The following is a 130,088-nucleotide window of genomic DNA, read 5'->3' as shown; positions in this document are numbered from 1 at the left end:
GTCCTATAGAAAAAATATCCATTGTAGTAAAAAAGAGGGAAAGCTGACATCATACAAAATACACACATTAAAAAAAAATCCATTCCATACCTTCTGTTACCTTCCAATTCAAGTCATATTTTATTTTAGGTAACCTTTATTTACCTAGGCAAGTCAGTTCAGAACAAATTCTTATTTATGATGGCCTACCAAAAGGCAAAAGGCCTCCTGCGGGGACAGGGGGTGGGATAACATTTTTAAAAAGATAGGACAAAACACACATCACGACAAAAGAGACACCACAACAGTACATAAAGAGAGACCTATGATAACAACATAGCATGACAGCAACACAGCATGATAGCAACACAATATGACAACAACATGGTAGCAACACAACATGGTATAAACATTATTGGGCACAGACAACAGCCCAAAGGGCAAGAAGGAAGAGACAACAATACATCACATGAAGCAGCCAGTAAGAGTGTCCATGATTGAGTCTTTGAACAAAGAGATGGAGATAAAACTGTCCAGTTTGAGTGTTTTTTGCAGCTCGTTCCAGTTGCTAGCTGCAGCGAACTGTAAAGAGGAGCGACCCAAGGATGTTTGTGCTTTGGGGACCTTTAACAGAATGTGACTGGCAGAATGGGTGTTGTATGTGGAGGATGATGGCTGCAGTAGGTTTCTCAGATACAGAGTAGTGTGGCCTAAGAGGGTTTTATAAATAAGCATCATCCAGTGGGTCTTGCAACAGGTATACAGAGATGTTTACAGAGGAGTATAGAGTGGAGTGATGTGTCCTATAAGGAGCAGTGGTGGCAGATCTGATGGCCGAATGGTAAAGAACATCTAGCCGCTCAAGAGCACCCTTACCTGCCGATCTATAGATTACGTCTCCAAAATCTAGCATGGGTAGGATGGTCATCTGAATCAGGGTTAGTTTGTCAGCTGGTGTGAAAGAGGAGCGATTACGATAGAGGAAACCAAGTGTAGATTTAACCATAGCCTGCAGCTTTGATATGTGCTGAGAGAAGGACAGTCTAGCCATACTCCCAAGTACTTGCTCTAAACCCTCAGGTCGTAATCACACAGGTGGGGAGAGGGGCATTCTTCTTACCAAACCACATGGCCCTTGTTTTGAAGGTGCTAAGAGCAAGGTTAAGGGAAGAGAAATCTGGGCTAGTCGCTAGTCGCATTAGTCGCATTAGAAAGGTGGGATATGAGGAAATGTTGGACGGGCAAGGAGGCATGGCTGAGTCAAATAGGAATCCTGGCTTAATGAAGTGGTGATTACAGCTCAGTCATGTGCTACTTGTCAGTAACAACCACATCATCAACATTAAGGGACATGGGCAGAACTTCTCCTTAAAGTAACTAACTTTGGCCTTCCAGATAGCATGAGTGCACTTATATCTTATTTGCCTGAACGAGAGCCAGTCAGCCTGAGTATGCGTGTGCCGAGCCTTTCACCAAATTTAAATCTTGAGGTGAAGTAACTCTGCCAGATCACGGTCGAATCAGGGGCTGAACCTGTTATTAATTCTCATTTTCTTTATGGGGGGCGTTTAACAGTACCACTGAAAATATTAAAAAAGAAGGTCCTAAGCGTCTTCGACAGAGGGGATCAAGCTGATTCTATACCAATTAACAGGAGATCAGGTCATGAAGGAAGGATTGCTCATGAAAGTTTTTTAGCAAGCGCTATTACAAATCAGGACAGGTCGTTTCACTGAACAAGCATTACGAACACAGGCTGTAAGATAGTGACCACTAAGGTCATTACAGAAAATACCAGACTGATACCTATCAGGATTATTTGTGAGGAGCGAAGATTATTTCACAATAATTTTTGCAATGCCTCAACTCTAAACTCGCTGAGCCCCAAAAAGAGATCTGCTGCACTCACAATAATTACAATTTTCTCTGATTTCTTCATTGTTTTTGCTATGCAGTTTATGCCCATTGCAATACATTCTACAAAGTCCACCTTTTTCATGTAATATATCAGGATCCCTTGATTGCCGAGAAACATTCACTGGTGCTCCAATTACCATTGAGTCTTCAACTCCACTCGCTCCTTCCACTCTTCTCACTGCCTCCAGATAGGAGACACGCTGGACAGCCCTTATTCTCGCCACCTCTGTCTCCTTCACCCTAACAGCGAAATCCGGGGACTCAGGCTCACGTTCACCACCACAGTTGCAACATGTAACCTCAGCTGGCATACAATATTCTTCCCGTCTGCATACACTTGATACATGCCCAAATAATTTCCGTTTATAACACTGGAGGGGCTTGTGCACAAAAGCATAGCTTTACATGAGAAGGGAGAGACTCAGCAAAAAACAATAATATAGACAAAGTGGGTTTTCTTATACCATCCACCATACAGGACATTTCTCCAATAAGTACAATCTTTGTCCCCATGTGCAGTTGCAAACCGTAGTCTGGCTTTTTTATGGCGGTTTTGGAGCAGTGGCTTCTTCCTTGCTGAGCGGCCTTTCAGGTTATGTCAATATAGGGCTTGTTTTACTGTGGATATAGATACTTTGTACCTGTTTCCTCCAGCATCTTCACAAGGGCCTTTGCTGTTGTTCTGGGATTGATTTTCACTTTTCGCACCAAAGTACGTTCATCTCTAGGAGACAGAACGCATCTCCTTCCTGAGCGGTATGATGGCTGCGTGGTCCCTTGGTGTTTATACTTGCGTACTATTGTTTGTACAGATGAACTTGGTACCATCAGGCATTTGGAAATTGCTCCCAAGGATGAACCAGACTTGTGGTGGTCGACAATTTATTTTCTGAGGTCTTGGCTGATTACTTAGATTTTTTCTTTTGATTTTCCCATGATGTCAAGCAAAGTGGCACTGAGTTTGAAGGTAGGCCTTGAAATACATCCACAGGTAAACCTCCAATTGACACAAATTATGTCAATTAGCCTATCAGAAGCTTCTAAAGCCATGACATAATTTTCTGGAATTTTCCAATCTGTTTAAAGGCACAGTCAAATCAAATTAAATCAAATTTATTTATATAGCCCTTCGTACATCAGCTGATATCTCAAAATGCTGTACAGAAACCCAGCCTAAAACCCCAAACAGCAAGCAATGCAGGTGTAGAAGCACGGTGGCTAGGAAAAACTCCCTAGAAAGGCCAAAACCTAGGAAGAAACCTAGAGAGGAACCAGGCTATGTGGGGTGGTCAGTCCTCTTCTGGCTGTGCCGGATGGAGATTATAACAGAACATGGCCAAGATGTTCAAATGTTCATAAATGACCAGCATGGTCGAATAATAATAAGGCAGAACAGTTGAAACTGGAGCAGCAGCACGGTCAGGTGGACTGGGGACAGCAAGGAGTCATCATGTCAGGTAGTCCTGGGGCATGGTCCTAGGGCTCAGGTCCTCTGAGAGAGAGAGAAAGAAAGAGAGAATTAGAGAGAGCATATGTGGGGTGGCCAGTCCTCTTCTGGCTGTGCCGGGTGGAGATTATAACAGAACATGGCCAAGATGTTCAAATGTTCATAAATGACCAGCATGGTCGAATAATAATAAGGCAGAACAGTTGAAACTGGAGCAGCAGCACGGCCAGGGGGACTGGGGACAGCAAGGAGTCATCATGTCAGGTAGTCCTGGGGCATGGTCCTAGGGCTCAGGTCCTCCGAGAGAGAGAAAGAAAGAGAGAAGGAGAGAATTAGAGAAGGCACACTTAGATTCACACAGGACACCGAATAGGACAAGAGAAGTACTCCAGATATAACAACCTGACCCTAGCCCCCCGACACATAAACTACTGCAGCATAAATACTGGAGGCTGAGACAGGAGGGGTCAGGAGACACTGTGGCCCCATCCGAGGACACCCCCGGACAGGGCCAACTTAGTGTATGTAAACTTTTGACCCCCTTGTGTCGTGCACAAAGTAAATATCCTAACTGACTTGCCCAAACTATAGTTTGTTAACAAGAAATTAGTGGAGTGGTTGAAAAATGTGTTTTAATGACTCCAACCTAAGTGCAGGTAAACTTACGACTTCAACTTTAAGTGTTCAGACTGCTGAGACTTGAAATTGAGCTCAGTTGCATCCTGTTTCCATTGATCATCATTATGATGTTTCTACAACTTGATTGGAGTCCACCTTTCGGTAAATTCAATTGATTGGACATGATTTGGAAAAGCACATACCTGTCTATATAAGCTCGAACATTTGACAGTACATGTCAGAGCAAAAACCAAGCCATGAGATTGAAGGAATTGTCCATAGAGCTTCGAGACAGGATTGTGTCGAGGCACAGATCTGGGGAAGGGTACCAAAACATTTCTGCAGCATTAAAGGTCCCCAAGAATACAGTGGCCTCCATCATTCTTAAATGGAAGATGTTTTGAACCACCAAGACTAGAGTTGGCTGCCCGGCCAAACTGAGCAATCAGGGGGAGAAGGGCCTTGGTCAGGGAGATGACAAAGAACCTAATGTTCACCCTCACAGAGCTCCAGAGTTCCTCTGTGGGGATGAGATAACCTTCCTGTTAGAGGAATTTATTTCCTATATGTTCAATTAAAACACTCTGTCCGTTTCTAAGAATTTGTAAGATACTTATTTGCATAAAATGGACAGAGACCAGTCTCATAATTAATCAGTAGCGTTTATTTTCAAGAGCTCTCGTCATAATACAATGTACATTGGTTTATATACCTCACATTTCGTCGTAAATGTCTCTCCTCCTCTCAAATACAATGGCAATATAGTTCACAAGCCTTCCCACATTGTCTGCCACCTGTTAAACAATCTACTACTAGCCCAAGGTCTCTCCCCTCCCTGGGTAGAGACAGAATGTCCTGTAAGGAACACAGCATTCCAGCCCGTCTGACGATAGCTCCATTCGTTTCTAACAAGGAACAGAAAGTCCTTGTTCTAATTTTTGATGAAAACTACACACATTACATTCAGTATTATGATTATAATAAGATTCATACATCCCTACAGTAACATAGTAGTATTCTGTTTAGTTATAGATCTGATTTAAAAGTATACATCATTTAGTCATTATTCATAAAAATCCCTTAACACTTCCAGAACTACAACTGTCACTGCAGCACTTCCACCAATCAGGCCTTTCTGGTAGAGTGGCCAGACGGAAGCCACACCTCAGTAGAAGACACATGACAGCCCGCTTGGAGTTTGTCAAAAGGCACCTAAAGGACCCTCAGACCATGAGAAACAAGATGCTCTGATCTGATGAAACCAAGATTGAACTCTTTAGACTGAATGCCAAGTGTCACATCTGGAGGAAATCTGGCACCATCCCTACGGTGAAGCATGGTGGTTGCAGCATCATTCTGTGGGGATGATTTTTCAGTGGCAAGGACTGGGAGACTAGTCAGGCTTGAGGGAAAAGATGAACGGAGCAAAGTACAGAGAGATCCTTAATGAAAACATGCTGCAGAGTGCTCAGGACCTTAGACTGTGGCGAAGGTTCACCTTCCAACAGGACAACGACCTTAAGCACACAGCCAAGACAACGCAGGAGTGGCTTCTGGCCTGGTCTCTGAACTTAGTTGGGTGGTCCAGCCAGAGCTGGACTTGAACCCGATCAAACATCTCTGGAGAGGCCTGAAAATAGCTGTGCAGCAACGCTCCTCATCCAACCTGACAGAGCTTGAGAGGATCTGCAGAGAAGAATGGGAGAAACTCCCCAAATACAGGGGTGCCAAGCTTGTAGCGTCATACAAATCAAATCAAATGTTATTTGTCACATACACATGGTTAGCAGATGTTAATGCAAGTGTAGGGAAATGCTTATTTCTAAATGCTTTTACACAAGTGTAAAGGGATAAAGAATATGTACATTAAGATATATGAATGAGTGATGGTACAGAACGGCATAGGCAAGATGCAGTAGATGGTATCGAGTACAGTATATACATATGAGATGAGTAATGTAGGGTATGTAAACAAAGTGGCATAGTTTAAAGTGGCTAGTAATACATGTATTACATAAAGACACAGTAGATGATATAGAGTACAGTATATACATATACGTACATATGAGATGAGTAATGTAGGGTATGTAAACATTATATTAAGTGCATTGTTTAAAGTGGCTAGTGAAACATTTTTTCCATCAATTTCCATTATTAAAGTGGCTGGAGTTGAGTCAGTATGTTGGCAGCAGCCACTCAATGTTAGTGGTGGCTGTTAAACAGTCTGATGGCCTTGAGATAGAAGCTGTTTTTCAGTCTCTCGGTCCCTGCTTTGATGCACCTGTACTGACCGCGCCTTCTGGATGACAGCAGGGTGAACAGGCAGTGGCTCGGGTGGTTGTTGTCCTTGATGATCTTTATGGCCTTCCTGTGCCATCGGGTGGTGTAGGTGTCCTGGAGGGCAGGTAGTTTGCCCCCGGTGATGCGTTGTGCAGACCTCACTACCCTCTGGAGATCCTTACGGTTGTGGGCGGAGCAGTTGCCGTACCAGGCGGTGATACAGCCCGACAGGATGCTCTCGATTGTGCATCTGTAGAAGTTTGTGAGTGCTTTTGGTGACAAGCCGAATTTCTTCAGCCTCCTGAGGTTGAAGAGGCCGCGCTGCGCCTTCTTCACCACGCTGTCTGTGTGGGTGGACCAATTCAGTTTGTCCGTGATGTGTACGCAGAGGAACTTAAAACTTACTACCCTCTCCACTACTGTCCCGTCGATGTGGATAGGGGGGTGCTCCCTCTGCTGTTTCCTGAAGTCGACAATCATCTCCTTTGTTTTGTTGACGTTGAGTGTGAGGTTATTTTCCTGACACCACACTCTGAGGGCCCTCACCTCCTCCCTGTAGGCCGTATCGTCATTGTTGGTAATCAAGCCTACCACTGTAGTGTCGTCCGCAAACTTGATGGTTGAGTTGGATGCGTGCATGGCCACGCAGTCGTGGGTGAACAGGGAGTACAGGAGAGGGTTCAGAACGCACCCTTGTGGGGCCCCAGTGTTGAGGATCAGCGGGGTGGAGATGTTGTTACTTACTTTCACCAGCTGGGGGCAGCCAGTCAGGAAGTCCAGTACCCAGTTGCACAGGGCGGGGTCGAGACCCAGGGTCTTGATGATGAGTTTGGAGGGTACTATGGTGTTAAATGCTGAGCTGTAGTCGATGAACAGCATTCTCACATAGGTATTCCTCTTGTCCAGATGGGTTAGGGAAGTGTGCAGTGTGGTTGCGATTGCGTCGTCTGTGGACCTATTGGGGCGGTAAGCAAATTGGAGTGGGTCTAGGGTGTCAGGTAGGGTGGATGTGATATGGTCCTTGACTAGTCTCTCAAAGCACTTCATGATGACGGAAGTGAGTGCTATGGGGCGGTAGTTGTTTAGCTCAGTTACCTGACATAATACCTAAGACTCAAGGCTGTAATCGCTGACAAAAGTGCTTCAACAAAGTACTGAGTAAATGGTTTGAATACTTATGTAAATGTGATAATTAATTTAAAAATATATATATACACTACCAGTCAAACGTTTTAGAACACCTACTTGTTCAAGGGTTTTTCTTTATTTGTACTATGTTCTACATTGTAGAATAATATTGAGACATCAAAACTATGAAATAACACATATGGAATCATGTAATAACCAAAAAAGTGTTAAACAAATTAAAATATATGTTATATTTGAGATTCTTCAAATAGTCACCCTTTGCCTCAATGAGAGCTTTGCACACTCTTGGCATTCTCTTAACCAGCTTCGACTGGAATACTTTTCAACAGTCTTGAAGGAGTTCCCACATATGCTGAGCACTTGTTGGCTGCTTTTCACTCTGTTGTCCAACTCATCCCAAACCATCTCGATTTGGTTGATGTCGGGTGATTATGGAGGCCAGGTCATTTGATGCAGCACTCCATCACTCTCCTTCTTGGTCAAATAGCCTGAAGTTGTGTTGGGTCATTGTCCTGTTGAAAAAAAAATGACAGTCCCACTAAGCCCAAACCAGATGGGATGGCGTATCACTGCAGAATGCTGTGGTAGCCATGCTGGTTAAGTGTGCCTTGAATTCTAAATAAATCACAGACAGTGTCACCAGCAAAGCACCCCCACACCATACCAACTCCTCCTCCATGCTTTACGGTGGGAAATACACATGCAGAGATCATGCGTTCACCCACACCTTGTCTCACAAAGACACGGTGGTTGGAACCTGTTAGAATTATTATGAATAAATGAATAAACAATATCCCCATTTCAAATAGAACTGTAACTAAGTAAACTTATACTCTGTTTTATTATATCTGATTAACAATATGAGTTCATAAGAAGGGATTGTGTGACACGGACAAGGAGTAATTAAAGTTAATGAACACCATTCCAACTAAGAAGAAACGAATGGGTTGTGGATTAAGTAAACAGATAAGCTAGTTAACCTATGGTTGAACCGACGAAACTGAGCTCTGGGATTTTTAGATAAGGAAGTGAGTGCATTCCTAGGTTTTCTGTTAATTAGAACTGTCAGCTAAGTGGTGATCGATAATGTTGGTGGGTCAAAAGTTAATTCAGTTATGTTGTGTGACCTGTGAGTGTGTTAGTAAGTTAGAATGAAATATTAACCTCACTTTGTCCCGGTCGAGAGGAGGGGATTCTGTTAAGCAATGAAATGACGTCATGTTATTCTATATAAACTGTTGCTCGTGGTAATGTGGCAGCACGCTTCGAGAATAAATTCTGTTACCTATTATTGAAATGGCTGGTCTCCGTCTATTTTATGCAAACAAGAATCTTACAAATTCTCATAAAATAGATTAAGGGTTTACAATTAATGAAAACACATTGGCATAATTAAATTACAGTAACAGAACCAAAAATGCCCAATTTGGACTCCAGACCAAAGGACAAATTTCCACCGGTCTAATGTCCGTTGCTCGTGTTTCTTGGCCCAAGCAAGTCTCTTCTTCTGATTGATGTCATTTTAGTAGTGGTTTCTTTGCAGCAAGTCAATCATGAAGGCCTGATTAACACAGTCTCCTCTGAACAGTTGATGTTGAGATGTGTCTGTTACTTGAACTCTGTGAAACATTTATTTGGGCTGCAATTTCTGAGGCTGGTAACTCTAATGAACTTATCCTCTGCAGCAGAGGCAACTCTGGGTCTTCCATTCCTGTGATGTTCCTCATGAGAGACAGTTTCATCATTGCGCTTGATGTTTTTTACGACTGCACTTGAAGAAACTTTCAAAGTTCTTGAAATTTTCCGTATTCACTGACCTTCGTGTCTTAAAATAATGATGGACTGTCGTTTCTCTTTCCTTATTTGAGCTGTTCTTTCCATAATATGGACTTGGTCTTTTACCAAATAGGGCTATCTTCTGTATACTACCCCTACCTTGTCACAACACAACTGATTGGCTCAAACGCTTTAAACTTCAGGATTGTTGGGTCCTCCACAGGATGGTTGAGCTAACAAAGGCTAATGCGATTAGCATGAGGTTGTAAGTAACAAGAACATTTCCCAGGACATAGACATATCTGATATTGGCAGAAAGCTTAAATTCTTGTTAATCTAACTGCACTGTCCAATTTACAGTAGCTATTACAGGGAAATAATACCGTGCTATTGTTTGAGGAGAGTGCACAGTTACGAACTTGAAAAGTTATTCATAAACCAATTAGACACATTTGTTCAGTCTTGAAACAAAATTTTGAACAGAAATACAATGGTTCATTGGATCAGTGTAAAATTTTGCAGCTACACTGCTTCCATCTAGTGGCCAAAATCTAAATTGCGCCTGGGCTGGAATAATACATTAAGGCCTTTATCTTGCATTTCAAAGATGGTACAAAAAAAATACAAAGAAACAATTTATCTTTTTCTTTGTATTTTATTTTACCAGATCCAATGTGTTATATTCTCCTACATTCATTTCACATTTCCACAAACGTCAAAGTGTTACCTTTCAAATGGTATCAAGAATATGCATATCCTTGCTTCAATGCCTGAGCTACAGGCAGTTAGATTTGGGTATGTCATTTTTGGCAAAAATTGAGGGGCGGATCCTTAAGCGGTTTTAAGAAGGAAAGAAATCCACAAATGAACTTTTAACAAGGCACACCTGTTAATTTAAATACATTCCAGGTGATTACCTCATGAGCTGGTTGAGAAAATTCCAGTGTGTGCAGAGTGTGCAAAGCTGTCATCAAGGCAAATGGTGGTTATTTGAAGAATCTCACATTTTGATTTGTTTCACACTTTTTTGGTTACTACATGATTCCATATGTGTTATTTCATAGTTTTGATGTCTTCACTATTATTCTACAATATAGAAAATAGTACAAATAAAGAAAACTCCTTGAATGAGTAAGTGTTCTAAAACCTTTGACTGGTAGTGTACATTTGCAAAAATGTCAAAAAACCTGTTTTTGCTTTGTCATTACAGGGTATTGTGTGTAGATTGATGAGGGGGAAAAAACAATTTCATACATTTTAGAATAAGGCTGTAACGTAACAAAATGCGGAAAAAGTCAAGGGGTCTGAATACTTTCCGAATGCACTATATATGGCTAAACCTTTCCACATAATTGGAATGAATAGCACAACACCTAAAGTGCTATAGCCAATAGGATAAGAAAAAGTCAATCAGTTGGTAGAGGCATCGGGCTGTTTTCTAACAATTGATGAACAATTGATTGTAGGATGAAATTTGGGTTGGTACACTGACTTTGTACAACATTTTTGCAGTGCAAACATCATTAGTTATTATCAAATGATTGTACAGGACATTAAAACATTAAGACATTGGTATTTACCCACTGGGCACACACTGGCTAGTCTTGTTTTTGACATTTCATATTCAGATTTTTATCAGATATTTTTAGGTGGCTTTGTGACCAACTGTAGGCATTCAGATACAACAATACATTATTGTTTTAAGGTTTATTAATAGTACTGATATTTATCATCTCATGCTAATGACCCATGCACAATGTCTACAATAGTCACATTTTTTTATTCATTGCAATGCTGCTTTAGTTAGAGATACGACAGACACAGTAGGTTTGAACTGTTAATAACATTTTTTCTCTTTAAAACTGATTTTCTACATCCCTGGTTGCTTAGACTTCAAGTAAAACATCTTGCCTTCTTCTGGTGCATTATTTCTCAAAACACAATACAGTCATAGTGGAACCAGTGACTGTCCACTCACATCTGTGCATATACACACCAAAAGTACTTCATTTTGACAACACAGCCAACTGGATTCCATCTTACAAGCCATTTAACATTCAAATGATACCAGCTTACTGGTTTCAGACTTTTGAAGGATCAGGCACAGCTCCATACTTTGTTGATCGAGGAGGAAAGAGAGAACAAAACCTGCAATGCATGGGTTGGTGACAATCTGGATTATACTGAGGAATGTTTCTGTACAGCTTCTTTATTTTGACTTTTGACTTGCAGTAGGGCCTACTGTTTGACCTGGGTTCAAGTATTATGGCACACATGCTACAATCCCAATCGCACAGTAGGTTGGACACATACATTATGACAACAAGCTTGAGTCTCTTGGGAGTGAATTATGTCCAGGGAGATACAAGCTAGCCTGAGGCATCCACAGCCAGAAAACGGTGGACTTTCTTTTCAGTGGAACAATCTAATTGAAAGATCAGTACATACTAAACTACAGTGGGTGGATACAGACCAATATTAATCATTCAATCATTAAAGGAACAATACTTCTGTCATTAGAGGAACAATACTGCAGTAGCAAAGGCAACTTACTGATATGATTCTCTACATGGGTGTGGGGTCTTGCTTCATGGCCACTTTGTTTCATTGAGACAGTCTCACACACACACACACACACACACACACACACACACACACACACACACACACACACACACACACACACACACACACACACACACACACACACACACACACACACACACACACACACACACACACACACACACACACACACACACACTAACAACAGCTCTATGCAGTACATGACACAGATAGCTATGACTATCATCAAGGTATTATCTGAGAAGTACAGTAAATCTATGAATATTATTGTCACTTATGCTCCGTGGTCCAAGGCTATAAAGACAGATGTATTGTAGGAGGTTGAAGGTTAATGGACATTCAAGGTTGGAGACCAACAAGGAGGATCAAAAACTACATTCAGAGTGCTTTCTCTCTCATCTCAAGAGGTGCCAGATTTCCATCCTCAATAACACCAGACAACATAGATGCTTTCCCCCTGCTCTCTCCATCATGGCTTGCCAGTCCAGGGCTCTGAAAAGAAAAAGGTCATCATAAGATTCTGTGTGTTTGAGAGAAGCTAGTGTGGGCGAGCTACTGTATGTGACAACTTGCATTTGTGATTTAAAGTGTGTAAACATGCACCTGTGAACATTCTCACAGATTCTCATCCTCACATACATTTTTATGTACCGGACTACTGGATGTTGAACTTGTGTGAGGGTGGAGGATGAGATTGGATGAGCTTGGAATCGGCACCGGGGCTGCAGAGCCCCTCGATCAGGTTCTTGTTGCAGTCTCCTAGGCTTCCCATGGGGGAGAGTTTGGGGTAGGCCACATGGCCCGTCAGGTCCAGCAGATCTTCCAGGGCTCGGGCATTACTCATGCAGTTGTGCTGGACCTCATTGACTGGGGAGTACTCTGGGATGGAGACGAGCTCCTCCTTGGAAACTGGGCTGAGAGAGGACAAGGGATGGAGCAAATTTGTGAATTTCATAATGGTTATTCCCTCAATGGTATACTACTATGGAGCATGCTGCCCTTGAGTAATCGAGGGCGGATATGAGGTGAATAATAAATGTGAAGCCATTTTCATTATCAATATTCCTCAGGGTATGACGAAGTGCTGTGGAAAAGTTCGGAATAGGATTCTATTGATACAAAATCCCTAATATGCCCTGAGGGTAACACACATAGGTAGCTGGTATGGTGGGCAATACATATGCAAATGTTCATACTAACCAGTATCAGTTGCATTTATTGTTTGAATCAGTTATACATACATCATCATGTATTCCTGTAGATAGACATGGCCTTGCTCTGATGGCTTACCTGACCTCCATGGACTGCACCTCGTCATACACCCCGCTGCTTTTCACAACCAGAGGCTCCAGGTTGATGAGTGGAGGTGGGGGTCGGCCCACCGGTAGGGACGCCATGGACGGTTTCTTGGGCTGCACCTCTTGTGCGATTGTCTGTGTAGTCAACTTCACATTTACTTGGGTACACTCCTGGATTTTGAGCTGAGCAGTGGCATGGCTGCTCACCTGGGTTTCCTCCGGTTTCTTCACCTGTACATTCTCTTGCTGGTTCACTTTGGAAGCGACCCGTCCCTTTACAAAGACACTCTCTTGCTTGAGAACCTGGGCTCCACCCTGTCCATTCACTTGGGCGGTCTGTTGTTTATTTATTTGTTTAGCGTCCTGTCCCTTTTGCAGATCAGACTTCAGTGGGGTTACCTGGTAGGTGGCTTGTCCCTTCACCAGGGCACTGTCCTGCTTGTTGACATGAACAGTGACCTGTCCATTAACCTGAGACTCAACCTTTGGGTTTTCTTGCACATTCACCTGAGCATTAGTTTCAATCTTCATCTTTGAGTTCATTTGCATTTCCCCTGTAGAGAACAAAATTATCACATTGCACAGAACTATTCCCTGAGAAAGAGCACCACAAGACCTGACCAAGGACGGCTTAAAAATATGCTAAATATACACAAATCCCATGCCTCCCCTAGAATCATGTCAGAATTTGTTAAATCCCTGGCCAATATTACCCCTTGAAATTGTCCCATTCCTTAACCTATATGCACTACTGTGGCAACATATCATACATGACTACCTTTGTGAGCCAGAGGGGTTCCCAATATCAAGTAGACAGGCAGATTTGCTTGTTCTACATCAGCTAATCAAATAGAACAAGAAATGCAGATTGGTCTTTCTCTTCAATTTCATTACATTTTCTAAATACTGTATGTATTAGGTAACAACACATCCGCCACGCTGAACATTAACACGGGGGCGCCTCAGGGGTGCGTGCTCAGTTCCCTCCTGTACTCCCTGTTCACTCATGACTGCACGGCCAGGCACAACTCCAACATCATCATTAAGTTTGCTGATGACTCAACAGTGGTAGGGCTGATCACCGACAACGATGAGACAGCCTATAGGGAGGAGGTCAGAGACCTGACCATGTGGTGCAAGGACAACAACCTCTCCCTCAACATCAAGACAAAGGATTTGATTGTGGACTACAGGAAAAGGAGGACCGAGCACGCCCCCATTCTCATCGACGGGGCTGTAGTGGAGCAGGTTGAGAGCTTCAAGTTCCTTGGCGTCCACATCAACAATAAACTAACATGGTCTAAGCACACCAAGACAGTCGTGAAGAGGGCACGACAAAACCTATTTCCCTTCAGGAGGGTAGTGCGTACGGCCCAGTACATCACCGGGGCCAAGCTTCCTGCCAACCAGGACCTCTATACCAGGCGGTATCAGAGGAAGGCCCTAAAATTTGTCAAAGACTCCAGCCACCCTAGTCATAGACTGTTCTCTCTGCTATCACACGGCAAGCGGCACCGGAGTGCCAAGTCAAGGTCCCAGAGGCTTCTAAACAGCTTCTACCCCCAAACCATAAGACTCCTGAACAGCTAATCAAATGGCTACTCAGACTATTTGCACCCCTCCCCATGCTGCTGCTACTCTCTGTTATTATCTATGCATAGCCACTTTAACAAACCTACCTGCTTGTACATAATTATCTCAATTACCTCGACACTGGTGCCCCCGCACATTGACACATTGACTCTGTACCGGTACCCCCTGTATATAGCCAGCTATTGTTATTTACTGCTGCTCTTTAATTATTTGTTTTTCTTATCTCCTACTTTTAAAAAAATAAAAAATTGTTGTTGTATTTTCTTAAAACTGCATCGTTGGTTAAGGGCTCATAAGTAAGCATTTCACTGTAAGGTTATTTCACCTGTTGTATTCGGCGCATATTTATTTTTAAAATTTTTATTTCACCTTTATTTAACCAGGTAGGCTAGTTGAGAACAAGTTCTCATTTGCAACTGCGACCTGGTCAAGATAAAGCATAGCAGTGTGAACAGACAACACAGAGTTACACATGGAGTAAACAATTAACAAGTCAATAACACAGTAGAGAAAAAAAAGGGGAGTCTATATACAGTGCCTTGCGAAAGTATTCGGCCCCCTTGAACTTTGCGACCTTTTGCCACATTTCGGGCTTCTAACATAAAGATATAAAACTGTATTTTTTTGTGAAGAATCAACAACAAGTGGGACACAATCATGAAGTGGAACGACATTTATTGGATATTTCAAACTTTTTTAACAAATCAAAAACTGAAAAATTGGGCGTGCAAAATTGTTCAGCCCCTTTACTTTCAGTGCAGCAAACTCTCTCCAGAAGTTCAGTGAGGATCTCTGAATGATCCAATGTTGACCTAAATGACTAATGATGATAAATACAATCCACCTGTGTGTAATCAAGTCTCCGTATAAATGCACCTGCACTGTGATAGTCTCAGAGGTCCGTTAAAAGCGCAGAGAGCATCATGAAGAACAAGGAACACACCAGGCAGGTCCGAGATACTGTTGTGAAGAAGTTTAAAGCCGGATTTAGATACAAAAAGATTTCCCAAGCTTTAAACATCCCAAGGAGCACTGTGCAAGCGATAATATTGAAATGGAAGGAGTATCAGACCACTGCAAATCTACCAAGACGGAGATTTGTCTTCCAACAAGACAATGATCCAAAACATAAAGCAAAATCTACAATGGAATGGTTCAAAAATAAACATATCCAGGTGTTAGAATGGCCAAGTCAAAGTCCAGACCTGAATCCAATCGAGAATCTGTGGAAAGAACTGAAAACTGCTGTTCACAAATGCTCTCCATCCAACCTCACTGAGCTCGAGCTGTTTTGCAAGGAGGAATGGGAAAAAATTTCAGTCTCTCGATGTGCAAAACTGATAGAGACATACCCCAAGCGACTTACAGCTGTAATCGCAGCAAAAGGTGGCGCTACAAAGTATTAACTTAAGGGGGCTGAATAATTTTGCACGCCCAATTTTTCAGTTTTTGATTTGTTAAAAAACTTTTGAAATATCCAATAAATGTCGTTCCACTTCATGATTGTGTCCCACTTGTTGTTGATTCTTCACAAAAAAATAGTTTTATATCTTTATGTTTGAAGCCTGAAATGTGGCAAAAGGTCGCAAAGTTCAAGGGGGCCGAATACTTTCGCAAGGCACTGTACATTGTGTGCAAAAGGCATGAGGAGGTAGGCGAATAATTACAATTTTGCAGATTAACACTGGAGTGATAAATGATCAGATGGTCATGTACAGGTAGAGATATTGGTGTGCAAAAGAGCAGAAAAGTAAATAAATAAAAACAGTATGGGGATGAGGTAGGTAAAAATGGGTGGGATATTTACCGATAGACTATGTACAGCTGCAGCGATCGGTTAGCTGCTCAGATAGCAGATGTTTGAAGTTGGTGAGGGAGATAAAAGTCTCCAACTTCAGCGATTTTTGCAATTCGTTCCAGTCACAGGCAGCAGAGTACTGGAACGAAAGGCGGCCAAATGAGGTGTTGGCTTTAGGGATGATCAGTGAGATACACCTGCTGGAGCGCGTGCTACGGATGGGTGTTGCCATCGTGACCAGTGAACTGAGATAAGGCGGAGCTTTACCTAGCATGGACTTGTAGATGACCTGGAGCCAGTGGGTCTGGCGACGAATATGTAGCGAGGGCCAGCCGACTAGAGCATGCAAGTCGCAGTGGTGGGTGGTATAAGGTGCTTTAGTGACAAAACGGATGGCACTGTGATAAACTGCATCCAGTTTGCTGAGTAGAGTGTTGGAAGCAATTTTGTAGATGACATCGCCGAAGTCGAGGATCGGTAGGATAGTCAGTTTTACTAGGGTAAGTTTGGCAGCGTGAGTGAAGGAGGCTTTGTTGCGGAATAGAAAGCCGACTCTTGATTTGATTTTCGATTGGAGATGTTTGATTTGATGTTCAACCTTTCTAGTGAAAAATAGTACGGATGAAGTTCCATGCTGAGGGCTGCATTTTGGCAGGAACAGAGGAGTTATAAATAGCCAAAGACCTTGAACATAATCTAGGATGCAGAGCGAATCCAATCCTCTCCCGAGGACAGGTATTGGAAAAACACTGCTAAATTACAGCCATGCAGGAGTCTCCTATGTTGATGGAAAAGTACTGGGGTCTCTCACCCACCATGCCCAGACTACTTTCTGCTGCCACTGGGTGGGACTCCTATACAACATGCTTTAGTAAGCATTTATACATTCATAGGGGGTCTTTCCTGCTCGGGCAGGCAGAGTATCAGTGGGTGAGTGGAATGGATCACCTACCTGGTGGTGAGACAGGCTGAGGCAGAGTATCCACCTGCCCTTCCTCATTCTGCTTCAATATGGAACAAAGATGGAGGCAACATTTATTATTCCACAGCAAATAAGAACAAAATGATGTACAATACTGTGTGATTAAGACCTGTAGTAATCAGGACGCATAAACCAATGTATCAACAATGATACAATTTAATCCTGATAATGATCACAACATAGATATAAAAACAAAAGCTCTTGGGGGGGGTACAAGCTGCAAAGCACATACTATGTTAGTATGCAATACCTTACAAGATCACACAACATCACATGGATAATACAACAGTCAGCAGGTCCCTTCCTTGAAGCGGTGCAGAGCTATGAGAACGGCAGGCACATCTACAGTACCTTCATCTCAGCCTGGTTCTCATCACTCTTCCTGGTTCTCTTCATTATCTCCTCAATTCTCTGTGGGGATTGCATCAACATTTGCATTTGATTAAGGACTGGTCCAGACTTTGATGATGTGTATTGAGCGGTGCAGACTGGGTTTCAGAGAGGCTGATTTATTCAGTAATAAACATTGAGTACTGAGTCATAAAAACCTTCTTCCGCAGATGTCTCTCCTCTTCTTGTTGTAGCTTGAGTATCTCTCTCTCCTGACGCTGACGCTCCGCATCCTTCTGTGCCTGTAACTCGGCCTCCTCCTTCTGTATCGATGAAGATAGAGGATTTATGCTTGGAAGTGAAACAGTACTGTGTGCTGTGCAAACAACTCATGTTAAACATGCACCAGAGTAGACTTTCTGCATATCACCATACAGACAGTCACAACCCCCCCCACCTCTCTGTCCATCTTGACCTGTAGCTCCTTATCCTGGCCCTCCCGCTGCAGTTTCTCCTCTTCCTCCCACGTCCTACGGAGGTCCTCCTGTCTGCTCCTCTCCTCCTCAGCCCGTCGAGCCTCCTCCTCCTGCCGTGCTCGCTCCTCTGCCTGTCTCCTCCTCAGCTGCTCCGCCTTCAGACTGAGTGACACAGAGACAGACATGATGACTTGCAGTATATGCCATCAGTCACATCCACAGACACGCAGACAGACCATCTGTCCGGCATGTACTGACAAACAAAGAGACGCATGGTGACACTAACCACTGAGACACACAGTCTCCTTACCGCTCATCCTCCTCCTGCTCACGACGTTGTTTCTCCTCCAGCTCCTTCTGCACCCTGGCCAGACGCCTACGCTCCGCTAGCAGTCTAGATGCTTCCTCTGCGCTTGTCGTTCCAGCAATTCCTTTTCCTGTTGGCGTCACTGACGATGGCTCTGTCACAAAGATAAAGGCCCAAATGTGTGTGCATTGAAACTCGTGCCCTTTTGACAATGCACTGATAGATGTACTTAAATATTGATATACACAAAACGATTGGTAAAGAGTTTCACCTGTGCTGTTATCTGTATTCAGGTCGCTGCAGGCGGACTTTGGCATCTTCTTGTCTGGAGTGTCTATTTTGGAGGCTTTCCTATCAGCAGTCTCAGCCATAGGACTCTTCTTATCAGGGTTGTCCTTCTTTTCAGAAATCTCACCTTTTAAGTTCTTACTGGGGGCATCAGTTTTTGGGAATCTCTTTTCTGGGGTCTCAGTGTTAGACAGTTTTTTTTCAGCGGTGTCGGCTTGAGAAGACTTCTCAGGGCTCTGAATATCAGACATCTTTTTCACAGGGGTCTCTGACTTGGAGACATTTCTGTCACTGATGTTGTTGTGCCCTTTGGCTTCTTCAACTTGTCCGTCCTCCTTCTTGTTGCCGTCAGTAACCGGGGTGGTGGGTCTGTGCCTGATGGGAGAAGAGTGGTACTGGCGCACAGTGCAGGGAGACTGGGTACAGCTCTTAGGCAACAACCTAGCAACAAGAAAGACATCATCACCCTCTGTCACAGTAACTAGGACCGACCACATGGATTCAGCAGCAGGACAGCGAGTCTTACTTGGGGGTGGCGGGGGAGGCTGAGCGTCTGGTGAACATGGCTGGGGATTCTGCTCTTCTCACAGGGGAGCCTGTCGCCGGGGAGTCAGTCCTTCTCTCTCTGCGCAACCTCTCCTTCTGAAAACACACCAGAGAGAATGTCAGTGTGTGTGCATGTGTGTGTAATCCTGCCAACATGGCCCTGCCAACATGGCCCTGCCAACTCTTCACTGGTTTCTGTCTATTCCACAACCAAGTGGGTAGGTAAAACAAGTCTGACCTTGGGGGTTTGAGGGGTGGAGATAGACCCCCCTGCTGACTCCTCTGGAGAGCCCTGGAGCCTCCGTCGATTAGCCCGGCTTGGCGAGCCCCGATAGGATGACCTGTGGGGGCTGCAGGGAGCTGCACAACGACAGACATCAGACACTCAGAGGTCAAAGGATAAAATAATTATCAAGTTAAGATGTATTGTGGTCAGAGGAGATACAATGATGGTAATTCCATATTTTCCGATCAATATCCACAGTATAGGTATGGAGGAAACTAACTATACTATCAATTTTTGTAATGAATCATACAAATTATTGTCTTTTCGCATGGTCATATGTCGCAAGTTAGAGTGATGTTTGCACAATCCCCCCAAATACATCACGAATACTATATAAATTGGCATTTATAAAATAAAATAAAAACACCCACACACATTACTACTGCCATATTTACAGTGGTGTAGTGGAGGGTCAACACCGTTTACTCACCTTTTTTATTTCACACGAGCGTTACAGAAAAATGAATTGAAAGTACTGTGTTTATCCACCTATTTTGTTTACCACTACATCACTGTACATTATGTAAGGCATGCAATGTTAAGCAACACTTTTGTGAAGCATCTTAGTGTGTAGGTATTTTTTCTCCTTGTCACTCCAAAACATACACAGAAACACAGTAGACAGCTGTTACACACATACTGAATACACACATTTAAACACATCTACACCCTCAGACACATACATTCAAAAAAGCCAGACCTAGACATAAATAAAGTAGATCAAATGTCATGTCTATCGGGAGAAGTAGAAATGCTGCCATGAGAGTCCCTAGTTTCTACATCACTAACGCTGCATGATGTCACTGGTGTGTTACCTGCCTGGAAACATTTACTGCCTATGTGCAAAAACTTGTCGGTCCAAATGTTTTGTCTAGCTGCTACCTGTGCATCGGTGGCAGGGCAGATGGAGGTCTGCTGCACTGTGGCACTGGGTCATAGAGGAGTGAGTGTGGGTAAGAAGGCGGTGGACCATCAGGCTCTCCACAGAGTTCATGTGACAGCGCTGGGCTGATGGAGGGGTCAGGGGTCAATGGAAGAGTTGGCAGGAGGGGACGGAGATGAGGATGACGAACAAAACAAAATGCCATGAGGGACATGAGACGGAGAAATGAAGGTGCTCGAAGCAGAAGGAGAAGTGGAATGGGGCTAAGAATGCTTGTTCTAGACTAGTGAGTACTGTACACCCGGACAATGGAAAAGATGTATGGGTCTGCCTCAAAAATGTCTCATTGTCACTTGTGATGACACGGACAGAAGTAGCTAATAGCAGTGAGGGTGAGAGTAGCAGTTGCCAAAGTCATAGTGTTTAGGTTAGTTGTAGTAGCATTGATAGTAGTAGTAGTAGTGATAATAGTACTAGTAGTAGTAGTGGTGATAGCAGCCACAGTAGCAGTAATAGTGGTGATAGTGGTAGTACTAGTGGTGATAGTAGTAGAAGGAGTAGTATTAGTGGTGATAGTAGTAGAAGGAGTAGTACTAGTGGTGATAGTAGCAGTAATTGTAGCAGTAATAGTGGTGAAAGAAGCAGTAGTAGTAGAGGTAATAGTAGTAATAGTGGTGATAGTAGTAGTACTAGTGGTAATAGTAGTAGTAGTAGTAGTGGTGATAGTAGTAGAAGGAGTAGTAGTAGTATTAGTGGTGATAGTTGTAGTAGCAGTCATAGTGGTAGTGGTGATAGTAGTAGTACTAGTGGTGATAGTAGTAGTAGCAGTAGTAGTAGTAGTAGTAGTAGTGATAGTTGTAGAGGGAGAAGTAGTAGTAGTACTAGTAGTAGTAGTAATAGTAGTAGTAGTAGTAGTAGTAGTGATAGTAGTAGTAGTACTAGTAATTGCAGTGATATTAGTAGTAGTAGTGGTGATAGTAGTAGAAGGAGAAGTAGTAGTAGTACTAGTAGTGGTGATAGTAGTAGAAGGAGTAGTAGTAGTGGTGCTGATAGTAGTAGAAGGAGAAGTAATAGTAGTACTGGTGATAGTAGTAGAAGGAGAAGTAGTAGTAGTACTGGTGATAGTAGTAGAAGGAGTAGTAGTAGTAGTGGAGCTGATAGCAGTAGAAGGAGAAGTAGTAGTACTAGTGGTAGTATTAGTAGTAGTGGTGATAGTAGTAGAGGGAGTAGTACTAGTGGTGATAGTAGAAGTATTAGTAGTAGTAGTAGTACTAGTAGTAGTGGTGATAGTAGTACTAGTGGTGATAGTAGTAGTAGTAGTAGTAGTAGTACTAGTAGTGATAGTAGTAGTAGTAGTAGTAGTAATAGTGGTGATGGTAGTAGAAGGAGAAGTAGTAGTAGTACTAGTAGTAGTAGTAGTAGTAGTAGTGGTGATAGTAGTAGAAGGAGTAGTAGTAGTAGTAGTAGTGGTGCTGATAGTAGTAGAAGGAGAAGTAGTGGTAGTAGTAGTAGTGGTGATAGTAGTAGAAGGAGTAGTACTAGTGGTGATAGTAGAAGGATTAGTAGTAGTAGTAGTACTAGTAGTAGTAGTGGTGATAGTAGTAGTAGTGGTGATAGTAGTAGTAGTAGTAGTGATAGTAGTAGTGGTGATAGAAGTAGTAGTAGTACTAGTGGTGATAGTAGTAGTAGTACTAGTAGTTGTAGTGGTGATAGTAGTAGAAGGATTAGTAGTACTACTACTACTACTAGTAGTAGTAGTAGTAGTAGTAGTAGTAGTAGTAGTAGTAGTAGTGATAATAGTAGTACTAGTGGGGATAGTAGTAGTAGTAATACTAGTGGTGATAGTTGTAGTAGCAGTCATAGTAGTAGTGGTGATAGTAGTAGTACTAGTGGTGATAGTAGTAGTAGTAGTAGTAGTAGTAGTAGTAGTAGTAGTAGTAGTAGTAGTAGTGATAGTAGTAGAAGGAGTAGTAGTAGTAGTAGTAGTAGTAGTGGTGCTGATAGTAGTAGAAGGAGAAGTAGTAGTAGTAGTAGTGGTGATAGTAGTAGAAGGAGTAGTGATAGTAGTAGTGGTGATAGAAGTAGTAGTAGTATTAGTGGTGATAATAGTAGTACTAGTGGGGATAGTAGTAGTAGTAATACTAGTGGTGATAGTTGTAGAAGTAGTAGTAGCAGTCATAGTAGTTTTGGTGATAGTAGTACTAGTGGTGATGGTAGTAGTAGTGGTGATAGTAGTAGTAGTAGTAGTAGTAGTAGTGGTGCTGATAGTAGTAGAAGGAGAAGTAGTAGTAGTAGTAGTAGTAGTAGTAGTAGTAGTGGTGATAGTAGTGTAGTAGTAGTAGTAGTAGTGGTGATAGAAGTAGTAGTAGTAGTAGTACTAGTAGTTGTAGTGATAGTAGTAGTAGTAGTGGTGATAGTAGTAGTAGTTGTAGTGATAGTAGTAGTAGTAGTGGTGATAGTAGTAGTAGTAGTGGTGATAGTAGTAGAAGGAGAAGTAGTAGTGGTGCTGATAGTAGTAATAGTAGTAGTAGTAGTAGTGATAGTAGTAGAAGTAATAGTACTAGTGGTGATAGTAGAAGGATTAGTAGTAGTAGTGCTACTAGTAGTAGTAGTGGTGATAGTAGTAGTAGTAGTAGTAGTAGTAGTAGTAGTAGTGATAGTAGTAGTAGTAGTAGTAGTAGTGATAGTAGTAGTGGTGATAGAAGTAGTAGTAGTACTAGTGGTGATATTAGCAGAAGGAGAAGTAGTAGTAGTAGTAGTGATAGTAGTAGTGGTGATAGAAGTAGTAGTAGTACTAGTAGTTGTAGTGATAGTAGTAGTAGTAGTAGTAGTAGTAGTAGTGGTGATAGTAGTAGAAAGAGAAGTAGAGGTAGTACTAGTAGTAGTCGAAGGAGTAGTAGTAGTAGTAGTAGTAGTAGTAGTGGTGCTGATAGTAGTAGAAGGAGAAGTAGTAGTAGTGGTGATAGTAGTAGAAGGAGTAGTAGTAGTAGTAGTAGTAGTAGTAGTAGTAGTAGTAGTGGTGCTGGTAGTAGTAGAAGGAGAAGTAGTAGTAGTACTAGTAGTAGTAGGGTGATAGTAGTAGAAGGAGTAGTAGTAGTAGTAGTGGTGCTGGTAGTAGTAAAAGGAGAAGTAGTAGTAGTACTAGTAGTAGTAGGGTGATAGTAGTAGAAGGAGTAGTAGTAGTAGTGCTGATAGTAGTAGTAATAGTAGTAGTACTAGTAGTATTAGTGGTGATGGTAGTAGAAGGAGTAGTACTAGTGGTGATAGTAGAAGGATAGTAGTAGTAGTAGTGGTGATAGAAGTAGTAGTAGTACTAGTGGTGATAGTAGTAGTAGTACTAGTAGTTGTAGTGATAGTAGTAGTCGTAGTATTGGTGAAAGTAGTAGAAGGAGAAGTAGTAGTAGTACTACTAGTAGAAGTAGTAGTGGTGATAGTAGTAGTAGTAGCAGTAGTAGTAGTGGTGCTGATAGTAGTAGAAGGTGAAGTAGTAGTAGTGGTGATAGTAGTAGTGATAGCAGTAGTGGTGATAGAAGTAGTAGTAGTACTAGTGGTGATAGTAGTAGTAGTAGTACTAGTAGTTGTAGTGATAGTAGTAGAAGAAGTAGTACTAGTAGTGATAGTAGTAGAAGGATTAGTAGTAGTAGTAGTAGTAGTGGTGATAGTAGTAGTAGTAGTTGTAGTAGTGGTAGTAGTAGTGGTGATAGAAGTAGTAGTAGTACTAGTGATGATAATAGTAGTACTAGTGGGGATAGTAGTAGTAGTAGTAGTAATACTAGTGGTGATAGTTGTAGTAGCAGTCATAGTAGTAGTGGTGATAGTAGTAGTAGTGGTGATAGTAGTAGTACTAGTGGTGATAGTAGTAGTAGTAATACTAGTGGTGATAGTTGTAGAAGTAGTAGTAGAAGTCATAGTAGTAGTGGTGATAGTAGTAGTAGTGGTGATAGTAGTGGTGATAGTAGTAGTACTAGTGGTGATAGTAGTAGTCGTAGTAGTACTTGTGATTATAGTAGTAGTAGTAATACTAGTGGTGATAGTAGTAGAAGGAGTATTAGTAGTACTTGTATGTAAAACTGGTGGACTACCTGTTCCTGTGCATGTTGAATGGCAAATACTGCTCGTCACTTCATTATTATTGGGTTATGTTTTCCAAATACTCATGGGGATAGGATGGGCTCTCTGAAATACAAAATATATAACACTGAGTATTTCAATGGGTGATATTACAGATTGGTAAGATGCAGAAAGAAACCTTGCGAATGTCAAACCTCAACGAAAGTGTTGTGACTGAGTGACATATGCTTTCAATGAGGAGCGACAAGGAGGTTTCAAACAATGAAAAGGAGGAAGTGAACTGGTGTGCATGTGCCGTGGCCCTAATGCCTGTCCTTTCCTAATGGATCTCTTGTTCACTTTCTTCTCTGTGTATCCTTAAACCCTACATCTCTATTGTTATCCCTTGCTGTCTCTTTTGCTCGACCCGGATTGACTTGTAAGTGCCAAAAGACAACTAAGATATCAAAATAGCAAAGCTGAGCACAAACACCTACACATACCCTCACACATACACACGTAAAAAAAATATTGATAATAGCAGCAATTATACAACATCAATGTGCACTCGTACATTAGTAATTGTTCCAGGCACACAACTCCTCCCACACACCCTCATGCTTCCAGATACACTTTCTGATTTAGCTGTTGCACATGCATTCTGGGAAATATACATAAAACCTTTGAGTCGGCATGACATTTCCCTAAAACCAAACAGCCAATGAGAGCAGTCGTCACTGTGGGGTGGAGAGCAGGATGGGGGACAGGGGATTGGTGGACCGAACGGGAGGGGTTCATAACATTACCGGATTCGCTGGCAGCAGGAAAGGGGGCGGCGAGTTCATGGGGAAAGGTGGAGGCGGGGAGAGGGGCATTCTCACAGTCACCTATAGGCAGCGGGCGGAGCAGAGCAGAGAGAGCACAGCGTTATGGCCAGAGCTGCCACTCATGGCTTTACCTGATGACCCTCTGATATACCTGTGCACCCAGCAGGGTGCTCCGGTAGACAACTGTCTGGGGAGGTAAACCCATGCAGCAAGGCTGGAGGCAATGAGCAGGCCAGGGAGAAAGACTCTCTCTCTCACATACACACCTTTATCCTCCATATACATGTATCCCTCTATTACCCAATCCAAATCACATGTACAAACACATTCAGAAAACAGTGTAATAAATATCAGCATCTACATTTAGAACATTATGTTTCTGTATCTCAGTCCTCCATCTTAATCCATAAAGAACACCAAACTCCCAGTGCCCCATCGAAATGAAATCATCAATACCTGACTCAGGATAGAAGCCCTCAATAATGCCCTAAACCAGCAGCAAGTGTGCTGTCAATTCTAAAACTGTCTGCTTTGCTCCCCTCAGGGTTGACTGAACTGATTACTATTTCCACGGTTTACGACAGGTCTGGGACAGGCAGGCACAGAGACATCACAGTCTGACCTTGAGTCTAGAAGGGTGGAGGAGAGTCATAAGCTACCAGCAGCTTCCAGAACAACACCTATCGTGTGCCTGTTTATCCGATGGACTGCTTGTGTGCTAGTTTATCCGATGGACGGCTTGTGTGCTTGTTTATCCGATGGACTGCTTGTGTGCTAGTTTATCCGATGGACTGCTTGTGTGCTAGGTTATCCGATGGACTGCTTGTGTGCTAGCTTATGCGATGGACTGCTTGTGTGCTAGCTTATCCGATGGACTGCTTGTGTGCTAGCTTATCCGATGGACTGCTTGTGTGCGAGTTTATCCGATGGACTGCTTGTGTGCTAGTTTATCCGATGGATTGCTTGTGTGCTAGCTTATCCGATGGACTGCTTGTGTGCTAGCTTATCCGATGGACTGCTTGTGTGCTAGCTTATCCGATGGACTGCTTGTGTGCGAGTTTATCCGATGGACTGCTTGTGTGCGAGTTTATCCGATGGACTGCTTGTGTGCGAGTTTATCCGATGGACTGCTTGTGTGCGAGTTTATCCGATGGACTGCTTGTGTGCTAGTTTATCTGATGGACTGCTTGTGTGCGAGTTTATCTGATGGACTGCTTGTGTGCGAGTTTATCTGATGGACTGCTTGTGTGCGAGTTTATCTGATGGACTGCTTGTGGTCTAGTTTATCTGATGGACTGATTGTGTGCCAGTTTATCTGATGGACTGCTTGTGTGCTAGTTTATCTGATGGACTGCTTGTGTGCGAGTTTATCTGATGGACGGCTTGTGTGCGAGTTTATCTGATGGACTGCTTGTGTGCGAATTTATCTGATGGACGGCTTGTGTGCTAGTTTATCTGATGGACGGCTTGTGTGCGAGTTTATCTGATGGACGGCTTGTGTGCGAGTTTATCTGATGGACTGCTTGTGGTCTAGTTTATCTGATGGACTGATTGTGTGCCAGTTTATCCGATGGACTGCTTGTGTGCTAGTTTATCTGATGGACTGATTGTGTGCGAGTTTATCCGATGGACTGCTTGTGTGCTAGTTTATCTGATGGACTGCTTGTGTGCGAGTTTATCTGATGGACGGCTTGTGTGCGAGTTTATCTGATGGACTGCTTGTGTGCGAGTTTATCTGATGGACGGCTTGTGTGCGAGTTTATCTGATGGACTGCTTGTGGTCTAGTTCATCTGATGGACTGATTGTGTGCCAGTTTATCTGATGGACTGCTTGTGTGCTAGTTTATCTGATGGACTGATTGTGTGCTAGTTTATCTGATGGACTGATTGTGTGCTTGTATCTGGTAGAGAGGAGAACTCCAAATGTGTATCCTATAACTTTAGAAGCCACAAAGGGACATGCCAAATCGAATTAGCCTAGAACATTTAATGCGGTTCCTCCCTCCCTCTCACCATTTCTCCTTCCAGTCACTGATTCATCATTCACACCTCATTGTACTCCTCCCCATCTCCCTGTTGTGGACTCACCCTGTGCTCCTCCAGCTCCGCCCCATGTCCAGCGTTTGGGCCTCTGCTCCAGCTGCAGGCTGCGTTCCAGGGAGCGTTTCATCAGAGCGTCCAGTCGCTCCTGGTTGTTCCGTTCCAGGACCGGGAAGACAAGGGACTCTATCACTGAGCTGCTCCCCTGGACCTCCCACGAGGACCAGGCTGGTCGCTCCATAACCACCACCTCTCCTCTTACACAGCACAGTATAGTCTCACAGCACAGCACAATCTCACTTTACCACATAAGGCAGATAGAAAGAGAGCACAGCTGCCTGGGGACTCCACCCCTCCAATCACATACACATGTTGACACAAAGACACTCACACTGTCAATCTCCCAGCATGCAACAGTATTGACACAGTTTGGAGACTAGCTCCCTTCTTCCTTTATCCTATACCCCCCCACTCTCTTCTGGCCTCATGTTCTACTCAGATTTTCCCCAGTAAATCATCTTTCATCCAAGCTAGTTAACCCTTCCCCACCCACAGTGTTGCCATGGTACACAGAGCAGGAGACAAAGCCATCTGGTGGGGGATCAACCATTGCCAACATTTCTCCATTTACAATTATTCCATCTTTTCCTCCTATATATCCCTGCTATTGCTTTTAATTTCTTCCTATCTAACACAGAAAAATACATGGACATGCACCGGCAATATGAACTACACACACAGATGAAGCCAGCACAATAGCAAATATTTGAATGAGAATGACACTGCAAAGATTCAATAAAGGGTGAAAAGAAAGTGAAGAATCTTAGTAACACAGAAAAGCAAATCCGACAACAAGCTCCTACTGTTTTTCTATTGGTCTAAAATGACATCATCCAGAGGATATAATCCATCCAATAGGAACACACACCACACACGCACACAATCGATCCGGGTGAGATTGATGCCCAGGTAAATGCTGTCTCAAAAATGCATGATCTTATGAATATTACCACTTTTATAAAGATATCAAGAGAGCAGACACAAATTATAATTCATGTTATTTCATTCCACTTAAACTTACTTAATTCTCTATAACATACATGTTTATGCTAGGTTTGAAGGCTAAACGGTGGAATCAATGTAGGCTACAAATCCCTAAAATAAATGGACCCGTCTTTGGAAAGTGGCAGTGTGTGACATGATTTAAAAAGACAAAGCTGCTAATGTCATCGTGGCTGAGCAGATATTTTGGGAAGCATTGACAAATTGAGAGCAATGACAAAGCAGGATTAGGATCAGATTAAACAAATGGAATGGCAGAGACATTCATTGATTAGGCTGATGAGGTCACTGAGATTTACATAGAGATCAATACCAATGGCATCAGCTTCCCAGAAGCCAGTGTTGACTGGTATGCAGGGTGGGATAGACAAGAGGGGGTGGGTGAAAATCCCCATTACCTAACAGAGCAGAGGTCTATCCAATATTTGATTGGGAGACGACATTAAGTACTGTGATTAATGAACTACAGGATTTGAGTGAATTAAAGAGCATACATTATGTTCCTGCTTATCTCTCTCTCCAAAACCCAAAACAACGTCGCCACAGAAGGATTTCAACATCTGGCTGTTGGGGCTATTGCTGCACATGCCACACACAGAAACAAAAACAGAGCATACAAACTGAATAATAAACACACAAAAATGGAACTGAAACTGAACTGAAGCTGAAAGAGCTGAGTGTGAGCACAGAGGGAACTACATCATGCACTGGAAGATGTAGTGGCTAAGTGGTGAGTCTGACCTTTTCCTCCTCCAGCCTCTGTCTCCTCTTCTCCTCCACAGCAGCTCTGCGGAGCTCCTCCTTCTGTCTCTGTTCCTCCAGCTTCCTCCAGCGCTCCTCCACGGTACGCTCATACTGCAGCTGAGCCCGCCGCTCCTTCTCCATGATCGCCTGCTCTCGTACCGCTGGAAACACCAACCAACACACCCAGATTACCACCCTCTCCAACACCACTTTAAGAACCAACAACAATCTTTGTTCCTGAACTGGAAGTTTTATGGGGCAAAATTATAGAACACTTCTGCTAATCTGCTATAATAAATTATACAACATTTCTGCTAACATGCTATAATAAATTATATAACATTTCTGATAATCTGCTGTAATAAATTATAGAACATTTCTGCTAATCTGCTGTAATAAATTATACAACATTTCTCCTAATCTGCTGTAATAAATTATACAACATTTCTGCTAATCTGCTGTAATAAATTATACAACACTTCTGCTAATCTGCTATAATAAATTAAACAACATTTCTGCTAATCTGCTGTAATAAATTATACAACATTTCTGCTAATCTGCTATAATAAATTATAGAACATTTCTGCTAACCCGCAATAATAAATTATACAACATTCCTGCTAATCTGCTATAATACAAATATTGGCTTCAATAAAATATGATTTCCATCAGTCTAAATACTGACAGGAACATCACTTACCTAAACCTTTATCTCTTTCCTCACGTCTCTCTTTGGCTAAACGCATCCTGTCATCTGTCCTCAGATACCCTTCCACATCTGAGGGAATGAGATATAAAGTGATATGAAATGGGATTAAAAAAGAGAAACAGACAAGCTACACAGAAACAGAGCAAGGAGAGACGTTCAAATAGATAGTGAGGGAGAGATGTGCTTATAGAGAGGACCCTTGAAGATCTTAAGCAGCTTTCATATCTAGAAAAAGGGAAAGATTCTGTAGGGGAGCTAACAGCCACAGTGGGGGTGAGAGTGTGACTTACACTGTTTACCTGCATGATTGTTAGTGTTGTTGCCTGGCAGACGTAAAGGGGAGGGGAGCCCATTAAGCTGGGGCTTCTTCTCTATGACCAATGCTGGGCTCAGCACCTCGTCTGATATGGGAGAGATAACAGTCCCCACAGTTTATCAGCAGAGGAAAGCAGTGCTATACATAGCACTAAACCACAGTATTGGATGCACTGGATGTGTCATCTCTGTAGGGTCCGAACGGTTTGACCTACAAACTAGAGTGGTCATGCTCTACGACCCCCACAAGCATCATGGGACTCGTCTGAAGTCGGTACAGTTAATCTGCCAGTAGGCTACACACTAATACAACATGTAGGGTGTTTTGCTCTAGGACACCCACAGGACTCGTCTGAAGGTCCCCTGGTACCAGTTAAAAATGGAGACTGTTTTACGCCAAAAATACTTCAATACATGTTTTACTTTTATTTGACTGTTTCCTGATATCTCTCAGATATAAGACAGACACTTCAGAACAAACGTCCTTTCGATTTTTGGGTGGGACTATCTGTTGTTCCATGTAGTGAATCTGTTATTCAATGTGATTGTATGGGCTAATAGCAGTAAGGCCAAATAAAATAATGATTAAAGTAATTCTGTAATGCACCTTTTCAATTCAGACAAGTACCCAATAAGCACCCAATAAATATGTTTAAATGTTAAGAGTGTGAGCCATCAGTTGGAGCAGTTTACTGTTTTTCACAGCTGGGCTCCCTGGATGAAGTACAACACGGGCTGGGGAGCCATGGCTGTTGCTTTGGGGTCTCTTCTCCGCAACTGACGGTGGAGTCAATCCTTCGGCTGGAGAAGGGAACATATGAGTCAAGCGAAAAGTCTGAATAGCTATTGTATGTCAGTCAAGGACAAATAGCAGCCAGGCCATTGATTTATTCTGTACTAGATTAAAAACAACAGCCATAATCTGTCCCTGTTACTTATGCATCACTCACCAAAATCTAATACAGCTCCCAGTCAAGGAGAAACCTATCAAATCACAACATTGGGTTGTACACGGCCTATAATGAAAGAACTGACTTTTGGGAAACTAGGAATTAGCCTAGATACTGAGGGGTGTTTTCGCAGACCCAGTGTAAGTAAACCTATAAATTAAAAAGCACTTTCGATTGAGACTGTCCATATCATGCTTTTAGAGTATAGGCTATAAACTTACATCGGGGTCTGCCAGGACAGGCCTTATAGGTAGGCAACTAACAAGAATACCTTTTCACTGGCCAGGTCACATGTCTTTAAGTATTGATAAATGGTATGTGCTCTGGTGAGAAACCATATGTTTCAAGTCGCTGATTTGATTTGATTTTTAAATACATGTCAACCCTATGAAAACTAAATAAGGCCTCAAAACCAGATGTAGCTATATGCCTTTGATCAGCCCTAAATTCTAAGCTACTGGGCAATTTTGATTGGACATACTCAGATCTAGCTAAGGAATGCTTAACTCCTCGGAGAACGTAGTTGAGCGTTCCTTAGCTAACACAGATCAGGTTACATCTGACTGGGTTATTTGAGCACAAATCATACCTTGATGATGACATTTGTACCAGTAACTGAAAACAATTACCTTGGACACCAAAATCTAGGCAACGGTTAAAATTGACCCAAGAATTTAATTTGTGGTGTCATGCACCCTGTCCATGGGTTGGTTTCAAACAGCGGAAACAGCCTTTTCCTGCAATCTAGAGCCATGTTTAATTCTATGTAAAAAAAATATATGTTTATGTTTCTGCATATCTAATCATACCTTTTGAGTTGTCTGTGTCACTCATTCATATATCCTTATGTACATATTCTTTATCCCCTTACACTGTGTATTAAGACAGTAGTTTTTTTTTGGAATTGTTAGTTAGATTACTTGTTCGTTATTACTGCATTGTCGGAACAAGAAGCACAAGCATTTCGCTACACTCGCATTAACATCTGCTAACCATGTGTATGTGACAAATAAAATTTGATTTGATTTGATTTGGTGGTTATAACTGGTGGTTATTTTTTCAAACTAAATATGCTCATCTGCATCTCTGCTAAAAATCGTTTTATTTGATTTTATTCAACCTTGATTTACAATGGCGGCCTACTTGTAAAGCCCCCCCAGCCAAATCCGGATGACGCTGGTACATTTGTGCGTCGCCCTATGGGAATCCCAATCACGGACGGTTGTGATACAGCCTGGGATCGCACCTGGGTCTGTAGTGACAACTCTAGCACTGCAATGCCTACGACCACTGAGCCACTCGGGAGTCTGGGTAAAGGATTGAAAGGAATGTGAGTCTTATTCGGTGAATTTAGTAATTGCTTGATTTTCTAAAGTCTACGGCTATTCGGCTATTTCAGCCACACCCACTGCTGACCGGTGTATAAAATAGAGCACACAGCCAAGCAATCTCCATAGACAAACATTGGTAGATTGGCCTTAGCGATGAACTGTGACTTTCAACGTGTCACTGTCATAGGATGCCATCTTTCCAACAAGTCAGTTCGTCAAATTTCATCCCTGCTAGTTAAGTGGAAACAACAACGGCTCAGCCGCAAAGTGATAGGCTACACAAGCTCAAAGATTGGGACCGCCGAGTACTGAAGCGCGTAAACACTCCCTAACGAGTTCCAAACTGCCTCTGGAAGCAACATCAGCACAAGAACTGTCCGTCTGGGGCTTCATGCAATGGGTTTCCATGGCCGAGCAGCCGCACACAACCTAAGATCCCCATGTGCAATGCCAAGAGTCGGTTGGAGGGATGTAAAGCTCGCCACCATTGGACTCTGGAGCAGAGGAAACATTCTCCGGAGTGATGAATCATGCTTCACCAACTAGCAGTCCGACGGACTAATCTTGGTTTGGTGGATGCCGGGAGAACACTACCTGCCCGAATGCATAGTGCCAACTGTAAAGTTTGTTGGAAGAGGAATTATGGTTTGGGCTAGGCCCCTTAGTTCCAGTGAAAATAAATCTTAACGCTACAGCATACAATGACATTCTAGACGATTATGTGCTTCCAACTTTGTGGCAACAGTTTGGGGAAGGCCCTTTCCTGTTTCAGCATGACAATGCACTTTGCACAAAGTAAAGTCCATACAGAAATGGTTTGTTCGAGAACGGTGTGGAAGAACTTGACTGGCCTGCACAGAGCCCTGACCTCAACCCTATCAAACACCTTTGTGATGAATTGGAACGCCGACTGCGAGCCAGGCCTAATCAGCCAACATCAGTGCCCGACCTCACTAATGCTCTTGTGGCTGAATGAAAGCAAGTCCCCGCAGCAATGGTCCAACATGTAGTGGAAAGCCTTCCCAGAAGAGTGGAGGCTGTTATAGCAGCAAAGGGGGGACCAACTCCATATTAAAGCCCATGATTTTGGAATGAGATATTCAACGAGCATTACTTTTGGTAATGTAGTGTAGATAGACAAACTAGCTACTCTAACTTCATTGATAGCCTGAAATGGCTTATTAGTAGCTAGTTGTGAGACTGGGAACCTGGGCTAAATAACACCAACTTCATAAAATTACTAGGTGGCTAGTAGCATTACAGAGAAACAACCCAAAAATAAAACATCTAAAATTAGAATACAATTTTTAAACAGGGGGTTACCTGCCCCTGTGCCCCCTATTGGCATGACGCCTCTGGCACAGAGACAATCAATTTGGCAATCAACAAAGGTGCATGTTGTCCTTTTGATGTAACAATAATTAATTGTTTAGGCAACTGACCTTCAATACAGTCAACGATATTTAGCATAGGCTATATAGGCAACATTAGGAATGACTGAAGACTACAATGAAATGCAGTTTGGGGATACAGTGATTTATGCGCGTAGCCCTATGCCAATGTTATAGAACCCTTGAGAAAATAGGCTACAGTGGAGAGAAACATTGGATATTGTAAACAATAGACCGTTAACGTTTTACCTAGCTTACCTGTCAAGGCGCTGGACGCTGTATTGACTGCCTTCTCCGCCATCGTCGTAGTCACTAGCGGATCACCCTCAAATGTATGGGTGCAATGTCAAACACCCCGCAGCAAAAGGCTCCAAATCAAGCCGAGGGAAACCGCATCGCCAGCTTCTACCTTCAGGCGCATGAGAACATATGCTGCATCTGTTTTCCACTGCCTGCAATATGTGCGCTCCCCCGGAACGGTGCACAGGCGGTCAGGAGAGCAGTAGGATATTCGGGTGAATGCGGTTACTGAATGAGGCAATAGGCTGCTGTTTAGTGGACTAGTTTGAAGGTCAAAAGTGTTCGTGGCTAGGTATCCTTGGATAACTGTTGGGAAGAAGGGGAGAAAATTATGCGCTCCAGTTCAGGGAGTAGAGCTGGATAGAGATGATGTGCGAATATTCGACAGCGCGTCAGTGCCTCGCCAGCCGGCTCCGCATTACATCATTGATGGAGGGACAAACTGTAGCCTAAGCAAATGCATTAAGTAGGCTAAAATCGAATTATTGAATTGCATTTAATAGCATTATACGTTGCCATCAAATAATTGGATACATGATGGGAGTGGGACAGACAGTTGTTTCGTGCGTTTTATTTTCCATTGGGCTATATTTGGGGTGAAATAATACCTTTCTTAAAAAAGCCCAATATGAATTTGGAAATAGATAACTGATGTCTTAATTTTATTATTAATATGCTTTCTTCAAATAGGCTATTAGTGAAAAACATTACAATGACAGCGTCAAAACTTTTGAGTAGATGTGCCTCTGATCCCCTCTGCCCAGAGACGTGAGCGTGGATTAAGTGGTGCGCAGCATCTGAGCAAGACTGGGTACCCTGCGGCGGTCTCGCTCCAGACTCAAATTAACCTCGCCCAGGACTGTCAGTCTGACTTTGTAGCAAAGCCAGCCAAATTCTGTGCGTGTCATCAAGCCATAGCAAATAAAACAAATGCGAAGAGACCATCCTTGCCCGAGTTCACCCGTGATCATGCTGTGGGCCTAAGCACAGATCTTTTTGAGCACTCCTAATTTGGTTACAAAACTGGGCGAAGTATCTGTTTCCTAGGCTTAAATGCAGCATTGTTATTGATAGGTGGAATACTGTATAAAAACAAGGCATTATTACATACTAGGTCCAGTGTTGTGCCAATACTGTAAATGCTAAATAAAAGGTTTCCCAATAGGACAGAGTTCTTCTACCTGCTTTCACCATTTTTACAAAGTGAAATTTCTGTTGCCAGCCAAGATGGTTTTTGATTGAAAAAGGCATATCAAATTAGCACAAATTTTAAAATAATTACTTTATTGATCATCAATATCAAGAAAACAAAAGTATGTTCTAAAAAAGGGGGGATACTTTGTTTTAGACAACAAATCTTCAGACCAAACATTTATTTCAGTTTTTTTATTTTAAATTCTGGTGTTCTGTAATTTGAGCCTATATTCCGCATGAGATGGAATAAAATATAAATATATTACACCTATAACAAAAATGTGAAGTGTGAACTGAAGTAGGTGTGATGATGTTCTCATTTGACAGATTCCAGGTCTTAAGCAGTCTCAACTGACTTGAGGATTATAGAAATGTCCACTTTCCTCTGCGTAAATGATGTGGCACACAATAGTCCTGATTCAGATCTGAGAGGAAGGGGAGAGAGGCATGTTACCAAGTAGTATTACCTGACCCAATAGCAAAGACAAAACGTTCAAGCAAAATGCACAGAGCGAAAAAGCATTTCACTCAATTGTATGTGATTTCAGTTGATTGACTACATCAGTTATCCATTTGGGTTGGGGGGCATTCAGATTCCATACCGTTTCTGTGCCATACCGGGGTATACAGTATTACCAGAAGTGCATACAAGGGGCGCACAAAACAATTTAGGCAACCAATCAAATCAATTTATATAGCCCTTCTTATCAGCTGATATATAAAAGTGCTGTACAGAAACCCAGCCTAAAACCCCAAACAGCAAGCAATGCAGGTGTAGAAGCACAGTGGCTAGGAAAAACTCCCTAGAAAAGGCCAAAACCTAGGAAGAAACCTAGAGAGGAACCAGGCTATAAGGGGTGGTCAGTCCTCTTCTGGCTGTGCCGGGTAGAGATTATAACAGAACATGGCCAAGATGGAACATTGTAACAGGGATCTTAATCCAGGCAGGGATTGAATGTCTCTGCTGTAACCAAGAAGCTTGATGTTGACATTTAGCCACTTAGTAGACTAAATGTATAGCTGGAGCCCTGTGCTGTATATAATTCATGGCATCTTAGATTTCTTAGTTATACTTAACTTAAAATCATACCGTATTTTGAAATACCCTGGTATGCGGTATATCGCCCAAGCCTATTCCTCATTGACAGCTTTCCTTGTGACTTGCAAGAGGAACCTTCTACTCACATCATCAATGTCCTCGTCATCATCTCCAATGTCATCAAACTGAATGTCCTCGTCGTCACCAGGTCCAAACGTGTCGGTCTCATTGATTTTAGCTAGGGAGTTAGAACATACACTCACCGTTAATTAACTAGTTTGCCTTAAAGAGTGCATGTGCCCATAATCATAAGAGTACATGGCCATTAAAGCCAGATCGGTCTTCAAGATGATCAAATGTTCATAAAAGACAAACAGGGTAAAATAATAATCACAGGTCAGCACCTCAGAAGTAAATGTCAGTTGGCTTTTCATAGCTGAGCATTCAGTGGTCGAGAAGCAGGTAGGTCCTAGATACTTACCATGTTCAGGAAGCTCCCCATAGGCCTTCAAACTCCTGGCCTCGTCTGCATTGTACTTCAGGATAACATCAGCTTTTTGGTCCTTTAAGGAAGAATGTAATGTATTATCATTAAAAAATATAAACCATTGCTGATTTTTGTCTCTCATAATTATTACCTGGTAATCTCGAAGTCCCACCAGGATGATGTCTGAACTGTTGATCCAAACCTGCCCAAGAGAGAATAATAAGATGTCAGCAAGGAGAATTTGGAGTATAATAACTGTAATACTTCCATCATAGAACTGGACACATACAGCCCAGGTAGAAGAGTCTGTCAACCCTCATGTCATTTCCAACCCAAAGCATTACGGAAGTAGCGCGTAAAGGATGATGTCATTGGATTGCATTTATACAGTTCACATATGATCAGTCTTCAGCCTGCAGCTATTTGCCAAATTTTGTGACTAGTAGCACTAACGCTATATAGGCTACTGTGTACAGAATTACCTTTTTCCGTAGTTTTCCTCGGATGTGGCAAAGTCGCTTGACTCCATCAAAACACATAGCTTCCAGTCTTCCATTACCCAACATCTTAATGACCTGTGCATATTCTAGATTAGAACAGAGATGAAGCAGTTAGGCAATTCATATAGAGGTCACGAGGTGACTCAAATGTAAGTGCTGAACTGGTAACCAGGGAGCACACAAATGTTGAATACATCTAGATCATAACTGTATTCGATTAGTAGCTACACTGTTAGCATGGTCAGTGTTAAAGCAGTTGACGATTGGTTGAAATTAAGTCAGAACCTATTTGCTAAATTTACAGACTAAATAATGTTGAAGGGGGACCTTGCACTCACCTTGGCCATCCTCTTTGAAAACCAGCTCTCTCTTTTCTGATTCATTCTCATTTTTACCACGTCGTCGATTCTTTCCCCCCTTACCTGTAATGAGAGGATGAGAAATGTATTAGAATGCCAATTTTTCTATCTAATGGGTGACTGTCATTCCAATTCCACCAGTCATTGGCAACATGAGTCAAATAAACACGGATAAATAGGCCAACCAAATGGCTGTAGCCTAGCTACAAATATACTTTAATTAATCCCTTTTACCTGTGCTAGTTAGTTAGTTAGTTAGTTAATGTGACAGCATCAGGGCTGAGGCTCAAGATGATAGGCACAGGGCAGGGATATTTTTGGCCTACCGCACTAGTTGGTACTAACGTCATTCAGTTGCGCAAAATAATGTGACAAAAGGCAGTTCATAGTTCGCCAGTCGAATTCCTAAATTATTAATAGTCAAATTGCGATAATGTAAACAATATGACATTGGTGGTAATGAAGGTTAAGCAACGTTTCCACACGTTTAAATATTTGTTAAATGCCATACGGTGCCTTCCTCCAGTCACGTTGCTAAGCATGGGCCCGGGTGGCTAGCTAGCTAGCATAAACATCAACCATTCCATGGAATAACGTTAGCTAACAAGCAAAGGCAACATGTTTGCTACTTACCTTTATTCTTCGGCATATTCCCAAACTAACAGGCTTTGTTAAATCAGTCCTGTTTTGTCCGTATCGAATTGTGTGTTAAAAAATGGAATGAAATACCAATCCGTGACGATGTCACACTTACAAAGTTAGCAAGCTTGTTAGCTTAGCTTTCTCGGGGAAACCACTTCCGCTTGCAACACCGTGAAGCAGCATTAGGGTTTAAAAAGTGGCTTCCCATGTTTCCTAACCGATCTGGTCTCCTACATCATATACTCATTAAAATGGATAGTTATGTGGCCTTTCGGTGGAGGAAAGAATGAACAATTGATGCATTACTTGATTGTATATTTATTTGATGTATTCATGATCACTTTTTAGGTTACAAATGAAGCTGCAGTCACTTGCCTGGCCCACATCTGAGAAACATTTCTCTGTAAAACATGGAAACAACCAGAGGGGAAAGACGCTATCTATTCACCCCTCCATCTAGCATGTTACATTTCCCCAGCATCTTCTTTGAAAGCCCTTCTCTTTCCCTTAACACCCCCCCCCCCAAACTAAAGCTGTCCTGTGACCATCATGCACACCAAGTAGAGAATGTTTCATTCATCAACATATACAAAAATACATTCTTAATGGTCTCTTAAAAGTAGACTGGAAAAGTAATCTTAATTGCTATAAGTATATCCCAAGTTCACGTTTCCCTTTATGATTATGAGAAGGACAAAAAAAATTGAAAGACTAAGTAAAGCAAGAAAACTCCAACCCCTCTGGGCCCTGCCCCAACACAAAGGTCTGAGAGAAAGTGCAGCAGCAGATACTGGAGTGAGGAAGGAGGTTAGCACTTTTTCTCCCCCCTTGCTGACAGGGCCTTGGTAAACTGTTGCACTATTAAGGAGTTTGTCAGTGTCCAAACCCTAATTGCCCAATAAATAAGCAATATAGTAATAATTCCATGTTGCTTATTCCCAGAGCCTTGCATTTAGAAAGTTGAGCCAATGCGGTTTGCGCATCATGATGCATTTTGTATTGACACTTCAACATTCTATGGCAGCCATGTTAGCTCACTATTAACAATAGCTACATGGGGAATATAAAAATAAAATAGAAAATTGTATAAAACTGAATGTCTGAATTGGGCAATGATGCAAAAACATGACACTAAAACATTCCATGGCAGCCATAATAGTTCCATAGAAATAGAATGAATATAACAGGCATCCCCATTAAAGTCAACAGTAGCATAATGGCTGGACTGGCAGCCATTGAGTGTACCTATGACTAGGTTGAATATGACAAAGGTTAAGAAAACAAGATTCTAATAGCCCATAACTCTTTGCAAGAATAGGAACAGCGGTGCTGGTTAGCAATGGCGCTGGTAGTTAACGAACACCAATGATCCCAGATTTGTGACAACGTTGTCTTAACCTGTATATTTTTTCCCTAGACCAATGGCAGGAAGTAAAAGCAAGAAGTATAAACTTCAATCTGTTAAGTCAACTCAACTGACATCACAAAAAATACATTCATGAGCCACATCAGCTAGCACACGAGTGTCAAAATCATTCCACGGAGGGCCGAGTGTCTGCGTGTTTTTGCTCCTCCCTCGTACCTGATTGATGAATTAAGATCACAAATTAGTAAGGAACCCCCCCACACTTGGTTGTCTAGGGATTGATTGAAACGAAAAACCAACAGACAAGGCCCTCCATGCAAAAGGTTTGACACCCCTGAGCTAGCATAATTTGAATGAACATTCTACATTACCATGGCAATCCAGAATCTATTGATAGAACATTCCAAATAAAACCTAGTGGTCAAACAAGGAAATGGCTCCATTCATTTTTCCCATAAGGGATTTTAGAAACACTTAAAATAAGGGCTTTTGATAATGGTGTAAATCTCTCTAGGACAAGGTGACTTATAAATATATTTGCCTGTATTTACCCCAACCCCCAAAAAAATGTGCTAATTAACTGTGAACGTGGCTATCATAAAGAACTACAAATGCCATGATGACCTGGACAAGTCTGCCAAATCGAGGCAAAGGAGATAATGTCTGGATTAACCATTTTAGTTACATTTAGTAATGAATAAATTGGCAAAATGTATTTAAATTGAAAATTATGTTAACTGTCTTGACACAATAACTGTTAGCAAAGGTGTCAGCACGTGCATGAGCTTGCAGGTATTTGTAATCTTGCTTGATGTCTACTTGGACACTAATTAGCATTTTTGAAGCAAAGTAAATTAAGACAAATATATCGGTTAGTCAACTTGTCAGAGATTTACATGGTCATCAAAATGACACGCCAGGGTAAACCTACACCAAACATAGCCCTTATTAAGTATCATATGGGAAAAATGAATTGCGGAAAAACAATTGGAACCATTTCCCTGTTTAACTGCTAGGTTTTAGGAGTGATGACACCTCCACTGTGGGGCTATACGGTGAGTTCATTAACCAGTCAAATTGCCAGGGTTAGAGCACCAAGTCAGTTCCATTCATTCTATTTCTATGGTTAGCTCCCCATTTAACATGACATGGGGAATATTTAAACAATGCTATGTACCCAAATGTCTGGAATTAGAACAATATAACATTCTAAAAATTGGCCTAACTAAAAATATGACTGTTTACATGTATCTAATATTTTCAGATCTATACAAGTGCATAGGTAGGGGGTAGGGGCTTAGCGGTTGATTTGGAATAAGGGGGACTGACTGTGCTCCATGCAACTGGGGGAAACATCATTTGAACCCTTTCCAAACCCCTTCATCCCCCAGTGCTTAACACAATCTCTGTTTAAACACAGACCTGTAGGAACCCGTATACATTTAATTCTATTTTTGTAGTAAATATCTCATTTTCATAAAATATACAGTTCAGCCTTTCCAAGAGTTTGTAACTCTTGGTCTGAAGGCAGTGATGATTGTACAAGCAAATACATGATACATTTTCTCAGTGAATGGGTTACCGTTTCTTTTTGGTCTTACACACTGTTCTTCTAACACAGCGGGAGTCGAAACACACTAATGCACTGGTGCAGTAGCATTAAACAGGTGAGATTGATACTAGTGGATCACAGGGCTGTGGAGGTCAACTTCTTCACTCCTCTTCTTTGAGCTAACGAGGAGCGCCCTACAGGGTCCAGCACAGGGGGAACATGCATGTTCAGAGCAGAATAAGTGGCTGCCATCGCACCCTGTAAGAGGGAGAACAGTCTTGGTGTTAATTTATCAATACCCAGCAGAGAAGCTTTCAGAGTGTCAGAAAAGAGAGACTTGTGCATTGAATAAAGTTTTGTTACCTTGACCAAATGAGGAGCATCCTGTCTATTGAGCTGGTACTTGGGCAACTGGTCCTTGTGTAATATCCAAGGGTGTCGCAGCACCTGAGCAGCAGTTAGCCTCTGGTGGGGGTCCACATGCAGCATCTTGGACACTAGGTCCTAAAGACAGCAATGCCAATGTTCAGATTGTGCATACTATCACTTCCATCAAGTATACAGTGCATTCAGAAAGTATTCAGACCCATTCACTTTTTCCACTTTGTTACATTACAGACTTATTCTAAAATTGATTAAATCGTTTTTATTCCCTCAATCTACACACAATGACAATTCAAAAACAGGTTTAGACATTTTTGAAAATGTAATTTTCAATTTGCCTTTTGGTAAATTCCAAGAGGGCTGTCATGTGCCGTTTACTGAGGAGTGGCTTCCGTCTGGCCACTCTCTACTATAAAAGGCCTGATTGGTGGAGTGCTGCAGAGATGGTTGTCCTTCTGGAAGGATCTCCCATCTCCACAGAGGAACTCTGGAGCTCTAGGAAGAGTCTTGGTGGTTCCAAACCTATTCCGTTTAAGAATGATGTAGGCCACTGCGTTCTTAGGGACCTTCAATGCTTCAGAAATGTGTTGGTACCCTTTCCCAGATCTGTGCCTCGATACAATCCTGTCTCGGAGCTCTACGGACAATTTATTTGAGCCCATGGCTTGGTTTTTGATCTGACATTTACTGTTAACTGTGGGACCTTATATAGACTAGAGTTCGACCGATTAATCAGAATGGCCGATTAATTAGGACCGATTTCAAGTTTTCATAACAATCGGAAATCGGTATTTTTGGGCGCCGATTTGCCTATTTTTTTATACCTTTATTTAACTAGGCAAGTCAGTTAAGAACACATTCTTATTTCAATGACGGCCTAGGAACGGTGGGTTAACTGCCTTGTTCAGGAGCAGAATGACAGATTTTCACCTTGTCAGCTCGGGGGATCCAATCTTGCAACCTTACAGTTAACTAGTCCAACGCAATAACGACCTGCCTCTCTTGTTGCATTCCACAAGGAGACTGCCTGTTACGCGAATGCAGTAAGCCAAGGTAAGTTGCTAGCTAGCATTAAACTTATCTTATAAAAAACAATCAATCATAATCACTAGTTAACGACACATGGTTGATGATATTACTAGATATTATCTAGCGTTGCATATAATCTGACTGAGCATACAAGCAGGGCAGTGTCCCCAGTTTACAATTGGCTCATTCATCCCCCCTCTCCCCTGTAACTATTCCCCAGGTCGTTGCTGCAAATGAGAACATGTAAAATAACGAATAAATAAAAGCATACAAGTATCTAAGTATCTGACTGAGCGGTGGTAGGCAGAAGCAGGCGCGTAAACATTCATTCAAACAGCACTTTCGTGCGTTTTCCCAGCAGCTCTTCGTTGTGCGTCAAGCATTGCGCTGTTTATGACTTCAAGCCTATCAACTCCCGAGATGAGGCTGGTGTAACCGAAGTGAAATGGCTAGCTAGTTAGCGCGCACTAATAGCGTTTCAAACATCACTCGCTCTGAGCCTTCTAGTAGTTGTTCCACTTAATCTGCATGGGTAACGTTGCTTCCATGGTGGCTGTTGTCGTTGTGTTGCTGGTTCGAGCCCAGGGAGGAGTGAGGAGAGGGACGGAAGCTATACTGTTACACTGGCAATACTAAAGTTCTTATAAGAACATCCAATAGTCAAAGGTTATATGAAATACAAAGGGTATAGAGGGAAATAGTCCTATAATTCCTATAATAAATACAACCGAAAACTTCTTACCTGGGAATATTGAAGACATGTTAAAAGGAACCACCAGCTTTCATATGAAACGTTAGCTTTCTTACATAGCACATATTGCACTTTTACTTTCTTCTCCAACACTTTGTTTTTGCATTATTTAAACCAAATTGAACATGTTTCATTATTTACTTGAGGCTAAATTGATTTTAGTGATGTATTATATTAAGTTAAAATTAAAATAAGTATTCATTCAATATTGTTGTAATTGTCATTATTACAAATACATTTTTTTATTTTATTATTTATTTTAAAATCGTCCGATTAATCGGTATCTGCTTTTTGGTCCTCCAATAATCGGTATCGGAGTTGAAAATCATAATCGGTCGACCTCTAATATAGACAGGTGTGTGCCTTTCTACATCATGTCCAATCAATTTAATTTACCAGAGGTGGACTCCAATCAAGTTGTAGAAACGTCTCAACGATGATCATTGGAAACAGGATGCACCGGAGCTCAACTTCGAGTCTCATAGCAAAGGGTCTGAATACTAATTTTGTTTATTTTTAATACATTTGCAAAAAAAGTCATTATGGGGTATCGTGTGTAGATTGATTTAAAAAAATTGAATTAATTTTAGAATAAGTCTAACAAACATTTGGAAAAAGTGAAGGGGTCTGAATACTTTCCGAATGCACTGTAGTGCTAGGAAAAGGATTCCGTTTTGAAACCACTATCATAGAGTAATTGGATACTATGGAAAGCACAGTGCTGCAGTACAACCGACATCCCAGACATACCTTGGCCTCTGCGGAGACTGAATTCCAGTAGCCACCCGTCAGAGAGAACTTTCCACTGCCGATCCGAGCCAAGATCTCTTCGGGAGTATCCTCTGGTCCATTGGCAAAAGGAGTGAACCTGAAATATCAAGATAAATACACACTAATAATGACTAATAAAATATGAATGTACTTTATTGTTGCTATTGTATTAGTGGGGAGAACAAGTATTTGATACACTGCCGATTTTGCACGTTTTCCTACTTAAAAAATTACAGACCTCTACATGCTTTGTATCATAGGTACACTTCAACTGAGAGACGGAATCTAAAACAAAAATCCAGAAAATCACATTGTATGATTAAGTAATTCATTTGCATTGTATTGCATGACATAAGTATTTGATCACCTACCAACCAGTAAGAATTCCGGCTCTCACAGACCTGTTAGTTTTTCTTTAAGAAGCCCTCCTGTTCTCCACTCATTACCTGTATTAACTGCACCTGTTTGAACTCGTTACCTGTATAAAAGACACCTGTCAACACACTCAAACCGACTCCAACCTCTCCACACTGGCCAAGACCAGAGAGGGTGTAAGGACATCAGGGATAAAATTGTAGACCTGCACAAGGCTGGGATGGGCTACAGGACAATAGGCAAGCAGCTTGGTGAGAAGGCAACAACTGTTGGCGCAATTATTAGAAAATGGAAGAAGTTCAAGATGACGGTCAATCACCCTCAGTCTGGGGCTCCATGCAAGATCTCACCTTGTGGGGCATCAATGATCATGAGGAAGGTGAGGGATCAGCCCAGAAATACACGGCAGGACCTGGTCAATGACCTCAGTCTCAAAGAAAACCATTAGTATCACACTACGACGTCATGGATTAAAATCCTGAAGCGCACGCAAGGTCCCCTTGCTCAAGCCAGCGCATGTCCAGGCCCGTCTGAAGTTTGCCAATGACTATCTGGATGATCCAGAGGGGGAATGGGAGAAGGTCATGTGGTCTGATGAGACAAATAGAGCTTTTTGGTCTAAATTCCACTCACCGTGTTTGGAGGAAGAAGGATGAGTACAACCCCAAGAACACCATACCAACCGTGAAGCATGGAGGTGGAAACATCATTCTTTGGGGATGCTTTTCTGCAAAGGGGACAGGACGACTGCACCGTATTGAGGGGAGGATGGATGGGGCCATGTATTGCGAGATCTTGGCCAACAACCTCCTTCCCTCAGTAAGAGCATTGAAGATGGGTCGCGGCTGGGTCTTCCAGCATGACAACGACCCGAAACACACAGCCAGGGCAACTAAGGAGTGACTCCGTAAGAAGCATCAAGGTCCTGGAGTGGCCTAGCCAGTCTCCAGACCTGAACCCAATAGAAAATCTTTGGAGGGAGCAGAAAGTCCGTATTGCCCAGCGACAGCCCCGAAACCTGAAGAATCTGGAGAAGGTCTGTATGGAGGAGTGGGCCAAAATCCCTTCTGCAGTGTGTGCAAACCTGATCAAGAACTACAGGAAACGTATGATCTCTGTAATTGCAAACAAAGGTTTCTGTACCAAATCTTAAGTTGTGCTTTCTGATGTATCAAATACCTATGTCATGCAATAAAATGCATATGAATTACTTATAAATCATACAATGTGATTTTCTGGATTTTTGTTTTAGATTCCGTCTCTCACAGTTGAAGTGTACCTACGATAAAAATTACAGACCTCTCCATGCTTTGTAAGTAGGAAAACCTGCAAAATTGGCAGTGTATCAAATACTTGTTCTCCCCACTGTATGTGTTCATATTTTTATGAACATCATTGGCTGCATTACTATTGGTAAAGCACGCATACCCAGTAAGCATTGTATAGAGCAGCACTCCTAGACTCCAGATATCACAGGCTGCATCATAGCCCTGTTTCTTCAGGACCTAACAACAATAGGAAGTATAGCACACTGCATTAGAATACATAATGCAAAGAATGCCATGTCAGTTACTAGACAAATATATTGAAAACTGAAAATACGATGAACTTGTTATAGTTAGACGACCATTAGCTGAGCATGCAGGTACTAGTCACAGAAACATGTAGAAGAGACACCTCGGGGGCGACAAAGTTGGCCGTGTAGCAGGGAGTCATCAGGAGTCCATTTTCAGCTCTCAGCTGTTTGGCGAAGCCAAAGTCACAGATTCGGATGGACTCTGGGTTTCCAGACTCATCCACGTACAGTATGTTACTGGGCTTCAGATCTCTATGGACAACCTGAGCAGGGTGACAGAAATTCCAACAGTGACATAGTGAGTCAGGGAGGCAAATTGTAGATTGTCAACTCGTATTGCTTATACTGTAGAAAGGTCCTGTGTATTGAAAGTAGCAAAGTGCTCAAAATATAGTGTATATACTTGGAACACGTAATATATCAGTATTATGCATCATTGTGATGGTGAATGTTTTACCCCCTGTGCATGCAGGTACTCCACAGTTTTGGTGATGGTGTGGAGAACTGCACTGGCCTCCCTCTCAGAGAAGAACTTCTGTCTGAGGATCTTATCCAGCAGCTCTCCTCCTTTCATCAGCTCTGTCACCAGGTACACTGAGCGCCCATCGTCAAACACCTACAGTTAACAGGGCACACAACCTCACAATGTCACCCAGAGAGACACTCACAAATAACAACTCATTATAGAAGAGTATTCAGCACACAAAAAAATATTCCCATAACTCTCAGGACATACTAGCCAAACAATGAAACAACAATTCAATTGTGAAACCTCACTGAACTCAACATGTAAAGTGTTGGTCCCATGTATCATGAGCTGAAACAAAATATCCCAGAAATGTCCGACACGCACTAGGGTTATATATTTTCCCGGTATTTTACAAATGTTCCATCCTGCGAATAAATCACTTTCCTCCCGGGTAAACCGGTATTTCCCGCCAAAACCGGAAGTGCCATTCAAAAGTATATAATGTCTGGATTTGATTGGAGCTTTGATCAGCATGAGAATTCAAACCTGATGTGCCATATATTAAATATACTGAACAACAATATAAAAGAAATATGGAACAATGAAAAATATTGTACTGAGTTAGTTAGTTTAAATTAGTCAATTTAAATTATTATTATACCTTTATTTCAACAAGGAACACAGACTGAGACCAAGGTCTCTTTTAAAGCTGGGACCTGCGTATACATGTTTACACATACAGTTGAGCAAATTAGGCCCTTATCTATGGATTTTACATGGCTGGGCAGGGATGCAGCCATGGGTGGGCATAGGTCCATCCACTTGTGAGTCAGGCCTACCCACTGGAGAGCCAGGAGCAGCCAATCAGAATGAGTTTTTCCCCACAACAGGGCTTTAATACAGACAGAAATCCCCCCCCCCCTCGGGTGAAGAAGCCGGATGTGAAGGTCCTGGTCTGGAGTGCTGACATCGCGGTTGTGAGGCCCGTTGGAAATTCTGTTAAACGATGTTGGAGGCAGCTTATGGTAGGGAAATGAACATTTAACTATCTGGACATTGTGTGGCATCTGTGGCATTGTGTTGTGTGACAAAACTTCAAATTTTAGAGTGGCTTTTTAAATAGTCCCCATCGCACAAGGTGCACCTGTGTAATGACCATGCTGTTTAATCAGCTTCTTGATATGCCACACCTGTCAAGTGAATAGATTATCTTGGGAAAGGAGAAATGCTGACGAACAGGGATGTAAACAAAATTGTGCTCAAAATTAAAGAGAAATAAGCTTTTTGTGCGTATGGAACATTTCAGAGATGTTCTATTTCAGTTCATGACACACGGGACCAACAATTTACATGTTGCATTTATATATTTTTGCTCAGTGTACACACGATATAAGCACAATACACACGCGCATGATTATACAATACAAGAGTCAGATAACCATATCAACTCAAATACAGTTGAAGTCAGAAGTTTACATACATCTTAGCCAAATACATTTAAACTCAGTTTTTCACAATTCCTGACATTTAATCAAAGTAAAAATTCTGTTTTAGGATCACCACTATTTTAAGAATGTGGAAAGTCAGAATAATAGTAGAGAGAATTATTTATTTCAGCTTCCACATGATGCCATCTATTTTATGAAGTGCACCAGTCCCTCCTGAGGCAAAGCACCCCCACAACATGATGCTGCCACTCCCGTGCTTCACAGTTGGGATGGTGTTCTTTGGCTTGCAAGCCTCCCCCTTTTCCTCCAAACATAATGATGGTCATTATGGCCAAACAGTTACATTTTTATTTCATCAGACCAGAGGACATTTTTTCAAAAAGTATAATCTTCATCCCCATGTGCAGTTGCAAACCATAGTCTAGCTTTTTTATGGCGGTGTTGGAGCAGTGGCTTCTTCCTTGCTGAACGAGTCATAGGACTCGTTTTACTGTGGATACAGATAATTTTGTACCTGTTTCCTCCAGCATCTTCACAAGGTCCTTTGCTGTTGTTCTGGGATTGAGTTGCACTTTTTGCACCAAAGTACATTCATCTCTAGGAGACAGAACGCGTCTCCTTCCTGAGCGGTATGACAGCTGCATGGTCCCATGGTGTATATACTTGCGTACTATTGTTTGTACAGATTAATGTAGTACCTTCAGGCGTTTGGAAATTCATCCCAAGGATGAACCAGATTGTGGAGGTCTACAATTTTTTTCCTGAGGTCTTGGCTGATTTCTTTTGATTTTCCCATGATGTCAAGCAAAGAGGCACTGAGTTTGAAGGTAGGCCTTGAAATACATCCATAGGTACACCTCCAATTGACTCAAATTATGTCAATTAGCCTATCAGAAGCTTCTAAAGCCTTGACATCATTTTCTGGAATTTTCCAAGCTGTTTAAAGGCAGTCAACTGAGTGTATGTAAACTTTTGACCCACTGGAATTGTGATATATTATTTCACTTATAATTCACTGTCTGTAAACAATTGTTGGAAAAATTAATTGTGTCATGCACGAAGTAGATGTCCAAACCGACTTGCCAAAACTATAGTTTGTTAACAAGAAATTTGTGGAGTGGTTGAAAAACAAGTTTTAATGACTCCAACCTAAGTGTATGTAAACTTCCGACTTCAACTGTAATAGATAAAGGTTGAACTCTGAAGTACACACACACACACATATATATAAAACTCTGCAAAAAAAAGAAACGTCCCTCGTTCAGGACCCTGTCTTTTAAACACTATTTCCCATGCTTGTTCAATGAACCATAAACAATTAAATGAACATGCACCTGTGGAACGGTCATTAAGACACTAACAGCTTACAGACGGTAGGCAATTAAGGTCACAGTTATGAAAACTTAGGACACTAAAAGAGGCCTTTCTACTGACTCTGAAAAACACCAAAAGAAAGATGCCCAGGGTCCCTGCTCATCTGTGTGAATGTGCCTTAGGCATGCTGCAAGGAGGCATGAGGACTGCAGATGTGGCCAGGGAAATAAATTGCAATGTCCGTACTGTGAGACGCCTAAGACAGCGCTACAGGGAGACAGGACGGACAGCTGAGCGTCCTCGCAGTGGCAGACCACGTGTAACAACACCTGCACAGGATCGGTACATCCGAACATCACACCTGCGAGACAGGTACAGGATGGCAACAACAACTGCCCGAGTTACACCAGGAATGCACAATCACTCCGTCAGTCCTCAGACTGTCCACAATAGCCTGGACTGAGGGCTTGTAGGCCTGTTGTCTGGTGAGGACCTGCCTTACATCACCGGCAACAACGTAGCCTATGTGGACAAACACGTCGCTGAACAGACAGGACTGGCAAAAAGTGCTCTTCACTGACGAGTCGCAGTTTTGTCTCACCAGGGGTGATGGTCGGATTTGCATTCATCGTCGAAGGAATGAGCGTTACACCGAGGCCTGTACTCTGGAGTGGGATCGATTTGGAGGGCCCATCATGGTCTGGGACGGTGTGTCACAGCATCATCGGACTGAGCTTGGTGTCATTGCAGGCAATCTCAACGCTGTGCGTTACAGGGAAGACATCCTCCTCCCTCATATGGTACCCTTCCTGCAGGCTCATCCTGACATGACCCTCCATGTCTGTGAAACTTGTTCAGTTTATGTCTCAGTTGTTGAATCTTGTTATGTTCATATAAATACTTACACGTTAAGTTTGCGGAAAATAAACGCAGTTGACAGTGAGGGGACATTTCTTTTATTGCTGAATTTAGGATAATAACACCATCTTGCTGTAACTTCAGTCAACGGTGACAACTGAGGCTTAAAAGCAAAACAGTGCAGGGCCTCCCGAGTGGCGAAGCGGTCTAAGGCACAGCATCGCAGTGCTAGAGGCGTCACTACAGACCCCGGTCCGATCCCAGGCTGTATCACAAACAGCCTTGATCGAGAATCCCATAAGGTGTCGCACAATTGGCCCAGCATCGTCTGGGTTAGTAGAGGTTTTACTTGGCTCGTCGTGTTCTAGCGACTTCTTGTGGCAGGCTGTGGGCCTGCAGGCTGACCTCAGTTGTCAGTTGAACAACGTTTCCTCCAACACATTGGTGCGGCTGGCTTCCAGGTTAAGTGAGCGGGTGTTAAGAAGTGCTGTTTGGCAGGATGCATGACTCGCCTCCCGAGCCCGTTGGGGAGTCGCAGTGATGCGAGAAGATCAAAATGAGGAAGAAAAAGTAAAATACATAAAAAATATATTTAAAAAAACATTGCTGCTTGCTTCATTCGCATACTGCTGATGTAATGACTCACATCTTTGAGAGTGATGATGTTGGGGTGCTGTCCATAGCGCAGAAGAATCTCCACCTCTTCTGTTGTGTCCCTCTTGGCCTTACTGATGATCTGGGATAACAACATCAGTAATAACAGTTAATCCTACCATTCTACCATGGGCATTCCCAGGGTGTGACATGGGCAGCCCCAGCGTTACAGCTCACCTTTACAGCATAATCCATACTGTTGCTCTTCTGAACACAACGTTTGCATATAGAGTAAGAGCCCACACCAATGTCCTCCTTCACATCATAGGCATCACTAAACTGTGCTGTGTTTCTGTGGAGTTGCTGAAGAGAGAGATAGACAGAGACCAATTCTGTTATTTCCACACACAACCATATTATAATAAATAAATACAGGGACCTATCCAGTACGTGCGTGTGTTGGTACCTGTATAGAGGACATGTTGATGTTAATGTTCTGTGGAGGTTGACTCTCCTCATCTGAGATAGCCACGAAGCTGAAGCCTCTAAACAGCTGGTTGGTGTTGGCACTCGGGGGACAGCCGGGAGAGTCTGTGGGAAAATCCTCATGTCAACCCTCACTACTTTTCATTCACACACACAATTATGAAACTGTGTATTGTATAAAGCACCAAACAAGAATCTGTCATTTACCCCGTGGAGTTTTTGCAGTGAATTCAGAGTCAAAGTAGATGGTGTCATCAGGTCTGCCACTCGCAGGTTTGAAGGGGGGATGGAGTTCTCTCCTGAATAATTTCTACAGGCATACCAAAAAAAAGGGGGAAACATTGGAATAAACCTTAACATGTTCATTTTATTTAACTGGGCAAGTCAGTTAAATTCTTTGGGATAGGGGGCAGCATTTTCACTTTTGGATGAATAGAGTGCCCAGAGTGAACTGCCTCCTCAGTCCCAGATGCTAATATATGCATATTAGTATTGGATAGAAAACACTCTGAAGTTTCTAAAACTGTTTGAATGATGTCTGAGTATAACAGAACTCATATGGCAGGCAAAAACCTGAGAAAAAATCCAAACAGGAAGTGGGAAATTTAGGTCATTTTTGAAGTCACCCCTATCAAATACACAGTGGGATATGGGTTATTTTGCACTTCCTAAGGCTTCCACTAGATGTCAACCATCTTTAGAACGTTGTTTCAGGCTTCTCATGTGACGTAGGACTGGATGGGAGCTCTGAGTCAGTGGTCTGCCTACTGCCTCGTTCTCAGTCACACACTTTCACTTGAGAGGTAGCTGTCGTTCCATTGCTTTTCAACAGAATGTAATTCTCCGGTTGGAACATTATTGAACTTTTATGATAAAAACATCCTAAAAATGGATTGTATACTTAGTTTGACAATTTTCTTCAACCTGTAATATAACTTTAAAAAAACATTTTGTCCAAATAGACCAGATCGCACATTTGGATTTGTTTACCAAACGCCCTAACAAAATAAGCTATTGGACATAAATGAAGGACATTATCAAACAAAACAAGCATTTATTGTGGAACTGCGATTCCTGAGAGTGCATTCTGATGAAGATCAAAGGTAAGTGAATATTTATGAATAATGTTGACGACCCAACATGGCAGATATTTCTCTGGCTGGTTTGGGCTCTGAGCGCCGTTCTCAGATTATGCTTTTTCCGTAAAGTTTTTTTGAAATCTGACACAGTGGTTGCATTAAGGAGAAGTGTATTTAAAGTTTAATGTATTTAAGCTGTATTTTCATCAACATTTATTATGAGTATTTCTGTGAATTCATGTGGCTCTCTGCAATATCACTGCATGTTTTGGAACTACTGAATCTAACACGCCAATGTAAAATAAGATTTTTGGATATAAATATGTACTTTACCGAACAAAACATCATGTATTGTGTAACATGATGTCCTGTGAGTGCCATCTGATGAAGATCATCAAAGGTTAGTGATGAATTTTATCTCTGTGTGCTTTTTGTGACTCCTCTCTTTGGCTGGAAAAATGGCTGGGTTTTTCTGTGAGTTGGTGGTGACCTAACATAATCGTTTGTGGAGCTTTCGCTGTAAAGCATTTTTGAAACCAGACACTGTGGCTGGATTAACGAGAATTGTATCTTTAAAATGGTGCCTAATACTTGTGTTTGAGAAATTTGATTTATGAGATTACTGTTGATCTGTATTTGGCGCCCTGCAATTTTATTGGCTGTTGGCGAGGGGTTGCGCGAGCGGAATGGAACCCAAGTCCGAGACAGGCCATCATTGTAAATAGGAATTTGTTCTTAACCTAATCCGGCCAAACCCTAACCCGGACGACACTGGGCCAATTGTGAGCCGCCCTATGAGACTCCCAGTCAAGGCTGGTTGTGATACAGACCGGAATCGAACCAGGGTCTGTAGTGACGCCTCTAGAACTAAAGACAGCTGCGCCACTCGAGAGTTTAAAAACAAAGCATTTATAATACACACTGACAGAGGAGCAGGCAGATGGCAAACGCATATTAATATGCAAACTTACGTTCCAGTCAATTGTGGAAAATAAGGAATGTCTCTTGATCTCTTCCACTCCATCTGGACCAGCACCTGTGAACAACAAATCCACACACATTACAGGATACCTGTGGTATCTTTTGTAATATGATTGCAGTTCAGTGATGTATATAATTGGTAGTTACAGCCTTGTCCCATCGCTGCAACTCCCATACGGACTCGGGAGAGGTGAAGGTCGAGAGTCATGCGTTCTCTGAAGCACGACCCTGCCACAAGCCACACTGCACGCTTAACCCGGAAGCTAGACTCACCAATGGGTCAGAGGAAACAGTCCAACTTGCGACCGTGTCAGTGTGCCCGGCCCGCCACGGGAGTCGTTAGAACACGATGGGACAAGGACATCCTTGCCGTCCAAACCCTCCCCTAACCCGGACAATGCTGGGCCAATTGTACACCGCCTCACGGGTCTCCCGGTCACGGCTGGCTGCAACACAGCCCAGCTAGAACCCAGATCTGTAGTGACGCCTCTAGCACTGCACCACTTGGGAGACAACCAAACACTATGTTCCGCCTAGAGTGGCAAGATATTTTTTTTTCTATTGAGTGAGATTAATTTAAAGGGGCAATCTGTGATTGCTACAAACATTTTTGGACTTGTGAATGAAATATGTGCAGTTGAAGTCATAAGTTTACATACACTTAGGTTGGAGTCATTAAAACTTGTTTTTCAATCACCCCACAAATTTCTTGTTAACAAACTATAGTTTCGGCAAGTCGGTTAGGACATCTACTTTGTGCATGACACAAGTCATTTTTCCAAAAATTGTTTACAGACAGATTATTTCACTTATAATTCACTGCGTCACAATTCCAGTGGGTCAGAAGCTTACATACACAAAGTTGACTGTGCCTTTAAACAGCTTGGAAAATTCCAGAAAATTATGTCATGGCTTTAGAAAATTCTGATTGACTCAAATGATGTCAATTAGCCTATTGGAGGTGTACCTGTGGATGTATTTCAAGGCCTACCTTCAAACCCAGTGACTCCTTGCTTGAAATAATGGGAAAATCAAAAGAAAATCAGCCAAGACCTCAGAAAACAAATTGTAGACCTCCACAAGTCTGGTTCATCCTTGGGAGCAATTTTCAAACGCCTGAAGGTACTACATTAATCTGTACAAACAATAGTACACAAGTATATACACCATAGGACCATGCAGCCTTCATACCGCTCAGGAAGGAGACGCGTTCTGTTTCCTATAGATGAACCTACTTTGGTGCAAAAAGTGCAACTCAATCCCAGAACAACAGCAAAGGACCTTGTGAAAATGCTGGAGGAAACAGGTACAAAAGTATCTATATCCACAGTAAAACGAGTCCTATATCGATATAACCTGAAAGGCCACTCAGCAAGGATGAAGCCACTGCTCCAAAACCACCATAAAAAAGCCAGACTACGGTTTGCAACTGCACATGGGGACAAAGATCGTACTTTTTGGAGAAATGTCCTCTGGTCTGATGAAACAAAAATAGAACTGTTTGGCCATAATGACCATTGTTATGTTTGGAGGAAATAGGGGGAGTCTTGCAAGCCGAAGAACACCATCCCAACCGTGAAGCACGGGGATGGCAGCATCATGTTGTGGGGGTGCTTTGCTGCACTTCACAAAATAGATGGCATCATGAGGTAGTAAAATTAGGTGGATATATTGAAGCAACTTCTCAAGACATCAGTCAGAAAGTTAAAACTTGGTCACAAATGGGTCTTCCAAATGGACAATGACCCCAAGCATACTTCCAAAGTTGTGGCAAAATAAGGACAACAAAGTCCAGGTATTGGAGTGGCCATCACAAAGCCCTGACCTCATTCCTATAGAAAATTTGTGGGCAGAACCGAAAAAGCATGTGCGAGCAAGGATGCCGACAAACCTGACTCAGTTACACCAGCTCTGTCAGGAGGAATGGGTCAAAATTCACCCAACTTATTGTGGGAAGCGTGTGGAAGGCTACCCGAAACGTTTGACCCAAGATCAACAATTTAAAGGCAATTCTACCAAATACTAACTGAGTGCATGTAAACTTCTGACCCACTGGGAATATGATGAAAGAAATAAAAGCTGGAATAAATCACTACTATTATTCTGACATTTTACATACTTAAAATAAAGTGGTGATCCTAACTGACCTAAGACAGGGAATTTTTACTAGGATTATATGTCAGGAATTGTGAAAAACGGAGTTTAAATGTATTTGCCTAAGGTGTATGTAAACTTCCGACTTCAAATGTATTGGTTGAATAAGATAACTTATAAAATACCCCATGAACTTAGTTCAACTGTTGTACGCCATAACAACTCAAAATTAGCTGTTTTTACTCCAATGTTTGTAAACAAAGTAAACGTAAAAAAACTTCATAGCCTAAACTTTTAAAACTATAAATGTAAACGTAAAAAAACTTCATAGCCTAAACTTTTAAAACTATAAATGTTGATATCATGAATGGTCAATCGTTGCATCCATAGCTATGTCTATGAATTTAAGAGTGGTTACATTTCTCCAGCCCCACCCCTCAGCTTTTTACCAAAACAAGGGCAGGGATGCGCTTTGTTATTGTTTCAACTGTTGATTGCCACTTTAAGCAATCATCAGTTACAAGCCATGGTGCACAATACCCTTTTAGTGATGGAGAATGATTACCTAGTCTGTTGCCTGGGTTGCGTTTGAAAAGGTTACGTAGGAGAGATTGGGCGTCTTGGCTCAGGAACTGTGGCATTCCCAACTTGGCCCTGCAGTGCAAACAAAACAATGACCATGGTAGATTGAGATCAAACTGTTATGTGCTAACAGCCTGGTTAAACTTGTACTCAAGACAGGTTGAGTAAGACGCACTTCAGTATCATGGTCATGGTTTCCTTCCGGTCCTTCCCTTGGAAAGGCAGTGTCCCAGTCAGCATCTCAAACTGGGGAAGATGAAAACAACATTGTATTAACATGTCTAATCAGTGGCAATGTCAGCCATTGGACACATTGGCCCATCCGGGCAGATATGAATGTGGACACACTTGATACTGGATATCAGATATTTGAACACATCCCAGGGTAATGAATTGCAGAGAGACAGAACCATTTGGAACTCCAGCACTCACCATGAGCACACCGTAGGACCACCAATCAGCGCTAAGGGTGTGTCCTCGGCGGTTCACAACCTCTGGTGCCATGTACTCCACTGTTCCACAGAAAGAGTAGGCCTTGTTCTCATGATCAATTGACTCTTTACTAAGGCCGAAGTCTGGAACAACAAAGGGCAGCAAAATGAGTTGAGCTGAAAATGGTACATAGGAAGACTAAGGGCTCCTAAAATTAAAAGGCATTAAAAACACTTTCTTATTCTGCTCGGTGGCTGAGTCAGGCCGAGTGTGAATATGAAACATTAATATGTAATAGGAGCAGAAAATCACTCACCAGTGAGTTTGATATGGCCCTCCTCATCTAACAGAATGCTGAAAGGACAGAGTGATCTCAGTCAGAGAGGAAATTCAACATCCGCCAGCAGAAACATACAGTAAACAGACTGTATATAACATAAATTCGAAGCTGAAAATAACATTAGATTTATAAAAAAAAAATATGCAATCATTTCCCAGGTTGCTGATTGGAAGAGAAACAAGTACCTAATGGGAAGAAGCAATGTCATAGCATTAGTGTAATATGTACTTCTCAGGTTTAAGGTCTCTGTAGATGATTCCCAGGCCATGCAGATGGTCCAGGGCCAGAGCCAGCTCTGCCAGGTAGAACTTCACATCCTCCTCTGTGAACATCACCTGGTAGACAGACTTGTTAAAAACAACACACCTAATATAATATGGACATGAATTACCAGGAAAAAATAAACGTTTTTTTTAATGTAAAAAATAAAATTAAAATAATAATAAATTATTTGAATTCTGCTCACCTCTTTAGACAGCCGTGTGAATAGATCTCCACCTCGGAGGAAGTCCAGAATCAGGTACAGCTTCCCTTCTGTCTGGAATGCTGTGAAGAATCATGGATACATATTGAAGTCAAAACTCATCTGTAAGGTTTAATGACCTGTGCTTATATCAGACATAGACATATGACAGGGCAGGCAGATGATGTCTGATAACTCACCGTAGTGTAGTCTGACTATGAAAGGATGGTTCACCTCTACCAGAATGTCTCGCTCCATCTTGGTACGGACCCTATCTCGCACTGGTGATTCGTGAAAGAAATGACAATTAAAAACACGACTGTAATATCATTCAAAAAATATATATATACTGTAGTTGTAAAGTAGTTTTAAAACCATTGCAAGCATAATATATTCAATATCAACAAATTCACAGAACAAAATAATTATCACAGCAGACTAGTGTACCTTTCAAAGTGGCCTTTTTCAGCACCTTCATAGCATACAGCTGTCCAGCATCAGGCCCTGTTATTTTCTTCACAAGGAACACCTGAACAGGGGAACATAGATAAGAGACACAAATCAGTTCAGCTATTAAACCCAACAGCATCCATCAATCAGTCAGTCTAATATACACAAATGTTCAGAGATATGAAAACTATAATTCATAATTTAAAAAACATTTAGACCACTACACAGTTTCATCTCACACACTGTCATTTACCTTCCCAAAGGATCCCTGTCCCAGTACCTTGCGGAGCTCAAACTGCCGCGGATCAGCCCTTTCAGAGCCCTCTTTAACATGGTTTGTGATACTGATCTCATTCACTGAGCCCTCATCCTGTGAAAGATTAGAGACACAGTCAAAACAAAACCAGGTACGCGCCAAATACACCGCAGTGTGGAGAGAGAATAGGAATACACAGTAATTCTATAAAACAAACACACAAATGTACAGACACACGTCACAAAGAATAATAAAGAGAAGCAATGGAATTAATCAAATAAAATACATTCACAAGTTTTGAAGTAAAACCCTACCAAGAAAGAGACTGTTTCAGCGCTGCATACTCAGAACCTTTTCTTTGCACTAGAGCAGAGAGTCATACTGTGGGAGGATGGAGAAATCAAATCCCATGCTTTCCCACCCAAACACAACACCAAGCCACATCAGACCCACGTACAGCACACCAGCTCTCAGCAAATTCCTTCTTTGGCCCGTGTTCTGCCCCAGCGGTGTCCAAATCTCCCATCCCGGTGCTGGGCCAGCAGAGCCCCTCTCCCTGTGTCACAGTGTGGCTGCGCTGGGATAGACTGCGCTACGCTCTGATCTGTCGGGGGAGGGAGCTGCCAACGGACAGCTTGCAACCGGTTCCACGCATTCAACACCCCCTCCCACTGCATCAAAAGGTGTGGAGGAGGATGACTAAAAGACATAGCATGCACTCTCCCTCTTTCACAGTCGCTTTCACTCTTTCGCTACCCTCATCTTCTCTTTAATCATTTTGCTCTCACCGACCCCACCACTAGTCCATATTAATACATAGTATTATTGTGGAGTGCCTGGATGTAGGTGTGTGAGTAGGTGAGAGAGGACAAAGAGAGAGAACTGAATTGAGAGAGAACATGAAACATAAATACATATGCACACACCAGTGGAGGCTAGTGAGGGGAGGACGGCTCATAATAATGTCTGGAAAGGAGGAAATGGCATGGCATCAAACACATGGAAACCATGTGTTTGATACCATTCCAATGATTCCTCTCCAGCCATTACCACGAGCACGTTCTCCCCAAGTAAGGTGCCACCAACCTCCTGTGAAAATAAGACAGTCTGGGAGAAGACAGGTGAGATTATTAAAAATGTTTACTCACACTACATACTGTTTCATCCTCCCCCATTGAGTCATCCATGACCTGTAACACAGAGAAAGCGATTTAACTGTGTCTCTCACACACACAAAAATTGGGGTGGGCTCGTGTTTTTGAAACTGTGTAATATGCTTCAGGGCCAATTGTTAGTTGATTAGAACATATAGAAATAAAACTGCATTTAATAGACCCAGTTTACACGTTAGAAATGGCAACTTGAACGATAAATATCACATGTTCGCTGTAGTGAGTAGTTAGCGATTTGTCCCCCCCCCCCCACGGTGTCCTGCAACAAATGGCTGTTAAGTTATCAGCCTGCACTTCTTGAGAAATAAGACAGCTTTAATCACAAATATGTAGTCCTTTTTTTAATCGCTTAAGTTTAATAATCAGTTTATGCGAAACTAAATCGAAGTTGGTGTCCCACAAACTGTGTGAGGAAGTGGATTCACAACAGCCCGCGTCAAACGTTGACGAATACAGCTAAGGTGGCCATCGTTCATTGGCATGTTCATTACCTCGTTTTCCGAATTCTCCAAGGCCATTTTCTGCCATGGGTCTGCTCCAAACTGTGCCAAGGGCATCTTCGACAAGAGTTCAGTCGCTGCCGCGCGCTTTCAGTGACTTAACACTGTCAAGGGTGGGATTCGAAAAAGTATTTCTTGAGGAGGGGGTGGGGGGGGTTCTCTTAAACGAGAAAACCAAAATAGTAAAATGGTTCCAGTTCAACCCTAACTGTGCGTTTAAACGGCTTTCATCACTCTTGCCAATGTTTTCTAGGAACTTCATAAACACTTTTTCCACATCAAAAATCACTCACTTCCGTTCTCTCTCAATATGGCGCCGTGGTTCGGTCTACCTGTATGTCAGAACGAGGCTCTGGAATGCGTCATACGTCATTGGTTGGGAGGGACATGATATGGCATCAAAACAGGTGATGATACGCAATTACTAGGTTAAAGTTGATCAAATATGCAATAAGCCTCGATGTGACATGGAAAATGTAACCTAGAACTTACATCACAATAGGGCCATATAAGTTGAATAGCCATGTAATTGTTTAACATTAAGCCCCCCCATCCATGCCTTTTGTTTAGAACAAGGATCACACATTCACACTTCAGACACATTTGTATACAAAGCTTTCTTTCTACGTTTATTTGTTTGATAGACTGTACAAAGACAATCAAGGCATACATACACTTCCTGACACATTAGCATCTCTGGGGGAAAACTAGGACAGATCTGTGTGTAGTGCCCCACTGTTCTCTGACCATTATCCACTGTAACAGTTGACGACCCCCCAAAAAATCTGCATTTTCTATTCCTGCTTAAAGTAGTTGTAGTTTGAACAAACCGCATTGGGATGTCAGTTACAAAACACATTCAGCAATAAATACATGAGGCTGATAGAATAAAAAAGAAAAAAATTCAGGAAACAAGAGAGCAGGGCAAATAATGATTTAGAAGGACAATCATTGTCTACAAAGTTGGGGTATGACTGACAAGATAGTGAAGGCATGAGGTCAACATGATTTAATAATATCTCTCTGAAGCATCACACCACAATATCCAGACTTCATCCATGCGGCTCTGCAGTGTTTGTGTTCTGCTATGAGTGACCCGCAGCCTAGAGACGCTCATGGTCGAAACACAGAGAAGATCCCACAGGCACAGATTTGATTTGGCATGACAAAAAATAATCCCAATGTAAATCACTTTATTTAAAATACCCTTTAATCTTATATTTGGAGAGAAAACCAACCACAATCATTGAATAGGAGTAACTACACCTGTAATGTTGATAAGGACAATTGGTCCATGTGACCAGTCTCAGAACATTTGGAGAGGGACAATGAAAGGTTCTTAACTACTCTGTTAAAGAGCCTTTCTTTGGGGCGAGAGATTAGTCCATGAAGGCCATTGGCTGAGATGGAGAAGGTGATGTGTGCAAAGACAAATGTGCATTGATGGAGGATAGGGGAAGGGCCTGGGAGACAAAGGGGTGGGGCACAAGAGCTTTTAGCTCAGCAGTTCCCCAAACTCAGGCCTGGGGACCCAAAGGGGTGCACATTTTGGTTATTGCCCTAGCACTACACAACCCATTCAAATAATTAACTAATCATCATGCTTTGATTATTTTAAATCAGCTGTGTAGAGCGAGGGAAAAAACAAATGTGCACCCCTTGGGGTCCCGAGGGCAGAGTTTGGGAAACGCTACTTTAGCTGGTCGACGTCAGCTTGGTCCATGGGGTGGCACCACGCACTTCAAAGGGCTGATCGTTGGCAAAGATGTGGCTACACAGGTCATCCAGAGGGGGCTCGGGGTCTGTGGTGGCGAACTGTGCAGCATCTTCAATCTCCTTCCTCACCGCAATGTCAATCTCCTGCACACATACAGGACAAGGGAAGTTTGGTCTTTACATCCTCAAAGACATGCTTCAGTCAGCTGTAACTATTTTCAATGTGTCAATAATCATGCGTTTTTCAAAAAAAAAAATCAGCTATTTGACTTTGTGAAGGTAACTGTCAAAATAAAGGAAACACTTGAATAAATGAGGGATACAAAGTATAAAAGCAGGTGCTTCCACACAGATGTGGATCCTGAGTTAATTAAGCAATTAACATCCCATCATGCTTAGGGTCATGTACAAAAATACTGAGTTTCCCATTATTTTGGCTAACATGGCTAGAAGAAGAGATCTCAGTAACTTTGAAAGAGGGGCCTCAAGGGAGCATATAATGGTGTGTGGGTGTGTGTCAGTCACCAGATCTCAATCCAATTGAACACTTATGGGAGATTCTGGAGCGGCACTTGAGATAGCGTTTTCCACCACCATCAAGAAAACATGAAATGATGGAATTGATCATGGAAGAATGGTGTTGAATCCCTCCAATAGACTTCCAGACACTTGTATAATTTATGCCAAGGCACATTGAAGCGGCTCATGGTGGCCCAACGCCTAAGGCTGGGCGATATGGCCTAAAATCATACATCCATTTTTTCTCTAAAGAAGCTTTGCTAAAATACACTGCATTTCAAACATACTCTAATGAAGTCAGGGCTTGTTAAATTATACCTAGGCTAAATATAAGCCTTCCACAACCATAAGACCCACTAATAATTACATGTTTAACCTGCTTTTAATTATTTTTATGGTCAATGATCTTGCTTTAAAGTCTATCAGAATGGCCCTTTTTATTGAAAATGTAATGAGAACCACACATAACGTATTCACTAATGACCAACTTCTTGTAGCAGGCATTATAGAAAATTAACACAGATCTCAAACAATCTCTCAAGCACAAGCACACTTGCTAGTGAGTAGCCAGCTAATCTTTACAATCATTGTACAATGTCGCCCAGCCCTACCAACACCCTGTGAAGACACTGTTGGCATTTCCTTTATTATGGCAGATACCTGTATATGCTGCCTATTCATACTGTGTTGAATGTGCAGTATATTAGTGAATGTTTGAGAATCACCTTGAGCTCCTCTATGCTGGCCATGTTATTGCTGAGCATGCGGTCCTTCAGCATGGAGATGGGATCGCTCTTACTACGGACCTCCTGGATCTCCTCACGTGTGCGGTAGCTGAGGAAGGGGGAAGAGCGGGTAGGGATCAGGGCTATGCAGTGTCACTACAGGGGGGTAGGAGAGCAGGGAGGAGGCTACTGGGGGACATAGCAGAGTGCAGGGACAGCAATATATTAGAGCACTGAAAGCTTAGCTGAATCCCTGGTGCGTTGGCACTGATGGAGTAAAAAAAAACATAGGTATGTAACAATAATCATGTCAATAACAACAATAGTAATCCAATAATAACAATATAGATGTAGACTTTTACCTGACCCCAGGATCGCTCATGCTGTGTCCATGGTAACGGTAGGTCTGTAGCTCCATGAGGATAGGGCCCTTAACACAGGTGGTGCACAGAGAAAGTTTAAGTTGTGCTACTTCAACTAAAAACACACAAACCTGTACACAGTACACACAGAAACAAATCAACCATCCTACCCACTAAGGTTGATGCTCACCTTTCCAGATCGGCAGTGAGCAGCTGCAAACTTGGTGGCCTCTCTAACACACAGGACATCCATCCCATCCACCTGGATACAGATGCATTGTGTGAGACTACAGAATATATTTTGTAAGAGGTACAGGAGTTTGAATATATTAGTTAGCGGTCTACCCTAATGCCAGGAATGTAGTCTCCTCTCTTGTAGTATTCGGTGCTCGCAGCAGAGCGCTCTACTGATGTGCCCATGGCATATTGGTTGTTCTCACAGATGAAAATGATGGGTAACTTCCACAGAGATGACATGTTATATGTCTCAAAGATCTGACCCTGTGGATGAATAAAAATTCTGTCAACAGCTGGGGTCAAATAAAAACTTGAAGTTGAGTGTCCTTCATATGTTTAATGCATGCAGGGTTCAAGAAGCATGCCTTATGTCAAACCTGATTGGCTGCGCCATCACCATAGAGACTGACACACAGCTGATCATTGCCCAGGTACTTGCAGGCCAGGGCTACACCGGCTCCCAGCGGTACCTGAGCGGAAATTAGGCAGGTGTTGTATTTGTGAATCTTTGAATCGGATATAAACCAGATGCAAATGAGGTTAAAAAAAAGAAAGAAAAAAGGAATAACGCTAGGCTTTCGTGAATTACCTGAGCTCCCACAATGCCATTGCCTCCATAGAAGTTTTTAGTATACATGTGCATAGAGCCTCCCTTGCCCTTAGCAATGCCTCCTCTACGACCTAAGAGACAGCAAAGGAAGAAAATACAAAAATTAGGGAAGAAAACAAAAAGAGCAAAAGAGGTTAGTTTTAATGTTTAGAGAGATAAAATCAGAGGTTCAAAGTACAGTGATTAGATCTTATTAGGGTTCTCTATTGGACTGAGTCAAGTCCACTCACCAGTGAGCTCTGCCATGATCTCCCTGACAGTCCCACCCCTGGTGAGGGTGTAGCCATGGGCACGGTATGCAGTGATCAGGTGATCTGACAGGGTGATACCCCCCTCAATGCCAACCGCACAGGCTTCCTATCAAAGAATAACAATCTCTGAGCATTCAAATTAAAATCAAATTTTATTGGTCACAAATATTTAGCAATGTTATTGCAGGTGCAGCGAAATGCTAGTTTCTATTTGAATGCAGTGTGTGCGTGTGTCAGTGGAGGCTGGTGGAATGAGCTATAGGAGGACAGGTTCATTATAATGGCTGGAATGGAATAAATGGAACAGAATCAAAAACGTGTTTCACATGTTTTGTGTGTATGATACAGTTCCATTTGTTCCATTCCAGCCATTACAATGAGCCTGTCCTCCTATAGCTCCTCCCACCAGCCTGCAATAGTGTGTGTTAATGTGAAACTGTATGTTTGCTTATACAATATGTGAGTGAGATTGTGTCTTCTAACCTGGCCATCATACAGGTGACAAAAGCCTCGGATGATCTTCTGCTTATAGAGCTGGTCAGCCTTCAGCTCCATGCGTCTTATGGTCTGCATGGTACGATAATACTTCAGCCCCTCCTCCCGGGTCAGAGTGGCTGTCAGGGGTGGGCCCTCCTCCAGACGATGAAGGTCAACTTTCTGCAGGAGAACACACAATGAGAACTCAACACAGCAGACTGTGAGCATCAAAATCAGCTACACATTGTGTATATTTTTTGTTTTACCTTTATGTCAAAGGTGGCCTCAGGAGTGAAATCAGCATACGAGCGTGATGCCACCACCAGACTGGCAGCCTAAAATAAAACAGAAGACACTTGAGAGATTCATTTAACCGGACATCACGTCTTTTCACAACACAAATCTACTTCGCAAGACCTGCGGTTGGGCAAGCCGGGAGAGGTAGCACAAAAGCATCTGCAGTAGGACAGACCCATAAAGTGAGAAGTAGAGTGATAAACTATGGTATGGAACATAGCTATACTTCCAGAGGTTGATCCACACACCACAATGAGACTGAAGAAACACTCCATTGTCACTGACAAGCACCGGTGAAAAGTCAGACTGTCTTGAAAAACACTGAACCAATCAACTAACAAGAATGCCTCATTGGCTGAAAAAGACATATCCAGAATATTTCCATCACTCTGAAAATCAAATGTGTGTGTTCAAATGTGAATGGTTAATGAAGGAGAAATATATTATTGTGTTGTAGACCAAATTTCAGGGTGGGCAGGTTCACACAGCCAGTCAATTCAAGCACTAAGGAATATGAGTGATCACACCATGGGATAGCCTTACATGCTGACCACACTGGTCGGGTCGCGTGCACGAGCGTTGCAAAATAAATGTACACATACATGTTACTCAATCATTGCACCCACACTGCTCACGAGCATCTACGTTGCCAGGCGCTAAAATAGAAGTTGATTCTATTTGTTGCAGAACGCACTGCAAGTCCTGCCTCTCCCAACTTCTCATTGGGTTTTAGAAGCCTATACCCATGTGCCATCTTCTCATTGGTTTTTAGGAACATATACCCACATGGGTGATTGAAAGATGAACTGAAGTCAGTTGTGGTAATGCATCTTATGAAAGTTAGTTGTTAATCGCCATATAAAGTCCAAAGAAGAAAAAGCCTGGAAGGAGGAAATGATTCGGTTGACCGTTTGTGTGGATTAATTGTCGGAGTAGAGGACCTTGTGCAGTTCAGGTAAAATAACAGCTCAATGTTTATATCCCAGGACAAATTAGCTAGCAACAGCAAGCTAGCTAGCCAAATTGCCATAAATGTTTTATGCTTTTCAACCTGTCGCCAAATTAATAAACTTGGTTCAGAGTTTGTTTTGATACTTGAACCTCCGTGTCGAGATCACGTTTGGTGTGGGGGTTTAAAAACCATTTGTGCACGATGGTTGACACACGTGCGCGTCTGGTTTGGGCATGGTGTTAGTGAGAGAAAACAGGCGGCTCACAGCATCAGGCAAAGTACTGTAAAAGTTAGAATGGTTGTGAGGGGAGGAGTGTAAGATACAGAGGGGCTGCCGCTACTCCCAGCAAGCTGTAGCTCTGGTAAAGGAGTGTCTTCAGTCAAGCTAAGTGCAATCTCAGGGTGTTGAAGCAACGCTATGTCAGTATTCTGGCTCCTCTCTGCCAGCTGAAGCTCAAATATGGATGAGTCAGAAGCACCCCTGTTAGTACTGATGTCAGGTTCTGAAACGTTTTATTCCCGGGTTGGTTGGTCCACTTTAAGAGGTATTTTTGGTGATGGTAGTTCTAGCATTTGTTGGTCAGATACCATTTCTGCTTCTGTTAAAGTGTGGTCTATGATGCATAGCATAATTGCTGAACGAGAACATTTCCAAATGAAAATTATTCTTATGGGGGTGGGTAAATGCAATGTTAAATTATTCTGTAATTGGACCCCAAATAAATAACTAAATGAATGAGTGAAAGTATAGAATATAATGTTAACATGTGAAAGGGAAAGAAACCATTAGGAATAAAGATGGAGCACAAAATAGGCAGAATCGGGTGTGCCACAGGGATTGTATCACCGACTACACTACAGTAAAACCCACATCTTACCTCTGACACAACCTGGGCTCCCTATCAGGCAGCCAATGGGAGAGAACCAGAGAAGGGAAGCAGTGAGGGAGTACAACAGGAGACATCAATATATAAAGAGATTATTACATTAGAGAATCACAGGAAAGATTTTATTGTCAGACATGAAAGGGAAAATTCAGACAATTCTGTGCCACAAATATTTGAGTTGTGTTATTCATGGTGACCAGCCAATCATTGCAAATATTAATTCCCCCCTCCTCTAATTGAAAAAAATATCACTAGCTGCAACAGAATACCATCGTGGAATGCATTTTTATGTCTACGAGTCCAGTATGAAGGAAGTTTATTTAACTAGGCAAGTCAGTTAAGAACAAATTCTTATTTACAATGACGGACTACCCCAGGCCAATTGTGCGCCGCCCTATGTGACTCCCAAACAGTCGGATGTGATACAGCCTGGAATTGACCCAGGGACTGTGGTGACGCCTCTTGCACTGAGATGCAGTGCCTTAAACCGCTGCGCCACTTGGTAGCCCTAGTTAAAGGTATTTCACAAGCCAATGCTGTCTAGCAGCTGTACATCTGACTCTGGGGAAGTAGATAAATGGCTTCATAGCCTAAATATATCCATTTAATATGAAGAAAATTAGTAATTGGAGCTAAATACAGGGGTTTTTCCTTTATAGAAAATTGTTAGGTGGTTCTAAGTGATAATTTTCAAAAGCACGCAGAAAATATATTGAACTATATTTATTTTTAAATACCATCTCTGAGAACTAACAATCAACATTAATTGGTAGAACTACAGAAAATTTGCTTCACAATAGCACAATTCTTTACGCCGCCAAGATACTTTTCTAGGAAATAGACTGTTAGAGTTTACACTTCCAATGAACTGTGGAGAGGTCAAAATAAAGAAATGTCTACCAAATATATTAATAAAAGGTTTTTCATTACCGGTACTTCTACTTACCATTATTCACCTATGAGCCTTCGTCAAATCTTTTTCTCATAATTGAGACGGTTGCTACTTACCACTGGATATCTTGATTAAAAGCTGACATGGTGGCAAAGAGAGTTTGAATGAGAAAAGTTATCTTTACGGGTTGCCCGTGTGGTTGATCCTTTTGGCGGTAAGTATATAACCACTGGGTTTATAAGAAATCGACCGTGCCGGACTAGAAGGTCGAGGGTTCGAGACCTGCTCCCTACCTGTTTCATTACAGTTTAATTACTTTTCAAAGTGCTGGCATTGCATTTCTATCACCTGAAACATGCGAACAATATAAAAATAGATGCACAAGACACATGCACGTGTTTACATGGTTCTGCACATGCTTTGGGTAATAGAAAACGGAATGAACTACCAGCGCCTTGAAAAGTAGATGTAATTATACTTCCTGTGGACATATTGTCTCACATTACAACAGCAAAAATGACCAACCGCACAGACAGCCGGTAAAGTACGTTGAAATAAATTTGTATTCAACATGCTGGCTTGTTGAGGTCGTGATCGATCACTTTCCTGATTCAAACTCTGATTTCTGTCCGACGTAGAATTCTATGGAATTGAACATCGGGTATCCCAATCCAGGCAATCTTGAACGCACCGCGATGATAACTATTTTGACAAGTTGGCAGCTAACTAAGTAGGCATATGATTCTTTGGATTATAGCTAGTTCGCAGATTTTCCTAAAACTTGCCAAGTCATATTTAGCTAAAGCCAAGGGCGGCTAGCAAGTTACTGCGGTACGGGTACGAATCGGGGCCTATCGGGATGGCAAGGTCAGGACCGCAGCTCGTCTCGTTTTTTAAGAAAAGGACAAGCGGTCATGTGTATCCTATAGTAAAATACTATACATAAACAGTACTTACATTACTTCTTGCGCTACCCCTCAGCACGTTGGAGATTATTGTCAACATCTTTTGCATACTATTTGGCCGCCAGCGATCTGCAGAAGGTTTTCCCCTCCGTCCTTCCTGCCTGTCAAAACAAAACGCTACCAAAATGACGTTACCGACTAAATCCACGTCGACTGCAGATGACGACATGCGCTACGCCTAAAAATAAATAAATGCACGAGCTTCGAGATTTTACAGAAGCACAGGCTTCTTTCTGTACGAGCGAGTTCCTCTTCAAGTATTTGATTGCACAATGAATTACCAGGTACTTATTCGATTATGTTTAACGGCGGATTGCATCCAATACATGTTGCATTACCGCAACCAACTGAAAAGAGGAGCGACCTTTAACATTCTGTTAAAGGTTCCCCAAAGCACACACATCCCTGGGTCGCTCCTCTTTTCAGTTCGCTGCAGATAGCGACTGGAACACTCAAATTGGACCATTTTATCTCCATCTCTTCAAAGACTCAATCATGGACACTTGCTGACAGTTGTGGCTGCTTCGCGTGAGGTATTGTCGCTACCTTCTTGCCCAATAATGTTTCTACCATGCTATGTTGTCTTAGGTCTCTTTATGTAGTGGTGTGTTTTGTCCTACATGTATTTTTTAATTTGTTATCCCTGTCCTCAAAGAGGAGCCTTTTGGTAGGCCGTCATTGTAAATAAGAATGTGTTCTTATCTGACTTGCCTAGTTAAATGAAACTAGGGGTATTTTTATATATATATATATGCAACCCAACCCTCGTCCTGGAGATCTACAGTTCTGTGGGGTTTCAGTCCAACCCTAATTTAACACACCCGATTCTACTAATTAGCTGCTCAAGACCTGTTTAACTAGCTGTATCAAATATGCTAAGTTAGGGTTGTACTGAACCTAGCTCTCCGGGAAGAGGGTTGGACAGTCCTTCCTTATACTTTGAGGGAAGATATCGTTTTTAAATATCCTACCATAACCCCACACTCACTAAAAACACACCACGCTAGTTGACTATTTAAACATATATAATCCTACCTCAGGCCAACAGCCTGGAAAGACAGGACACCACTCAACACACCCTGTAACTCTTCTGACGTCATCTCGTACACCAACATATTTTTATGCAGCTGCCACCACAACCTCTTTTCTGCGACTTATGTTTCATCCCTGTGGTACAGTTGATAACCATAGCTATGAATGCTAAAAAGCCAAAGCCAATTCTCACACTAATCCTCCCAGGATCCCTCCCCCTTGACCCATCTTCCTCTACTTTCTTCACTGCCTCAATATCTGACAGACACCCTTTGCACTACTCTAACCTCAACCTGTCTCTCGCACCGGACATTTCTGATCCCCAGCCCCATGGGCACCTGTACAATTAACACATACTGCTTTTTTCCCTTCAATACTACACATTCCTTTGTCTCATGCCCTTCTGCCCACCTGGTAACCTCCCTCCTACACACTGCTGGGACATGCCTATAAGCTTGACACCTGTAACAACATAATGGATTCGTCACAAAAGCTTGTAGTGAATAACTGAAATATCCTAACAACACTTTGTCGGTCAAAGACTCAACATCAAAACTCAAAAGAACAAACAATGACTTCTGTTTCACCTGTCACTACACCCTGTCTGTGTCGCACCAAACGATGAGCGTCACAAACACCGGGAATCTTCCCCTTCAGTTGGTCCACTTTCACATTTACCGTTACCCCAGTAATCACTCTTTTCAACAGCGCTCTTTTCTTTAGCGAAAAACAAGTCCCATCTCTGGTCCCCATTCGTGTGGCGCCGAACCACTGCTCCCTCTGACCAGCGGGAAACACAAACAATTATCACAAGGCCACGTAGGGTTACCTTAACCGATACCACAGCACCCAACGTTTTAACCCACTCTGAAACCATATATGGATCAGCCAAAAGGCACCGGTAAACTTTCTGCAAAAATGTTACTCCTACCATCACAGACTTAAAACAAATCTTTATCATGACCATCAGTGCAAGCCTCGGGAATTACCAGGCACATACAAAAGAAAATGGTAAATAGTCATAAATAGAAACGATGTATAGACTGGTATATGATTTTTTTTTTTATACAGGGACCTAGTTTCTCTCTTTTCTTAATTTTTATTACTACTTGTTCTTTTTTTTCTTTTGTATTTGGCATTTGACTTTTGATTGATATTGTTATTCTACTGCATTGCTGAGGAGTTAACAAACAAGCGGTTCACTCTACCATGTGCACGTGACCAATAAACTTCGATTTGATTCTGCACATCCTTCACATCCCTGTTTAAGATGAAGTAACACAATATGAACTATATTGTGAGGACCCTTGAATGCAAAAATAAGAATGATCAAATAAACAAAATAGGAAATATGCGTTCATCACATTGTTTTCATATAGTTTGATATACCCAAATCGATCATTATCATTCACTAATAACCATTTCTGTTGACTTGAACAAGGAGGACGACCTCCTTTCAGGAGAAAGGGAAAGTACCTTGCGAAAAGGTTCTATCGATCGAGGCCAATTGCGCGTTCACGTGAAATAGTGCCCCTGCACTTTCCTAGAAGCTAGCTAGCTACGTGCTTTTAGCAAGACAGTGTAATGGACGTCATGCTTCATATGAAGATGTTAAAGGACATTTTAAGTGTGTTTTGCACAATTTGTTTGGTCACCAATTTTTCCACTGCAGCCCAAGACGGTTCTAATGGGAAAAAGGACCAAGAGTGTCACAACTACGCTGGAGGACACGTCTACCCTGGAGAGGCTTTCCGTGTGCCCGTCTCTGACCATTCCCTGCACCTCAGCAAGGCGAAAAGTGGGTATTGTCCCTGTACAGTTGTACTTAACAATCCCATTGACTCTAAAATTATTATTATTTTTTACTCAACGTTATATGCATATGGTACTTTTGTTTTTAGCTACGGCGCTAGCTAGCTTGACTGCAGGCAACTTAATTAGCTAACGTTAGCTGACTTGATTAGCTAGACACAGTGCCAATTATCTGCAAATTGTCCAGTTTTCCCTTGCCAAGTTCACCACTGACGTTAGCATAACATTTGTATGCGCGTTATTGTAATATTGCCAGCTTTTACTTGTAGATCAACATTCATAAGTAGTAGTTAGTACATTTGGACACGTCAAGCCAAAACGTTGCTCCAATTACTTTGTCGAGTACAGGAGTACCCGCGCAATAACAATTGCTGCGTACCACACAATCCCAATGGATGCATCTAAGGCAGTTATGTTAAGTGGGTTCCTCTTCGAGCTCACGCCTTCATCAGCATTCGTTAAGAGGCAGGTGAAATGTAAATTCTCAGTAGGTGGCCTCCATTCGCTTTCACATTTCCTGCGTTTTCCAAACAGAAGATGGCTAGGTGACAAGGAAGCCAATACCAGACTTCTGAGATGCAACCATCCAGAATACACTATATATATTTATATACTTAAACAACACAATGTAACTCCAAGTCAATTACACTTCTGTGAAATCAAACTGTCCACTTAGGAAGCAACACTGATTGACAATAAATTTCACATGCTGTTGTGCAAATGGAATAGACAACAGGTGGAAATGATAGGCAATTAGCAAGACACCCCCAATTAAGGAGTGGTTCTGCAGGTGGTGACCACAGACCACTTCTCAGTTCCTATGCTTCCTGGCTGATGTTTTGGTCACTTTTGAATGCTGGCGGTGCTTTCACTCTAGTGGTAGCATGAGACGGAGTCTACAACCCACAGAAGTGGCTCAGGTAGTGCAGCTCATCCAGGATGGAACATCAATGTGAGCTGTGGCAAGGTTTGCTGTGTCTGTCAGCGTAGTGTCCAGAGCATGGAGGCGCTACCAGGAGACAGGCCAGTACATCAGGAGACGTGGAGGAGGCTGTAAGAGGGCAACAACCCAGCAGCAGGACCACTACCTCCTCCTTTGTGCAAGGAGGAGCACTGCCAGAGCCCTGCAAAATGACCTCCAGCAGGTCACAAATGTGCATACGGTCAGAAACAGACTCCATGAGGGTGGTATGAGGGCCCGACGTCCACAGGTGGGGGTTGTGCTTACAGCCCAACACCGTGCAGGACGTTTGGCATTTGCCAGAGAACACCAAGATTGGCATATTCGCCATTGGCGTCCTGTGCTCTTCACAGATGAAAGCAGGTTCACACTGAGCACATGTGACAGACGTGACAGTCTGGAGACGCCGTGGAGAACGTTCTGCTGCCTGCAACATCCTCCAGCATGACCGGTTTGGCGGTGGATCAGTCATGGTGTGGGGTGGCATTTCTTTGGGGGGCAGCACAGCCCTCCATGTGCTCGCCAGAGGTAGCCTGACTGCCATTAGGTACCGAGATGAGATCCTCAGACCCCTTGTGAGACCATATGCTAGTGCGGTTGGCCCTGGGTTCCTCCTAATGCAAGACAATGCTGACCTCATGGGCTGGAGTGTGTCACTTCCTGCAAGAGGAAGGCCTATGGACCCCTGCCCGTTCCCCAGACCTGAATCCAATTGAGCACATCTGGGACATCATGTCTCGCTCCATCTACCAACGCTACGTTGCACCACAGACTGTCCAGGAGTTGGCGGATGCTTTAGTCCAGGTCTGGGAGGAGATCCCTCAGGAGACCATCCGACACCTCATCAGGAGCATGCCCAGGCGTTGTAGGGAGTTCATACAGGCACATGGAGGCCACACACACTACTGAGCCTTATTTTGACTTGTTTTAAGGACATTACATCAAAGTTGGATCAGCCTATAGTGTGGTTTTCCACTTTAATTTTGAGTGTGACTCCAAATCAGAAGAAATAAGTAATGTGTTACACTCTGAATAGGACCATTATCCCAACTGTTACACGAAAGAACTGCCCTTTGAGCTCATGCTAGGTAGCATAACCCACACCAGCCATTTTGGAATGGCAGTGTCAGCCTTCTTTGAAGTTTAACAGCGGTTGGTATCCAATAAATGTTGCATTACCACCACCAACTAGACTAGTGTATAACCCTTATACTTTGCTTGAAAAAAGGAAAATAAATCAACAAATGCCCAATCATCTAACCCTACACTCATTAAAAACCCACCACCCTACTCCACTCTAAACCTATCTAGTCCTACCTCAGGCCAACAGACTGAAAGGACGAGACACCACCACTCGACACAGCCTGTAACTCTTGTAACGTCAAATCTCGTACACCAAAATACTTCTCGTTTGGTGCGACGCGCCTGCTCCCTCAGACCAGTAGTGTCAGCCAATCGGCTCCTTTGTTATTCAACCTATGCCTTTCCATAATGGTATCTATGGCTACTGCTACCTAGCATCAGGACGGAAAAAAACTAGCAGTTGTTTAATCTTCGATGTGTAACAGTTGGGATAACGGAGTACAACGCAGTTCTTATCCCTGTATTGAGGTTTGTTTTCTGAGCCATATCTCGCGCTGGCTCTGCGTTGTCTTAATCTAAACAGGAATCCTGTCTGACCCCAGTGCAGCTATAATCAAGAGCGGGGTCGACATCTTATCTGGCTATTATGCACCCAATGATGTGATGCTCCCCATGGGATAGCCAAGTGTGCCACAAGCCTGGCCTGAGATATAGGCCTACCTGCACACTGCTCACCAACAATGAACAAATACTATTAGTTGTCCGCCACGCATAATATACTGAACAAAAATAGAAATACGACATGTAAAGTGTTGGTCCCATGTTTCATGAGCTGAAAGAAGATCCCAGAAATGTCTATATGCACAAAAGCTTATTTTGTGCACAAATGTGTTTATATCCCTGTTAGTATTTCTCCTTTGCCAAGATAATGCATCCACCTGACAGGTGTGGCATATCGAGAAGCTGATTAAACTGCATTATCATTACGTATGTAATGAAACCTAAGATGACCTGGGGTACTAATGTAAGAAATAACACGTAAAAAAACAAACTGCATAGTTTCCTAGGAACGCGAAGCGAGGCGGCCATCTCTGTCGACACCCCCCTATCCACATCGATGGAACAGTAGTGGAGAGGGTAGCAAGTTTCAAGTTCCTCGGCATACACATCACAGACAAACTGAATTGGTCCACTCACACAGACAGCATCGTGAAGAAGGCGCAGCAGCGCCTCTTCAACCTCAGGAGGCTGAAGAAATTCGGCTTGTCACCAAAAGCACTCACAAACTTCTACAGATGCACAATCGAGAGCATCCTGGCGGGCTGCATCACCGCCTGGTACGGCAACTGCTCCGCCCACAACCGTAAGGCTCTCCAGAGGGTAGTGAGGTCTGCACAACGCATCACCGGGGCAAACTACCTGCCCTCCAGGACACCTACACCACCCGATGTTACAGGAAGGCCATAAAGATCATCAAGGACAACAACCACCCGAGCCACTGCCTGTTCACCCCGCTATCATCCAGAAGGCGAGGTCAGTACAGGTGCATCAAAGCTGGGACCGAGAGACTGAAAAACAGCTTCTATCTCAAGGCCATCAGACTGTTAAACAGCCACCACTAACATTGAGTGGTTGCTGCCAACACACTGTCAATGACACTGACTCAACTCCAGCCACTTTAATAATGGGAATTGATGGGAAATGATGTCAAATATATCACTAGCCGCTTTAAACAATGCTACCTAATATAATGTTACATACCCTACATTATTCATCTCACATGCATACGTATATACTGTACTCTATATCATCTACTGCATCCTTATGTAATACATGTATCACTAGCCACTTTAACTATGCCACTTTGTTTACATACTCATCTCATATGTATATACTGTACTCGATACCATCTACTGTATCTTGCCTATACTGCTCTGTACCATCACTCATTCATATATCTTTATGTACATATTCTTTATCCCCTTACACTGTGTATAAGACAGTAGTTTTGAAATTGTTAGTTAGATTACTTGTTGGTTATTACTGCATTGTCGGAACTAGAAGCACAAGCATTTCGCTACACTCGCATTAACATCTGCTAACCATGTGTATGTGACAAATAAAATTTGATTTGATTTGACGTAGGTGCACCTTGTGCTTTGGACAATAAAAGGCAGCTCTAAAATGTGCAGTTTTCACACAACACAATACCACCGATGTCTCAAGTTTTGAGGGAGTGTGCAATGTGCATCCTGACTGCAGGAATTGCCACCAGAGCTGTTGCCAGAGATTTTTAATGTTAATTTCTCTCCATGAGCCACCTCCAACATGTTGTTTTAGAGAAATTGGCAGTTTGTCCAACTGGCCTCACAACTGCAGTCCACATGTAACCACAACAGCCCAGGACCTCCACATCCGGCTTCTTCACCTGCAGGATCATCTGAGACCAGCCACTTGGACAGCTGATAAAACTGAGGACTATTTCTGTCTGAGGAAAAACTCATTCTGATTGGCTGGGCCTGGCTCCAAAGTGGGTCGGCCTATGCCCTCCTGGCCCACCCATGGCTGCACCCCTGGCCAGTCATGTGGAATTCGTAGATTAGGACCTAAAGAATTTATTTCAATTGACTGATTTCAGTATGTGAACTGTAACTCAGTAAAATTGTTAATTGTTGCATGTTGAGTTTTATATTTTGTTCAGTATAAATGCAGTAATCTGCACAGCAGGATTTGTACCCTTCCTGTTACTTTTTCATTTTGAATCTGAAGACTTTTGATTTGTTTGTCCCTAAAAGGTGATCAGGAAATATCTTGCTTGCTCGTGCTTTGAACCATTATCAAATTATATATATTTTCTTATTTTTGCAGTTTCAAAGCCGGCACCTTATTTTGAGGGATCAGCTGTGATCGATGGAGAGTTTAAGGAGCTCAAGCTGTCTGACTACAAAGGGAAATACCTAGTCTTCTTCTTCTACCCCCTGGACTTGTGAGTACTATCTTTTATTGACCTTCATCCTAAAACAAATCTCTGTACTGTTGGTTGCAACTGTCAGAAAATGTGTTCATAGGCTAGTAACTTTCTGTTAGTGACTTTGTTACTCTATAACAGTGGTCGACATTCCAGGCATCCCTAGTCGATCACCAAACTTTTCAACGATAAAGGCGGGCACTTTTTTTATTTTTATTGTTTGTTGCGCTGTTGGCGGTAGGTGCACTTGATTCAGAAGCCCTGCGTACTGGATAAGCAGAGTGTTCCCATTTTTAACTATTTTCTTTTCTGTCTGAAAAGACTAACTCTGCCTACCCGGCGGACCGGGAGATCTTTGGCCACTCAATGTAGCCAATCGGATAGTTCAAATCACTGTGCCTGCAGAGCTTCCATGCCTCCGGCCATGGCAAAGTTTGAGACTAGCCTACGTAAGATGTAATAATTTTTTAAACCATGACCTCCGAGACTGTCAAACAATAAAGCAAAGAGCTGCTGTTTTTGAGTAAGTTCATGTTTACATTTTTTTAAATTACTTTTTACCCCCTTTTCTCCCCAATTTTGTGATATTCAATTGGTAGTTAGTCTTGTCCTAGTCCATATGGACTCGGGAGAGGCAAAGGTCAAGAGCCATGCGTCCTCCGAAACACGGCCCCGCCGAGCCGCGCGGCACCAATACCGTACAGCTGGCTACCGCAGTCAGCGTGGATGGGCCGGTACTGCCACAAGGAGTCGCTAGAGCGCGATGGGACAAGGGCATCCCAGCAGGCCAAATTCTCCCCTAACCCTGACGACGCTGGGCCAATTGTGTGCCGCCTCACAGGTCTCCCGGTCGTCGCTGGCTGCCCCACAGCCCGGAATCTAACCCAGATCTGTAGTGACGCCTCTAGCACTGATGCTGTGCCTTAGACCACTGTGCCACTTGGGAGGCCATGTTTACGTATTTGTTCAGCAGTGTCGACACTTTTGTAATTGTGTTTGAATAAAAATATAAAACATTTCTCTCTACTTCCACTCGTGTTGCAACTGCAATGAATGAGTAGCCAAGTTTATCAATAGCTCTGCATTTTTAAAATTATTATTAGCAGCTTGTCTATTTTACGATTGCGGAATATTTCAATTTCTCTAGTCATAGGAACAAAAGCGAGATCCGACTACAAAAAATTGTTTTGAAAGGTTATCCAACTCGTCATGATTTGACCTATTTTTTTACATTTTCTCCCGAGTTCCCTGTTGTCTTGAAAGCACAATCAGATGCATTTACCATCTGCCCAGTAAAATGAAAAAGCAAATTATTAAAATTTATGTTCCGCAGTACACCGCAAGTGCTACACTAATTTATCTATTTTGTTATCAAAGCTCGAATTTTGACATCTAATACTGTCTGAGAATGACAATATTGGCAGGCCAGGCATAAAGGTAATATGCTGTGTTAATGTTTAGGACTACTGCCCAAACCTCATTCCTACATTATCTTTTTTTACATGAACCTAATAAAAACAGTTAAGTCATGATTAGAAAATAAGCAACAATCTGAGCGGTAGGTCTCTGCTTTGTTTTTGACTGCAAAAGTTATCCTGACTGAGAAGGTTGGTGACCACTGCTCTAAAAGATCAAATAGAAATCTAAATAATCTGGGGTGTATTAATTACCTCTTGCAATGGAAACCGTTTACTAGTTCAAGAACCAAACGGAGCAAACGAAACAGGGAGGAACCTTCCTGTAGTTGTCCAATAGAAACTTTTGCAACAGAATTGGGTAATGAATACACCCCAGCTTTTAATCGTGAGTCTGGCCTATTTGTTTTAGTATTTTATCATAAAATATACACTGTAGTAACTGTTTATACACTTTTCTGAGTTCTTACCATGACATTTTCTATATTATAGAATCATTGACTGAATGAAAATGCAGTATGCTATGTCTAAAGTAATAATGCTGTTGGCTATGTATTATTCTGATGACCCTCACACTGTGTACCTGCAGCACATTTGTCTGCCCGACTGAGATTATTGCATTCAGTGATCGTGTGCACGAGTTCCATGCCATCAATGCTGAGGTTGTTGCCTGCTCTGTTGACTCACAATTCACCCATCTGGCATGGTAAGATTATAAGCATCCCACCCCTCTTCAGAATTGCTTGGAGTTTTTCAGAGCACTTCAGCTTTTTTCCCTTGACCCTCTGGTTTTATGTTAACAGGATCAACACACCTAGGAAGCAGGGTGGACTTGGGCCAATGAAAGTCCCTCTGCTGTCTGACCTCACACACCAGATTTCCAAGGACTATGGTGTCTTCCTGGAGGATGCAGGACACACACTCCGGTGCAGTTACACTCACACACGAAGTAGAAACTACTACAAAAGATGATGCCTAGTATTGGTTTGATACAACTGCTATAGCCAGAACATTTTTCCTCATTAACCTCCTTTTATAAATCGGTTCAGTGAAAAACGTTACAACAAAATACCTGTTAACTGTTTTAAGTTCATGAAGTCTAAATTCATGCAGTTTGAAACTGAAGCAATCATTGTTGTCATTCTCCCCCTCAGGGGCCTGTTCATCATCGATGACAAGGGAGTCCTGAGGCAGATTACCATGAATGACCTCCCGGTAGGGCGCTCTGTAGATGAGACCCTGCGGCTGGTCCAGGCCTTCCAGTACACTGACAAACATGGTGAAGGTATGGTTCAGTCTCATCACATAACACATTCTCAGATATTACAGCTAGATACTTAACTACCTGTGGTTGCTATGGATGGTCTTTGTTTACAGTTTGTGTGAAATAAATACTTTTTCTTTTTGCAGTGTGCCCAGCAGGATGGAAGCCAGGCAGTGACACGGTGAGTTTCATACTGTGTGTGTGTTTCCAAGTAAGTGCGTGCATGAGAGAAATATTATTTTCATAGACATTGCTTGAGACAACTGTACTAATGCAGTGTATTACTCTCCATAGATAATCCCAGACCCATCGGGCAAACTCAAGTACTTTGACAAGCTGAACTGACCCTCCCTTGCTCTCTAAACTCTTTGGTTGAAGCTCAGAATAAAAACAGAGTTTTGATAATCTGGTGTCTGTTTTGTTTTAGCAATGTACAGGCATATTTGACATAATTAAATCTCATCTAGTGATCTCTGAGTAAACTGGTTACCTTTGAGATGAGAAACAGGCCACGAACTACAACCAAATAATGCCTTTTGGAACTGAGTCACCCTCTCCTAATGGGAGACATTAGATGGCGCTGTTGATGATATTAGTGAAATGCATGTATTCAATGTTTCTCCTAGGATTTTTTTTCAGCAGGGTTGGCAAAGTTACTGTAGTAGGCGTGGCCATTTTTTCCTCTTTTTATTTTTTAAAGGCACTCTTTGCTGCAGACACAATGTTGCTGTTTTAAAACTAATTTCTTGCAATTCTACACATTTTGCCATGGTTTATGGCGTGTTCCTATGCTATAATGGTGCCCCAAGTCATGACATTTCGGGAATTTTAGATTCTCCCTGACTTTTTTATTTTGGTGATTGTTAGTTCTCAAAGATGAGAATTATTACATGACATACTTTACATACATACTTGATCTAGTTTTAGTCATATTTTTGGAGTCTAAATGAATATAGGGGAAATGCTGTTCTTCTATAATATGTTGAGTGTGCCAAATATGTCCCACTCCAATGGACTGGACACCAGATAACAGTTGGCTATAAACTAGTCGCTTGAGTATTGGGCATTCCTGGGGAGGGGTCCTATAACAAATAAATACTCTGGAATATGATGGACATGCACTCTGGAAATAATTTGAAATGTTTTAAATGTAAATTAAACTACAGTACATCCATAATATGTACCTCAAAGTGCACACACAATTCATTTACACAACATGTACAGTAGGTCTGCATGGTCACATGTCTCAATTAATGAAATGTCATCAGAATATCACATGCAGGACCAGTCAAAGAGAAACTGAACGTAAAGAGTTTCGTGGCAGTTTAAGGTCACAAGTTTATAGATCATGCCAGCATCTGCTTTCCTGGAGATTGTAGCACATCTGAGTCACTACTGTGAAGCTTTGCAGAGCAATGCCATGGACTGAGCCATAAACATTTTTTAAATACAGTCTCTTATCTAGTTTAAATTACTTGACTTTTATAACTAACTGACACTTCCAATAAATCCTGGGATTTCACATAACTCAGACAGACTGGCAGTACAATATTGCTGCCAAAAGGTTTGGCCAAGACTGCAGGCCTATTTGACAAGAATAGGTGTTTTTTTCTTAAGAATATTGGAGATTTTGTTGACATAAAGAAGAGATGAAGGGCCCTTAACCTCAGGCTTTAGGCCACTTAAACGTGAATCCCTATGTATTTACAATTAAGTTACAAAGGCGGGTACTGTGTAATTACAGTGTAGGCACACAGGGTTATGGTACTTACAACTGTGACATGTAATTAGTCTACATGTGCCTACCAATGTGTACAATAATTACTCTGTAGATGTGCCTACCATGTAACTACATTTGTTTTTATGTCCCTTGATTGACCATCCCTTCTCAGCCTTGTGATACATCATAAACACATGGACTATGTGTTTCTGATGGTACTGTGAAACAGATGTGTATGCATGTGGGACAGCTTCAAGGCATTGAGACCCTGTTTTTACAATGTGGGTGTCACACAAATACTGTACACCATGTGACAAGAGAAATGGGTTACATAACTTTGATGGTCATTTCATGCATTTATCACATTACCTTTTTATATAAAACATGACCCATTTACAATACTAGTAAAAGTGTGTGTGTGTGTCATTGTGCACTGATTTTAATAAAAACTTTTTTAAATGGACCCATTACACAAAGTCAAGTAGGTAGTCTAGGCAAATATGACTGAATTAGAGTTAACCCTAAACCTATTGTAGAGAGTCTTTACAGTGCATGGACAGATGTAGGCATACTGTACATGCATTGTCATCAAGAGATGAGCATTAAGCAGCCTGCAGAAGTCCTAAAATGGGGCGCGTTTGAGCGGGTCAATTTTGTCTAGTCCGATGGTCACCGCCTTTGAAAGTGTGTTGCATTTATGGGAATAAAAATTAACTTTACAAAAACCATGTGATCAAAGATCATGCAGATTTGATGAAATTGCCTTCAAGTCACTGCGAATGCTTCTCATCAACTGCAACATACAGACAACGGTCAGCTAATGCAGGGTTTCCCGAACTCGGTCCTGCCCCCCCCAAAAAAAAAATCTGTCCGTGTAAGATAAGCAGACCTAGTGGAGTTTTTTTTCTTCCTGTGGAGGTCAATGAGTGTCGAATTACACTAGGCCTATTTGATCCAATAGAGGTTTGCAATGTTTAGGCTGTTAACAAACGTACTGTTATGAGTGGATGTACGTGGCATTCCTGCAAATTTTAGAAAAACTACTTTAGTTGTGCCTGTTGTTCACAGTATGTCTGCCCTCTCATTTGCTAGAATGGTCCCATCTGATCTCGCCTGCCTTCCATCTTTTGAGGACTTGTATTTCCAATGTTGGAGCGGTCACTCAACTATCTTGTCAATATAATAGATACTCTTTGACGTGATTGAAACAGGAACCAACTTTGCTGTGATTCTAAAAGCTACAGGGGATACCTCTCTGAAACAATTGCACGCGCGTCATGTTTTCAATTTGAGTGTGTATGATGTGGGGGTATAGAAAAGTATATTTCGACATTTTGTAAAGAAAACGGATTGTTTATAAATGTTTGTTGACACTGCCATGTTGATCTGAGCCTTGCTGTTAGAAAACCACTAACGTTGGTGTTCGTCTGTCGCAGGTGCACTTTTCTGAGTTTAACGCGGCATTGCTGAACGCACCACACCCAATGGACGGCAGAAACCCTATGACGTTGGTTAGGCTATTTCTCCGTTTAGTCTGATTGACATTAGATAGCACAGACACAGATTCTAAATGCAATTTCTCCTAAAAATTTATGAAAACAACATTTGAGCTTTTTTGTCTTCATTTAAGGTTAGAGTTGGGCACTAAGTTCGCAGTGGAGTCAAGGTTAGGTTTAAAATCACATTTTAAGAATATTAATTTTAGAAATACTTTGTGGTTGGGGGAACTAGTGACGACCGTTTAGTCATCCGGATGTGATTGTGACATGCTTACGAAGTGCGTATAAAAAGGGGTAAAGCGCTCTAGAAAGGTATTGCGCTGCCTGCGACCTAGGCGAATGTAATTCCGCACGAGCTGGAATCCTAACCTTACTGCGGGGGGTGAACTCCTGAGAAGCGGATGAAGAAACAGGTTTTGCTTCTTTTTACATTCCGAGGACTTGTAAGAAAAGGAAAAAAGAGTAAAAGAAGAAAATGTCGAACTTTATATTACGGAAAGCTGAGCCCAAGGACGTGTCAGACATATTGCGACTCATAAAGGTAGGAGGTTCCATTCCCTGTGTTTAAGGATTTGTGTAGAAATGTATCTAGTCTTTCTCAAATCCCTGTTATAAAAGTTTGATTTTCTTGTTCATTAAAAAAGCCTAGCCATATTTCTCAATGTTATTGTGACATTTGACTAACAATTATTTCATTAACTATAAGGATTGTTTTTTTTTCATGCCCTATATTTCCAGGAACTTGCTAAATTTGAAGAAATGGAGGAGCAGGTCATCTTGACAGAGAAAGGTAGTCTACTCTTAGGCCCGTGTTTGTTTGGCCTATTGTGACCATATGAAATGTTTCCCCAAACAAATCCCAAGTCTCTTCATAAATGTCCTCATTTACTTTAGAACTACTCGAGGACGGCTTTGGGGATCATCCGTTCTACCATTGCGTCGTCGCGGAAGTCCCTGAGGCTCATCAGAGCTCAGATGGTAAAATATGTTGTAATTTTGTTTCCACGTTCTCGCTCACACCACATCTTTCAATGACCGTTTGTAAGGAAATAGTGCAACGGTTAAATCATTCAAGGGAAAATACACTCAAACTCCATTTTTTTATTTTATTTTTTACATTAGTCCAATGTTTATAGTCCCAACAAGTTTTACATATGTCAACAGGCAAGTTTTCAAGATATTGGACATTCAAGAAGCAAAGTAGCACCTGCCATCATTGGGATGAGACAATATGTGTTTGAGTGGTGTTTCCCTTTTTAAATTCAAAACTTGAAATGTGCAGTGTTGGTGTGCTTAACTCAGTCCAGTTTCAACTTGGACAACCTTGCAGAGCATGATTCAGCTCGAGGACCAACCTGACCAAGCATGGACTCCGATATTAATCATGATGTGGTTTGGAATGTGAACTTATAAATTCTCCACCTCCTAGTTATATCATAATTAGGCCCCATAGATTTTCCTGACTGACCAAGACCAATCTCCATTATCATACACAATAAGCCCAGTGGGGTTTACCATCAAGTCCTAGTAGTATAATAGTTTTACACGTACTTCCTTGCCGGTTTTGATGTGGATGTTTTCACTGTTTTAGGATACACTGTCATTGGGTTTGCCATGTACTACTTCACCTATGACCCCTGGATTGGAAAGCTGCTCTACCTAGAGGACTTCTATGTGATGAAAGAGTTCAGGGGTGAGTGTCTACCCTGAGTCTTGTCATAAATATTTTTTATTTCACCAGGTAAGCTAGTTGAGAACAACTTCTCATTTGCAACTGCGACCTGGCCAAGATAAAGCATAGCAGTTCGACACATGTAATGAATAAAACAGTCAATAATACCATAGATATGATGTGTTATTTACATTGAAGGCAAGGCAACTGAATCACTGTCCATGGATCCAGAGCTTAAAAATCAATCTAACCTTTGATCCTGTTTTTTTTTCTCAGGTTATGGTATTGGGTCAGATATCCTGAAGCTTCTGAGTGGGGTAAGTCTACTTTTTTGCAATCAATTCACCGGAAGGACATTTTCTTTTCCAAAACATGAAAAAGTTGAGCCTATACATCATAAGTCCAGCCTATGGAACAATCTCAAGCTATTTGATGACCCTGTCCCGTCTAACTTTATTGTCCTCCCTTCAACAGACAGCAGTTAAGACTCGCTGCAGTAGCATGCACTTCATTGTAGCAGAGTGGAACAAGCCGTCCATAGAGTTCTACAAGCGCCGTGGAGCCTTAGACCTGTCTGATGAGGAGGGCTGGCGACTCTATGCGATTGAGAAGGATGACCTGGTCAAGATTTCTACCAAGACTCGCTAAATTCAATACTGATGGCAAAGCCTTCCCCCTTTGACTCCATTGGCAATGTTTTTAATTGTTTTTTAAAAAGTGTATCATTAAATACAAAACCTTATTTGTTCAAGTTCTAAATGCAGGACTGGTTATATCTGGGGGGTTTATAACTAAAGTCAGCAAGTTTAATTTACTTGTATCTGACTGGTTGTGAGTGACCTACCTTCATCAAGGAGAAAGGAAATGGGGATACCTAGTCAACTGATGTCTTAAACATTTAACCCCACCCCAGAACTATGCTGACATCAACTCGTCATGTGATTGTGTACTGGCACATAGAGGAATCGGCATGTTGCTTTCGAAACTCCTAACGTTTTTCTACCAATGATAACATCTGGCTCAGAAGTGGGGGCTTGTTTATGGAAGGACAGGACTCTTAAATATCTTGTCAAACAAGTTTATTTTTATTTTTTTCCCTCATTTGTCCTCACATGCCTAGAGTGCCATTACAGTTTTTTTTTTGTGGCAATGAGTTTACTGTAAAGCAATGTTAATAGATACAATACATTTTCAGGTCAACATAGATACAGTACATTTAAATCACAAAATTGAACATTATACATCAATTTTATAACCTAAGTGACTGGTCCTGGGTAAATGCCAGAGAAATACTGGGATATTGCAGGTTTGGGGAGTGGGCATAACATGTACAGTAGCATACAGGGCGCTGGACCTGTTATACCTGGGAATACTGCTAATCTTGTTTTGTCAATGATCCGATCATACCTTATCTGAAAAAAGAAGTCATTAAGCTGCAATTTGTTAGCATAAGCACCTGCTATGTAAAGTACACTGATTTTGTTATGAGTTGACAAGTGATTGGGGTGTTCTATTCATCTGCAGGCTAATTGACCACCAGGTCAATGAAGGTGCTGGAAGACTGGTATTGTGCAGAAATGTTCAGGTTTGTTGTAGCTGCTGTGATCAGGGTTTGGACTCTGCAGATGGGCTCTTTTCCTCTTTGTTTTTCATAAGCTGTGAAAGTAACTATGGCAGCATGTGAAAATTCAGACTTGATAACCCATTACACATTTTTGTAACCTTTTATATAACTAGGCAAGTCCACTTGAAACAAATTCTTATTTACAATGACGGCCAAACCCTCGAACCCGGAAGAAGCTGGGCCAATTGTGGGACTCCCGATCGCAGCCGATTGTGATACAGCCCGGTATTGAACCAGGGTCTGTAGTGATGCCTCTAGCACTGCGATGCTGTGACTGCTGCACCACTTGGGAGCCCACAAATAATCTGTATTAGTTTTGGACCTGACAGGATGAGCTCACCTTCCCCTCTACTGGTGTGGTGGCGGACTTAAAATGTCTATGATAGTGTAGCCCTGCAGGGTGAAATCGTACAACGAGTGTTCTGTGGGAAGGAAAAATAGGCTTAAACACAACAGTATACTGTACATTGAGAACTGAATATCACATGATTACCCTACATGTCTTGGCATGGAACAATATTAATTTTCTCCCACACGTGCAAGTACAAATAAAAACAACACACGACATACGATATATTGACACGCTCACTCACCTTGGCGATTGATGCGGCCGCTTGGGGGTAGTACATAGTGTCCCGCAGCCATCAGCCCTGTAGGGTAGATGAGCTTCTTCACCCTGGAGCCTAGGAGACACACGAGTGGGGACCACAGACTATTTTTATTCAAGAAGATAGATTAGAAGCAAGAAAGGGAAAACCGGATAGGGCAACAGGAAGCAGTAGTAGGCCTGATATTTGATATGGTCTGGAGGCAACAGCTCTACCGCTAGACCAGACTCTAGCTCAGAGACTCACTGATACAGAGTGTTTGCTTAAACACAGAGACAAAGTTGATAAACCCAAACACACAATGGAGATAAAAAACAGGGTACTCGTCATTCAAATTCAAAACTAATACCTCTTGGAAGAAAGAGTCCAATGATACCAGCAAATCCAATGACCGCAACCCAATCCAAAGTAACTATTAAACAGTCAGGTGTGCATACATTTACGTCTTGAGTGGCCCCAGTGGGAATTGAACCCACGCATTACAAGCCCCATGCTTTAACAACTGAGCCACACAGGATCACAGTAATGAGTAATGTGTGTATCACAGGGCGTGTGTTTTCTTACCACTTCCTAATTGGATGGCACTTTCAACCTTGGGCTTCACTTTTACAATGGCACCCTGAACCCTACAGGAGAGAACAGTACAGTGAACATGTAACATATATCTGCTAATATCACCCAATGTCTGCACCTTGAGAGCCATTCAAGAATGGATAAATTATTATTTTTAATTGTTAAATAATAAGTTCACATTTAATAATATGATAATACGATATTTCATAGTAAATATGCTCTTGCCGAATAGTCTTCAATTTAAGGTTACTGAGCACACTGCACCTGTGATGCTTTTCATTGTTTGTACTGGTAGTATAACTAGTGGTAGGACTGCCATGCCCCCAGAAACCTCATCCAGTTCTGTGGGCCTTAAGCACTGGCCATTCTGTTATCCAGTAGAGTGCTCGAGTTGAACATCAAACAACAGCACTTTGTGTACCCTTGACCCATTGTAAAGACATTCTGCACTGTACAAGAACAACTACCAATAAAGTTCCAACCAAGTCGCTGTACTGACAAACATGTGCTGTATGTTAATGAGCTGCTTATCTCTGGACTGAAAGAGTCAATGGGGAAGAGGTCAGGAGGGCAACTAAGAAACAGTGAACACAGTGACAAACACAGATGTCGAGTTCCCCTACTCAGACGTTGCATGCATCAACCAATGGTTGAGTGTGTCATCGACTCACAGATTGCTAAAACATATGATGTGGTTAGCTGATACAAAAAAAGGACCTATCCAGGCATTGTAAGGTCTGGCATGTGTCAGCAGTACCTGTACATTTTTACATTCTTTATAGAGTACTTTACCAGTCTCTTAGAATTAACTAATCAGCTTAATCTTTATCCCCCTCTTTGAGTTTATGATGATTGTGTGTGTGTGTGTGTGTGTGTGTGTGTGTTGTGTGTGTGTGTGTGTGTGTGTGTGTGTGTGTGTGTGTGTGTGTGTGTGTGTGTGTGTGTGTGTGTGTACACAAGTGTATGTGTTCGTGGCTATGGGGAGTACCTGAACCTTTTCCACTGTCAAATGGCTTGTTTGCTAAAAGGGTAGCAGATCGTTGGTGTGATCACATGGGCAGAAGCAGAGCAGCACAATCACAACTAACACTTCACAGCAGACAGACAAAATCATTCCAACACGCAGCATGAATTCACAGTAAAGGTCTACTGATTCATGTGAAATGCGCAGTACAGATTTACTGCCGCCGTGATATGCAGCTTTTCAGGGAAGTTAGGAACAAATATACACAGGCAGTTAGGAAAGCTAAGGCTAGCAGAAATGTGCATCCTGTAGCACAAACTCAAAAAAGTTCTGGGACACTGAAGTCCATGGAGAATAAGAGCACCTCCTCCCAGCTGCCCACTGCACTAAGGCTAGGAAACACTTTCAGAGCTGGTCATGGGTGCACCTCAGCCACGCTCAAGGTACTAAACGATATCATAACCGCAACTGATAAGAGACATTACTGTGCAGCCGTATTCATCGACCTGGCTAAGGCTTTCGACTCTGTCAATCACAACATTCTTATTGGCAGACTCAACAGCCTTGGTTTCTCAAATGACTGCCTCGACTGGTTCACCAACTACTTCCCTGATAGAGTTCACTGTGTCAAATCGGAGGGCCTGTTGTCCTGACCTCTGGCAGTCTCTATGGGGGTGCCACAGGGTTCAATTCTCGGGCTGACTCTCTTCTCTGTATACATCAATGATGTCGCTCTCGCTGCTGGTGATTATTTGATCCACCTCTATGCAGACGACACCATTCTGTATACAGTGGGGCAAAAAAGTATTTAGTCAGCCACCAATTGTGCAAGTTCTCACACTTAAAAAGATGAGAGAGGCCTGTAATTTTCATCATAGGTACACTTCAACTATGACAGACAAAATTAGAAAAAAATTCCAGAAATTCACATTGTAGGATTTTTAATGAATTTATTTGCAAATTATGGTGGAAAATAAGTATTTGGTCACCTACAAACAAGCAAGATTTCTGGCTCTCACAGACCTGTAACTTCTTCTTTAAGAGGCTCCTCTGTCCTCCACTCGTTACCTGTATTAATGGCACCTGTTTGAACTTGTTATCAGTATAAAAGACACCTGTCCACAACCTCAAACAGTCACACTCCAAACTCCACTATGGCCAAGACCAAAGAGCTGTCAAAGGACACCAGAAACAAAATGTAGACCTGCACCAGGCTGGGAAGACTGAATCTGCAATAGGTAAGCAGCTTGGTTTGAAGAAATCAACAGTGGGAGCAATTATTAGGAAATGGAAGACATACAAGACCACTGATAATCTCCCTTGATCTGGGGCTCCACGCAAGATCTCCCTCCGTGGAGTCAAAATGATCACAAGAACGGTGAGCAAAAATCCCAGAACCACACGGGGGGACCTAGTGAATGACCTACAGAGAGCTGAATGACCTACAGAGAGCTGGGACCAAAGTAACAAAGCCTACCATCAGTAACACACCTCCTTCCACAGCCATTGAAGATGAAACGCCAGGGACTCAAATCCTGCAGTGCCAGACGTGTCCCCCTGCTTAAGCCAGTACATGTCCAGGCCCGTCTGAAGTTTGCTAAAGAGCATTTGGATGATCCAGAACAAGATTGGGAGAATGTCATATGGTCAGAAGAAACCAAAATAGAACTTTTTGGTAAAAACTCAACTCATCGTGTTTGGAGGACAAAGAATGCTGAGTTGCATCCAAAGAACACCATACCTACTGTGAAGCATGGGGGCTGGAAACATAAAACTGACCATCCTACCGATCCTCGACTTTGGTGATGTCATTTACAAAATAGCCTCCAACACTCTTCTCAACAAATTGGATGCAGTCTATCACAGTGTCATCCATTTTATCACCAAAGCCCCATATATTACGCACCACTGCAACCTGTATGCTCTCGTTGGCTGTTCCTCGCTTCATACTCGACGCCAAACTCACTGGCTCCAGGTCATCTACAAGTCTCTGCTAGGTCAAGCCCCGCCTTATCTCAGCTCACTGGTCACCATAGCAGCACCCACCCGTAGCATGCGCTCCAGCAGGTATATCTCACTGGTCACCCCCAAAGCCAATTCTTCCTTTGGCCGCCTTTCCTTCCAGTTGTCTGCTGCCAATGACTTGAACAAACTGCAAAAATCACTAAAGCTGGAGACTCTTACCTCCCTCACTAGCATTAAGCACCAGCTGTCAGAGCAGCTCACAGATCACTGCACCTGTACATAGCCCATCTGTAAATAGCCCATCCAATCTACCTTATCCCCATACTGTATTTATTTATCTTGCTCCTTTGCACCCCAGTATCTCTACTTGCACATTCATCTTCTGCACATTCTACCATTCCAGTGTTTAATTGCTATGTTTTAATTACTTTGCTATTTATTGCCTTACCTCCCTTATCCTACCTCATTTGCAGATGCTGTATATAGATGTTTCTACTGTATTATTGATTGTATGTTTGTTTATTCCATGTGTAACTCTGTGTCATTGTATGTGTCGAACTGCTTTGCTTTATCTTGGCCAGGTCGCAGTTGCAAATGAGAACTTGTTCTCAACTTGCCTTCCTGGTTAAATAAAGGTGAAATAAAAAATAAATAAAAAATAAACTGACCATGGTGAAACACAATGTACAGTATTTCTAGACCAGTGGTTCTTAAACTTTTTCAGCTCGAGACCCAAATTAGAAATGTACTGTGCTCCCAAGACCCCAAATTTTCCTCTAACGACCCAAATTAAGAACAAATAGTGTGTTATTATAGATGTATAACTAAGAGTGTGTTATTATAGATGTATAACTCACGACCCACATTTCATATGCCTCGGGCCCACATTGGGTCCCGACCCATAGTTTAAGAAACCCTGGTGTAGACACATAGGAATACCAGTAAATATTAATGGGTCTCTGGGAAAATAATTACTGTGGATACTCAATACGCAAAGAGAAATTTAGATGAATGACAATAGTGAGACCTACTGCAGTTAATATTTACCGGTCACAACTAATCATAGTAAATCTTTGGAGGTCACAGGAAAAAGGGTGCATTGTAAAATATGTAAAAGCAGCTGGGATGATAATGTAAAGCATGGCAAAAACATTTCAGTGCCCATGTGAAGTTATTTTGGGTCCATGCAGTGAGACTGGGCTATCAGACATTATGAATTTTCTGTCTTTATTTTCTGAGAGGAGACTGTTCCTAACAAAGGAAATAATGACTGTCACCAAGTAGCTCACTGGTGAGTAGGGTTATCAATGTACCTGACACCAAGTAACATATGGCTCTGCCAGTTTCCTTAGAGTGGTAACACCTGGCTCCAAGTGCCCTATATCTGGCTCCACATAGTGGAACTTCTGCTGCGGTGTAGTGTAGAGGGAGAGCTGTAACAAACAACATTTTACATGGGTCAGTTACCTCATGCCAATGTTGGCTTGCCTCAGACAGGAAGTATGCTGACAGACTTCAGAAAGTGTGATTCTGTGCACAATGCAGTACCTCATTTGTATTTGAGGTGACATTGGGCTTGTCCTCGGTGGCAGCAAACACAGTACCTGACATCAGGCTGAGAGTTACAGGCACAGCAGCCACCCCTGCTACCTGAGGTGACACAGAACAACTGGGACATCAACAGTTTGGTCTACACTCTCTCAGTCACACAGAGAAATGATAGGTCTCAAGGCTGTTATTCACGTTTTGCAGTTGAGAGCATATCCACTCTACAGCATAGCAGCATAAGCAAACACACGTCACATTTTGGAACAAATAAACATTTACACAACACACTAAATTTCACAAAGTTTTGATCTCTTTCTGAAAAACATAATAACAAAAATATGTATTGGAAGCTCTTCAGGTTTTTTTCCGTTTTTTGACTGAGTCAATAATTTACATGAATTTAGCTTGACATACTGTTCAGTGGATTATAGACTTGACTCGTGCTTGTTTGCAAAGGTCAAACACATGAACACACAGACACACATTTTTGATCATGTGAATATTGCTTTCATTAATATTAAGTATTAAAAACAATTGAATACTGAATAAATACTTTCCAAATATTTGGCTAAAATGTTACATTTAGTAGCTGAGACATACTATTGGAGGGCTCAATGGAGCCATCCCAATGTTGAACGTTTCACAGGCCCAACAGTCCATTCAGACCTGCAAACACCCTAGGAGTAGACGCTAGAAGTTAAAAAATTGAGAATTGAGGCCTTTAAGATTTACAAAAAAACTATGTTGCCATCTAGTGTCAAATAAGTGTATTGTTAATCCCATTAAGTGGGGACTTGATAGCTACACACATTTACCGGTTATCAAGTGTCTGTCCAGTTCATGAATTTCTTGCAGTCACATCATAGCCTAAAGCATTTCCACACTGTAGCAACAAGATGACAAAATGGTAAACTATTGGCTACTTTACAGCGCCATAATGAGTTAACGTTGTTCAGTTGGTTATTAATGTACCCGACATACTGCATTTTTAAATGTATTTTTTATTACAGGTTTTATACTACATTATGCATTTATTGCAAAGCAATGCCCTTGACAGTCTGGTGTCTGGCTCGCTGTCCTTAAAAGCCTCTGGTGCGTCACCGGGAGTTCGAGTCCCCTAAATATTTTTTTATGAAACAGATCGCTATTCAATTCAAAGAATAAATGTAAAAACACGACAATAAATCTATGTGGACTGAAGACGACATACATTAATGCAAGTGATTTAGTTGTTACTTAGTAAATAAAGTTTATATTCTCACCTTGTACATGATCCTTTTTGCGGTGCCAAACTTCAAGTACCTAACCGCGTATGAGAGGGGACATGCTGCTTCTCTGGCTGCATTCCAATCCGTTCTTGTTACCTTCTTTCAATTCTGGTTCATCTACTATAGGCAGGTGCTCTCATAATAAAACCAATGAATAACCTGATAATTACTTGATAGTAACTTGTTATTTAACAAATAGCAGAATGCAAATGTCGACAATCAGTTTACTGTAAAGTTTTTGTGGTCTTTTTTCAGTGCTCATTAGCTCAGGAAAGGTGGATTTGACATTGGCTCGTGAAGTCAGTATTCTAATCATCCTTTAGCAACTCTTCTCAAAAAAGTCAGTAGCCAAACAACATTGCAGGAGTGGATAAGGAAATATGGGTAAGGGTCCATATATTAATTATACAAGACGAGGCACACACACTACATGACCAAAAATATGTGTAAACCTGCTCGTCGAACATCTCGTTCCAAAATCATGGGAATTAATATGGAGTTGGTCCCCCCTTTGATGCTACAACAGCCTCCAATCTTCTGGGAAGTCTTTCCACTAGATATTGCTGCTGGGACTTGCATCCATTCAGCCACAAAAGCATTAGTGAGGTCGGGCACTGACATTGTGTATTTAGGCCTGGCTCGCAGTCGGCGTTCCAATTCATCCCAAAGGTGTTCGATGGGGTAGAGGTCAGGGCTCTGTGCAGGCCAGTACAGGAAAGGGACTTCCCCGAACTGTTGCCACAAAGTTGGAAGCACAGAAACGTCTAGAATGTCATTGTATGCTGTTGCCTTAAGATTTACCTTCACTGAAACAAAGGGGCCTAGCCCGAACCATGAAATACAGCCCTAGACCATTATTCATCCTTCACCAAACTTTACAGTTGGCACTGTGCATTCGAGCAGGTAGCGCCAATAGTGTCCAAAGCTGTCACCAAGGCAAAGGCAACTTTGAAGAATCTCAAATATAAAATATATTTTGACTTGTTTAACACTTTTTTGATTACTGCATTTTTCCCCATGTGTTATTTCAAATCAAATCAAATTGTATTTGTCACATACACATGGTTAGCAGATGTCAATGCAAGTGTAGCAAAATGCTTGTGCTTCTAGTTCCGACAATGCAGTAATAACCAACGAGTAATCTAACCTAACAATTCCACAACTACTACCTTATACACACAAGTGTAAAGGGATAAAGAATATGTACATAAAGATATATGAATGAGTGATGGTACAGAACGGCATAGGCAAGATGCAGTAGATGGTATAGAGCACAGTATATACATATGAGATGAGTAATGTAGGGTATGTAAACAAAGTGGCATAGTTTAAAGTGGCTAGTGATACATGTATTACATAAAGATGCAGTAGATGATATAGAGTACAGTATATACATATACATATGAGATGAGTAATGTAGGGTATGTAAACATTATATTAAGTAGCATTGTTTAAAGTGGCTAGTGATATATTTTACATCAATTTCCATCAATTCCCATTATTAAAGTGGTTGGAGTTGAGTCAGTGTGTTGGCAGCAGCCCCTCAATGTTAGTGGTGGCTGTTTAACAGTCTGATGGCCTTGAGATAGAAGCTGTTTTTCAGTCACAGGATTGTGTCTAGGCACAGATCTGGGGAAGGGGACCAACAAATGTCTGCAGCACTGTTTTTTTATTTATTATTATTATTATTACATATCTACCGATCGGTGCCCTTCTTTGCGAAGCACTTAAAAACCTCCCTGGTTTTTGTGGTTGAATCTGTGCTTGAAATTCACTACTCGATTGAGGGACCTTACTGATAATTGTATATGTTTGGTATAGAGATGGGGTAGTCATTCAAAAATCACATTAACCACTTTTATTGAACACAGAATGAGTCCATGCAACTTATTGTGATTTTGTTAAGCACATTTTTACTCTTGAACTCATTTAAACTAGCCATAACAAAGAGGTTGAATACTTATTAACTCAAGACATTTCAGCTTTTCATTTTTTATTAATTTGTAGAAAATTCAACAACAAAAAATCCACTTTGATATGTGGTATTGTGTGTAGATCAGTGACACAAAATCTCAATTTAATATATTTTAAATTCAGGCTGTAAAACAACATCTGGAAAAAGTAAAGGGTGTGAAAACCTTCTGAAGGCACTGTATATACTGTATACTGAACAAAAATATAAACGGAACATGTAAAGTGTTGGTCCCATGTTTCATGAGCTGAAATATAAGATCCCAGAAATGTTCCATAAGCACAATTTATCTCGAATTTTGACCACAAATTTGTTTACAACCCTGTTAGTAAGAATTTATCCTTTGCCAAGATAATCCGTTCACCTGACAGGTGTGGCATATAAAGAAGCTGATTGAATAGCATGAGCATTACACAGGTGCACCTTGTGCATGGACTATGAAAAGCCACTCTAAAATGTGCAGTTTTTCACACAACACAATACCACAGATGTCTCAAGTTTTGAGGGAGCATGCAATGGGCTTCCTGACTGCAGGAATGTCCACCAGAGCTGTTGCCAGATAATTGAATGTAAATTTCTCTACCATATGCCGCATCCATTTTAGAGAATTGGCAGTACGTCCAACTGGCCTCACAACCACAGACCATGTGTAACCACGCCAGCCCAGGACCTCCAAATCCGGCTTCTTCAACTGCAGGATCATCTGAGGGGGTGCTGAGGAATATTTATGTCAGTAATAAAGCCCCTTTGTGGTTAAAAACTCATTCAGATTGGCTGGGCCTGGCTCCCCAGTCATGTGAAATCCATAGATTAGCGTCTAATGAATATATTTCAATTGATTGATTTTCTTACATGAACTGTAACTCAGTAAAATCTTTGAAATTGTTTCATGTTGCATTTACAGTGCCTTGCGAAAGTATTCGGCCCCCTTGAACTTTGCGACCTTTTGCCACATTTCAGGCTTCAAACATAAAGATATAAAACTGTATTTTTTTTGTGAAGAATCAACAACAAGTGGGACACAATCATGAAGTGGAACGACATTTATTGGATATTTCAAACTTTTTTAACAAATCAAAAACTGAAAAATTGGGCGTGCAAAATTATTCAGCCCCTTTACTTTCAGTGCAGCAAACTCTCTCCAGAAGTTCAGTGAGGATCTCTGAATGATCCAATGTTGACCTAAATGACTAATGATGATAAATACAATCCACCTGTGTGTAATCAAGTCTCCGTATAAATGCACCTGCACTGTGATAGTCTCAGAGGTCCGTTAAAAGCGCAGAAAGCATCATGAAGAACAAGGAACACACCAGGCAGGTCCGAGATACTGTTGTGAAGAAGTTTAAAGCCGGATTTGGATACAAAAAGATTTCCCAAGCTTTAAACATCCCAAGGAGCACTGTGCAAGCGATAATATTGAAATGGAAGGAGTATCAGACCACTGCAAATCTACCAAGACCTGGCCGTCCCTCTAAACTTTCAGCTCATACAAGGAGAAGACTGATCAGAGATGCAGCCAAGAGGCCCATGATCACTCTGGATGAACTGCAGAGATCTACAGCTGAGGTGGGAGACTCTGTCCATAGGACAACAATCAGTCGTATATTGCACAAATCTGGCCTTTATGGAAGAGTGGCAAGAAGAAAGCCATTTCTTAAAGATATCCATAAAAAGTGTCGTTAAAGTTTGCCACAAGCCACCTGGGAGACACACCAAACATGTGGAAGAAGGTGCTCTGGTCAAATGAAACCAAAATTGAACTTTTTGGCAACAATGCAAAACGTTATGTTTGGCGTAAAAGCAACACAGCTCATCACCCCGAACACACAATCCCCACTGTCAAACATGGTGGTGGCAGCATCATGGTTTGGGCCTGCTTTTCTTCAGCAGGGACAGGGAAGATGGTTAAAATTGATGGGAAGATGGATGGAGCCAAATACAGGACCATTCTGGAAGAAAACCTGATGGAGTCTGCAAAAGACCTGAGACTGGGATGGAGATTTGTCTTCCAACAAGACAATGATCCAAAACATAAAGCAAAATCTACAATGGAATGGTTCAAAAATAAACATATCCAGGTGTTAGAATGGCCAAGTCAAAGTCCAGACCTGAATCCAATCGAGAATCTGTGGAAAGAACTGAAAACTGCTGTTCACAAATGCTCTCCATCCAACCTCACTGAGCTCGAGCTGTTTTGCAAGGAGGAATGGGAAAAAATTTCAGTCTCTCGATGTGCAAAACTGATAGAGACATACCCCAAGCGACTTACAGCTGTAATCGCAGCAAAGAGTGGCGCAACAAAGTATTAACTTAAGGGGGCTGAATAATTTTGCACGCCCAATTTTTCAGTTTTTGATTTGTTAAAAAAGTTTGAAATATCCAATAAATGTCGTTCCACTTCATGATTGTGTCCCACTTGTTGTTGATTCTTCACAAAAAAATACAGTTTTATATCTTTATGTTTGAAGCCTGAAATGTGGCAAAAGGTAGCAAAGTTCAAGGGGGCCGAATACTTTCGCAAGGCACTGTATATTTTTGTTCACCATAGTATATACAGGGTCAGTGCCAGTACCAAATGTACAATGTCCAGGCATACTGGAGTAGTTGAGGTACATGTAGACAGGAATTAAGTGACTGGTAGCAGGATTAATAATATTAAGCAATATGGCAGCATAATTGGAGTGTGGGTGTTATTGTGAGTGTGTGAGAGACTGGTAGCAGGAATATATAAATATTTATGGTAATATACTGATGGTAAAATAATGTACACTGCTCAAAAAAATAAAGGGAACACTTAAACAACACAATGTAACTCCAAGCCAATCACAATTCTGTGAAATCAAACTGTCCACTTAGGAAGCAACACTGATTGACAATAAATGTCAAATGCTGTTGTGCAAATGGAATAGACAACAGGTGGAAATGATAGGCAATTAGCAAGACACCCCCAATAAAGGAGTGGTTCTGCAGGTGGTGACCACAGACCACTTCTCAGTTCCTATGCTTCCTGGCTGATGTTTTGGTCACTTTTGAATGCTGGCGGTGCTTTCACTCTAGTGGTAGCATGAGACGGAGTCTACAACCCACACAAGTGGCTCAGGTAGTGCAGCTCATCCAGGGAGGAACATCAATGCGAGCTGTGGCAAGAAGGTTTGCTGTGTCTGTCAGCGTAGTGTCCAGAGCATGGAGGCGCTACCAGGAGACAGGCCAGTACATCAGGAGACGTGGAGGAGGCCGTAAGAGGGAAACAACCCAGCAGCAGGACCGCTACCTCCGCCTTTGTGCAAGGAGGAGCAGGAGGAGCACTGCCAGAGCCCTGCAAAATGACCTCCAGCAGGCCACAAATGTGCATGTGTCTGCTGAAACGGTCAGAAACAGACTCCATGAGGGTGGTATGAGGGCCCGACGTCCACAGGTGGGGGTTGTGCTTACAGCCCAACACTGTGCAGGACGTTTGGCATTTGCCAGAGAACACCAAGATTGGCAAATTCGCCACTGGCGCCCTGTGCTCTTCACAGATGAAAGCAGGTTCACACTGAGCACGTGACAGACGTGACAGAGTCTGCAGACGCCGTGGAGAACGTTCTGCTGCCTGCAACATCCTCCAGCATGACCGGTTTGGCGATGGGTCAGTCATGGTGTGGGGTGGCATTTCTTTGGGGGGCCGCACAGCCCTCCATGTGCTCACCAGAGGTAGCCTGACTGCCATTAGGTACCGAGATGAGATCCTCAGACCCCTTGTGAGACCATATTCTGGTGCGGTTGGCCCTGGGTTCCTCCTAATGCAAGACAATGCTAGACCTCATGTGGCTGGAGTGTGTCAGCAGTTCCTGCAAGAGGAAGGCATTGATGCTATGGACTGGCCCGCCCGTTCCCCAGACCTGAATCCAATTGAGCACATCTGGGACATCATGTCTCGCTACATCCACCAATCGCTATGACAGGAAGTGGGCGAGCTACGGAATGACTTTGCCCGCAGCAAGAATGTTGTGGCCCGCTACGTGGCCAAATTCTGAGAGCTTGCATTGCTGGAAGACCAGTAGACTATTATTGATTTTTACTTGTACCAGACTGTCTCTTCTCCTCCCATAGGATCCCCGATGGGTAACAATAATACACTGCTCAAAAAAATAAAGGGAACACTAAAATAACAATGAATGAATGAATGAAATAGTCTTATGAAATACTTTTTTCTTTACATTGTTGAATGTGCTGACAACAAAATCACACAAAAATGATCAATGGAAATCAAATGTATCAACATGGGCAATTCAACAGTAACCAAGTGATGCTGAGACTTTGATTTTGTACCAGACTGTCTGGATTACTGACCTTTGCCTGACCCTGAGCCTGCCTGCAGTTCTGTATCTTTGCCCCATCTATCTGGATTACTGACTTCAGTCAGATTATTAAGTCACTTTATTCATAATCCAACATATTATCCACATGTACAATCCAACATGTACTATATCCACATGATATATAGAACCAGTCAAAAGTTTGGACACACCTACTTGCACCACAGACTGTCCAGGAGTTGGCGGATGCTTTAGTCCAGGTCTGGGAGGAGATCCCTCAGGAGACCATTCGACACCTCATCAGGAGCATGCCCAGGCGTTGTAGGGAGGTCATACAGGCACGTGGAGGCCACACACACTACTGAGCCTCATTTTGACTTGTTTTAAGAACATTACATCAAAGTTGGATCAGCCTGTAGTGTGGTTTTCCACTTTAATTTTGAGTGACTCCAAATCCAGACCTCCATGGGTTGATAAATTAGATTTCCATTGATCATTTTTGTGTGATTTTGTTGTCAGCACATTCAACTATGTAAAGAAAAAAGTATTTAATAAGAATATTTCATTCATTCAGATCTAGGATGTGTTATTTTAGTTCCCTTTATTTTTTTGAGCAGTGTATATACATGTAAACAGGAGTAATAGTGACCAGTAGCAGGACAAATGGCTAGATACTAATGGTAATGGCAATCAATAATCAATGAACAGCAGCAGAATGGTAGTAATAAATCTAATCAATAATCATTTAGCAGCAGCGTAGGTGTGAGGGGTGTGTGCATGTGGGTGTAAGTGTGTGGCGTCAGTGATGTGTATGTGTAACATTATTTGAGTAACTGTGGTTTATGACTCGTGACAGACTGCAATATAGTCTTCACTTGATCATAGGTCTCCTGCTGAACCACCCTCTTCTGTGGTTTCTACAACACCCCATCCCTCACAACCTGCCACTAACTCCATACCCCTCCCCTCAACTCGCCCCTCTGCCCGTGCATGCACCACAGCTGCCCGCAAGACACATCTGTATATATGTATCCTTGGGGGTACACTGAAGGTGAGTCTACATCCAACATATTCATGCACACCATAAATTCTACTTGCTTGGTTATTTTTACATGAATCAATACACTGTGCATTAGAAAACAGGACATAGAAGAAGCCACTCATGTACTGGTAGCCATTCTTGATTCCCGATCAGTTTCTTTCTACATCTTTCTACAGGATGAGAATAATGAAGTAACAGAGGAATAAAACCAACCATTAGAAAATTGAACCTGCCCAAAATTAGACAAGAGAAAAAGACATGGAAGGAAGTATTGTGAAGCACCCCAGATAGTTGTGCCATTGGGACTGAAGGAAGACTCCAGTGAGGATTCCCTCTCCGATTTTGAGTGGGAAGAGGAAGCAGTGAAACTCTGCTCTGGACAATGTGATACCCACCTGAACTACTGTAGAACTTCTACTGTAGAACTTCACCTGGAAAAGACTAAAGGATACAGAATTAAAATGACCGGGTAGCATTACCCTGCTCCACTCATATGGGTGGGTTAGTTTTCTGTTCTTTCTTTGCACACAAATCATATAAAGTATTTTGTGTAATACAGTGTGTGACTGTGAGTGGTCTATTGCCTTTAGCTGAGGCCTGTTTTTTCGTATTACAGGTGGTAGAGCAGTAGCCTCTGCACCGTAAAACTGTAAAATCGATGCTGTTCTCTCTCCCGCTACACTATTATTATAGTGTCACGGGTGCTGTAGAAGTACGTGTCCCCTGCTAACAGGTGGGGCTTTGTGCACGGAGACACTTCTTGGGGAATAGGCTACTGTTTGTGTAAGTGTTTTACTGCTTCTACACGAGACCTGGGCTTTTACCGTACACGTGGTAGAGCGTGTCCCTCAGCACAGGAAGAAATCGAGCCCCCTGTCAGCTGGTCTCTCTCTTGCTACATTCAAAATATGTTCTTATCTCAAAAGACATCAAATTGCAGGCAAGAGAGAAGATCAAGGAATATCAACTGTAATAATAAATAGTGTCAAATGACCAAGAAGAAGTGGTCAATCAATGGCAAATATGTAGCCGTGAAGTTAACCTGTAGTGTAAGTTGGTAGTAACAAACCAAGGGTTTTATACAGGGCTAAATATAGATGTAAAATAACAGTATCTTGCTAATTAATGGCGGCAGCAGTTAAAGTTCTCGCAGTTCGTTCTTGATTTTTAGAGACATTCAATGAACCAATACATGAACAAACTAAACCAGTCTTTCAAAAGGTATGCAAAGCAAACAGACGTGGTGTTGAGTCCCTGATCGTGGCCTGCCTGCAATTACCAGTTAGGTTTCCAGACTTCTTCCGCATTTTCCTACGACTTTCGGGCTGTGACGTGAATGCTGACGGCGGCCTTGGTGCTGGCGGAGCTGGGGGCTGTAGCGATTCTGAGTATCAGTGGAGCTTCGAAAGTCTCGGCCCCTCCCTCCCTGCGCCTCAGCGGCCCGCCCAGCTAGCGCAAACTCCCGATTGAATCCTGCCCGAGTCTGGGGAAACCGGACGGCCTGGAAATCGAGCGACGGAGAGAGGCCAACCCGTACTACAAAATCTGGTAAGCAGGTTATCTTGCGCTTTTTTATGTGCACGGAGCATATGAAATGCCTTGCATATGTGATTGCGTTTACATTATTCTATTTTTCTATCTGACAAGCGGAGAAGCGCACGAGGAGTTGGGCCTTTCTTGCTTATTTGGGCCCAGGCCTTAAAGCAGGCCACAATTACGGCCTAGAAAATCCGGGAGGGGATTTTTCTAAACATCGGTAACATTAGTCTGCTAGTCAGATACCCCCACAAAATACAATAGTAGCCACCATGTTCAAATATGATACTGTGCATGCAGTATTATGCAATAGTGGGCAAAATGTTTGTCCAGTGATCTCCAACACAAAATGGCGTACTTCTGTTTTTGAAAACACTGAAGGAAATGGGCGTTAGCTAGTCAGGGTAGCCGCCATAGTTACCTAGCTATAAACCTTTCAGGTGGCTCGCGAAATAGCTACTACATGCATTGATATTGACTATCGGATGGATGTGTGGGCTCTTGCCATGAAACTCATGTTTCCATTTATGTTAGGTAGCTCAAATCTGCCCCAAACAACATTAACCACATTTAGCTAGACGAGCTACTGTTTGATTTATATTAGGTATGACGTAACCATTTTATTACGACCGCCAGATAATTTGGTGAAATGTCCTTATTTTGTTTGCTTGCAGACCTTTAGTCTTAAATGTTTTCTTGCGTAAATATACATTATACCAGTCGTTTTTGTACTGAGTTCGTTCCTGTTTTCATGTTATGCCAGCTAGAGGTTTTGAGTCAGATCAGCTCATTATGCAGCTGCACTGCCTGTCTCGCGCTCCCACACCACTGCTGTCAGATTTGACCATGGGGGTGGGTGAATTGGACGAGAAATTAAACGGCACGTTGCCCAAACCCTTTTTGTCTCGATGCATTTCGGCAAGTAACCACATGGATTCCTTCACATTGCAAGACTATGAGGATTAAGATAGTAATGTTTTTGCATGGCTGAAAACGTCACTCGTTATGTCAAAGCACATTACAACAAAAGTATGATATTTTCATTCCTATCACAGATGTAATAAACCTAATCGCTGCCTATACCCTTCCTCGTTTTGGTTTAGGCAGTAGGCCAAGTAAAATAGCTAGCTAGTTTAGATTGCCCCTAAATGAAGTGCAGACCAATATAATTGATGTCTAGACCGATTGGGACATGGCTACATTTCACAGGATGTGAAATACATGTGCTTAATAATATATGTTACATTGTAGCATGATTGCTTCTTGTTAGAGAGAAAAATATGTTTGAAATTTAGGATTTGAATATGGTAGACTATGGGACAAACTGGCAGGGTGGACCTCAGCCAGGATTTTTCTAAAGCTCATTTCCTGTATTTCTACCAGGGCTGTCCCTGACAAAAAAATAATATTGGTCAACCAAAAGTAGCCTTTTCTTTCGACCAATCAATTTAGTAAAAATGTTTAAACGTGTATTTTACCATTATACAGACACACCCTCCCTATATGTAGGCTACAAACCTTGTCTGATGCTTTAAGCACACTGTTTTATTAAATAATTAAGACACACATATGACTCAAGGGAGCCAGAGATCAAGATAGCCTAACCAGAAGAAAGAAAAAACCTGTTCCTGACCCCCTTCCTCCCACTGCTGCTGGCCTTCGCAGATTCTGGCGCTACGCTCCCGAAGTTGCCAGTAATGGGCTACATTTGGAGTGCCAATTTATTAAACATTTCTACTAATCTGCGTGCCAGTTATGATTTTCATATGCTCGTTTTCATAGAACAGTTTCATTTAATTTATAACAGTCTTTGTATCTAAAAATCATTGTTTGTGGTTAATCGACATTCTATTTAAATTAAAACTCTATAAATCTAAAAGTAACTTTTATTGCCATTGTCAACTATGTAAAAATAGCCTACATAAAGCCAACACATGAAAACATTGCAGCCTGCAGGTAGAAAATATCCGGATAAAAATAAATATCCTATAAATCACATTGGCTACGATTGGCCTGTCTGCAAAGAACTTGAAACATTGTATCAACTGGGTCGCCCAGAATCTCCTGCTAGCAAACTTGAAACATTGCATGAAATATTCTGGGCCCCCTAGTTGCTCCAGACAGACACATCTGTAGGCTATTTGTGCAAGGGATAAGAAGTAATCAAATATTTTATCATGTTTCCACTGGATCAGAACGTTCCATTTTCCCCTTTCATGCTGAGTGGTTATCGAAAGGGAGAGCTGGAAATATTGTCATTATCAATTGATTATAAAAACAGACTTCATTTACTTGCTGTTTGAGGGGGGAAATGGCTTTGAGAAGCTCCACAGCTCATTAGTGGTGGTGAATTAAGGCAATCAGAAATACTCAGACATCCCCAATGGCCACATTTATAGGCCTACATTTGTGTGGAGGCCAGGTAGACTAGTCCTACTTCTATATGCGTAATCGGGTGCTCATCCTTACTAAACTTTGACTGACAGGAACGTTTCAAACAAAAGACGATGAAAAATTGACAGAACTCTTAAATGGAATTAAATAAACAAAAACGTGCTTCTCAAGTGTAGCATAAATTCGGAGTTCTGCAAAACAGATGTCCACTCCGATAATGAGAACGGTAAATGACTAATAATAATAATATATTGAATGCATTTACAGAAATTAGAATAACCAAACACATTCCAGATTAGAAATTATGGGAATTAACGGTAAATGTAGGCTACTACTGGTGATTATATGTAATGGGGAATTGATACACAGAAAACAATGCACACAATGAAATGATGAAACATTGAATACACACAAATTGGCGGGAGTGAGCAGTGCATTCTGGAGAGAGATGTGCCGTGTGCATCTGAGCCACAATCCTCATATTCTTGGACTGGCATCCCTGTGGCCTCCAATTGATTAGTCCACTGAGACTGGCTCAAATCAGACAGGTGCACATCAGACAGGTGTTTTGTGTGCCATGGAAAAAGTATTTATTTGCAACTGCTCAACTAAAAAATTAAAATGTTTTCAATACAGACCCCTTTCGCCATACAGTATTCCACATAAGGCACCCATACCTTATGAAAGTTGCACAGTATACTATTAATCTTGTAATGATTCAAATCTAGTGATTAGAGGTCGACCGATTATGATTTTTCGATACGATTATTGGAGTGCCAAAAAAGCCGCTACTGATTAATCGGCCGTTACATTTTGTTGTTGTTGTTGTAATAATGACAATTACAACAATACTGAATTAATATAAGACATCAATAAAATCGTTTAGCGTCAAATAAATAATGAAACATGTTCAATTTGGTTTAAATAATGCAAAAACAAAGTGTTGGAGAAGAAAGTAATATGTGCCATGTAAAAATGTGTACCATGTAAAATATGTGCCATGTAAAAAAAAAACTTTAAGTTCCTTGCTCAGAACATGAGAACATATGAATGTTGGTGGTTCCTTTTAACATGCGACTTCAATATTCCAAGGTAAGAGGTTTTAGGTTGTAGTTAATATTGTATTTATAGGACTATTTCTCTCTATACCATTTGTATTTCATATACCTTTGACTATTGGATGTTCTTATAGGCACTATAGTATTGCCAGTGTAACAGTATAGCTTCCGTCCCCCTCTTTATCTAACGGGTGGCATCCCTAAGTCTAAATATTCTTGTTACATTGCACAACCTTCAAAGTATGTCATAATTACGTAAAATTCTGGCAAATTAGTTCGCAATGAGCCAGGCAGCCCAAACTGTTGCACATACCCTGACTCTGCGTGCAATGCACGCAAGAGAAATTACACAATTTCACCTGGTTAATATTGCCTGCTAAACTGGATTAGTAGTTATAAGATAAGTTTAATGCTAGCTAGCAATTTACTTTGGCTTCTACTGCATTCACGTAACAGGCAGGCTACTTGTGGAGTGCAATGGTTAGAGCATTGGACTAGTTAACTGTGCGGTTGCAAGATTGGAACCCTGAGTTGACAAGGTGAAAATCTGTCGTTCTGCCCCTGAACAAGGCAGTTAACCCACAGTTCCTAGGCTGTCATTGAAAATAAGAATGTGTTCTTAACTGACTTGCCTAGTTAAATAAAAGGTATACATTTTTTTTTTAAATTTAACAATTGAAACTATTTTTGGGCGCCGATTGTTGTGAACTTGAAATCGCCCCTAATTAATCGGCCGTTCTAATTAATCGTCCGACCTCTACTAGTGATGCATATCTTGACATTTCTGCCATCCATTGTGACGTTCTTTGTTTCACGGAAACATGGCTCTCTGGAACGACGCTATCCGAAGCGGTGCAGCCAGCGGGTTTCTCCACGCATCGCGTGGACAGAAACAAACATCTTTCTGGTAAGAAGAGGGGCGGGGGCGTATGCCTTATGGCCAACGTGACATGGTGTGATGAAAGAAACATACAGGAACTCAAATCCTTCTGTTCACCTGATTTAGAATTCCTCACAATCAAATGTAGACCGCATTATCTACCAAGAGAATTCTCTTCGATCATAATCACAGCCGTATATATCCCCCCCCAAGCAGACACATCGATGGCTCTGAACAAACTTTATTTAACTCTCTGCAAACTGGAAACGATTTATCCGGAGGCTGCATTCATTGTAGCTGGGGATTTTAACAAGGCTAATCTGAAAACAAGACTCCCTAAATTTTATCAGCATATCGATTGCGCAACCAGGGGTGGAAAGACCCTGGATCATTGTTACTCTAACTTCCGCGACGCATATAAGGCCCTGCCCCGTCCCCCTTTCGGAAAAGCTGACCACGACTCCATTTTGTTGATCCCTGCCTACAGACAGAAACTAAAACAAGAAGCTCCCACGCTGAGGTCTGTCCAACGCTGGTCCGACCAAGCTGACTCCACACTCCAAGACTGCTTCCATCACGTGGACTGGGAGATGTTTCGTATTGCGTCAGACAACAACATTGACGAATACGCTGATTCGGTGTGCGAGTTCATTAGAACGTGCGTTGAAGATGTCGTTCCCATAGCAACTATTAAAACATTCCCTAACCAGAAACCGTGGATTGATGGCAGCATTCGTGTGAAACTGAAAGCGCGAACCACTGCTTTTAATCAGGGCAAGGTGTCTGGTGACATGACTGAATACAAACAGTGCAGCTATTCCCTCCGCAAGGCTATCAAACAAGCTAAGCGTCAGTACAGAGACAAAGTAGAATCTCAATTCAACGGCTCAGACACAAGAGGCATGTGGAAGGGTCTACAAGAGGGCCACCATTGTTCCTGTTCCCAAGAAAGCTAAGGTAACTGAGCTAAACGACTACCGCCCGTAGCACTCACATCCGTCATCATGAAGTGCTTTGAGAGACTAGTCAAGGACCATATCACCTCCACCCTACCTGACACCCTAGACCCACTCCAATTTGCTTACCGCCCAAATAGGTCCACAGACGATGCAATCTCAACCACACTGCACACTGCCCTAACCCATCTGGACAAGAGGAATACCTATGTGAGAATGCTGTTCATCGACTACAGCTCGGCATTCAACACCATAGTACCCTCCAAGCTCGTCATCAAGCTCGAGACCCTGGGTCTCGACCCCGCCCTGTGCAACTGGGTACTGGACTTCCTGACGGGCCGTCCCCAGGTGGTGAGGGTAGGCAACAACATCTCCTCCCCGCTGATCCTCAACACTGGGGCCCCACAAGGGTGCGTTCTGAGCCCTCTCCTGTACTCCCTGTTCACCCACGACTGCGTGGCCACGCACGCCTCCAACTCAATCATCAAGTTTGCGGACGACACAACAGTGGTAGGCTTGATTACCAACAACGACGAGACGGCCTACAGGGAGGAGGTGAGGGCCCTCGGAGTGTGGTGTCAGGAAAATAACCTCACACTCAACGTCAACAAAACTAAGGAGATGATTGTGGACTTCAGGAAACAGCAGAGGGAACACCCCCCTATCCACATCGATGGAACAGTAGTGGAGAGGGTAGCAAGTTTCAAGTTCCTCGGCATACACATCACAGACAAACTGAGTTGGTCCACTCACACAGACAGCATCGTGAAGAAGGCGCAGCAGCGCCTCTTCAAACTCAGGAGGCTGAAGAAATTCGGCTTGTCACCAAAAGCACTCACAAACTTCTACAGATGCACAATCGAGAGCATCCTGGCGGGCTGTATCACCGCCTGGTACGGCAACTGCTCCGCCCTCAACCGTAAGGCTCTCCAGAGGGTAGTGAGGTCTGCACAACGCATCACCGGGGGCAAACTACCTGCCCTCCAGGACACCTACACCACCCGATGTTACAGGAAGGCCATAAAGATCATCAAGGACATCAACCACCCGAGCCACTGCCTGTTCACCCCGCTATCATCCAGAAGGCGAGGTCAGTACAGGTGCATCAAAGCTGGGACCGAGAGACTGAAAAACAGCTTCTATCTCAAGGCCATCAGACTGTTAAACAGCCACCACTAACATTGAGTGGCTGCTGCCAACACACTGACACTGACACTGACTCAACTCCAGCCACTTTAATAATGGGAATTGATGGGAAATGATGTAAATATATCACTAGCCACTTTAAACAATGCTACCTTATATAATGTTTACATACCCTACATTATTCATCTCATATGCATACGTATATACTGTACACTATATCATCGACTGCATCCTTATGTAATACATGTATCACTAGCCACTTTAACTATGCCACTTTGTTTACATACTCATCTCATATGTATATACTGTACTCGATATCAGCTACTGTATCTTGCCTATGCTGCTCTGTACCATCACTCATTCATATATCCTTATGTACATATTCTTTATCCCCTTACACCGTGTATAAGACAGTAGTTTTGGAATTGTTAGTTAGATTACTTGTTGGTTATTACTGCATTGTCGGAACTAGAAGCACAAGCATTTCGCTACACTCGAATTAACATCTGCTAACCATGTGTATGTGACAAATAAGATTTGATTTGATTTGAATAATTGAAATGGCCGTTATTCCCAGATCCCAGACTGTAGCCAACCCATCAACGCAAGATGGAACTTTGTTTCCATTCACTGATTTTTATATACTGCAATATTCACCTGAGCTCTGTAAACTGGTCTTCCCTGGCTGTCTGATCCTGCTGGGACACCTGTCACAATCTGATCTGCTAAGATATGATGAACATAGTGTTGTGTACTGACTGTGCACCATGACAGTGTAGCCTGTAGAGCTGTTTATACTATGTCAGAGTGAAAAGTAGGGAATTAGCTAGAGAAACTGACAGATCAATAACGTTACATTGCTATAGTGACTAATATAAAATCACATTGCGTTGTCAAAAAAATGTCTGAATATTGTCCCTCAAATTTTTTGGTCACTGGTTTCCTCGTTTGATTCAGGTCTAGTGTGATTGAGGCAAAAATAATAGCTGAAATTAGTGAGCTGGCTAGCTAACGTTGGCCAACTTTTGACTAGCTCTAATTCTACATCAACTAGCATAAACTAGGCAAGTTAATTTGCTTCTGTTGAAATGGGACAAAAAGGCTACAAAACATTTCCATACACAGAACAGCTGTTAGACGCTGCTATCTGACAGATTGCTAGAGGCTAGAACTGTGGCAGCTATTAGCTAGCTAGTTAGTTCTCTTCAGACAGAACTTCTTGAGAGGGATGAAACATGTCATGTTACATGTCAGTTACACTACTATCTCAGCACTGGGAATACATAATTTTTTTCTGTTAAGTCAAACAACAGTTACCTTGCCAGCTGCATCAATCAAATAAAAAGTAGCCAGTTTCTGCTCTGCTTGCTTTTACAACCTGGAGAAAATGCACAGCAGATGCAGGCAGCAGCACCACCGTGCTGGTCCTATAATAATAGCTCTGCCTTCATACAGCCTGTCCGCACGCTCTGTGGTTTCCGTGCTGTCCTAAATCCTGCCTGCTGAAACCGGCAAACAACCTAACCCAACAGCTCTGATGCTTCTGCATGGTTCTTAAGCACACCTATGACGCTTATAGTATCACACAGCAATGATCAAATGGGGGGAACAAAAATGTAATTTTAGAATATGTTGGGGTCATGTCTCCCCTGTCCCCAGTGAAAGTTGCCCCCCTGTGGTAGACTCATTTTGGTTGCCATTAGGCCCATGTGACTGATTTGACTGGTCAATTATTGCCTCCAGTGCTGCAGTGACCAATGAGGTGTAAGGACAATGGATGAGGACGAGACCAGGCTGGCACTACATTCCCAAGAGCCTAAAATCATTCTCCATGGATCAGGTAATAGCAACATTTTGTTTGCGCATTCAAGTAATTCCCTGTACTGTTTGTTGTTTTGCACAAAAATCTAACATTTCTTCCAAGTTTTTTGTTTTTTGTTGTTATTGTCTGTGAGTGCATGAATGTGTTTTCTGCAGCATGTTTATGTAGGCCTATGCTGAATATATCCAACTGTTCCGGTGTTGATGTGTTCCAGATGAGGGTGGTGCTGCAGGGGAGGAGTTTGTGGTGGAGCTGCAGGAGACTGTGCTGGTGTCGGAAGGGGAGGGGGAGGGAATGGCGGTGCATGGATTTGCTTCAGACGAGCTGGTGATCCAGGATGCTGTTGAGGACGTGGTGTCTGAGTATGTGCACTGTGATGAGGATGAGGATGTTGCCGTGGAGACGTGTGTGATGTCACTGGAGGGGGAGGACGAAGGTGTTGCCATGGGGGACATTCCTGAGGATGTGATGGTCGCAGATGGGCATACCCAGGATGAACTGGACCCAGAACAAGATACAGACGGCTGTGGGGACTACCTGATGATCTCCCGTGAGTACCAGGCTGCTTCTCTCCTCTCCAGTTCTACATCAATACCACTGTCATCTGGCCTCTTTATAAAGAAAACATTACAGTTAAACTAATGACCAGTAGTGAATGGATCTCTCACTCTGTCTCTCTTTTTGTCTTCCTCCAGTGGATGAGGCAGGCAAGATGGTGTCAGACGATGGCACAGAGGTGACTGTGGAGGGAGCCGAGGAGGACCAGGAGGTGGAGAAGGATGAGGACGGCCAGGAGGTGATCAAGGTGTACATCTTCAAGGCAGACTCTGGGGAGGATGACCTGGGTAAGGAGACATATGAATAATGTTTAGTACCTCAGGAAAGAGAGATTCTATAACCTATAATAGTTGATCACCAAGGAGTATTATATCAGTGTGTGGTTGTCTGTGTAGGAGAAACAGTGGACATCAGTGATGGAGACACAGAGGATGTGGCACTGACGGACTCTACAGGCCGAACGCTCCGAGAGAAGATGGTGTACATGTCTCAGGGGGACCATGGTAAGTGATCGTGTGTGTGTGTGTGTGTGTGTGTGTGTGTGTGTGTGTGTGTGTGTGTGTGTGTGTGTGTGTGTGTGTGTGTGTGTGTGTGTGTGTGTGTGTGTGTGTGTGTGTGTGTTTACGGTTGTGTTGTAACTAGTATGTTACCCTGCAGGTTCATCAAAGATATCTGATGAGGTTTATATGGAGGTGGTGGTGGGGGGTGAGGAACCAGTGACCCACGAGCGGTCGTACGACGGCACGGCTCTCAGCAAGGACTTCATGCCTGTGGCCTGGGCAGCCACGTATGGTCAGTAACACACTTTACATACAAACATACAGTTTAATAACAAGGCAGATAATGTCTTCTTGCTCACCTGCCTTCTGTAGTGATAAGTATCTCTGCTCTAGCAGGGGTGAGAGAAGGTGTGCATTTGCATCGAACGTTTGCTGTGTTATTCCAGGTTCTGAGGACAGTGAGAGCTGTGAGAACAGAAACGGTGCTGCCAGTGCTCTGCTGCACATTGATGAATCAGACGGAGCGGACAAGCTCAACAGGCAACGAAACAAGAACAAGAGAACAAGGGCTGAGCCTCGCCAGGTCCAGACAGGTACACAGCTGTCAGATGGGACAAAATAACTATCTGGTACTGATTCTATGGCTTGGGTTTTCACGTTTAATTTTTTGAATACAGACCATCTGTTGTTTTTACACCGTCAAGTGATATCTGTGAGTCATGTATCTGCCCTAATTTTCTTCTCTCTCGCTGTTTCCCACCCTAGCCATCATAATTGGTCCGTATGGCCAGCCTCTGACAGTATATCCCTGCATGCTCTGTGGCAAGAAGTTCAAGTCGCGAGGCTTCCTGAAGCGCCACACCAAAAACCACCACCAGGATGTCCTGACCAGGAAAAAGTACCAGTGCACGGACTGTGACTTCACCACCAACAAGAAGGCCAGCCTTCATAACCACATGGAGGTGCACACGCTGAGCAACAAGGCTCTGTTTGAGTGTGAGGTGTGTGGCAAGGAGTTCCACCAGCAGGCGGCGCTGTTCTCCCATCGACTGCAGCACCACCACCGTGAGCCCAAGAGCCCTGTGCCTTCACAGGCCAACAAGATGCACAAGTGCAAATTCTGTGACTATGAGACGGCTGAACAAGGACTGCTCAATCGCCACTTGCTGGCTGTCCATAGTAAGAGCTTTCCCCACATTTGTGTGGAATGTGGCAAGGGTTTCCGGCACCCCTCCGAGCTGAAGAAACACATGCGCACGCACACCGGCGAGAAGCCTTACTCTTGCCTCTACTGCGACTACAAGTCGGCTGATTCCTCCAACCTGAAGACGCATGTCAAGACCAAGCACAGCAAAGAGATGCCCTTCAAGTGTGAACGCTGCTTCCAGACCTTTGCTGAGGAGGAGGAGTTGCTGCAGCACGGGCTAACGCACGAGGAGGCCAAAACCCACCAGTGTGCCCACTGTGAACACAAGAGCTCCAACTCCAGTGACCTGAAGCGCCACATCATATCGGTGCACACCAAGGACTACCCCCACAAATGTGCAGTCTGCGATAAAGGTTTCCACCGGCCGTCTGAACTGAAGAAGCACTCTGCGTCGCACCGTGCCAAGAAACTGCACCAGTGCCGACACTGCAACTTCAAGATCGCGGACCCCTTTGTGCTCAGTCGCCATATCCTGTCAGTCCACACCAAGGAGCAACAGGCCTCTCCTGAAAAGAACGGATCCAAAAGGACCTTATTGGGACCTTCCCCTGCTTCTGCCTCTGCCAGTGCACCGGTGGCAAAGAAGCAGGTTTTGGTGCCTGGTGCTAGTTCTAGTGCTGCGGGCTTGGCCACAGGGCCCAGGGAGAGGAGGGTGTACCAGTGTCAGTACTGTGATTACAGCAGTGGGGATGCCTCAGGCTTCAAGCGCCATGTGATCTCCATCCACACAAAAGACTACCCCCACCGCTGTGAGATCTGCTCTAAAGGCTTCCGCAGGCCCTCAGAGAAGAACCAGCATATCGCACGCCACCACAAGGACTTGGTGCAGGCAGAGTGATCCTGGCACTGCCCACCCTTCATACCACCAGAACAACACTAATGCAACCACCACCACACCGTAATCAATTGAAAGTGTGTGTGTGAGTGTGTGTGTGTGCCTGCTGCATTAACAGGGAACATCTATTATTTTTACCGCAATGACTCTCAAGCCAACTTTCCTGCAACTGAAAATGAATTTACGTGTACATATACCGGTGTAAGGCCTATGGAATAAGGTGACAAAGCCCTGTACAGACTTGCACTTTATCTGCATGTCCCCCTGCTGGTGACAGTATTGCATGGCAGAATGTGCAAGAGTCGCAGGTCTCTCTGAGGTCTTTGTAGATTCATTGTTTTTACTCCACAGCCACAATCAGTTCTTTATTAAAGTGGCAATTTTTAAGTCTACTTTAACTTGGCACACGACTAAGATAAAATATGATCTACAAGCTGTTTGTATTCACACAATAAAATGGACACTCACCTGCTGAGAGAAAAAGCAGATCCACTGAGCAGAGTGGTCGAGATTAACTCAATTCTAATAGCACTTGCCACCAATTTATTTTAAGAATTATGAATGCAGTAGTCATGAACTCATTAATTATACCTGATGCTTTGAACGCTGAGACACGAAGAGTATGTGTGTTGTATGTAGTTGAGTGCTTGCTTGTGTGTATGCCTGTTGTGAGGGATGTCAGTTAATGTATCTATTGTGCTTCCTGGTAGTCTGACCCACATCTCCCTGTTGTCTTATCTTTGGTATTCTGAGAACTGTCGTTGTTGTTCTGAGGAGAACTGTCTGTCCGGTGAAGGAGTTGACTGCATCATAGCAAATAGCCAAGGCATTTGTAAAAGCTGCAGCTTCAGAGAAGGTTTATTAGTTGATTCGCTTCTTAACACAGTGAGATACTAGATGTGGCCAACCATGCCGTCGGGGTAGAGGGATCTAATATACAGGTAAGCAGTACCAACTCCAACCCATAAACCCCTCTTTATACACATTATTTTACCCCTAATAAGCTTGATTATCAGACACCTAACTGAAGTGTGATGCAGCGCCAGCAAGGCCTTCGGAGTGAGGATGCACACTATCTGGTACCACTAATTCATGACCACAACATTACACGCTCAAAACGTATTGGATGAGAGAGCCATAGGTCCATCCCCTCTGACCTTCTCCATTGGATTTTGAGAAGGAGAGGATGCGAGGAGTATGCGATTGAGATTCTCCCATCTACTTATGTCAGTGACCAGTGAGCGGTATTAGTTCCCTGAAGAGAGATGTAACTCGTGGTATGTTTGTACTCTGGCTTCGACAGTTCCTTCCCCTGTGATCATTTTTAGTTTTTATATTTATTTCATCATCATGAAATTTGTTGTATAGTTCAGTGTAACTAGAATTCTATGGGACGTAAATTATTGTTTTGTACACAAATCTGTAAAAAGTGTGTAGATGTAAACACTTACATAAAAGGAGGAATCAGAACTGTGTTGTTATGGATGTACTTGACGTATTTGTTAAAAAAAGATATGAAAAAAGATAATAAAAGCAAAGTATTTTACCTGCTTGTTTGTCTTTTTAATAATTGACCAATACAGTGCCTTCAGGAAGTACTCATACCCCTTGACTTATTCCATATTGTTGTTACAGCCTGAATAAAACATGGATTTTTTTATTTATTTAATAAAAGTGAAAACATGTTTTTAGACATTTTTGAAAATGTATTGGAAATTAAATACTGAAATATCCAATTGATGTAAGTATACACACCCCTGAGTCAGTACATGTTAGAATCACCTTTAGAAGCGATTTCATCTGAGTCTTTGGGTAAGTTTCCAAGAGCTTTGCAAACCTGGATTGTACAATATTTGCACATTATTATATTTTTTTTTATTTGAGCCCTGTCAAGTTGATTGTTGATCATTGCTAGACAGCCATTATCAAGTGTTGCCATAGATTTTCAAGACGATTTTAAGTCAAAACTGTAACTAGGCCCCTCAGGAACATTGAATGTCATCGTGATAAGCATCTCTAGTGTATATCTGGCCTTGTGTATTAGGTTATTGACCTGCTGAAAGGTGAATTTGTCTCCCAGTGTCTGTTGGAAAGCAGACAACCAGGTTATCCACTAGGATTTTGTCTGTGCTTAGCTCTATTCCTTTTATTTTTTATCCTAAACAACTCCCTAGTCCTTGCCAATGACAAGCATAACCATAACATGATGCAACCACCACCATGCTTGGAAAATATGACGAGTGGTACTCAGTGATGTGTTGGATTTGCCCCAAACCTAATATTTTGTATTCAGGACAAAGATAATTTCTTTGCCACATTTGCAGTTTTACTTTAGCGACTTATTGCAAACAGGATGCATGTTTTGGAATATTTTTATTCCTTAGAGGCTTCCGTCTTTTCACTCTGTCATAACTACAATGTTGTTGATCCATTCTTAATTTTCTATCACAGCCATTTTACTGTTTTAAAGTCACCATGGGCCTCATGGTGAAATACCTGAGCAGTTTCCTTCCTCTCCAGCAACTGAATTAGGAAGGACGCCTGTATGTTTGTAGTGACTGGGTATATTGATACACCACCCAAAGTGCTATTAATCATTTCACTATGCTCAAAAGAATATTCAATGTCTGCTTTTTTAATTGTTTTGCCATTTACTAATGAGGTGCGCTTCTTTGCAAGGCATTGGAAACTTCTGTCTTTTTGGTTGAATCTGTGTTTGAAATTCACTGCTCGACTGAGGGACCTTACAGATGATAATGTGTGGGGTACAGAGATGAGGTAGTCATTCAAAAATCATGTTAAACACTATTACTGCACAAAGAGTGAGTCCATGCAACTTATGTGACTTGTTAAGCACATTTCTACTCCTGAACTTATTTAGGCTTGCCATAACAAAGGGCTTGAATACTTATTGACTCAAGACATTTCTAAAAACATATTTCCACTTTAACATTATGGGGTATTGTGTGTAGGACAGTCAGTGTTGTAAAACTACTTTAAAAAGTAGTTTTTATGGTTCTGTACTTTACTATTTATGTTTTTGACTACTTTTACTTCACTACATTCTAAAAGAAAATAATGTACCTTTTACTCCATACATTTTCCCAGACAGCCAAAAGTACCAGTAACATTTTGAATTCTTAGCAGGACAAGAAAATGGTCCAATTCACACACTTATCAAGAGAACATCCCAGGTCATCCCTATTGCCTCTGATCTGTATGACAATTGGGTAACTTTATCCACCACAGGCCATTGACACAAAATCTCAATTGAATCCATTTTAAATTCAGGCTGTAACACAACACAATGTGGAAAGAGTAAATGGTTGTGAATACTTTCTGAAGGCCCTGTGTGTAATTGTCAACTAATAACTGCAAGGTGTAGGGTAACATTTTCTTTTACAGCTGGGTTTACAATAGGGCATACATGTGATCAGACTTCTAAAGCAGCTTATATTACTTAGGATCAGAGGTATTACATACCGTCATATATAAGAGTGGGATGCCTGACAAACTGATAAAGCACCAGACAGTATTTTATTGGAACAAATCGGGGAAGTGGAAAACTAGGCTTCAGTGGGTAATGTAGCGCAGCTGCAGGTTAAGGCGGAACCAGATGGGTCACTGCAGCTTAAGGTGGTTCTTGGTTGTCACAGTTGCCATGTGTCTGCCTACCCATCAAGTAGCAAAGCCATGCAGAAGGATCAAGGTAGGACGCTTTGGAAGTGATGAGCATCGATGAAATTACGCAGCGGGACACTCATCTGTAGAAAGAGAGAAAGAAGGCCTGAGACATTCCACACTTCTATCCAGAAATATTGTTCAACTTAGGGCTCTATTCAACCGGTACCACTGAAGCATTGCAGGCTGGAAATGTTAAGGTAAATCTGATTGAGCAGACATATGCAGCGGTTACATATGCACCATGAAATGCAGTCTCCGCTAACGCAGGAACATTGCCTTTAAATTTCAACCACGCTGTAATGCTGAACTTCCGCAATATGGATTTAATAGAACCCTTAAATACACGTCACAAACAGAAATGGGACTAACCGTTTTTGGGGAGGATAGCAATGTTCTCAGGCAGAATGCCAGTGTCCAGGGAGAACTGCTTAAACTTCTGCAGCAGGTCAGAGCTCAGGTCTGTCCCGCGGGCTGTAGACACACATGCAGAACATGGCAGACTAAATATACTATGAAGGATACAATACAATTTATAATGCAAGATTGCTAACAAATTATGGGGGAAAAATAGTGACAAAATGAGACTGAGTTATAGGAATTAACAGAGGAGTGGAAAAGAACTTACCATACAGTTTGTTGAGCACAGTTGAAACACCTCCCTTGGTCTTGATGGTGTGAATGAGGGCGTACTCATCATACTTAACATCAACGACACGCATGTCATTTTCATTATTCCAGCCTAGAGAGGGGTGAATAGACACACACATTTTGTGTGTGTGTGTGTGTATATATATATATATATATATATTTTTTAGGAACTCAGTCGGGTCTCAACAAACAGTTTATACATACACTAGATGACTGACAGGGGGCGATGTCTTGAAGCCACCGTGACTCCATCTTGGCACTCCCCCACCGTTGTAAAATATATTTTGGAAGCTATAGAAAGGCTTTTATAAAAGTCTACATTTGCTTTTGAAACACTTGTTCTATTACAGACACCTTTAGTGCATACTTTTAAACTATATTGTGTGAGCTAAACATTTGAAAAGATATAAAACAAGTTTATATAATATTTTATATAATACTTAGAAAGTACTAATGTTACTGTCCCCACTACAACAACAAAAACACTTAAATACCTTAGTATGGAGGACTGCTTTTCTGAGGAGTGCCAATATGGCCATCCAGTGGCTTCAAAGTCTCTCATTGCCTAATACATAGCATCCAGGGTTTACATACATCATTGGTAAGAATAGTAGAATACACCAGGTGCAATTTGGTTGTGCATCATCAGTTGTGGAGCCTCCATCGATTTTGTTAGTCATTCTCACTCAGACCATATTAATGTGGCATAAGTCATAATGTGGCATAAGTTAGTTATAAAACTGCAAAGTTTTCTCTCCACCCCATGGCCAAATGTGTAGAATTGTGGAAAATGTACTTTAAAACTGCAACAATTTCTCTTCGCCCCATGGCAAAATGTATAGAATTGCAGGGAATGTTTCTCTACACTGTCTGGAGGGGGGACACTAAAATGTTTTTCTGCGAGGTGTGGGCCCTGTAACCAAATCTCGCTTAGGGCCCACAAAAGGTTATAACCAGCCCTGTGTGTGTGTATGTGTGTAGGTTCTAGACTTACGCTGGCTCTTGAAGATGAATTTCCCAGGAAGGTTTGTCTTCTCAGCCAGGTGGTTCATTCTCCAGCAGGAGCCATCAGTGCTACAGAGACAATACAGTTCATACAGTATCAGCAGAAAGTCTCTCACTCACTCACTCACTCACTCACTCACTCACTCACTCACTCACTCACTCACTCACTCACTCACTCACTTCAGGCTAGCATATGCCATGTCCAGGTCTCCTTCAACAGTTGGTGTCAGCATGGCGGTGCCCATCTTCATGCCGGCCCTGTGGCTGACAAACCACTGGGCATTAGTAGCAAATCCAATCAGGTACCACTTTCCTGCAACCTGAAAAAACCGAGCCCTGATTAGATTACAACACCTTCTCATTCCTGTCTGTGGGGTCACAGCATTTTTCGATCCTAAATCTATGAGAGCTGATACTGGAATATCCCTGAATTATTTATAAATGAAATTCTCAATCTGAAAATGTGTCACTAGAATTCCTACATTTCTCTTAATCATTTCCATTTGTATCACAGTTTATTTTTTGTATTTTTTCAGTACATTTTTTATCTATAATAATCTCTAGTTTGGTCCTCATCATTTGATTTTCAATGTATCCCTGATTTGTTAATCCCTCTCTTCATTCTCTCTCTTACCCCCTGTAGATTGAAGTCTCCTTGGGGAAGAACCTCAGCGGTGACAACCAAGGAGCAGAGCAGTGCTCCTAGCGCTCTCAGCAGCATGGTCGTCATGACTACAGCTGAGCAGGGTCAGTATCAAGAATTGTAAAGTAAGTGGTTGTATGAGGAAGAGGACAGAACAGATCTGTTTTTCTTCGCTGCCTCTCACTCCTATATATACTGTAGAGCATGAGCTTACATAACCCCCCTCCCCTCCCTCTTCCCATACACAACCTGCTACCTGTCACCATCTCTATACCACACCCCCTAGACACACATACACACACACACACACACACACAATACCAACGGGTGGAGATGGGGCTTGTGAGGGGTGTGGCCGGGACCTCCCAGTCACTCCTCCCTCTATAGAACCCTGGAGGTGGGATGGGTTCAAACAGGAGCAGCGTCCCCCCCATCCCCCACAAAGACAGTGATGAACAATGCAGTGTCTGCCTCTCCAGTGCTTTCTGTGGGCAGGAAACAGATAATCAAAACTAACTGTCAGCACTTTGGATGGTAAACAGAGCTCCCCCTAACACACAAGCCCTGAATCTCTTTGTGTGTGTGTGTGTGTGTGTGTGTGTGCGAGCGTGTGTGTGGTTTAATATTAAATCTAACTATCAGTGTAAAACCTTGCTGGAAGAGGTAGAGCAAGCCTTCATGTAATCTCAGTTTGATTTATCTCAGGGCAACATTTTAAATGTATAGTCCCCTCAAAACACAACCTAATATGATTCTCCACTTGTCTTTTTAGGGGATCTATCCCTTTAAATCGGATACTGCTTCAGGCAAGTAATTCTTCTAAAAGTTCTAAAACACGAGATGTTGTAAGAAACTATTTTCCAGTGGTAAATGTTTCACTCTTTTGACTGTTGGACTTAAGGTAAGGCGATAGACATACTGGGATGGAACTCCTGAAACAGGTGTGGGCAAGTCTAAAAGACACAGACACACCTGCAACCTACATACCTTGCCAGTTGAAACAGTGGTCTGGAAACCATGAATCAGTCCAATATTGAGAAATCAAATCAAGAAATGTTCTCAGTATCTAATGACAATATTTGTGTGCTTAATTCAAGTGTGCAAATAAAATCAAACCACTTGATTGAGTGGACAAAATAGTTTACTGGAACATTCTCTTATTAACAAAAAATTTCATTGTAAATGTAAATGTTAAGTTTGACCTAAGGTTGCCACTAATGTATGGCTTGTAGTCTACTGACTGAACCTGCACGTTTGGGTATTACTATGTTATGTTCTAGATGAACTAGTATGTACTATGAGCAAGAAAATGGACAGTCATCAATTGTATTGAATCCCTGTAAGATAGTGTGCCACTATGTTCATACTGACAGATGGCAGACTCAGTTTGTGGTTTGACTGCAGAAGCGTCAAAATGTTACTGCAAGTCTTTTCACTCCAACTTTGCACCATAGCATATTCCATGAGGAAGAGGACCTCTGCTGTCTTTCTACAGTATTGACATGGTGTTCTTCAAGTTGAGGACAGAGGAGAGTACAAGTCTTTTCACTCCAACTTTGCACCATAGCATATTCTATGAGGAAGAGGACCTCTGCTGTCCGGCTACAGTATTGACATGGTGTTCTTCAAGTTGAGGACAGAGGAGAGTACAAGTCTTTTCACTCCAACTTTGCACCATAGCATATTCTATGAGGAAGAGGACCTCTGCTGTCCGGCTACAGTATTGACATGGTGTTCTTCAAGTTGAGGACAGAGGAGAGTACAAGTCTTTGAATCATTAGATGATAGAAAGCAGAACATCTGTTACAGGGGTATTCAACTCTAACCCTACGAGGTTCGGATCCTGGTGGTTCTTCTGTTCTGCTTGATAATTAAATCAAATATGCGTATTAATACACAGGTGTACATGTGTGAAATAGGACAAATATAAGCACTGACCTAATATATATTTATTTTTAATAAAATCCCTGATAAATAGCTGACTGTAGGGATAAAGGACAGGAGGAAACCAAATGAGGGAAACTAATCAGACAACAGTCCACTCTAAAACATTCACAGTATGTGTATGTTGTCTTCATTAGGATTCTCTCAATTTTACTATGCTCACCTGTCTTACAGACACCCTTAACAATAACTTTTTCAAAATTGAAAGATCAGAAATGATTGTTTTAATCACTGATGAATGCCAGACAGAGAAAGGCAGGCAGATAGAAAAACAGACAGAAAGGACAGAGAAAAATAGACAGGACAGACAGAGAAAAATATGGATATGAAACGTAACAGTTTTAACATCAAGGCTCTCAATTCTTAATAAAGTTTTAATCACCACACAGTGTCACAAGCAAGGAATCACCCAGAAAACACAGTGGTGGTGTGGGGGAGAGAAAGAGAGGAAGAGTACACAGGCAAACAAGTCAAGTTATAACGTATGACTCCCCCAGGGCTTCTTGAATCTTCTTCACTCCTCTGGGTTATGACATCCTCTTTTTCTTGGTTTTGCATTTCTTTGCGTGTCTTCATATAAAAATATATAAAACAGGGAAGTCCTGTCAACTGTGAGTCACTCAAGGATGTTTCTGTAGCCTATCCTGTAACACTTATCATAATCACATGATTATGTCTTGAGTGTCACGCTGCATACTATGTTATGTCATACTCGCCAACTTCAGTAAGCAAGACAACGCCACCACGAGCATCACGATCAGCATTGACCTTATTCAAGGGTGCATGCTTTTTCCCTTCCTGTACTCCCTGTTCACCCACGACTGCCTGGCCAAACACGACACCAACACTATCATTAAGTTTGCTGACGACATAACGTGGTAGGCCTGATCACCGACAACGACGAGCCAGGCTATAGGGAGGAGGTCAGAGACCTGGCAGGGTGGTGCCAGTATAACAACATCTCCCTCAACGTGAGCAAGACAAAGGAGCTGATCGTGGACTACAGTAAAAGGAGGGCCAAACACACCCCCATTCACATTGACAGGCTGTAGTGGAGCAGGTTGAGAGCTTCAAGTTCTTTGGTGGCCCATCATCAACAAACTATCATGGTCCAAACACACCAAAACAGTCGTGAAGAGGGCACGACAACACCTATTCCCCCTCAGGAGACTGAAAAGATTTGGCATGGGCCCCTAGATCTTCAAAAAGTCTAGGTCCAAAAGGTTCCTTAACAGCTTTTACCCTGAAGCCATAAGGCTGCTGAACAATTGGCTACCTGGACTGCTGCTACTCGCTGTTTATTATCTATGCATAGTCGCTTTACCCCTACCTACATGTCCCGTACCAGCCAAAAGTTTGGACAATCCTACTCATTCAAGGGTTTTTATATATTTGGACCATGTTCTACATTATAGAATAATAGTGAAAACGTCAAAACTATTAAATAACACACGTGTAACCAAGGTGTTAAATCAAAATGTATTTAAATTTTAGATTCTTCAAAGTAGCCACCCTTTGCCTTGATGACAGCTTTATAAACTCTTGGCATTCTCTCAACCAGCTTCAACTGGAATGCTTTTTCAATAGTCTTGCAGGAGTTATGCTGAGCACTTGTTGGCTGCTTTTCCTTCACTAAGCGCAAACCAGATGGGATGGCGTATCGTTGCAGAATGCTGTGATAGCCATGCTGGTTAAGTGTGCCTTGAATTCTAAATAAATCACTGACAGTGTCACCAGCAAAGCACTCTCACATCTCCTCCTCCATGCTTCACGGTGGGAACCACAGATGGGGAGATGATCCGCTCAACAACACTGCGTCGCACAAAGACACAGCAGTTGGAACCAAAAATCTCCAATTTGGACTCATCAGACCAAAGGACAGGTTTCCACTGGGCTAATGTCCATTACTCGTGTTTCTTGGCCAAAGCAATTCTCGTCTTCTTATTGGTGTCATTTAGTAGTGTATTTTCTTTGCAGAAATTTGACAATGAAGGGCTGATTCAGGACTTCAGGAAACAGCAGAGGGAACACCCCCCTATCCACATCGATGGAACAGTAGTGGAGAGGGTAGCAAGTTAAGTTCCTCGGCATACACATCACAGACAAACTGAATTGGTCCACTCACACAGACAGCATCGTGAAGAAGGCGCAGCAGCGCCTCTTCAACCTCAGGAGGCTGAAGAAATTCGGCTTGTCACCAAAAGCACTCACAAACTTCTACAGATGCACAATCGAGAGCATCCTGGCGGGCTGTATCACCGCCTGGTACGGCAACTGCTCCGCCCTCAACCGTAAGGCTCTCCAGAGGGTAGTGAGGTCTGCACAATGCATCACCGGGGGCAAACTACCTGCCCTCCAGGACACCTACACCACCCGATGTTACAGGAAGGCCATAAAGATCATCAAGGACATCAACCACCCGAGCCACTGCCTGTTCACCCCGCTATCATCCAGAAGGCGAGGTCAGTACAGGTGCATCAAAGCTGGGACCGAGAGACTGAAAAACAGCTTCTATCTCAAGGCCATCAGACTGTTAAACAGCCACCACTAACATTGAGTGGCTGCTGCCAACACACTGACACTGACTCAACTCCAGCCACTTTAATAATGGGAATTGATGGGAAATGATGTAAATATATCACTAGCCACTTTAAACAATGCTACCTTATATAATGTTACTTACCCTACATTATTCATCTCATATGCATACGTATATACTGTACTCTATATCATCGACTGCATCCTTATGTAATACATGTATCACTAGCCACTTTAACTATGCCACTTTGTTTACATACTCATCTCATATGTATATACTGTACTCGATACCATCTACTGTATCTTGCCTATGCTGCTCTGTACCATCACTCATTCATATATCCTTATGTACATATTCTTTATCCCCTTACACTGTGTATAAGACAGTAGTTTTGGAATTGTTAGATTACTTGTTGGTTATTACTGCACTGTCGGAACTAGAAGCACAAGCATTTCGCTACACTCGCATTAACATTTGCTAACCATGTGTATGTGACAAATAAAATTTGATTTGATTTGATTCAGTCTCCTCTGAACAGTTGATGCTGAGATGTGTCTGTTACTTGAACTGTATGGAGCATTTATTTGGGCTGCAATCTGAGGTGCAGTTAACTCTAATGAACTGATCCTCTGCAGCAGAAGTAACGCTGAGTCTTCCTTTCCTGTGGCGGTTCTCATGAGAGTCAGTTAAATCATAGCGCTTGATGGTTTTTGCGACTAAACTTTTTCCGTATTGACTGACCTTCATGTCTTAAAGTAATGGACTGTTGTTTCGCTTTGCTTATTTGAGCTGTTCCTGCCATAATATGGACTCGGTCTTTTACCAAATAGGACTATATTCTGTATACCACCCCTACCTTGTCACAACAGAACTGATTGGCACAAACGCATTAAAATGGAAAGAAGTTCCACAAGTTAACTTAAGGCACACCTGTTAATTGAAATGCATTCCAGGTGACTACCTCATGAACCTGGTAGAGAGAATGCCAAGAGTGTGCAAAGCTGTCAAGGCAAAGGGTGGCTACTTTGAAGAATCTAAAATATATTTTGTTTAACACATGATTCCATGTGTTATTTCATAGTTTTGATTTCATCACTATTATTCTAAAGAAAAACCCAGGAATGAGTAGGTGTATCCAAACGTTTGACTGGTACTGTACATATTCTCTCAATTACCTCGACTAACCTGTACCCACGCACAATGACTTGGTACCCCCTGTACAGTGTATTCGAGAAGTACTCAGACCCTTACACACACACACACACACACACACACAGGAAGGTCAGAGACTTTAGCAAATGTATTAAAAATTAAAACTCAAATATGACATAAGTATTCAGACCATTTACTCAGTACTTTGTTGAAGTACCTTTGCAGTGATTACAGCCTTGAGTCTTCTTGGGTATGACGCTACAAAATTGGCACACCTGTATTTGGCACACCTGCATTTGGGTATTTTCTCCCATTCCTCTCTGCAGATCCTCTCAAGCTCTGTCAGGTTAGATGGGGGTGTTGCTGCACAGCTATTTTCAGTTCTCTCCAGAGATGTTCGATTGGGTTCAAGTCCGGGCTTTGGCTGGGCCACTCAAGGACATTCAGAGAATTGTCCCGAAGCCACTCCTGCATTGTCTTGGTTGTGTGCTTCGTTGTCCTGTTGGAAGGCTATCCTTCGCCCCCAGTTTGAGGTCTTGAACACTCTGGAGCAGGTTTTCAGCAAGGTTCTCTCTGTACTTTGCTCTGTTCATCTTTGCCTCGATCCTGACTAGTCTCCCAGTCCCTTAAAAACCTCCCCACCACCATGCTTCACCGTAGGGATGGTGCCAGGTTTCCTCCAGACTTGACGCTTGGCATTCAGGTTTCATCAGACCAGATAATCTAGTTTCTCATGGTCCGAGAGTCCTTTTGGTGCCTTTTGGCAAACTCAAAGCGGGCTGTCATTTGCCTTTTATTGACGAGTGGCTTCTGTCTGGTACTCTACCATAAAGACCTGATTGGTGGAGAGCTGCAGAGATGGTTGTCCTTCTGGAATGTTATCCCATCTCCCCCGATTGCTCAGTTTTGCCGGGCGGCCAGCTTTAGGAAGAGTTTTGGTGGTTCCAGACTTCCATTTAAGAATGATGGAGGCCACTGAGTTCTTGGAGACGTTTAATGTTGCAGACAATCTTTTTCTTTAACCTTCCCCAGAGCTGTCTCGACACAATCCTGACGCAGACCTCTACGGCTCATTCCTTCGACCTCATGGCTTGGTTTTTGCGCTGACATGCACTGTTAACTGAGGGACCTTATATAGACAGGTGTTTGCCTTTACAAATCATGTCCAATCAATTGCATAGGTGGACTCCAATCAAGTTGTAGAAACACCTCAAAGATGATCAATGGAAACAGGATGCACCCAAGCTCAATTTTGAGACTCATAGCAAAGGGTCTGAATACTTACGTAAATAAAGCATTTCTTTGTTTAAATTTTTAATACGTTTTCGCTTCGTCATTATGGGGTATTGAGTGTAGATTGATGAGGAATTAAAATAAAAATATATTTTAGAAATGTAACAAAATGTGGAAAAAGGGGTCTGAATACTTTCCAAAGGCACTGTATATAGCCTTATTTCATGGTGTTACTTATTTTTGTAAAACTGCATTGTTGGTTAAGGGCCAGTTGTAGTCGGCGCATAGGACAAACACAATTTTATTTGATCATTCTAGTGGTGTTCACCTACTCTTAATCTGGTGTCTTATAGAATAGGAGACTTAAATGTACAAACTTTAAGAACACCTGCTCTTTCCATGAGACTGACCAGGTGAAAGCTATAATCCCTTACTGATGTCACTTATAGCCACTTCAGTGTAGATGAAGGGGAGACATGTTAAAGTGTATACGCCTGGGGACTTGGATTGTGTATGTGTGCCACTCAGAGGGTGAGTGGGCATGAAAAAAATATTGAAGTGCCTTTTAACGGTGTATGGTAGCAGGTGCCAGCCAAGTGCAACAATGTGTCAAGAACTGCAATGCAGCTGTTTTTCCATTCAGTCACCTGTGGATCAAGAATGCTTCACCACCCAAAGGACATTCAGCCAACTTGATTAAACTGTGAGTGTAATTGGAGTGGGGGGGGTGGGGTTTCAACTCAATATTTGGAAGGTGTGCCTAATGTTTTGTACACTGTATTCTTCCCATAAACCTCTACTTTTTATTCCCCTCAAACCCCCAAAGACAAAGGGATAACTAGCAGTTTTCAGCTTTGTGTGTTTTGGTGGAATTTAACAGGTAAAAGCTGCCATCAACCAATCATGCTGTCATTACAAGTTGTGATCACCTCTAAAATGGTTGCAGTCCTCTTGAGTTGCATTCAGTGGACACCCAAATGTTTTCAGAAAAAAAAGAAAAGCAAGACTATGCAAACCACAATTGATGCACCCTTTCCTGTTGCCAACATTTAATTTATGTCCAGAACCAAAAGTAATTACATACATCTTTCTATCTTAAATGCAAAATAGGTTTTCAAACAGTATAGAGCTATAATCAGAGGCTTCTTTGCAGGAAGGAAAACTGCACGAGGGTGTCAAATCACTTCCTCCAGCTGTACTGATTTTAAGGAGACCTTTATTTGAGGTCCTCAATTGAGAGATTGCACTGGATTTAAACTTTTTTTCTAAATGAAAAACAACTGAATCTCTCCTCCCCAAAATGTACCACGCAATCCCGAGAAACATGTCACTAACCGCCACAGATTGACAAAAACAAGTCTGTCAAATTTGTATTTATGTTCTAGCAAAAGCCATTTGGTCAAAGGTGTAGACAGCTTTTAGTACAAAAGACAGACATTTACCAACAGAAGTATACAATACAGGTGACCATAATAAACAAGGGTACACATGATCCAGGCATGGAGTAGAGGTGTGGCATCCCCTGCAGGGAGTTACAGGTAATCAGAAGAAACCAATGGGGTCATGGTGAGCTTTGGATGTTTGTACACCATGAAGCTCCAGTTTCCCACCAGCGTGGGGTAGAGTTCTATGGACCCGCAGGTGCACAAATTCATCTCCACCAACATGGACCTATGAGAAAAGGATGGAATAGGGGCCGGTGAGTGAATAGGTGATGGGGAGACAGGACTGAGTAATAATCTGTTTGTTTAGAGTTCACATAGCTCTTCCAGTATGTACATGTTCACTCCACAGGAGGCTGCAGAGGAGATGAAGGCTTATAATAATGCCTGGAATGTGGTAAATGGAATGACGTCAACCACATGGAAACCATGTGTTAGATACCATTCCATTAATGCCGTTTCAGCCATGACTATGAGCCTGTCTGCCCCAATTAGGGTGCCACCTTCCTCACTCCCTACAACTTTGATGCAGCCCAATGCTTTGAACCCCACACAGGGTGTGAGGATGTGGCAGGCTGTCACGAGCTTGAAACCAAAATAATGTATGTTGTAGTGGGGACAGTAACATTGGTACTGAAAAAAATGGTTAAGGAATTTAAAAACACTTTCATGTTCAGTTCACTTAATATAATTTAAAAAGTAGGCCTATGCATTAAAGGTGTCTAATATAATAGTCAAAACAAATGTGGACATTAATCAATGCATTCCTTTTATAGCTTTCAAAAAAATAATAATGATGTACGGTGGCTTCAAAACAATGTCAGCCATCTAGGGTTAATAAATATAATTGAGTGAAACTGGTGACATTTTTTATTTTTGCATAACTGAAAGGCTAGAAATTATATTTATAAAATTAAACACTCACTTTAATGAAGAAGTTGGTCCCAGCCACAACTTGCGTTGTGAATGTTTTGGCAGCAAAGACTTCAAACTTCTTTGCAGCTTTCTCCTCTGCATATGGCTTCATCTAGAAACATTTAAAAATACTCATGCAATGACTCAGCTGTTCCCACAGCATCCCAAATTTCCGCCATATAGACTACGCACATGCACACCTACAGTCCTATAGATTGAACGTTGACAATACACACTGTAGAGCTTATTATTCAATAAAATGTTTAAGATCACACCATCAAGTCTGAGTCTCAACGCTGTTAAAAAGAGGAGGATGTTCAGTGGGACAGATGAGGAACGCGCAACTCCGTTCCTATATCGAGGCGGAGGTGAGAATTGACACTTGGTCACGAGATTTTCTCGCAACAACGTTGAGTCACCATCAGCCGATACTAGTAATAATGACGATTCTGAAAAAGCTTTCCTGCATCCAAGTTTGTCCTGTACAACTGCGATCCTTCCGCAGGGTGCTGAAATTCATAATTTTAATAAATACTTTGAGAACCGACTTTCTTAATTTGCATTAATCAACTGGAGACGTAGCGGCCTTGACGTAGTAAACTACAACTAGGACTCTCGCGGACGAGTTGAGCAACACATATCGGTGTTTGTATTCGATAAATGTTCATTAAAAGTATGACTTTCAGCACCCCGCTGAAGGACCGCAGTGGTGCAAGACAAACACAAGTACAGGTAAGTGTTTACATTATTGTAAAAATATAAATCAACGAATGGGAACACAGTTGTTAGCAAATCGCGCGACCAGCTTTCAATACTCAACTCTGCCTCGATAACGTTGTTGAGCGTTCCTCAGCTAGACTATGCAGGATAAATGAAGGAAATATGCTTACCTCATCGCAGATTTGCTGCACTTCGGGTGTGGCATCCTTCGCCTCGGCGGTACCGCCACACTTCATTACGATTAATTGCAGATGGAAAGTTACTTACGACTGAAATATTTCACACATGGATTTAAACTTCCTTATTTATATTGTCGCGTCACATGACTCGAGTCATGTTTTTTTAGAAGGCACCATTATGTTTATGAAGTGGAAAAACAGCCGCTGTATCTTATAATGAAAAACATAGGGCACTTAAACCAAGCTTTAACATTTGTAGTTAATGCATGTTTAAATTCATATATTGTGTCATTTAGGGTATATGTGACCAGAAAGGTGCTCTTTTAATCATGTATAAAAATTTGCTAAACCCCCTTCAACCTTAGAATAGTTTAGGCGGAGGTGCGGCTACAGTAGTGGGCGGTTCAATCACAAGGCAAATTGCTGCGTCTCTTTTTTTTAAATTTAAAAAATAAATAAATAATTATTTTTATTTTATTTTTATTAACAACAAATCAATACATAAAGCACATGAGGGAACACAAGCATACATAGATTACAAACAATAGACAATCGAGCTAGGGGGTACAATATCACATTACAATTACACAAGGACCTTAAGGGACATGCATATACTTACAATTCTAACAGCTTTTTTGTTAGTAGAGCATTTAACCGTCTTAAAATACAGTTCAATTTATTTTTGTAGGGTACGAAAATGTGGTTTTCTGTTTGTAAATTTACATTTGTGTATATGAAATTTGGCCAAAAGAATAATGAAATTAATTACATAAAAATGTTTCCGCTTATTTCTATTATATGTAAAGAATGCAAACAGTACATCTCTCCACAATAGTGTAAAATCTTCATAAATGTGTTCAATTATAAACCTACTGATGTCTTGCCACAGTTTTCTTACATGCATACAATGCCAAAAAAGATGCACAACTGTTTCTGGGTGGTCATTACAAAAGGAGCAATTTGAGTTGATGTTTTCCATAAACTTCTTCATATAGTGGTTGGCAGGATAATATTTATGAATACTTTTAAAGGAAACTTCCTTAATTTTGTTAACAAGTAGGTATGTGTGTGGCAACATCCAAACTTTTTTCCAACAGATATTATCAATAA

The 130,088-nt window shown here is 42.2% G+C and overlaps 10 protein-coding genes across 19 annotated transcripts; 3 read left to right on the top strand and 7 right to left on the bottom strand.

The window, feature by feature from the left end:
- Positions 1-10,927: 10,927 nt before the first annotated feature.
- Positions 10,928-34,716, bottom strand: LOC112230653 (MAP7 domain-containing protein 2). Of its 6 annotated transcripts, none has more exons than XM_042310974.1 (18): positions 34,217-34,716; positions 30,980-31,087; positions 30,262-30,372; positions 29,963-30,040; positions 29,260-29,423; positions 27,505-27,604; positions 25,396-25,476; positions 19,609-19,730; positions 19,351-19,466; positions 18,808-19,265; positions 18,540-18,690; positions 18,229-18,391; positions 17,972-18,076; positions 17,775-17,834; positions 17,394-17,445; positions 13,043-13,604; positions 12,392-12,666; positions 10,928-12,244 (listed from the first exon to the last, which is right to left on the bottom strand). In XM_042310974.1, the coding sequence occupies exons 1-17, from the start codon at positions 34,257-34,259 to the stop codon at positions 12,408-12,410; spliced, it is 2,733 nt and encodes a 910-aa protein (XP_042166908.1). In that variant the 5' UTR covers positions 34,260-34,716; the 3' UTR covers positions 10,928-12,244; positions 12,392-12,407. The 6 variants fall into 6 exon arrangements, with proteins under 6 accessions (XP_042166908.1, XP_042166905.1, XP_042166904.1 ...); XM_042310971.1 differs by having other exon boundaries at positions 12,404-12,666; positions 18,211-18,391; positions 34,217-34,715; XM_042310970.1 differs by having other exon boundaries at positions 18,211-18,391; positions 34,217-34,713.
- Positions 34,717-35,521: 805 nt separating this feature from the next.
- On the bottom strand, positions 35,522-38,630 carry LOC112231228 (eukaryotic translation initiation factor 1A, X-chromosomal). Its single transcript, XM_024397867.2, has 7 exons — positions 38,471-38,630; positions 37,817-37,900; positions 37,461-37,564; positions 37,130-37,180; positions 36,973-37,054; positions 36,638-36,729; positions 35,522-35,877 (listed from the first exon to the last, which is right to left on the bottom strand). Exons 1-7 carry the CDS (start codon positions 38,484-38,486, stop codon positions 35,872-35,874), a joined length of 435 nt encoding a protein of 144 aa, XP_024253635.1. The 5' UTR covers positions 38,487-38,630; the 3' UTR covers positions 35,522-35,871.
- Positions 38,631-38,777: 147 nt separating this feature from the next.
- Positions 38,778-60,131, bottom strand: LOC112231226 (ribosomal protein S6 kinase alpha-3). Of its 3 annotated transcripts, none has more exons than XM_024397857.2 (22): positions 59,793-60,131; positions 59,278-59,319; positions 58,127-58,243; positions 57,871-57,952; positions 57,624-57,704; positions 57,427-57,506; positions 57,189-57,307; positions 56,937-56,974; positions 56,621-56,763; positions 56,364-56,434; positions 56,172-56,260; positions 53,503-53,567; positions 51,660-51,762; positions 51,433-51,557; positions 51,204-51,329; positions 51,019-51,108; positions 46,741-46,899; positions 46,385-46,546; positions 46,136-46,212; positions 44,312-44,429; positions 41,761-41,901; positions 38,778-41,655 (listed from the first exon to the last, which is right to left on the bottom strand). In XM_024397857.2, the coding sequence occupies exons 1-22, from the start codon at positions 59,856-59,858 to the stop codon at positions 41,533-41,535; spliced, it is 2,217 nt and encodes a 738-aa protein (XP_024253625.1). In that variant the 5' UTR covers positions 59,859-60,131; the 3' UTR covers positions 38,778-41,532. The 3 variants fall into 3 exon arrangements, with proteins under 3 accessions (XP_024253625.1, XP_024253626.1, XP_024253627.1); XM_024397858.2 differs by having other exon boundaries at positions 57,189-57,295; XM_024397859.2 differs by lacking the exons at positions 59,278-59,319; positions 59,793-60,131 and adding an exon at positions 58,444-58,706.
- A 268-nt stretch (positions 60,132-60,399) lies between these two features.
- Positions 60,400-68,839, bottom strand: LOC112231224 (pyruvate dehydrogenase E1 component subunit alpha, mitochondrial). Of its 2 annotated transcripts, XM_024397855.2 has the most exons (12): positions 68,684-68,823; positions 66,826-66,846; positions 64,965-65,033; positions 64,705-64,878; positions 64,201-64,327; positions 63,950-64,041; positions 63,738-63,830; positions 63,469-63,624; positions 63,314-63,385; positions 63,124-63,191; positions 62,762-62,870; positions 60,400-61,661 (listed from the first exon to the last, which is right to left on the bottom strand). In XM_024397855.2, exons 1-12 carry the CDS (start codon positions 68,738-68,740, stop codon positions 61,497-61,499), a joined length of 1,203 nt encoding a protein of 400 aa, XP_024253623.1. In that variant the 5' UTR covers positions 68,741-68,823; the 3' UTR covers positions 60,400-61,496. The 2 variants fall into 2 exon arrangements, with proteins under 2 accessions (XP_024253623.1, XP_024253624.1); XM_024397856.2 differs by lacking the exon at positions 66,826-66,846 and having other exon boundaries at positions 68,684-68,839.
- A 2,378-nt stretch (positions 68,840-71,217) lies between these two features.
- On the top strand, positions 71,218-79,631 carry LOC112231223 (peroxiredoxin-4). The gene is made up of 7 exons (XM_024397854.1): positions 71,218-71,521; positions 76,448-76,565; positions 78,552-78,668; positions 78,766-78,888; positions 79,117-79,247; positions 79,373-79,407; positions 79,521-79,631. The coding sequence occupies exons 1-7, from the start codon at positions 71,308-71,310 to the stop codon at positions 79,569-79,571; spliced, it is 789 nt and encodes a 262-aa protein (XP_024253622.1). The 5' UTR covers positions 71,218-71,307; the 3' UTR covers positions 79,572-79,631.
- Positions 79,632-82,720: 3,089 nt separating this feature from the next.
- On the top strand, positions 82,721-84,859 carry LOC112231222 (diamine acetyltransferase 1). Its single transcript, XM_024397853.2, has 6 exons — positions 82,721-82,986; positions 83,184-83,235; positions 83,340-83,423; positions 84,037-84,138; positions 84,394-84,434; positions 84,592-84,859. The coding sequence occupies exons 1-6, from the start codon at positions 82,921-82,923 to the stop codon at positions 84,763-84,765; spliced, it is 519 nt and encodes a 172-aa protein (XP_024253621.1). The 5' UTR covers positions 82,721-82,920; the 3' UTR covers positions 84,766-84,859.
- Positions 84,860-86,249: 1,390 nt separating this feature from the next.
- On the bottom strand, positions 86,250-92,670 carry LOC112230652 (MICOS complex subunit MIC26-like). The gene is made up of 5 exons (XM_042311319.1): positions 92,662-92,670; positions 91,400-91,501; positions 91,165-91,284; positions 87,911-87,943; positions 86,250-86,968 (listed from the first exon to the last, which is right to left on the bottom strand). Exons 1-5 carry the CDS (start codon positions 92,668-92,670, stop codon positions 86,891-86,893), a joined length of 342 nt encoding a protein of 113 aa, XP_042167253.1. The 3' UTR covers positions 86,250-86,890.
- An 8,071-nt stretch (positions 92,671-100,741) lies between these two features.
- On the top strand, positions 100,742-114,420 carry LOC112231221 (zinc finger Y-chromosomal protein 1). 2 transcript variants are annotated; one of them, XM_042311178.1, is made up of 8 exons: positions 100,742-100,765; positions 109,696-109,792; positions 109,989-110,324; positions 110,470-110,619; positions 110,728-110,835; positions 110,990-111,124; positions 111,279-111,425; positions 111,598-114,420. In XM_042311178.1, exons 2-8 carry the CDS (start codon positions 109,726-109,728, stop codon positions 112,875-112,877), a joined length of 2,223 nt encoding a protein of 740 aa, XP_042167112.1. In that variant the 5' UTR covers positions 100,742-100,765; positions 109,696-109,725; the 3' UTR covers positions 112,878-114,420. The 2 variants fall into 2 exon arrangements, with proteins under 2 accessions (XP_042167112.1, XP_024253620.1); XM_024397852.2 differs by lacking the exon at positions 100,742-100,765 and adding an exon at positions 101,148-101,530.
- Positions 114,421-116,392: 1,972 nt separating this feature from the next.
- On the bottom strand, positions 116,393-119,033 carry LOC112231219 (lipocalin-like). The gene is made up of 6 exons (XM_024397850.2): positions 118,846-119,033; positions 118,392-118,531; positions 118,201-118,280; positions 117,184-117,297; positions 116,928-117,029; positions 116,393-116,638 (listed from the first exon to the last, which is right to left on the bottom strand). Exons 1-6 carry the CDS (start codon positions 118,939-118,941, stop codon positions 116,619-116,621), a joined length of 552 nt encoding a protein of 183 aa, XP_024253618.1. The 5' UTR covers positions 118,942-119,033; the 3' UTR covers positions 116,393-116,618.
- A 7,705-nt stretch (positions 119,034-126,738) lies between these two features.
- LOC112231220 (cystatin-B) lies at positions 126,739-129,120 on the bottom strand. Its single transcript, XM_024397851.2, has 3 exons — positions 128,970-129,120; positions 128,090-128,191; positions 126,739-127,393 (listed from the first exon to the last, which is right to left on the bottom strand). Exons 1-3 carry the CDS (start codon positions 129,033-129,035, stop codon positions 127,265-127,267), a joined length of 297 nt encoding a protein of 98 aa, XP_024253619.1. The 5' UTR covers positions 129,036-129,120; the 3' UTR covers positions 126,739-127,264.
- Between the last annotated feature and the right edge of the window lie 968 nt (positions 129,121-130,088).

Source organism: Oncorhynchus tshawytscha, linkage group LG33, assembly GCF_018296145.1.
Source record: "Oncorhynchus tshawytscha isolate Ot180627B linkage group LG33, Otsh_v2.0, whole genome shotgun sequence".
In the NCBI taxonomy this organism is placed as follows: Eukaryota; Metazoa; Chordata; class Actinopteri; order Salmoniformes; family Salmonidae; genus Oncorhynchus; species Oncorhynchus tshawytscha.
This window is presented reverse-complemented; position numbering and strand designations above follow the sequence as displayed.

Bases quoted from the DNA above. Each gene is read 5' to 3' on its own strand.
- LOC112230653 (XM_042310971.1), bottom strand. From the start codon at position 34,259: ATGGCGGAGAAGGCAGTCAATACAGCGTCCAGCGCCTTGACAG. The intron at 25,477-27,504 runs GTGAGTCCACAA...CGCTGCCTATAG, and splicing joins CGGAGCTGGAGGAGCACAGG to GTGACTGTGAGAATGCCCCT. The intron at 17,446-17,774 runs GTACTGTAGATG...TCCATATTGAAG, and splicing joins AGAACCAGGCTGAGATGAAG to CAGAATGAGGAAGGGCAGGT.
- LOC112231228 (XM_024397867.2), bottom strand. The intron at 37,565-37,816 runs GTGAGTGCAAGG...GTTCTAATCTAG, and splicing joins TTTCAAAGAGGATGGCCAAG to AATATGCACAGGTCATTAAG. The intron at 36,730-36,972 runs GTAAGTATCTAG...CTAACTCCCTAG, and splicing joins TGGGGAGCTTCCTGAACATG to CTAAAATCAATGAGACCGAC.
- LOC112231226 (XM_024397857.2), bottom strand. From the start codon at position 59,858: ATGCCCTTGGCACAGTTTGGAGCAGACCCATGGCAGAAAATGGCCTTG. The intron at 46,547-46,740 runs GTAAAACATTCA...CACCCTGCTCAG, and splicing joins AGTACCTGCATGCACAGGGG to GTTGTCCATAGAGATCTGAA. The intron at 46,213-46,384 runs GTGTCTCTTCTA...TATTGTTGTTAG, and splicing joins CCAACTTTGTCGCCCCCGAG to GTCCTGAAGAAACAGGGCTA.
- LOC112231224 (XM_024397855.2), bottom strand. From the start codon at position 68,740: ATGCAAAAGATGTTGACAATAATCTCCAACGTGCTGAGGGGTAGCGCA. The intron at 64,879-64,964 runs GTAAAACAAAAA...GTTCTCCTGCAG, and splicing joins AGGCCACCTTTGACATAAAG to AAAGTTGACCTTCATCGTCT. The intron at 63,386-63,468 runs GTAGACCGCTAA...ATCTGTATCCAG, and splicing joins ACTACATTCCTGGCATTAGG to GTGGATGGGATGGATGTCCT.
- LOC112231223 (XM_024397854.1), top strand. From the start codon at position 71,308: ATGGACGTCATGCTTCATATGAAGATGTTAAAGGACATTTTAAGTGTG. The intron at 71,522-76,447 runs GTGGGTATTGTC...TTATTTTTGCAG, and splicing joins GCACCTCAGCAAGGCGAAAA to TTTCAAAGCCGGCACCTTAT. The intron at 79,248-79,372 runs GTATGGTTCAGT...TTCTTTTTGCAG, and splicing joins CACTGACAAACATGGTGAAG to TGTGCCCAGCAGGATGGAAG.
- LOC112231222 (XM_024397853.2), top strand. From the start codon at position 82,921: ATGTCGAACTTTATATTACGGAAAGCTGAGCCCAAGGACGTGTCAGAC. The intron at 83,236-83,339 runs GTAGTCTACTCT...CATTTACTTTAG, and splicing joins GGTCATCTTGACAGAGAAAG to AACTACTCGAGGACGGCTTT. The intron at 83,424-84,036 runs GTAAAATATGTT...TCACTGTTTTAG, and splicing joins GGCTCATCAGAGCTCAGATG to GATACACTGTCATTGGGTTT.
- LOC112230652 (XM_042311319.1), bottom strand. The intron at 91,285-91,399 runs GTACTGCATTGT...TGTTTGTTACAG, and splicing joins TCACCTCAAATACAAATGAG to CTCTCCCTCTACACTACACC. The intron at 86,969-87,910 runs GTACTCCCCATA...TGTAGGGTTCAG, and splicing joins TGACAGTGGAAAAGGTTCAG to GGTGCCATTGTAAAAGTGAA.
- LOC112231221 (XM_042311178.1), top strand. From the start codon at position 109,726: ATGGATGAGGACGAGACCAGGCTGGCACTACATTCCCAAGAGCCTAAA. The intron at 110,836-110,989 runs GTAAGTGATCGT...GTTACCCTGCAG, and splicing joins CATGTCTCAGGGGGACCATG to GTTCATCAAAGATATCTGAT. The intron at 111,426-111,597 runs GTACACAGCTGT...TTCCCACCCTAG, and splicing joins GCCTCGCCAGGTCCAGACAG to CCATCATAATTGGTCCGTAT.
- LOC112231219 (XM_024397850.2), bottom strand. From the start codon at position 118,941: ATGACGACCATGCTGCTGAGAGCGCTAGGAGCACTGCTCTGCTCCTTG. The intron at 117,030-117,183 runs GTAAGTTCTTTT...GTGTGTCTACAG, and splicing joins TGTGCTCAACAAACTGTATG to CCCGCGGGACAGACCTGAGC. The intron at 116,639-116,927 runs GTTAGTCCCATT...CTCTTTCTACAG, and splicing joins TGCTATCCTCCCCAAAAACG to ATGAGTGTCCCGCTGCGTAA.
- LOC112231220 (XM_024397851.2), bottom strand. From the start codon at position 129,035: ATGAAGTGTGGCGGTACCGCCGAGGCGAAGGATGCCACACCCGAAGTG. The intron at 128,192-128,969 runs GTAAGCATATTT...AAATGTTTCTAG, and splicing joins TGCAGCAAATCTGCGATGAG to ATGAAGCCATATGCAGAGGA. The intron at 127,394-128,089 runs GTGAGTGTTTAA...CTTTTCTCATAG, and splicing joins GGACCAACTTCTTCATTAAA to GTCCATGTTGGTGGAGATGA.